A 144,179-nucleotide genomic window follows, 5' to 3' on the forward strand; every position below is an offset into this window, starting at 1 on the left:
TGGGGTGAATAAAATTTCATCCCAATATTCCACACGCTTTCATCTTTAGAGAACTACAGTAATTATTCTTGGGTCATTTTGATGTCCCTTGTTCATCAAGGAAAGGTTACATTTTATCGAGCATGGCTGGCAGTCCCTAAGTTATGAATGGGTTGTATATCTGAAGTGTTACTTTGTGGAAAATCATTTTACGATCTGTGCTAATATTGTATGGTCTAAAATAGTCCCAAGATTCAGTTGCTCTGTTTTTGAGCTCTGTGTTTTGCAATTTATTCTGTTTTTTTAAACTTAATTTTTGTAGGCAAGATCAGCATTATTTTAAAGATCAACACATGCTCTAGGTCTCTAAGTATACTGAAGAGATGCATATGTTATCGTAGGACAAATGATCTTGCTAAAGAAAATGATAACTTTGTAGGAATTTTAAAACAGTTTTGACATTAAGTATGGAATATATGAATGAACTTTATTCTATACAATATTCTTATGTTAAATTATGTAAATTCCAGATGAAAGGGAAGTCACTATTCATATAGCAATTTAATAAAATTTCTTATTTTAAAGAAATAAAGGTAATGGGATTTGGGGGTGATGAATAGCTTCAGTAAAGGGTAAACTAAGATTTTATTTATTTAGGAAAAATATTTAATGAAATGCAGAGACTTACAAATGATGATCCTGAAAGTTGGTTGAATGCCATTTCAATTTGGAAAAATCTTCTTGAACTTGATGCAAAAAAGGTAAAACTTTCTCAAAAAAATGCTAACCCACTAAAAAGAAAAGTGGGAGAAAATGACATCATTGCTAAAAAATTGAAAACAGATCAAATGCAAGAGATACAAGAGAATAAGGAATGCCAAATGGAAAAACAAATAGAAGAAGAAACACTGGAGCAAGGAAATTTTACCACTAAAAGAGACAAATCTCAAGAAGAACTTCAGAACGATGTAGCAGAAGCAATTGATACTCATAACCAGAACGACTTAACTTTCAGAGTTTCCTGTCGCTGTAGTGGAGCCATTACAAAGACCTTTACTGCACAGGTACACTTTCCCCCTCCAGAGTGGGTTACCATTTTCTAAAAGAATTTATTACTCTTTAGATCTAAAAAGAGGTGAAAACCTTTCTCAGAATACATAAACCAGGCCCAGACAGATAACTAGGCCTAATCTCATATAACTAAATCTCTTCTAAAAATGCATTTTCCTTCTTAACTGTACCTCAGATGCTTAAGAGGAATAGTATGCCATTCTTTGTAAAGACCTCCTTTTACTTTCTCCCTAAAAGTTTCATTAAACGAATAGATATCCTTTACATTTGGAAATCCTAATATCATGGTCTGAAGCTTTTTGGCTTTCTCTGTAGTTCGGTTCTGTGTTTATTGAATTGTTGCTCTGCACCAGGTCCTGCATGTGGGATTGTCCCAGGACCCAGATGCAAATACACAGATGGACGTAAAAGGAGAGCAAAGACCACGAACAGACCCTACAAAGTTCAGTAATATAAAGGGCATAAGCCTAGGTCCTTTGGCCAGTCTTAAAATCAGACCCTTAAGTTTGAGCCTAATGCTATTGCTGGTAATTTTTAAACATATAGGATTGCCACAGCTAAAATAGTTAATCTTTCAGCTTGCATCTGTTTCCTAAAACCCAGAATGACCATATTTATCAGGCCATGATCTGGTTATTTCATGTATCTAAAATTACAAGAATAAAGATTACATACGAGTAGACGTTAATGCCATAGGATGTGTTGGGGGTGGAAGAGGTAAAATGTACCCTTTTTGCCTTGAGTAGAAAATGCTTTTGTGTGATATTTTAATATTGTAACCTTAAATTACCATCAGATAGTCTGATTGATTTTCCTGCAGACTCTGTTAGTTTTTGCTTACATTTAAACTTAAAATTTTCATTTTTAGTATATTCTTTTCTGTAACCTGCTGCTTTTCCAGGAGGTAGGAAGAGTAATTGGAATTGCTCTCATGAAACAGTTTGGATGGAAAGCAGATTTGAGGAATCCAAATTTAGAGGTAATGAATGTTCATTTTATTTTATATGCTTATAACCTAATTCTTTAAAGACGATGCCAACTATTCTTTTTTTAAATTGAAATATAGTTGACATAAAGTATTATGTTTCAGGTGAACTACACAGTGATTCGACATTTGCATATATTACAAAATAATCACCATGATAAGTCTAGTAGTCATCTGTCCCCATGCAGTTATTACAATATTATTGCAATGTCAACTTTTTTTTTTTTTTTTGTAATGTCAACAACTTTTATTGTGCTTTTCAATTTTGCTTTAGAGTTTTAAAAATCATGTCTACATGGATCCAGCAGTCTCTCTCCTCTTTAGCAATAGAATACTGCAGATAATTTTGCTAGCAGTTTTCACTGTGAAAATGTCTCATCCAAATAGGACTTTTGGAATGGAATTGTTTAGTCACAGTTAAACTGAACATTTAATATAAGGTTGCAGAGATGCTCTCTATAATCACTATAATAAATAACAAGTCTGTATAATAAGAAATTCTAGCTAATGGTAAAAAAAAATCGGAAAACAAAAAGGCCAATACAAAGTTAAATAGTGTGTTAATCGTGGCTTTGTTAGGGTTTGGGGATTGTTTTTCTTTCTCTCTATTTTCAAAATCAATTTAAGGAGGTTACACAATTTTTAATTAGAACAAAGTAAACACTTACATGGGAAAACAAATTCTAGCTATAAAATATATTCTTCACTATTTTTTGAAAACCATCTCATAAATTTGACCAGTTTAGTCACTTTTATGATTCGTTAATCATAAATTTATTGTTATATAGCTTTAAATGGAGTAATGGCTGGCCAAATCAGAAGATTTTGTGTTGTTTTTCAGTTTTGTTATTTGATATTTTTTGCTTTTAAAAAGTCGTGGCTCTTTTATATTCTTTATTGCTGTTATGCAAAATATTTTGACCTCAAGAATGTTTTGACACAAGGGTGTCTTCCTTCATCTGCCCCTTTCCACTTTTCTTATCTTCTGCTCTCCTGGTTTCCTCCTCTCCATCTCTCCCCGACTCTACCTCACTGTCTCAGAATTATAGTTTTCTCATAGTTTAGCTCATAACTAAATATATCTAATTTAATATCTATCATCCATTTAATGCAATTAATAATAGCTATTGGGGGCTTCCCTGGTGGCGCAGTGGTTGAGAATCTGCCTGCTAATGCAGGGGATACGGGTTCGAGCCCTGGTCTGGGAAGATCCCACATGCCGCAGAGCATCTAGGCCTGTGAGCCACAACTACTGAGCCTGCGCATCTGGAGCCTGTGCTCCGCAACAAGAGAGGCCGCGATAGTGAGAGGCCCGCGCACCGCGATGAAGAGTGGCCCCGGCTTGCCACAACTAGAGAAAGCCCTCGCACAGAAGTGAAGACCCAACACAGCCAAAAACAAATAAATAAATAGATAGATAGATAGGTAGCCAAGCATTTGAAGCCCTTTAAAAAATAATAATAATAATAATATCTATTGGTAGAAATAATCAACACAAAACAAAATTGACAACAATAGAATCACACATAGTAAAATCCGTGACCAAAATTGACAGAAGAATCAAATCTTAACAAATTTTGTTCTGTACAGTTGATAGAAAAACCTTCATAGTGGGGAAAGCTATACCTGATAACATTTGATATATAAAAATATCAGTATATCATATCTTTAATATAACTTTTAAATAGAAAAGATCCCAATTAGTAGTTTTGCTTAAATGAAAAATATAAAAAATTGGAAAGTTTAGCTTCAGTAATCAAGGAATTAAACTGACTAAACGGAGTTCACTCCAGATTATTCTTTTCTTAATAAAAGTTTATCAATATTGGAATAATTCTGATTAAACTATATTAAAATACCTTTGGGGTAAAAGTATCAGGAATCAAATGTTCTTGAGGTCAAACAGCAGAATTAGAGAATTCCATAAGCCTCATCAGGCTACAGAAGGAGGGTTCTTTAAAATCTATGTGGGCTACTAATTATAACTTGAGACATTTAAATCGTCATCATGGCCTATCATGACGACTACAGCTGACACTGCTATACAACTTAAAGGAAGGCAGTTAAGAAGGTAAATCCTAGGAGTCCTTATGACAAGGAAGAAGTTTTTCCTTTTTCCCCTTCTTTTCCTTTCATCCATATGAGAAGATGGATGTTAGTTGGATCTATTGTGGTAATCATTTCACAGCATACATGAATGAAACCTTCATGCTATATGCCTTAAACATATAGAGTGATATATGCCAATTATGTTTCAATAAACTGGGGAAAAAATAACAAGGTAATAGAAGGAAGAAGCTCCCCTATAACTAGTAGGGAGGGGAAAGGTCACCCTTGCTACAGTATATTTGGCTTAAAGAAAGTTTTCTGTTAACCATGGCATCAAGTCTTATTTGAGGCTAGAATTAGGGTAGATTTAGGTAGTTGTCTCTAACCTAAAATGATGAAAAATCTAATTTAGTTAAGGTAATTCAAAGAATCGCTGGGAAGAACGGTGACCTTGTGTTCTTCGTAATATGACTGTCAATATAACTTGTATACAATTTGACCTCAGAATTTTTCTATGAGACGTACTTAAAATTTACTTTGCCTCTGCTCAGTAAAAAATATTATGGAACATTTTTCTGGATATGACAAAGCCTTGGAATTTCTTATTAAAATATAGGTTGTATAGGTTCAAAATGGAAGTTTTCAAATTGTCAATCATTTGGTAATGCATTTCCTGTTCCATTTTAACTTCTGTATTTGTTCTTTCAGATCTTTATACATCTAAGTGACATTTACTCTGTGGTGGGAATTCCTGTGTTCAGGTAGATATTGTTTCTAAGTTTCAGGTTTGTTCCTTAGTAGAGTTTGTTAAATTAAGAACTTTGTGCTTTTATTTATAGTATGAAAGAAACATTGATATATCAGAGGGGGCTAAAGGCAAAGCATTTGAGTTCTTTGCTTGAGCCAGTAAAGTGTTTTCACGGAGCTTAGTAGATATGATCTGATCGGACTAGGGCTGTGAAAGATTTGATCACAATAACCCACTGATTACATGATTCATACTGAAAATTATATCTAATTATTTCTATTATTAAATGATTTTCACAGGCCCATATTTTAGCTAAAATTTTTAGTCTGTTGGCCTCTTGGATTTTTTTATTAAAGTAGAAAATATAACACAGCTCTTAAAAGTCACCTTAAACATTCTTCAAATTTTATTGCAGTTCTTTTTTTGTGGGAGAGCACTTCCAGTTTTTAAAATCTTCTTCAGGTTTTCTCCCTAGTTATGTTGGGTACTATGTAATAATAAATGCAGTTGATTCCTTTTCTTATTCAGAAATACTTATTGAACGCTTATCATACGACAGGTCCTTTTTCTAGATGCTTTGGGAAGAAAGAGCTGGTTGGATGATGGAAATAGGGATTTGCAGTTTGTTGAGAACATGTGAATATTGTTGGCATCTTCAAAACATTTTATATGCAAAGCCCTGTTTACACAGTATAAAGTGATTTAGATACCCTTTCTCTAGGTGATTCTAGGCATGGAATGTTTTTAAAATCCTAAAAGTGCTATGGAAATACCTCACTTACCCTAAGCTCACATTTGTGCATGTGTAAGCCTGAATCAGGATGTAAAAAGGAATGCTGAAGGTCACTGTAATAGCTTTTATCAAATGGTGCACCATAACAGTTGATTAGCGTAATGCTGAGAACACTGTAGATGTTCAAGAAGTGTTGAATGATTGAGTTCCACTGTGTGCTAGTTATAGGGTAGGCCCCACTAGCCTCTAGATTACAAAAATCATGCACCAAATAATATTTCTTGTCAACTCAACACACACAAGGTCATCACATGCCTCAATGCTCGGTTGTTTTCCCTTGGCCCCCACCTACCCCACTAGCCTACCAACTCTCCCAGATGAAACCTAACCCACTGTTTTATACCTACACCTACAAGGTGTCCAGGCTGCCCTACTCCGGTGCCTTCTGAAGTCCCAGGCCCTAACCCCTGCAGAATATTTGTTAATCTTTTTTTTTTTTAGCCATTTTGCCTACCATGGGTTTTTTAAATTTTATAATAGTCAACAGGAAAGGTGGGAAAAACTGAAAGATGTCCACATTTCAACCTAGTGTAATTATTGATGGTCACCAAGACAAGGGTAAGGAAGACTAGTAAGACAGTAAAATATGAAATATATTTTTAGAAGGATTCATAAAGCAGCTAAATATTCTTTAACACTTTGGCCCGTAAAAGGGTGAGCTTAAGTGTCTAGAATATTGATTTATAAGGAACATTTCATCCCCAGCAGGGCTGACTGATGCAGTATGAATGTATTTAGATTTTTGGCACCAAATAAAAGAACTCATTTTTAATTTGTAATCATATATAAAAATGCTAACTTTCATGCTCTTTTATTATTAACTTAACAAATATACATATATAAGTTTTTATATGTGTTTTTAAAAGGTGTACAATTTTATTTAATGCTTGCTAGACACCCTCAAGAAGTCATGCTTATGGCATCTCAAGTAATAACTGGTAATTTAACCTAAAAGTTGACAAATAAAAGGTATGTATCTGAAAATTAAGGCTCAGACCCTGAATGAGCAGTGGCCGAAAATAAGATTGCATTAGACGCTCTGTGATTAGTCTGTTTCACTACCTCAGCAAAGGAAGGAAGCAATCACGAAGTGTGTTGATTAAAACAGTTCGCCATTGTGTGAGGCAAGGGAGGCATATGAAGAACTGAAAAGCAGATAGCGGTGGACAAGAGAAGTGATGGTGGAGGTCAGAAACTGTAACCTGGTCACCCTGATGAGAAGAAAGTCAGAAGTGATGCAACAGAGGACAGAGCAGCCATCGAGTTTGAGGGACACACAAAAATGTGTATCTTAGTAGCACATCACCTGGTACAGTAAACATAGTGGATAAGAACCATGGACTTCAGTTCCCCCTTCTCCACAAAATAACTCTGTGTGTTGGGGCATATTATCACATTCCTCTGCTATAAAATCAGGAAAAGGATGGTATCTACTTCCTAGCTTTATAGTTGGGATTAAATGAGATAACACATATGAAAATGAGATAGCTGCTTTTATGATACAGTAAGTGGTGAATAAATTTCAACTATTCTATCTTTAAACAGATCAGCAACTAGGGAGGGAAGGGGAGAAGCATTTGCCAGAGTAAGTTTAATTCATTCAATTAATTTCAAGTGAAGTTATCTAATGAGTACTTACTCTGTGCTAAGCATTGTGCTATATATCCAGTGTTCAAAGATGAGTAAGATGGTTATTAAACACAAGGAATTCACTCTAGTGGGAGAACAGATATGTGGTCAGTGCTTGATTGGAATTAGAAAAGAGGACCTAAGTGATGGAGGACAGGTGAGCAAAAGAACACAGAAGAGTATCACTCAGTGTATCACTTAAATGGAGAATAATAAGCAAGGATATCTCATGTGGACAAGAGAAGGAAAGGATCTTACAAGCAAGGAACTGCATGTGCAGAGGCATGGAGGTGTGAGGAGGCTTGAGGTACATGGTGGACAGCAGGTAGTTTCGATATAGATGGGACAGGGAGTGCATAGGGAGAGTGGTAGAAAAGGAGACTGAGGATTGGGAACGAGTCACGAAGTGTCTTATAAGCTGGGTTAAATAACTTGAATTTTATTCTAAAAGCAGTAAGAATTTGAAGCAGAAGAGTGTTGTGATTAGGTTTGTGATTTTTAAAAAATTACCAAGGAAATTATATTTTAAAGTGGAAGGGAAATAAAAAAGGGGGGGTTAAACTCTTATACTGGTTCAGGCAATGAATGATGAAGAAATGAACTAAGGCAAAGTTGGGGGTAATAAAAAGGAGGCCATGCATTCAAGAAAATGTTAGGGAGTCTAGAATAACTTCCAGATATCTGATTTTGGCAACCAAGAGACACTGGTGTCAGTCACTGAGATATAAAATATGGGAAAAGGAAGTAGTTGTGTGTTCAGTGAAACATGTCCAAGTAGATATTTAAAGTTGCAGCTCTGGAGTTCAGGTGACAAGTCTCAAATGGAGGTGTAGATGAGATTACCCAGTACATAGATGGTAAGTGGCCTAAGAAAATGAAGACGTATATCAAGATAGTAAATACAGGGAAAGGAGAGTGTACTTAGTTTATATCTGTAAATTTTGCAGTAGTTAAAGAACCTCCAGGTAAAAGGTGTCCAAACACACCTTTGAAGATAAAGATCTGGGATTCAGGGGACAAATCTAGGCTAGAGAGATGTAGGTGAGAATTTCTGATTTACTTCACTCTGTATGACAGACTCTAGTCCATCCACCTCACTACAAATAACTCAATTTCATTTCTTTTTATGACTGAGTAATATTCCATTGTATATATGTGCCACATTTTCTTTATCCATTCATCTGTTGATGGACACTTAGGTTGCTTCCATGTCCTGACTATTGTAAATAGAGCTGTAATGAACATTGTGGTACATGACTCTTTTTGAATTACGGTTTTCTCAGGGTATATGCCCAGTAGTGGGATTGCTGGGTCGTATGGTAGTTCTATTTTTAGTTTTTTAAGGAACCTCCACACTATTCTCCATAGTGGCTGTATCAATTTACATTCCCACCAACAGTGCAAGAGGGTTCCCTTTTCTCCACACCCTCTCCAGCATTTATTGTTTGTAGATTTTTTGATGATGGCCATTCTGACCAGTGTGAGGTGATACCTCATTGTAGTTTTGATTTGAATTTCTCTAATGATTAGTGATGTTGAGCACCCTTTCATGTGTTTGTTAGCAATCTGTATGTCTTCTTTGGAAAAATGTCTATTTAGGTCTTCTGCCCATTTTTGGATTGGGTTGTTTGTTTTTTTGATATTGATTTTTTTGATTTTGATATTGCATGAGCTGCTTGTAAATTTTGGAGATTAATCCTTTGTCAGTTGCTTCGTTTGCAAATATTTTCTCCCATTCTGAGGGTTGTCTTTTCGTCTTGTTTATGGTTTCCTTTGCTGTGCAAAAGCTTTTAAGTTTCATTAGGTCCCATTTGTTTATTTTTGTTTTTATTTCCATTTCTCTAGGAGGTGGGTCAGAAAGGATCTTGCTGTGATTTATGTCATAGAGTGTTCTGCCTATGGTTTCCTCTAACAGTTTGATAGTGTCTGGCCTTACATTTAGGTCTTTAATTCATTTTGAGCTTATTTTTGTGTATGGTGTTAGGGAGTGTTCTAATTTCATTCTTTACATGTAGCTGTCCTATTTTTCCAGCACCACTTATTGAAGAGGCTGTCTCTTCTCCATTGTATATTCTTGCCTCCTTTATCAAAGATAAGGTAACCATGCGTGTGTGGGTTTATCTCTGGGCTTTCTATCCTGTTCCATTGATCTATATTACTGTTTTTGTGCCAGTACCATACTGTCTTGATTACTGTAGCTTTGTAGTATAGTCTGAAGTCCGGAAGCCTGATTCCTCCAGCTCCGTTTTTCTTTCTCAAGATTGCTCTGGCTATTCAGGGTCTTTTGTGTTTCCATACAAATTGTGAAATTTTTTGTTCAAGTTCTGTGAAAAATGCCATTGGTAGTTTGATAGGGATTGTGTTGAATCTGTAGATTGCTTTGGGTAGTATAGTCATTTTCACAATGTTGAGTCTTCCAGTCCAAGGACATGGTATATCTCTCCATCTATTTGTATCATCTTTAATTTCTTTCATCATTGTCTTATAGTTTTCTGCATACAGGTCTTTTGTCTCCTTAGATAGGTTTATTCCTAGGTATTTTATTCTTTTTGTTGCAGTGGTAAATGGGGGTATTTCCTTAATTTCTCTTTCAGATTTTTCATCATTAGTGTATAGGAATGCAAGAGATTTCTGTGCATTAATTTTGTATCCTGCTACTTTACCAAATTCATTGATTGGCTCTAATAGTTTTCTGGTAGCATCTTTAGGATTCTGTATGTATAGTTTCATGTCATCTGCAAACAGTGACAGTTTTACTTCTTCTTTTCCGATTTGGATTCCTTTTATTTCTTTTTCTTCTCTCATTGCTGTGGCTGAAACTTCCAAAACTATGTTGAATAATAGTGGTGAGAGTGGACAACCTTGTCTTGTTCCTGATCTTAGAGGAAATGGTTTCTGTTTTTCACCATTGAGAACAATGTTGGCCGTGGGTTTGTCATATATGGCCTTTATTATGTTGAGGTAAGTTCCCTCTATTCCTACTTTCTGGAGGAAAAAACACCTTTATTTTTGTACTAGGGTAAAAGTCAGCTAAACTCTGATTAAACACATCAGCAGATTTTACGAAAGTAGGGAATTATTTTTATTTTCAAGGAGTTTATTTCTGAACACTTCTTTCCCCTGAATAATTTTATCTTTACTGACATAATGAGGCCGTTTTGTTGAAGTAATAGATTAGTTTTGCCCAAGTTTAAGCAAAATAAGAATGCGTTCACTTTTGTCACATATTAATAGAATTGGCTTCCATAAAATAAAACCTCTATTAGTAAAAATATGCACATAATGGCTAAGAATTTAAAAGGTTCTACATAAATCTCTGATGCTTAGAAAAGCACTTTGTAATATATATGGGCAAAGACAGTTTTCCATACCAATTCTCTCTCTCTCTCTCTTTGTGTGTGTTTGTGTCTAGAGTGAAAATAATCTCTCCATTTTGGTTTTAACTAATGTGTTTTGTAGCAAGATAATTGCTGCGCTTAGCCTGCAGAAGCAAGATTCATTGATCGAAATATTTTGTAGTCTTTCTACCTGCAAAGTTTATATCCCAGATTCCAAATCTATGGATATAGTACTATTTACAATGTAAATTTTTATTTCCTGATAAACCTTTTAAGAGAAAAAAGACACAGCTCTCATGGGTTTACCATTCAGGGCTTCCTCATTATAATAGTAAATATGCAATTATACTGTTTAATTTGATAAGGTATTTATAATTACCTCATTTCATTCTAAGATCTTAAGAGGCTTGCAGTAAATACGCACAAAACAGGATAACTTAAAGTCAAAGAAAGAGCAGAAATAAAATGATGAAAGGAAATAGGGTTTGGAAAACACTGTGGCTTTGTGTAATGTTAGTAGAAGAGCCCCTTAGTGGCTTTGGAACAAGCCTACCCCCAAAACAACCAGGCACTGATTCTTGACATCATCGTAATGTCTTACCAACAAACTGTATACATGAAATAGAAAAGTGCATTGATATTTCCAAGGAAAGGCTTGTTCATTGCATTAGAAACATAAAAATAATATTCTGAAAATTTGTATCAAATCTGGAAACACTGATAGTAGCAATGATTAGGTAAAGGATAAAGTATAAAGTGAGACATAATGGAGACCGGTGAACTCATTGGGGAGATGTCTGCTTCAGCCCTTCTTTCGATAAATTATCTCAGGCAATGCAATGTCATGCTTCATTCCATCTTTTGAGAAAGATGCAAATGAGCAAAAAGCAAACTTACAAAAGCGACCTTTTAGAAAACATATTTCAAGGGTTAGCATCCATTCAGCCCTGCTTCCTATACTACATCTATATCACAATGCAATCTGTTCCTCTTGTTGACTCCAGATCAGCAAGGAAAGATCTAGTCCGTGTGGAAAGTAGGGAAGTATATAAACACTTTAGGAAGATTTCCCTCATGTGATTAAACCTTTATAAGTTAAACACATAAGGGTTTAAATTTCACTTATCTAAAAAATTTACCTTTCTGAAATACCACACTGGCTGGTTAGACAAGATGCGAATTAGAGAAGGTAATTTTGTAATAAGGTTAAGTATTCTCTAACAGGAAATACTTTAGTGCATGTTGTATGAACTTGTTAAAATGAGGTACAGATGTGAATGGGTTAATTATTTTTGTTTACATCATATTCTTTAACATACAGTAATATTGGGTGTTCTTTTCTTTTAGGGTTCCTTTAGCCAGCAGAGCTTACATCCAGACAGCAGGACTGAGATCTACCATAGCGTGGGCAATGGCCTCTCTCGCAGAAATTAAGGTAAGGAAACTGTTCTCATTCTTATTAATGTAATAGCAAGGTCCTTTCCATAATTAACTTACACAGTCTCTTATTGATAGTCATCTTTTCTCTTTAGTTCTTCTAACCTTTTTTTTTTCTTTTTCTTTTCTTGCCATTACTCTTATGAACTGCAGTGATGTGTTTTTATATACTGTTGAATTTCTGAGAGTATTTTGGCTATGAAAAAGCTGAGTCAAAAGATAGCTACATTTTAGTATTCCTAATTTTTTATCACAATCACATGGCCTGTACAACCTCTACTTTTTAAAATTTAACCAAGATCTTGATCAGTTTTTGTAAATATTCCATGGACATAAGAAAATAATTTTATTTTCTTGTCAAGAGATTGCCTTTATATCTTTACTTACTGTTTTACTATCTGCTCAGTTCTGAAAGAGGTATTTTGAAATTTATTAGGTTATTACATTTTTTAAAAGATTTTGCATTATTATTAGTTGTTACCTCATTCAGCTGCTGTGTAGTTTGGTTTATACTCTTTTATGAATGTTACTGCTTCATTGTGCAGTGTGCCTCTTTCTTGTTATTAAAGTTTTCATTATTTTGATTTGGAAATTTAAATTTCACCATGTCTTATTAATATTTTCACTGTTTTCTTTCTCTTTGCATTTTCCTTTGTAGTATTTCTTTGACACTGCTTTATTTTCAACTTTGTTTTCAGTGTGTTTTTTTTTATAAACACAGAACTCTGTTTTTATCCCACTCTGATAGGCTCTGTCTTTCAATGAGAGAATTCAGTATTCTGATAGATACACCTGATTGCATTCCTCCTGTTTTATTCTGTTTGTAACTTCTTACAGTTTACTCCTTATTTTTGCTAGTTTAAGCAAGTTAATCATTTCACTGTTCTCCCTGAGGTTGGATTTTACTTTATGTTCTATTCTATTAGTGGCTCCCTCTCCCAGCTCTCGTAATTAAACACATGGGACTCGATTCTAACTTTACAACAAGACATCGACTCTTGTCTTTGCCAAGACACTGTTTTCACCACCAAGACACTCTCATCTCCCCGCCCCCGTCCCCTCTTCCCTATCATAAGGTGAGACCTCCGGGGTACTGCTTTCTCTTCTGCCCCACAGAATTACTCCTCCCTACAATGAGACCTTTGAAACATTTCCCCCCCTTCCACTCCCAACTCCCAACTACTAGATTGAACTAAATTATTTATTATGTATCAGACTTTCCCTTAAAGCATGACCCTCTGTTTCAAAAGTTCTTATTCTGCCCGTATATTACAGTCTATCCTGAATCATTAAGATGTCATGTGTGTAACATGCACGTTTCTGTGTAAACACACAAAGGTATATTGTGAGGTGCAGTGCTCCTCGCCTTTGTTCTTCACTTTGAGGCCTCGGCTCAGGTTTATTTGTTGCTTGGTTAGTCTTTTCTTAGCTACTTTCCTCAAATGTGGTATTGAGGAATATACTGTCTGGATTCCTATATATCCTCAAACTTCTTCCTGTCAACCTGGGTATCGCCACTCTGGCTAGGTATAAGATTCTTGAGTTGCAGTCCTTTTCTCTCAGAGGTCTGTAGATGCTAGTCCATTGTCTTTTCACTTCTGGTGTTCTAGATGAGCAGTTCACGCCGGTGTGATTTTTCTTTTCCATTATGCCTGTCTTGCTTGTCCTTTCTGCTTGCAAGCTTATGAGAGTTTTCTCTTTAATCCTCTAAAGTTCAGGAATATCACCAGGATGTAAATACTTATGTAAGAGTCTTTTCTATTCAACCCAGAACTCGGTGAGTCTGACTGTCTGAGTTCTAATTCTGGCTCTACCACACACTGGCTGGGAAACTTTAGGTAAGATAACTTAACATCTCTGTGCCTAAGTTTCTCATTTGCAAGATGAAAATAATAATCTCACAGGGTCATGTGAGGACTAAGTGAATTAGCATTTATCAAGTGATTAGAACAATGCCTAGCATATAGAAAGTATGTAAGTGTTGACTTCTGCTATAGTAATGTCGGGGAGGTGAAGACTTCCCCCCTACCCCTCTTGAGTTCTTTTGGCTGGTCTAATAATTAAACTGACACAAGACAGATTAATAGGAGGGAGAAAAAAATTTAATTTGTATGCATGGAAGTCTAATAGAAATGGGACCCCTGAAGTGACCAAAGCAGGCTGTTTATGTATTATTTTTAGACAAAGAAACAATTATTTGTGAAGATTTAATGAAACAAAGGGGCCTGTGCTTGTAGTAGCAGACAAATGAAGAACTAACAAAGTTTGTTTATACAGCTTTCTTGGCCTTCAGTTCCCTAACTCTGGTGATAAGGATGCTTTCTATCTCCTCCCAGTGGTGGGAGGATACCTCACAAGGGAGATTTAGTTCCTGGTTTCAGGGGGAAAGGAGGTGATCAGAGTGTCTTTTTCTTTCTTTCCTTCTTTGTGAATATCATTTCTTTTTACTGGCTGTTTCTCAAGTAACTTTAATTCAAGATAATCAATATGCCATTGAAGCATATTTTGGGGTGGCCTGCCCTGGACCCCAACAGTAATAATAATCATAGTTATAATAATTATTATTAGGAATGTATAATTATAAAAAAACCATTTTTTTCCTCCACCTCAGGCACTCTTTTTTTTTTTTTTTTTTTTTTTTTTGTGGTATGCGGGCCTCTCACTGCTGTGGCCTCTCCCGTTGCGGAGCACAGGCTCCGGATGCGCAGGCCCAGCAGCCATGGCTCACGGGCCCAGCCGCTCCGCGGCATATGGGATCCTCCCAGACCGGGGCACGAACCCGTATCCCCTGCATCGGCAGGCGGACTCCCAACCACCGCGCCACCAGGGAGGCCCTCAGGCACTCTTTCGTGCATTATTTACTTAATTATTATTTCCTCAATTATTTTGCTTTAGTGTCTTTAACCTTAAACCACTTCCTTTTTTCTGCTTCTGGAATTCCTGTGATAAGCATGTTAAGCTTCCTTTCGCACATGCTCTCCATCTCTCTATATTTGGGCTCTGCATTTTGAGTTATTCTTGGATATTATCTTAGAAACTATAATGAGAGTCACAAAGATGTGCTCTACTTTATTTATTGAAATGTTTAGCTTTAAAATCATGGTCTTTTTAGCTTTGGAAAATGGTGTGTGGGTGTGGGTGTGTGTGTGGGTGTGTGTGTGTGTGTGTGTGTGTTGTATTTGCTATCTCTAGAAGGTCTTACTTTTTTTCACATATTTATCTGTTCCCTCCAAAAGTTTCATTTCACTAGATGTGTGTTCTGTTTGCTCTATGTTCTTTCTAGGTTTTGAGGGACCTCCTCCCCTTAGACGTGTCATTATTTTTCTTTGTTGGCTCACTGGGGCTCAAGTGTGGTTAGTAAAGTATTTTAAATGGCTGGAATCCTGTAAGTGGTAAAAGGCAAGTGGATCTCTGGCACCCCTGGTTTTGCTAGTGTAAGGAGACTGTCAGCCATGCTGAAGCGCTCGGTGAAAACTTTTCTGTGCACCGGGCTCCCTGCAGGGCCACAGATCTCTGAAGACCAGGTATTTCCCTGATTCCAGCGATTTCCCCTCTGGGTTCCAGTGCTGGTCTCTAATCACCCACCCAGCCCATGGCAAGGAGACCTCACACTGGTTCCTTCTCCCGGGACCTCAGGAGAGCCCAGGGCGTCTCTTAGCGCCGGTTGCCTCTAGTTCTGAGCCTCACTTGCCTCAGAAGTAAGTAGCTCAGAGTTGAGAGAAAAAGGAGAGAGCTATTTCCATGTTACCAGAATCCATTTTTCTTTTTTATTTGATTTAAATCTTTAGCCTAAATTTCTTTTAGTAAGGAGAGAGGGGTATGGTTACAGTTTATTTTTTCCCAAACTTCCAGTGATGTCACCACAGTTTATATTTACATATAAATTTATATAACCACCTACAAATTTGAAATGTTACCTTTATCTGATACAAACATACAATTTTCAGAAATATAGAAAGTAAATGATCGAAAATATCCACAGATAATACTCAATGAAATTTTTCCCTTTTGTCAGTTTGTCCTGCTAGGACCGAAAGTAAAAATTGTTTCTCTAATGTGACCACCAACAAAGAAGGTCTGTTAAAGTAGGTGAGAAACAGCACAGCAGGGTTCTTTTGGGGGGAATGTAGTGATGACCCACCGTGTAAGTGATCCCAGTATCCAGCGTTGATCCAGGCCCCTCTTTGGAGCTTGATACCCAGAGCAGTGCACAAGCAGCTCAACCTCAGGTAGGCCAGTGCCACGAAAAATGAAACTTAAGTCTGGGGTCGTGAGATATTTTTCATGTTTCCTATAAACTGTTCTTCCTATATATCATAACAAGTAAGGAAAACCAAGCTCTATACATCTCAGTTATTCTTCTGAGCACATGGAAATACTTCTCTGCTTCTGCCTGTGTACCCAAATGTCATGGATAGAAAAGGTCCTACGGTAAAACAGACATTGAAAGATGCTTAAGGTCAAACTACCTCATTGAACAGGGACCATGGGGGAGAAAGAACACAGTGTCTGGCACATTTTAAGATCTTCATAAAAGCTAGTTCTCATACCACTATTAATCTTAAAGTTGCCATTTAAATCATTATTCTTTTTGTCACTCTCTGCCCCTTCATGGGGGACCCATGTGCTACTCTCCGTAATTTCGTGCCAGGGGAAAGTCTCTTTCTTGAAGGACATTTCGTTTCTTTCCATCAGGTACCCCCTGGCTCTGACTGAAACCTGGCTGTCCTCTGAGCGTTCTGCCTCCTCTGTAGACAGACCAAGGGACCGCTGGGCCTGGAGGGGGGGTAGGTGTCCTGCTTGGCCTCGTCACCCCTTCTGCCCCAGGTCTCTCACTGCCTTAGAAGCACATGCCATCAGATTATCCCGGTGTCTACAGATCTCTTCCTATCTTTTCTTTAATGGTATAGACCATTACTCCTGTCATAATTCTTCATGACCTCAGTGTCCACTCTGTAGTCTGATCCCTTAGTGTCTTGGCTTCCCTACCTCTAATGATCTGCCTTAGTCACATCCTAGACTTTATCATACCCAGAAGGGTATAGCTTCCAGAATCTCAGACTCAAGAATCCTGCTGTTAACCTTCTCTTTCCATTTCACTTCCTCTTGTGCCCTAAAGCATTTCTTTAACTCCGTGGGACCTCTAGTAGGTGACCCTACTCACCACCTGTCCTCAGCCCTCTTTCACAGCTTGGATTTTATGTTCTATCATTACAGCCATTTCTTGACCACACTTTTAATTCTCTTACTTCTTAATTGACTTAAATATTGGAATCAGAAGAGAACTGTAACATGTTCTTCCCACCAAGTTGACCGACATATTGGAAGCTACGCCCTCATACTTTGCCTTGTCATCATTATAATTAATGAACTGTCCTTGTTTCACTCCATTACTTGTGTACTGGATTCCATTCCTTCTTGCCTACTTGAGGACTTTTTTCTCTACTAGGTCATTCCCATCAGCATGTACACATGCTGTAATATCTTGCAACTTAAAAAAGAATTAACCCTCTCCTGAACCCACACGCTCCATCAGCTACCACCCCCTTCTCTGCTTCCCTTTACAGAAAAACTTAAAACTAGTTGTCCATATTTGGTGTCTGCTTCTTCTCTTCCCACTCTCTCTTGTGCCCACTTCCCTCAGGTTCTCTTCGCCAGCACTCCACTGAAGCAGCTCATCTTGCTTAATCTACAAGCATGTGGACACTGTCCTCACTCCTTCTTGAAATGGGTGTTTCCACTTTGTTTCAGGACCACTCTAGGTTCTACGTCAGGATGTGCTGCTATCAGTGTGCACTGCTGAATCTCCATCTACTAAATGTCTGTACTTAGGAGATCACCGGCGTCCAGCCCACAGACTGTTCTTTTCTAACTTCTCTTGCTTCCTAGATGGCTTATCCAGTTTTGATGCTTTAAATACCATTTACAAACTAACAACCATGGTTCCCAAATTTATATCTGTGGCCTGAACCTCTCCTCTGAACTCCAGATGCTTAAGTCCACTTGACATCCATGACTGGTCTAAGAGGCATTTCAAAATGAACATGTCCAGAACTATACTCCTGTCTCCCTTATAGCTTTTCCTCCCCAACACTTCCCAGCTCACTAACAGGCAGCTCGTCTCCTTGATGCTCAGGTCAAAAACTTCAGTCACCTCAGACCATTGTCATTCTTCAACATGCCGCATGCAATCCATCCTGTTAGTTCTACCTTTAAAATATACCCGGAATCCAACTACTTCTCCCCACTTCCACCAGCGTCACTCTTTATTCAAGCCACCATTATCTCTGCCTAGATTCCCTAACTAGCCTCCCTGTAACACTCTTGCCCTTCTGTGATCCGTTCTCAACAGAGCAGCCAGAATGATCCCTTTGAAATGTAACATCGTGTTACTCCTGCTCAGTTTCCCTCCAACAGCTTCCCACCCTTCAGCATAGAACCAGACCCCTTGTAACACCTACGAGATCTGACGTGGTGTGACCCCACCCCAGCCCCACTGCCCAGATGGGAGAGTTCTTAGTTTTTTTCTCCACATTTCCTGTTCTCCTCTCAGGTACAGATAGGATGACACTTTCCTGGCCCCTTCACATTGTGTGTGTCATGTGACTGACACGCTTTCCCCAATTAAATGTTGGTGGAAATGATGTATGTCACTTCCAGGTGGCACCTTTAAAAGCCAGTGCCTGATTTGTCTTGCTTTCTTTCCCTCTGCCACAGCAGTGGCCGTGCTCCAGGTGGCGACCACTTCACTGTTTGACTTGCTGAATGAGGAGCAGAAGCCCCCGGTGTCATTCTGTGGGCTTGGAGCCTGGGCCACACGGTGTTTTAAACCTGTAGGACTTGGTGGCTGTGACTGCACACGGTGTTATGCAGCCCACCTTGGTGGAGTAGTCTGGCCACCTCTCTGACGTAATCACCACCTTTCCCCTCTCGCTCACTGTGCTGTGGCCACACTGGTCTCCTTCCTCATCTTTAAATGTGTCAAGCATACCTGCACTAGGGCTTTAACTACCTGAAATTCCTAATAAAATATAGAAAGGAGTCTTTACTCTGAAATATTGATTCCTCAAGTGTTAGGTTTCTTTTATAATACCTATTATAATAGATTTAATGATAGCAAATCAACATTTCTGTCTATAGGCTGGTGCAGTTGTTTTAGATCCAATGTGTGGACTTGGAACAATACTTTTGGAAGCTGCTAAAGAATGGCCAGTAAGTTCTAAAGTTTGGTAAACCAGGCAATGTTTTACGTTAATCAGTGTGTGTGTGTCTTCACTTACCAATTATTTACAGGTAGACTGTCTATTTAGGGATTATTTTTAAATTATACAAGTTGCTATATAACTGTAATAAAAATAGACTATGAAGGGTTAATTAAATTGCTGTGTTATTTCTTTAAATACTGTGATAAATTTAGGAAAATATGATAGAAATACAATAATTAGTCATGACCTAGATAATATAAATCCCTAAATTCCTTAGACATTTGTAATTGTAAAATATTATTAACAGTTTTTAAAATTTTAACAAAAACTTATCAGTTTTTTGCCCATGAATGTCATTTTAAGGAAATATTCTAAATTTGTTTTAACCTGAATTAACAAATATATTAATTTCATTTTCATCATTGAAAATGCAAGTAGATTTTCTTAACTACATAAAATATGGGTTTATTTATACTTATAATATGAATTTCTTCCCTCATAGGATGTGTATTACATGGGTGCTGATGTCAGTGACTCACAGTTACTAGGTGCATGTGACAATCTGAAAGCTGCAGGCCTTAAGGATAAAATTGAGTTACTTAAAGTCTCTGTGATAGGTAAGATATTAAAAATGCAAACATTTGGGTTAAATGAACATTTGCAAATACATTTAGAATCATAATATAAAACGAGACTCACTTTTCATATATAAAGGTTGAATTGTTTATACCCTGTAATATATCTGTGGCGCCAATACTCAGTTTACTTCCAATATGATAATTGTAACTTTTTAATTCTTCAAATGATTCATGATCAGGAACGGTATTTATGTAGTTTCCCTAAGCGTGTAAGTAAAAGCATGCCTTCTTAAGATGTGTTTGTTGCATCTGAACCATTTCTCACATCATAACCAGGGATCACTTAGTATAGGCATAAAATAAACAGAATAATAATAATAATAATAGCTCTGTGGATTCTTTCAGATAAAGTATATGAAATGTTTTGAATTATCTTACCTTCTCCTTGCCTCATTGGACAGTATTCCTGTGATATAGGGAGTGAGGTGACCAACTATCCCAGATTGCTAAACCAGTACTACTTTCAGGGCTAAAACTGGGAAAGTCTGGGGCAAACCAGGACAATTGGTCACCCTGTGAGGTAGAGGGAAATCATTACTCCCAATTTACTGATGCGGAATCAGCAGCAAGAAACATGATGAGGAATCAAGTCTGTGGAATCCAAAATAATATTTCCCTAAGGCCCAAGGTATTTAGACTGTTTGAGAGAAGCCTCACATTCCTTCTTTTTTTCCCTTAGTGCACCTTTCTCCCTTAAAAGTGACCACATTTAATTCCCAGCTAAGAAAATCGTATTCTCTTGACATGAGAATGAGAGAATAGGTGGTAGGTAAGTCCCAGTATTGAATCTGTAATCTAGAGGAACAGAATATTGTTTAAACAAATTTTTATTATAGTAGAAAAGTTGTAGAGATGAGTTATTAACAAGAAGAAAATATTAGGATAACTTTTATATAAATGCATAATAAAGCAGCGTCAAAGAAGAAATTGTACTATTGATAATCGAGATCTCATAGTTGTTTGCTATCAATGACTATCTTTTCAACCTTTCTGTCAAGGTTTTTAACGGGACTCTGTGCATAAGACACAATTTTCTAGAGGAAGCCAAGGGGTGATTAGACTGAAATCAAGTTTTCATATACCCTAATTTCTTTAAGAAAGCTATTTTTTTGAGACCTCAAGAAAAATGGAATAGCTCTATAAGTTGTTCCAGAGCAGTGGTTTTTCATACCCTGTACAATCTCCAAAGTGCCTTAACAGCATGAGGAGGGAAGTACTGATTTGCCCATCAGAACGTTGCTGCGCTCCCAACTCCACTGTCATCAGTTTTCATGTCTGGGGCATTTCCCATAAGATTTCACTTTAAAATCAAGTATAAGTGCTCAACTCTTATTAAAAAAAATTTTTTTAAGAAAAAAGTTCTCTATGACACCAAATAGCCAAATAAATCCTACTTTTTTAAAAGATCACTCTTAACTGCTGTGTTAAGAAGAGACAATAGTAGGGCAAGGATTGGAACAAAGAGACTAGTTACAAGACTATTGCAATAATCCAGGTAAGAAATGGTGGTGGCTTGGGGCAAAGTGATATTGGTGGAGGTGTTAAGTAGAGGTCAGAGATATGTATATGTATTTTCTGAAGGTAGAACCAACAGGATTTGCTGGTGGATTAAATATGAGCAAAAGAACAAGGATGACTGAGCTTTCTGACTTGAGCAGCTAGAGGGTGGTGTTGCCATTTACTGAGTTGGGGAAAACTGCAGGCGGAACAAGTTGGAGTTTGGGGCCTGTTCATTTCCACGTGATGATTAGACACCACATGGAGAAGATGTCAGTGTAGTAGGTCAGTATACAGACCTGGAGTTGAGGGGAGAAGATGGACATCACTAGTATAGATAACATTGAAATCCATGAGATCACTTAGGAAATAAGTACAAATAGAGAAAACAGAGGCTTTCTCTGAGGATGAGATGCTTAAGAGTTCTGGAGGGTGAGAATCTAGTAAAGGAACAACCAGTGATGAGAAGGTAAGAGAGAATCCGAGGAAGAACCATCAGCTGTGGCAGATGCTGCTGGGTGTTGAAGCAAAATATGGCCTGGCTGTTTGCGTAGAGCAGCAGGAACATAGACCTGCCCGCCTGAGTGGGTTCTGGAGAGAATGGGGGAAGGTGACCTGCAGACGGCTGGTCCTGGTCATTCTTTTGGGCAGTTTGACAGGTAAGGGGAGCAGAGAGATGGGGCAGTAATAGAAAGTGGGGAGATTAGGGATCAAGCAGGGATTTTTTTGAAGATAGAATTCACTTTTTTTAAAAAGTACAAAATGTTCTTATGCTAAAGAGAATGAACAGATAAACAGGAGAAACTCGACAGCATAAGAGAGAGAGACTTGCTCATCTGATACACTCACAGCCCCCAAGAAAGGATGGGACGCGGTGCACAAGTGGCGGGACGGGCACTCCTGCTGACGGGAAGGCAGAGCGCATGAGGATGGAAGTTGTAACAGGTCACACCAGACCAGGTGTGGCCATTATAGTGCACATTCCCTCAGCCTCTGTTGAGGCCGGATATTATCGTTCTATTACGGTTTTTTAAACTCTTTACAAATCTGGCAAAAATTTGTAAAATTTACCTTTAATTACTAGTGAGATAAAACCTTTTTCACTTTATGTCATTTGTAGATTTTTCTTTTGTGAATTACTAGTTTTCAAGATAACTTTCTGGTGGAAAGAATAAAACATCTGTTTTAAATTATTTTAACATCACAGCCTTTTAATATTAAAAGTCAGTCTGGGGGGATTATATATCTTGTGTACGTAGGGGCCAATATTAACTATTTATAAGTACCCCTTCATTGCATGCCTCTACTTTAGAGGTGGACATTCTAGCTAGATACAAGTGTTTATTTTCTTTTCTCTTTAACAACTTTATTCGAGTATAATTGCTTTACAATGGTGTGTTAGTTTCTGCTGTATAACAAAGTGAACCAGCTATATGTATACATATATCCCCATATCCCCTCCCTCTTGCGTCTCCCTCCCACCCTCCCTATCCCACCCCTCTAGGTGGTGACAAAGCACCTAGCTGATCTCCCTGTGCTACGTGGCTGCTTCCCACTAGCCATCTATTTTACATTTGGTAGTGTATATATGTCCATGCTACTCTCACGTCGTCCCAGCTTACCCTTCCCCCTCCCCGTGTCCTCAAGTCCGTTCTCTACGTCTGCATCTTTATTCCTGTCCTGCCCCTATGTTCATCAGAACCATTTCTTTTTCTTTTAGATTCCATATATATGTGTTAGCATATGGTATTTGTTTTTATGTTTCTGACTTACTTCACTCTGTATGACAGACTCTAGGTCCATACACCTCATTACAAATAACTCAATTTTGTTTCTTTTTACGGCTGAGTAATATTCCATTATATATATGCGCCACATCTTCTTTATCCATTCATCTGTCGATGGACACTTGGGTTGCTTCCATGCCCTGGCTGTTGTACATAGTGCTGCAATGAACATTGTGGTACATGAGTCTGTTTGAATTATGGTTTTCTCAGGGTATATGCCCAGTAGTGGGACTGCTGGGTTGTATGGTAATTCTATTTTTAGTGCTTTAAGGAACCTCCACACTGTTCTCCATAGTGGCTGTATCAATTTATATTCCCACCAACAGTGCAAGAGGGTTCCCTCTTCTCCACACCCTCTCCAGCATTTATTCTTTGTATATTTGCTTCATTAATTTGGTTTTACCTTTTAAAGCTCTAATCATAACTACAATTTAGAATTGTATTTCTACACAAGGATCTCACACCTCTTACTATAATGAGAGTACATATGAACTTCAGAATCAAACTGAGTATAAATCCTGGATCCACTGTTATTTCTTCACTATGGGGCCTTCAGCAAAACACTGGACCTCTCTGTATTTTCTCATCTATAATAAGAAGCTGGTACCTACTTCATAGGGCCGTAGTGAGAATTTATCATGTAACTACATGGAGTCCAGTGTCTTACACACAGCATGAATTAAAGACTTCTGTAAGCATGGATACATCTAGGAACATTAGTATTCAATGAAACTCCTACTGTGATTTGTGCTTTTGCAGAATCACTGTCTTCATTCTCTGTATGCATTAATGGCCTTATTTTTTTCTACTTTTTTAGTAACATTCACTTTATCTTATAACCCTCTACTAATATAAGATGAGATAATCCTTTAACATGCAGAAATTTTGCACATGTTTATTCCTAAGTTTTAATCATCATGAAAATTTGGAACCAAATGAATATTATGTTGCAGGCTATCTTAGGAAATAATTAGTCATTGATTAGGCTTTTTTTAAATCCACAGAAATACTTACATTCTCAGTATAATATATATACAGATTTGAGCAAAAGAAACACACGAATGATTAACTAAAATGACAAAATTATAGGCAGGTGAAAAAAGGGGAATGTTTTCACTCCTTCTAACTAGACATTCTATAGCCTGTCACATTCAGTGAAAGAGTGTATAATATTATTGGTAATAACTGTGCTTTGTTCTCAGTCACATCTCTGCCTTCGTCTCTACACTTGTGGATATAAGGCATGCTTTTTTCTACACCCATAAGCTCCCCATAATGTGGTGGTTGCATTTTGTTTCTTATTAGTGTTAGTTTTCCTCTAATACCAGTCCTGCCCCTGCTCACCTGGCCCTCGGTGTTCTATTCAGGTGTGTTGTGATTCACACCATATCCTGCAAGATTCATGAAGCTGCCAGGATGCCCTGGCATTTGGGGAGTCAGGGGGAAATGTAGGAAGTGATGGGTTAGGTGTGTGGGAAATATGTGTGGGAAATAGGGGGTAAGAAGCTCACCATAGAGTTTGAGTGTTTTTGCTACAATGGCTTTATGGTTTATCATATGGTATAAATCCCTTTTTATTATTTGGTAATGCTACTATTCTGTAACAAACTCTTTCAGCAGCAGTTAGGTTTTAAAAGTGCATATTTAATGAAAAAGTTTATATTTCTCAAGAAATCTGTTGATGAACAGATAACTTGAGTAAAATGTTTATTACCATTTATCCACTGTGAGGGCCATGATGATAGCACTAATCAAATGAAACAAATCTGTTCATAGAAGCATCTAGCATTTACTTGAAAACTTAGTCATTATTTTAAGGAGACTGAGCCAAAATTAAGTATTTATCACATGCAGCTGAAAGAACTGCATTTAAATATCACTCTGTGAAGCATGACTTTTCATTTAGATCAAATGACCACTCTTCTAAATTAATTTTGCTCATTTTCAATTCCAGATTTTCTTATGTACATAAATAAAATGAAGCTATAGCTATTAATATGTTGGCTCCATTAGCAGAAGACCTCTGCAGAATGGTAGATATTGCCATTTTTGTATCAGTGTTATCAGATGCTTCAAAAAGAAGATCAGCTAAGTCAATTCCAGTAGTGGTTTAGCTTTTTTTTTCCCCCAATTCTTGGAAATTTAGGAAGTTTTTCTGTCAGAGATGAAACATCTTTCATTATTTTGAATGCTACTATAAATTGAGCTCAGCACTGCATGTGTGTCTGTTTAATGCATTATTTGGTGGACCACAGCATCATGGTGAAAATTAATGTTCTTATTGAATAAAGTAACCTGTGAAGCAGAAATGTACTTGGAATTTGACATGGTACCTACATAATTCATAATTACCTCCAAACAAGCTGTGATGTTCTGAATTGAAATAGAAACTTAAGTTATTAAAATAACAGACTTAAAAAAAAGTTAATATACGCAGAGCAACTGAACTGCAGGCTATCTGTGATAAAGATGGTTGAATGCACAAAAAGTAATTCAGCATGACAGTACACGCTTTATTTTCTTGCCCATCATTAGGTAGGTTTAAAAATGTTTAAGCCTTTCAAGAATATAAAGTGGGAAAAAGACAGTCTCTTCAGCAAGTGGTGTTGGGAAAGTTCGACAGCTGCATGTAAATCAATAAAGTTAAAACACACCCTCAGAGCATGCCCAAAAATAAACTCAAAATGGCTTAAAGACTTAAACGTAAGACATGACACTATAAAATTCCTACAAGAGAGCATAGGCAAATCATTCCCTGACATAAATTGTACCAGTGTTTTCTTAGGTCAGTCTCCCAAGGCAATAGAAATAAAAACAATAACAAATGGGACCTAATCAAACTTACAAGTTTTTGAACAGCAAAAGAAACCATAAAAAAAAAAAAAGACAAAAAGACAACCTATGGAATGGGAGAAGATATTTGCAAATGATGCATCTGACAAGGGCTTAATCTCCAAAATATATAAACAGCTCATACAACTCAACAACAAAAAAACAACCCAATCAAAAAAGTGGGCAGGGCTTCCCTGGTGGCGCAGTGGTTGAGAGTCCGCCTGCCGGTGCAGGGGACACGGGTTCGAGCTCTGGTCCGGGAGGATCCCACATGCTGCGGAGCGGCTGGGCCCATGAGCCATGGCTGCTGAGCCTGTGTGTCTGGAGCCTGTGCTCCGCAACGGGAGAGGCCACAACAGTGGGAGGCCCGCGTACCACAAAAAAAAAAAAAAAAAAAAAAAAAAAGTGGGCAGAAGACCTTAATAGACATTTCTCCAGAGAAGACATACAGACGGCCAGTAGGCACATGAAAAGGTGCCCAACATCACTAATTATTAGAGAAATGCAAATCAAAACTACAATGAGATACCACCCCACACTGGTCAGAATGGCCATCATTAAAAAGTCTGCAGGGCTTCCCTGGTGGCTCAGTGGTTGAGAGTCCGCCTGCCGATGCAGGGGACATGGGTTCATGCCCCGGTCTGGGAAGATCCCACATGCCATGGAGCAGCTGGGCCCATGAGCCTGCGCGTCCAGAGCCTGTGCTCCGCAACGGGAGAGGCCACAACTGTGAGAGGCCCGCATACCACACACAAAAAAAGTCTGCAAACAACAAGTGCTGGAGAAGATGTGGAGAAAAGGGAACCCTCCTACACTGTTGGTGGGAATGTAAGTTGGTGAAGCAACCATGGAAAACAGTATGGAGGGTCCTCAGAAAACTAAAAATAGAATTACCATGTGATCCAGCAATCCAGTGGGATATACTGGACATATACTTGGACAAAAGTATAATTCAAAGAGATACATGCACCCCTGTGTTCATAGCACTATTCACAATAGCCAAAACATGAAGACAACCTAAATGTCCAATGACAGATGAATGGCTAAAGATGTGGTACATGTATATACAATGGAATATTACTCAGCCGTAAAAAAAGAATGAATGCATTTGCAGCAATATGGATGCAACTAGAGATTACCATACTAAGTAAAGTAAGTCAGAAAGAGAAAGACAGGGACTTCCCTGGTGGTGCAGTGGTTAAGAATCCGCCTGCCAATGCAGGGGACATGGGTTGAAGCCCTGGTCCAGGAAGATCCCACATGCCGTGGAGCAACTAAGCCTGTGCACCACAACTACTGAGCCTGCGCTCTAGAGCCCACAGGCCACAACTACTGAAGCCCGCGCACCTAGAGCCTGTGCTCCGCAACAAGAGAAGCCACCACAATGAGAAGCCCATGCACCACAACGAAGAGTAGCCCTCACTTGCTACAATTAGAGAAAGCCCACGCTTAGCAACAAAGACCCAATGCAGCCAAAAGTAAAATAAATTTATTTTTTTAAAAAGACAAATACCATATGATATCACTTATATGTGGAATCGAAAATATGGCACAAATGAACCTATCTACAAAACAGACTCACAGACATAGAGATCAGACTTGTGGTTGCCAAGGGGGAGGGGAGAGGGAGTGGGATGGACTGGGAGTTTGGGGTTGGTAGATGCAAACTATTACATTTAGAATGGATAAACAACAAGGTCCTACTGTACAGCACGAGGAACTATATCCAATCTCCTGGGATAAACCATAATGCAAAAGAACATAAAAAAGAATGTATATATGTGTATAACTGAGTTACTTTGCTGTACAGTGAGATTGGCACAATATTGTAAATCAACTATACTTAAATGTTTTAAAAAATGTTGAAGCCTTTGAAGAATTACTTTGTAAATCAGCCAGGGTATCTTATAATTGTGCTATAAACTTTTTAAAATAAACAAGTTGCCTAATTGCAGTTGCATTTTTTTCAAAATTCATTGGAAATCTGTAATCAAAGAATTCAACAAATGGAGTGCCAAAAACCTTAAGTTTTTGAAAGTTTCGATGAATCGCAGTTATTAAAAACAAAACTGGCAACTGGACATTAAAATCTATCCCTACAAACACCGAGGAAGAAATAAACAAGTTAAAACAGTGAGAGCTCAATTATGCACAGTATTTATTCTGAAATTTGTAAATACACCTTGGGTATATTATAGGAAGAATCTTCTAATGGCTTCATTAATTTTAATTGGATAAGTGTATATTCTAGAATGGAATGGAATGAAATTGAGAAGGCTTAGATTTTATAGCCTCTAAATTTGGCATAACAATTAAAAGAATGATAGAGACAACTTATTTGCATTTTGTGTTGTGAAAATATTTGTCAAAGGCACTCTGAATGGAGAGCCTGTGAACCAGAGGGCTGAGATATTTACACTTTCCCTATGAAAAAAAATAGAATTGAGAGTCTCTTCCATTTAGCAGAATTTACTCTGAACTCTACCATACTATCAACCATAAAAATGAAACTTTGAAGAATGTTGCAAGCAACTGTACAAAAAATTTTTGAAGTCCATATTTTTAAAAAAATACTACCTTCTTCTGAAAAATGCCAGTGATGACATGGTATTAGAGCTGATGCATCTAAGAAACTGCTCAGCATTTGAGTACAGACCATAAATAAGTATTTCACTTATTTTTAATGTTAAATAATATTTTAAGTTTTTACTTAAAAGAAAAAACTTCAGGGCTTTCCTGGTGGTGCAGTGGTTGAGAGTCCGCCTGCCAATGCAGGGGACACAGGTTCATGCCCCAGTCCGGGAAGATCCCACATGCCGCGGAGCGGCTAGGCCCATGAGCCATGGCCGCTGAGCCTGCACGTCCGGAGCCTGTGCTCCGCAACAGGAGAGGCCACAACAGTGAGAGGCCCGCGTACCAAAAAAAAAAAAAACTTCACTAACACAACATTGTAAATCAACTATACTCCAATAAAAAATTTTTTTAAAACTTCACTATGCCAGATGTTATTTTTTAAGTTCACCATAATAATAAACCAATTTGTTAGACAATAAGTATCTCAAAAAGTATATAATTTTATTTCTAACCTCTTTGTTCTCAAAAATATTTCTGTTTGCTATAATGGAAACGAATCTGGAAAAGAATATGTATATATATATTCTTATATATATATTTATATATATATATAAAAACTGAATCACTGTGCTGTATACCTGAATCATTGTAAATCAACTATACTTCAATAAATAAATAAAGAAAGATTTCTGCTTGGACTATAAATTAAATGGTGACCAGATCCAGATGCCAAACTACATTTTGCATATTCAGGACTCATTATGGATTAAGAAGACAGATTGAAACTTCAACTTCATTGAAGTATTTGTATTCTCTTGTATTTAATGAAATCAGAAAAAGAATAGTATAAATAAAAGGGAAAATTTTCACCAGCAGCAACCAGATAAGGAAAACGCATAATCTAATGCAATAAACTTCAAAATCTGGCCATGATGGAAAGAAACAGAAAGTGGTAGAGCAATAGCCAGTGGAATAGTGGCTACTTACAAGGTTACTGAGGCAAAGTGGGACCCAGAAATATCACACCCAACCAAGATGTCATTTTAGTATAGAGATATTTTCAAATATAAAAAAGTTCAGGCAACATTTCACTAATAAGCACTTTTGAGGGGGGAAAAATTAATAAAATCCAGATATTAAGAGATGAACCAGCTGAGGAATAGAGAAAGCCAAAGTAAAATGGTCATGAGGATTGAATCAAATATACAACTAATTTTGAACAACTGAGAATTACAAGACAGAATGCGACTGTTATAAACCTGGACGATAGAAAGAACAACAAATAGAAAGTACAATTAAAATAGAAAAAGAGTGTGCCCAATTTTATAAAAGTGCTCAATTTACCTTGTCTCTTGTCTAAGTAGACACATAGAAAGATACCTTAAAGGCTCTTAAAACCTTTTGGAAGAAAACATCTTAGGGCCATAATCCTGGTTTTAAGCAGTTCTTACTCATTTTTCTCCCTGAAGGAGGGAGTAAATAGGAGTTTTTGTTCAAGACATACCAGTCTTTTAAAATTTTTTTCATGTTCTTGAATCATCTTGCAGAGATGTAAAAAAGATTATTTTTTTACTTGTTTGTTTTGAGTTGTTTCTATTTCAGAATTTTATCTCCTTAATTACAAACTCTTTGTTCACAGGCAGTTTAAACATTTAATAATTTAAAAGATTTTACTGCGTGTTTAATCTTATGGGTCAACTGCTCGTGATTTTCGGAGTTTCTGCATCAGAAACTCTGGAGGCGGGGCCAACAGTCTGTGTTCCACCAAAGCCCTTCAATCGATTCTGATACGCACTAAATAGGTTTGGCTGGGGGCCCCGAGAGTTTGCATTTGTAGTTCCGAGGTGATACTGATGCTGCTTCTCTGGGGACACACTTTGAGAACCACTGCTAAAGGGAAGGTGAGTTGGAAAGAGGCCCATCTGGAAGTAGTTGCCCCACTTAGGCCTTTGAGGCGCTGTGACAAGGAATTGCGAAGTTCTGCAGAGCTTCCCTGAAGGATTCTGACCCACTGGTCTCCACCTGGCTGTCATCTCCTTATACACCTCAGAGAGGACATTGTAAATAATGACAATAGCTGACAGTTACTGAGTGCTCATTACATGCCAGGTTTAAATACTTTCTGTGAGTTCCTCGCTTGTTAACTTCTGAGATGGGTAGTCTTATCCCATTTTACAGATGAGAAAACCGAAGCAATAATTTCCCAAAGTCGCATAGCTAGTAAGTGGCAGAGCCAAATGCAAGCTGTCTGATGCCAGAGACTACACAACAAAAGCCACGTCAACAGAAGTTCAGATTATTTTATGTTCTATTGGAAGATGACACCACTCAGTTCTAGAGCTTTGTAAAAAAGTTACTCTCTTCTATATCAGTGAAGTTTATTCCTTCAGCTTCTAAAATGATTTAAAGCAGTTCAGCAAATTATATGATACAGAGTAGAAAAGTTGCAAATAAAAATAGACACCAACCAGAAGGGGAAAAAATGTTACCAAATCTGAAGATGGGCAACTCATGTATGAGTGTGTGTTTAAGTAGACAAAAGACTTGGGCTTAATCTCAGGAGTAAGTTACTGCCTGGTTCCTCATGTAGAAACGTTTGATAACCATGTCTGTTCATTGTCTTCAGTAGTTTCACAAAAAGTATAGTTAAGTGTTCAAATGGATGTGTCCTATATCAGTAACCTAAAACCAAAGGCATGAAGTCAAAACGTGACCTGGAGAAAAGATTTCCTGCCTAGTCCGAACAGAATATTAGCCCGTTACTTGTTTTCTAACAGCCTGCTCTTCTAATCTCAGGTAAGGTCAGAACTAGGAAAGATTAGCAAGTGTTCATTAGATTTTCCCAGATAACAGGATTTTTTATTTTGTTTTTAAATTTCCCGCCAACAAAAATTTGTATTGTATTCAGATAGTAAAGACTATTTAAATTCTATTGCGCTTCTATAGAATTAGATGCTTTCCAAAATAAAAATGATTATCTAACTTAGTTTAGATGGTGGTGGAAGTAAAATAATTGGAAAGTGAAAAGTATACTGAGAAAATGTGGAAGTTAAGATTGGGTATAGGTAAGATTACCTTATGGTAATCTAATTTCTGAGACTAAGATGTAAAGTTGAGAAAGAAATTTAGATTTGATAATCAAACACTGTATTTTGTTCTAGAGACGATACTCATTTTGTTGATTATTGATTATTTAGCCTTTTCTCTAGTCTTAGGACTTAAGTAGATGTTCTTAACCCTTTGAGTCTCCTTTAAAAACACAATGAAAGCTATGGGCCACCTCTCTTAAAAACAAATAGATCACGCAAAATTTTATATATGATCATGAAAAGAAAAATGAAAGTTGTAGGACGTAATTTTGTAAAAGGTCTTTCTAGACATCCTAATATATTTCTTCTTGGATCTAGTATCTATTCATGTAATATGTTTAAAGAGTTGAATTTTCTGGTTAATTTAAAATTCTGCTTATGTCATATTTTATTACAACAATACCTAAAAAAACACTTTTCAAAGAATGGAATACAACAACTATGCCATCTATCTTTAGTGATTATGAAAGCCTTTCAGGATCTTGTAATTCCTTAGAAACAATATTAGCAACCCTAAATTTTATTTAATATGCAAAAACAATCCAGTGTACTTCAGTTTTCTCATATTTAGGTTGCAAATGTTTGAACTTACTGTAACAAGATTCTCTCATTTTTGTGTTTCAGAATTGCCATTGCCTTCAGAAGGTGTCGATATTATTATTTCCGATATTCCATTTGGGAAAAAGTTTAAATTAGAAAAAGACATCAAACACATTATACAAGAAATGGAAAGGTAAGTTGTTGAATTTATTTCCATAATTTTTGAGCTATTGGGCATTTAACCAAAATGTATCGTAGCTCTTAAGATTTGATTGCATTTTAGTAATTTCCCAATTTTTATAGCTTAATTTTCTAAGGTTTCAAATCAGAACTTTATATTTGAAATAGTTATTCTATATCATCATACTGTAAGTTTATTCAGGAAAAGATATTAATTTTTCATTACTGCCTGAAATTTGAATATGTAAAACAATGACATATTTCAGTTTCTGAGCTAGTTAATTTACATACTTACTTCTAATTCTCCCCAAAACCCTGCCTCCTTTGTGTTAATCCCCCACACTTTACTGGAGAGAACCTGGGACCCAGAAAGATTATCTTTCTCAAGATCACAGAACTACTAAGCAGCAGAACAGAATTTACATACAGAACATTCAGTCACATAGAATGGACACCTTCATTGTTGATTGTTAAATGAAAATGCAAAGGTGCTCTTCATGTAGTGATTCTAAGGTCAACCTCAGGGAAAGTATTTCTTGGAGAGGTTCAAACAGTGAGGCCTGAATATGTATTTTCCTGATCATTTCAGTTGATAAAAGGGAGAACCTTTCACAGAGGAGAGAAAGGACATGGATAAGGAGTCAGTTCATATTAAATTGTCTCAACTGAGCATTTGATGGTGCAGGATAACATACACGGTCAAGAGCCTGTATGTAATCCTGTTACGCAGTTACCTAACTCATGACATCACCTGGGATCTCAGCACCTGTAATTCAGACATTTCCTGAGCTCCTATATCCCCTTACATGTGCCTGACAGCACATTCCCCTCGAGATTTTGTAACTCTGACTTCATTTTAACATCACTTCAGGAGCTTCTGAAAAATACTGATGCCCATCCTCCACTCCTCCCCACCGAGGCTGACTTAACTGGTCCGGGGTAGAATCTGGGCGTTTGGTATTTCTTAATGGCCCCCGAGGTGATTCTGTTGTGCCGCCAGGGTTAATAACCACAGCCTTTGCTGGTGAGGTAACTCACCAGGTATACTATGAAGCCAGCTCGTTGTGAGATACTACCCTGGGAGCATGTTACACTTAATATGGAAATTTACAGTTAACCTGAACTTTCCACCAGAGATGGTGGCTTAGCCTACCTGACGATCTAGTGCTGTGTATTTTAAACATTTCCACAAGTCAGTGGAGGGCAGTGTTTGGAGTAGACAGTCTCTTCAGCTTTAGTAAAATTAGACCAGCCTCACTTTCTCTAGACCAGTTTTGGTTTTTGTTCTAGGTAACTGAAAATGAGGCAGTAATAGATATGACTGCCCTCACATTGTTTCAGGAAATTTAAATTTTTACCTGAGAATCAGGAAGACGTTCAAGATTTCCCACATAATTCAGGTGCCTCCATAGAATCAAAGTTTATGTATTTGTACATAAGGAACTTTCCCTGCTCCTGTGACCAAGCTTCCTTGCCACCTGCCCTCAGCCTTTATCATTTGGCCTTTGACTTTTCTGGTTTGAGGTTTTATACAGGCTGTGTAGTGTAATGTAGTGGTGAAGATCACCGGCACTGGAGCCAGAATACCTGGGCTGTAATCTTGGCTCTATTACTCAGTAGTTCTTCTGTCACAGGCACGTTGCTTCACCACCCTGTGCCTCATCTTTAAATAACAGTACCTACTTCATAGCATTGTCCTGAGGAGTCAGTGGATTTAAAGCTCTTAGAACAGTGCTAGGCACCTAGAAGTGCTGTTAGCTCTTTTTTAGTGTAAACCACTTCCAATACTTTGGGAAAGTAGATGGGGATATATGTAAATATATATAAGTACACATACCTTTTTTTCCCAGTGGTTTACCAATAGTTTAAGACTCTAGATAGAAAATGGAAGGGAATGGAGGGGGAATTGTGTTAGTAAAAATAAGAAAAAATACAAGAGGCCAGTAAACCTGTTTACAATAGGCAATGGAAATAGTTGGCCCTGAATGTCAAACAGCACTGGATTCTTCAAGAAAGAACATGCAATCAGAATTTTAAATTCCCAGACAGATAATTGCTCTGGTCAATTATTTCCTCCTTCAGTTTATTTCAGCAATAACAATTTCATGTATGTAAAGTGCTTCAGAGAAGTATAATATTTGCGCTTTCCTCTCAAATACAACCACGTAAAACAGATGAGCAAAATTAGAAATTAAACTTGCTAAGCTTGAAGGAAGAAGTCACTACATCCCCAAAAGACTTGAGGTGGATTCATGGAAGAAACATGATTTCAATGAAATTTAGAAATTTGCAGAGAATAAAAACGGAGACCGCACCATGTTTTATACATACAGATATTCAACAAGTATTTCTCGAGTAAATAGTGAAGCAAAAAGCGTGTTCAAAAAACAGTGAGTAGGACTTCCCTGGCGGCGCACTGGTTGAGAATCCCCCTGCCAATGCAGGGGACACAGGTTTGAGCCCTGGTCCGGGAAGATCCCACATGCCACGGAGCAACTAAGCCTGTGCGCCACAACTACTGAGCCTGCGCTCTAGAGCCCACCACAACTACTGAAGTCCGCGCACCTAGAGCCCGTGCTCCGCGACAAGAGAAGCCACCGCAATGAGAAGCCCGCACACCGCAACGAAGAGTAGCCCCGGCTCACCACAATTAGAGAAAGCCCGCGTGCAGCAACGAAGACCCAACACAGCCAAAAAATAAATAAATTAAGGTTATAAAAAAACACCTCATTTAAAAAGAAAATGAATATACCAGACTGCTTGGAGCAGAGATTAGTGGTAGAAGGTTAAGGCCTAATGCCTTCCAAGTTCAAATAATTTGGGTATTTGTATCACCTACCCCTAGTCTTGCAGGTTCACATGCAAAAGAGAAATCTCTTTTGTGTTGTTTGATACAGAGTTTCCCCCAACTTATTGACCACATAATTCTTGTTGGGTTTTTTTAGCAAGAAATAATCTCTCAAACTACACTAGTGTTCAGAGGAATACAGTTGGGGAAATGTTGCTTTATAATTTCTGAATAGCTTTCTTAGTAAGAAATTATGTGTATATGATCATGGAAAGTTGCCTAGAAGAACATTTATCAAAAATGTTCATCTCTGAGTGGCAGGATTTCAGGTGATTTTTACTTTCTTATTTTCTCCATTATGTGAAAAAATTTACAATAAATTAATTGGTGAATGTCCTGTGAGACACTGTTCCATGGACATACACACAAATAGATAACATGTCTTCAATTCTAGCCATACATAAATAGGATCATCCTTAATTTACTGCACTGTATAACCTTTTTTTTTTCCACTCAAAAAATATGTCATGAATCTCCTTTCTGATCAGTTGTTATAATGTACCTGATACACCATTATGTAGCCCATATACATAATAGGGATGAGCATTTAGGTGACTCCCACTTTTTCATTTTAATAAAGAACAATGCTCTGAACATCTTTGCACCAAACAGTTTTTCAAACTTACTGTAATAACCAAGTTACTTAAAACCACGGTGCCTCAGTTTCTTCACCTGCAAAATGGCTGTGCTAACAGAATATACTTGAATTCTGAGGATTAAATGATATATAATACAAAGCATTTAACACAGTGGCTGGCACATAATAAGTACTGAATAAATATTAGCTGTCACTGCCATTATTGTCACTGTTATTATACTACTGCTCCAGCTTCTACTCTTATATCTTAGAATAATTTCCTAGAAGTGAGATTGCTGGGTCAAAGGTTATGTACATTCCATATTTTTGATACATTATTGCTAAACTACTGTCAAAAGAGTTATACCAGTTTTTGTCTTGGGGAGTACTCGTTTTCTCCTAAATCTTGCCATCCTAAGTATGGTCGTCTTTTTACTTTTGTTAATGTGGTAGGTAAAAAGTTATATCTCATTTATTATCTTAATGACGTTTTCTCCTGTGTGTTTAGAGATACTTGTATGGTTTTTGTGTCTGTCCCCTGGTACGGCCACATCTGTCCTCATCTCACCCCCTCCTCTCCCAGTAGCCTGGGTTTATCCCCTTGGTTCCTACCTCCTCAAGGACTGTTCTCTGCCCACTTCTCATTCTTATCTTCAACCTGTTCATCTCCTGGTTCTTCCCAGATCCAGCCATCCCTTCCCAAGACGCTTCTGTGGCCTTGCATATCCACCCACTGTACCAGGCACTGGGGCTTTGGCTGTGAACAGGACAGAGCCTCTGTCCACGTGGGGCTGGCACTCCAGCGTGGGAAGACAGATCATGAGTAAATCAACAGGATAATTTCAGATCATGATTGATACCGTGAAGGAAACTGAAAAGGACATTTTTGCCAGAGAGTGACTAAGAGAGAAGCAGTGGCTACCTTAGATAGATGCTCAGGAAAGGCCTCTCCAAGGAGATGGTGTTTGACCTCTGGGAAAAGGAGTGGGTGTCATTGCCACACGAACAACAGGGATGCACGTCCTGAGGCAAGAAGGGAGGTTGGTGTGTCGAAAGCATTGTGGGCAAAGGGAAGCAAGCAAGTGGGAGTTGAGAGTTTCTTTGAAGTATAATGGAAGAGAGAGAGGTCTCAGGGATTTGCAGTTGTGTCCTGTGTGGAAACCGGGAAGGGGAGGTGGGGAGATGGTGACAGGAATGGGAACCAGGCCTGTCAGGTGGCGCTAGTGCAGGAGAAGCACGAGCGTAGGATGAAGTGGATGAATCTGTGATGTCGTTTGGAGGTGGACTCGTCCAGATGGTCTCTTTAGATAAGGGAAAGCTGCTTAAGCTCCTGACGTCTTTGCTCGGCGTGGCGGGGGGTTCCCTTTAAGTCTTGGTCCTCTAGCTGTCGCCCGGTTTCCTTACCTCTGCAGCCAAGCTTCTTCAAAGAGAAGCCTACACTCGCCATCCCTGCTTCCTCACCTTCCCGCCCCCCATTGACTCCGGCAGACCAGCACTGGCTCCTGCCCTCGACTAAGATTGCTGTGTCGCTTGTTAGTCCTGTAGCATTTGACGCTGTTGAGACTATTCATTCCTTTCCTGAAACTCTACTCTTCTGGCTTCCATGACATCACCGTGGTCCAGACTTTCTCCGAGGCTGTTTCATGGGCTCTTCCTCCTTCCTTGAATGTTAAGTCTGTTCCTTGGCCCCTTGTCTCTCCTCTCTCTGTTCTGCCACCCCAGGTGATCTCGTGCCCCATTATGGCTCCATCTGCCATTTACTACTGGAAACTGTGAAATCTCCACCTCGAGCGCTGGTCTTTCTCATCCCCTGCAGGCTGGACGTCCAGCTGTCCGTCGGCCCCCAAGCTCGGCACGTCACAAACGGAGCTCTTGCCCTGCCCCTCGTCCCGCCCCCCTCTGACCTGCCCTTGAGCTGAAGCACTTCCAGGGCCTCCTGCTCTCCGCTGCTCCCCGTCTTGGCTCCCTTCTCGGCCTCCAGCACCCCCTTGCTCTAGTCCCGCCGTGTCCCTCGGCCCGGCCCACGCCTGCGTGTCCTTCACACCCGCTGCAGGTATTCTCATCCCCTGGGGCTCTTCCCCACTCTCAGTGCTGGGTGTGGGCCCCAGCTAAGGTGCTCCCACAGCGCCTCACTCTTTAACTCTTCCCTTGCCTCTCTCTCCCACTGTTCAGTCCTCTCTTCAGCAACTCGGGGGATAGTATGTCCTTCATCACTTTTTCCACAGAAGTGCCATGCAGACTTCGGTCAGATGATTGAGAAAATGAATTCTCCTCCACAAGCTGACATCTCAAGGTCTTCCCTTCTTTTTCTGATCTTCCCTTTTGCCCTTTCTTTGTTCATGTCCTCACTCCTTCCTGGTGACTCTCTCCTGCCATCAGCCTGCTGCCTTTCACATACGCTGATTCCTCGGGATTCTTTCATTTGCCTTTTCCTTTGTACCATCATTTGTTAAACTGTGACTACACATTACTTTGAGGCTTGCCTTTTAAATAGAGTAAAAATAGATAATTAAAGCAGATTTGTACTGGTGATTTCGTAATTACTATAATGAATATGCATTATGGAAGATACCACCTAATTATCAAAATCCTCGCATTTAAATAGATAAAATTAAATTTCAGATCAAAAACACCAAGTATTTTAAACAAAGTGGGATTGTATGCTGTCTACAAAGGGGGAAATACTCCTACCAATTACCTTTTTTTTTTGTCACAGAGTGCTTCGTGCTGGCGGGACCATTGTGTTGTTGCTTAGCGAAGATCACCACAGGCGCCTTAAAGGTTGTGAAGAGAGCAGCGTCCCTTTGAATTCCACGGGCAGCCGCACAGATAAACCTGGAAGCATGGAGTGCTTGAATCCTGAAGAAAAAGCTGCCATATCAGAGCCAGCGTCATCCTCATTTGCAGCCAGTAACCAGGAGTGCTTGGACGGAATGCCACCGTTCGGCTCTTTGGTGCCAGTGGAATGCTACAGAGTTAGCCTTGGAAAAACAGATGCGCTCATATACAAATATAAGAAGTCGCACTCCCCTGGTCAATAGCAGGCTTGCTACTGTAAGCCAGGTTCAAGTCCTTATACATCAGCTGTACAGAGTAGAAGATGGTTGTCTCTGGAATCTTGACAGTGCCAGAGGCTTCCAAGTAAACAGACTCCCCTAAGACAGGGCTGTGGCTGCTGGACACCTGTTCTTAATAAGAGCTTCTGTTTTACACTCTAAAGAGTGTTTCTGACAAAGAACAATTAATGGATACTTGAACTAAAGGACTCTTAAACTTCGCCTCCTGTCAGAATATGAAAAGGTCTGCTCTGCTTGCACTGTTTATGAGCAGAAGATTCAACTTCAAAGCAAAAGTTTCAGAGGCTCAGCATATATATCATCACAAGTTTAGTAATATTTTCACTGTCACATTTTTTGAAATGTAGAAACTTTTATGTTTTGATATCTTCTTTTGATATTAAACTTGATTTTTTGAACCTGTCATTTTCTTCTCTGTTGGAATGAAAATAACTTTTATTTGCAGTACATTTTATATGTCCCATATTATGTAAAACATCAGTGGGAATAATAATATGAATTAAGCCAATATCCTCCAACATGACAGAAGATAAACTTTGTTTTTTTGGTGAAAGTATTAATAAATTGTCACCTCACTCTCATTTAAATTGAATGCATTCCTTGTGTTCAGTACTTAAACAGGAAATTGAAGAAAAATGTGATTTCGTTTTTTTCAGTAGCCCAATGTAGTGACTTAGCTTTGTGGCTGCTTTAGTACCATCTGAACAACCTTTCCACACTGGAGAAAATTCTCACCTTGTGAATCCCACCTCTCCAAAATAGAAGCAAACACTTGTTTTCCAGCTAGGGTGTGGCATGTAACCTAGGCCCAGTGTCAAGGTCCACTGGTCAGCGTGGGGCGAGTGCAGCACAGGTGATACGTGGAATTTTTACCTGGGAGCACCTCACAGTGGGCCCAGTGGGACTGTAGCCTATCACATATTTATACAGTAAATATTTATTGCAAACCTACTATCTGCCAAGGCACTTTTCTAGGCCCTTGGAGCATATCAGTGAACCAGACAGATCCCTGCCCTCATAGGACTTAAATCCAGTGGGGGACACAGATAAGAAATGATAGACATAACAGGTAATTTATTTGATAGGTTAAAAGATGAGGGGCCTGGGCTTCCCTGGTGGCGCAGTGGTTGAGAGTCCGCCTGCCGATGCAGGGGACACGGGTTCGTGCCCTGGTCCAGGAAGATTCCACATGCCACGGAGCGGCTGGGCCCGTGACCCATGGCCGCTGAGCCTGCCCATCTGGAGCCTGTGCTCCACAATGGGAGAGGCCACAACAGTGAGAGGGCCGTGTACCGCAAAAAAAAAAAAAAAAAAAAAAGATGAGGGGCCTTGCAGGGGGAGCAGTGATTAGGGGCGCAGTGCAGTGATTAGGGGTGCACAGGAGGATGGGGACAAGTGTTTTGCATTCTTTTTTTTTTTTTTTTTGCGGTACGCGGGCCTCTCCCTGTTGTGGCCTCTCCCGTTGCAGAGCACAGGCTCCGGACGCGCAGGCTCAGCAGCCATGGCTCACGGGCCCAGCCACTCCGCATGTGGGATCCTCCCGGACCGGGACACGAACTCGCATCCCCTGCATCGGCAGGCGGACTCTCAACCACTGCACCACCAGGGAAGCTCCCTTGCATTCTTAATAGAGAATGTGAGATTTGAGGAAATATGTGAAGGGCATGGAAGAGTGTCCAGGCATATGGAACAGCCATTGCAAAGGCCCTGTGGCAAGAGGGTGGCTGATGTGTTCGAGGAACAGCAGAGAAGCACCAGTGGCTGGAGTAGGGTGAGTGGAGGGGAGAAAGAGGGGTTAAAGAGGAAGTGAGTGGTGGGGGGAAGGGGGCAGGTTAGATCGCATAGGGCCTTGAAGACTGTTAGAAGGCTTTGACTCAAAACCACTGTAGAGTTTTGAACAAGTCGTAATCTAACATACATTTTACAGGATCATTGTGACCACTGTGTTGTGAATCAATTGGAGGGAGGCAAGGTGGGAAGTAGGCCAGTTGGGAGTTTTTTGCAATAATCCAGTTTTTTGCAATAATCTTGCCCCAGGGCAGTAGCAGTAGAGGTGGTAAGAGGCAGCTGGATTCTGGGTATATTTTGCAAGTAGAACCAGCAGGATCTGCTGATGTGTTCCATGTGTGGCGTGATCAGTGGAGAAGAGGCGGGAATGACTATAAGATTTTTGGCCGAGCACCTGAAACAGTGGAGTTTCCTAGTCAACTGATCGAGGAAAGACTACCGGAGGGCCAGGCTTGGTGGGAAATACCAAAAGTTTAGCTTCAGACTTGCTCGCTTTGAGATGGGCATTAAACATCCAGGTGGAGGTGCTGAGTAGGCAGTTGAATATATAGTCTGCAGTTTAAGCCAGACGTCTGTTCTGGAGACAGGAATTTGGGAATTTGCAGCATAAAGGTGCCATGAAACTGGATGGGATCACCAAAGGATGGAGTGGAGGAAAGAAAGGAAGAGGAGCCGGGCCAAGCCCTAGGCTCCTCCAACAGAAGAGGGATCTGCAAGGGAGACTGAGAAGGAACAACCAGTGAGGCAGGAAGAAAACGAGAGGTGGCCTGGGAGGCAAATGAACAAAGAATATGGTGGAGGGAGTGACCAACTGTTAAATGCTGCTAACCAGCCTAGTAAGAGAAGGACTGGAAATTGACCGTTGGATTTAGCGATGAGGAGGTCATGAGTGACCTTGACAATGGGAATTTTGATGGCGCGGAGAAGAAGCAAAACCACACTGGGTTGGGCTTCAGAGAAAATGGGAAAAGAGCCAGAGGTAGTGAGTATAGGCAACTCTTTCAACTAGTTTTGCTGAAAAGGGAGGTAGTAGGTTGTGGCAGGGGACATGGAGTCTAGGGAATGACTTTTTTTTAAGATGGGAGAAGTAGCAACATGTTTTTTTTTACGTTGAAGAGAATGTTGCAGGAAAAGCAAAAAGCTGATGAGCTAGGAAAAGGGAGATAAACGCCAGAGCCATGTCCTTGAAAAAGGGGATGAGTCCACAGAAGGAGGAATTAGCTTTTGATAACAGCGTGAATAATTTCTCCATGGTTACAAGTGGGAAGAAGCATGCAGGCATTTCTGCCATAACAGGATAAATGTGCCCCTGAACATATTTTTATTCCCAAACTCATGCACTAAAAATGACAATTTATGGAAAAAATAGGATTGGGGCAGACCATTCCAAACCTATCCAACTTTGCAAACTGCACACTGGCAAAAGCACCAACCAACACAGTTTTTAAAAACTTTATACACCTAACAAATAAATGCATCAGAAAATAAAGGATTCCACCTTTCCAAGAAAAGGGCAAAGACAGCTTGCTAGAATTTGGTAGGAGGGTAGAAGCTGCTGAGTTACACAACAAGAACTTCCGAGACAGAATCTGTGGCCAAACCACCAAGACCTGAAGGAGCAGTGAGCACGCGTTATGTAAAGTACCTTGTTCTTCTGCAGCTCCTCCATTCAGCTCATCCTGTTGGTGTCCTTCACGTTCGGCTGCTTTTATCTGGTGGAATAAAATAATGTGGTGGGGGAAAAAATCACTTGTGATCCAACCCAATTTCCACATTACAGTGACATCATCCCCCTACTTAGCAATAATATTTAATGTCCATTACAGAAACACGCAGTGTAGAACAGACTGTAAGTGGGAGCAGATGCTGGAAGGTGGGCGGATGTGGTGGTGGAAGACTGTGGAAGTTCACTTCTGACTGTTTTAATTTTGTCAGTGAAAAAGTATGTGGTAATTTCCCCAGTTCCTGAGCCTGTAGTTGGAACGGTTCCCCTCAGCAATGAAAGAATCTGCGCAATGGCTTCCGAACCATGGGCCAAGGGTGTCTATTATTGGAGGACCAAGGTCACATACTCCCTAGGCTCCTCCTTCCTACCAAAATGGACAGACAAAAGCAATACTGTCTCTTTGTATGAACCACAGCTCTTAGTGCCACCAAGAAGAAAGAGGCACAGATGCTCAGTGTAGTCCTTTGGCATCTGAAGGCAAGCTATGTCAGCCTGGGGTCTGCTGCTTTGACTCATTTACTTTTAATGGAGGCCTGAGCAGGGGAGGGCTCTCTAGCTGGTCCAGGCACACTGTAAGCAGCTCTGCATTTTGCCAGGAGGACCCAGGAGATCTAATTACGCTCAGAGTGTCTGTGACTGGCCTGGATGCTGCGTGGAGCCAGCAGCAGATCCCAATAGGGAAAGGGCAGCTGCAGCCTCTTAGCTTTTGGAGCAAAGCCAGGCTTTCTTATGCCAGTAATTATTTTCCTCTTAGAAATAACTCTTGCTATGGAGGGCTTGACCACAGGAGACTAGGTGACCACGTGACCTACACTGCCCATCTTGCAATTTGATCCACCAAGCCAAGAGTTCAGTGGGCCCAGCCCGGCAGCACGCCCTCGTCAGGTGGGAGTGGTATATATCAGCACTGGGGGCCACGTGGCGGATGGTGCCCGGGAGCTGCAGGGACCTTATCCTGCGAGGCGCCTCCTGCTTGCCCCTCCCCTTCCTCACAACCGTGGTCCCCTGGGGAATTCCCAATGAGCAGTTTGCCAGAGGAGAAAAAAGTCAAATCTGGTTTGGACATGGCTCTGCCAGTTTTGCTGGCACCTGCTGAGGCATTTCAGCCCCACTTGGGGCCGAGGGACAATGGGGAAAGGAGATGGTCTCAGGGACCAGAACTTGGAGTGGTCTGCATTGTACACTTTACCTAGAAGGAGAGGTGACCTGGGAGGAAGATAACCCACCATGTCATGGGCAGTGGCTACCGCTTCGAAAGGATGGTCGGCGACATGAAAGGAGGTCTGGGGAAGAGGACTGTGGCTGGACATCTCAGAACGGGCCCCAGTGTGGGAGAGTCTTTGGGTCTTAACCACTGGAAAAGTCAAGAATTCCCACCATGCATGAGGTGCTAAGTGTTCAAGCGGCAGATGGCCTGCCCTGTGCCTTGTGCCCCTTTCCTCAGCCACCCTCGCTCAAAGCCCTCATGGATAAAGTGGCCATGGTTTCAGGGACAGAGATAATGCATTGGCCCAACAAGGGCTTCTCATCAAGGCTAACTGCCTACTGCCCCTGCTGATGAATTTTCAGCAGCAGTGACCAACCCCGAGACTTGTTATAATACCCCATCGAGGAGGGGGGTTAGAGTGGAGACCCTTCCCTTGCAGAGAGGGCAGTGATTTGTCCTCACCGGACTAACTGCTCACTCTGGACTTGGATTCTCCAGACACACCTTTCATGAACTTCCCAAATTGCCTTAATTCACTATCATTTGTTTCCCGGCAACAATGCTTTTCACCAGAGTTCAATTACAGTGGTGTGTGTGAGGCAATAGACCTAGGCTCACAGAATTTCTAGTCTTATAACATCTACCCATCACCTGAAACGTAAGGCCTGAGGGCAGGGTGGAATGGGCTACTCAACACTCAATTAACTGTGCCAGCAGAGATGTCCTTGAGAGGCTGAGACGCCTCCCTGCAGGATGCTGTGTGTGCTATGACCCAGCGACCAGTAGATGGCGATCTTTCTCCAAAAGTCAGAAAAAAGGGACCAAGGGGTGAAAGTGGGAGGGACGCCTTTTACCATGTCCCTTCTAAAGAAGCAGGCACCATGATGGAATCTACTTTCTGGAAGGGTGTCAGAAGCATCTAGCCTCAGGAGTCAGCAGGGACAGAGCACAGCATTCAGGGCCCAAAAGCAATGGTACAAGCTGTGCTATGGGTACCCAGCAGAGGCTGCAGTGGGTCATTGTGACAACAGCCCTGTCATGTCAGTTGGATGGTGTTCCTGGTTGAGTAGCCACCTAGACTAATTTCCTGCCCTCTTGAACACCTTAATATATTTTTTCAATGAACTCCTTTTCTGCTAAACTACCTAGAGTATATTCTGTCGATCGCAGCTGGAGACCCTGCCCCACACACCTGGGTTACTAAAGCCCACTCCTGTCCTCCAGGCACTGCCCATCTCATTCTCAGTAGGATGTTCACATCTGTTTTGCATTTATCCTTTTGCCGAATTTTCCAGGTCTGTTTTATATTCTTTGCCACCTCCCACCCAAAATTGCTTTTAATGTTTTGGCCTCTCAAAGATATTGAACAATACAGTCTTTTTCATTCTGTGCCTCAGCCTTACTTGAATCTTTAGGAGAAAAAAACGTGTGAAGGTGGACATCTTTGTGTGTGTAACCAAGATGCAGCAAATGGCAGGTAGAAAATGTGTTTCTTCATGGACTTGAATGACACTGGTAGACATATTAAAGGCGGTGGTTCTAATTACCTTTGCGTACTTGGCAGAATTAAATCATGGTTTCAGTGTCTGCTAAAATAGCTTTAATATCAAATGCACAAGACGATAAAGCTTTTTGAGAATTTTCCAAAGTTTGAGGATATCTTCTAGTTGGAGTATTCTACAGGACTTTTTCCCCTTTGGCACAGGGTGTGGCCACCAAGAACAGTTAGTATTTCTTGGACTAAATTAAACTGGCTCCTATTAAAAGATAACAAATAGATGCCTGTGGATCTGAGGACAGTGAACCAAAGGGACGCCCAGAAAGCCATGCGAGAGACAGACAGCTGTCAGGGGAGACACCTACTCTCTACATAACCTGGAAAACTAAGCCTCATCAGAGATTCAAAATATATTGATTTTTTAAGAGGAAACACTCACTTGGATATTAGGTAAATATGATTTGCAAGGAGCTATGCAAGAAAGCTTTTGGGCAAAAATTAGGTGAGATGCAAGGTCTTCACAGAAAAATCTTGGTAATAAATCTTGAGTATTTTCATGCATGTTATACAAACACTACGTATTTTCAGAGTGTTTATAGCCTTTTCAATTCTCTTATTCTTTCAATCATTCATTTGCTCCTTCATTCATTCGACTGCCAAGCATCTCTGGGAACTTGCTGTATGTCAGGCTCTGGGGATGCTTGATGGTAAAGCGGCCTTGTCTGAAATGCTGCTGTGACAGCTCTCTAGGTAGAGAGGCAGGCAGCGAGCAGAAGAGTGATTGCCAGAGGTCCCAGTGGATGACAGATAGGGTTATCCCCGACCTCTGGAAATAGAGGGATGAAAGCATTCTCTGAAAAAGCTCGACAAGGAGAAAAAGATGAACAGAGTCCAGGAAAGTATTTGAGAGTGAAGAAGAATGGATTTGTGGAGAGTTTAAAAAAAAAAAAAAAATGAAGGGCTTCCCTGGTGGCACAGTGGTTGAGAGTCTGCCTGCCGATGCAGGGGACACGGGTTCGTGCCTCGGTCCGGGAAGATCCCACATGCCGCGGAGCGGCTGGGCCTGTGAGCCATGGCCGCTGAGCCTGCGCATCCGGAGCCTGTGCTCCGCAACGAGAGAGGCCACGACAGTGAAAGGCCCGCGTATCGCAAAAAAACAAAACAAAACAAAACCTGAAAGCATGCCTAGGTGTGGTTAACTTCGTCTTTTAGTTACATCCTATGAATTTAATATGTTCAAGAAAATCAAGAATTTGAAGTGTCATTTTGCCACCTGAATGCCACAATCATTTCATATTGTCAGTTTTCATCAAGTTCCTTCAGCAAGTAACTGCCTTCTCAACTGTGTAACAAATGAGAGCAATTACAACGGGTCCACCCCCTGCCCACCCCCTGCCCATCCTCCTCCTCTTACACATTTTTTCCTGCCATTGAGTGGCCATCCTTCTAGCTGCCCTCTGTGGCTCCTGCCCTTGATATGTCTACACTATTTGAGGTTGGACACCTTGGAAGAGTGTGCATATTAACCACATATTCTGCCAGGGGTCCCCAAATGCCCAGTCCTGGCCTCTGGGTACTAACACGATTCACTGGGCCAGAGGTTTTTTGGTTTTGTTTTTATGTAAGTCAGATGATATCACTCTCTTGCTCAAAACCCTCCAGTGATTTTCCATTTTCCTCAGAATAAAACCCAAAGTCTTGACCTGGCCCCTGGCACCCCTCTAACTTCATCTCTAACACGCCCCCTTTCATTCTGGCCCCTTGCTGACGCTGGAATGTTGCAAAGCTCTGTCCCATTTCAGGCCTTTGGACTTGCTGGCCCTCTCCCTGGAGATTTCCCCATATGCCTACACTGCTCAGGCTCTCTGCTCAAATGCCCGCTTATGAGCATGGCCACCCCTGGCCTCCCAACCTAAGCCAGCCACCACGGCACCCTTCACGCCTAGTCTCGTAGCCACTCCTCCAGTTCTCTTCATGTGGCTGACATGCTTACCTGTTGGCTGTCTCTCAGCCATTACAATGGCCACTCCATAAAGGCAGTGGCCTCTTTGATTTGCTCACAGTTTATCCCCTGTACTGAAGTCAGTCTCTGACACATACTAGGCACTCAGTATAGATTTGGTAAATGAAGGCCCACGTGAAGATTCCCTTCCATAGTCATCTGCCAACCAGACGAACAGAGCCAGAAAGGCCCCAGATGCTAGAGCAAGTTCCCCCTCACTCTAACCAAATCCATGCCCTCCAAAAAAGAAATAAATGTTCAACTGTTATTCCCTGTGGGGAAATTTTTTTCCCCATTTTTCCTTTGTGACATTCGAATGTCTGGAATCATGCAGCACAGAACAAGCTCCTCAATCGTTACTAGGTAAAAGCCTGACATTTTCTGTGATACCCTTCTTGATTATGTAGGCATATCACAGCCCCACAGGCGGATTGCTTTTAAAAATAATGAAATTGTACTATATTTCACCTTAACCCATGACATTCTTCACTCCTCTGGCTCCCCGCAGTATCTGATGTGTTGTCTTGTTTGTTTGTTTTGACAAGGTTGTGAGCAGAGGGCGTCCACTTGTCCCACCCTGCACACTCTCAGCCCCTTAGCCCATCCCACATTCTTCCCTCTCCTTCACGTCAGTTCTCTTGAAAACCATTTCCCACTCCTGTGAACATACTTTAAGCTGTTACTTGGTTTGGAAAATTCTTTAAGAACTGGCTCATCCTTCAAATCAATACTGCATTAATCACTTGTGTTATCTCCCCCAGATTACCTTTCACACTTGGGTTAGCTTCCATTCCTGAGTCCACTTTATCTGAGAAACATGTTGGCATGATAGCGATTTACTGTATTCACAGCAGAGACATAAAGCAGAGGCTGATGCTCCATCGACATGTTTGCAGGAATACAGATACTTACTTTGGCGACCTCAAAACCTCATTAGCTCATCTGCTGGGGAAGATTAGACACCAGAGACTGGCTGAGAGATCTTGGGTTAATACTCAGAGTCTCAGTTTCCTCTATTGTCAACAGGATGACAATCAGAGCCTCCATATACCTCCCAAGGCTGTCTTGAGGTTTGGTTTGGTTTGGTTTTGAAGTCACCATACAGCGACCAACCTCTCCAAGAGAAAATATAAAATGAAGTACTCTCCTTGATTCATAATAAAAAACTTGGAGGATATCCTTATTTGACTCAACATCAGATGGCTTCACTTTATTGTCTGTGTAATTTCCATGCCCTATTTTCAACATCAGTTCGCATTCAAAGTAAAAGTTTATAAAGGTATTCAAAGTATTTCGTGGGCTTCTCAAAAGTGTGGTTATTGAAAACATCCCTGGAAATCACATCAGCTCATGGAAGTGTCCAGAAGTTCAGTAGAGATGACTGGCTTTCAGGACCACACATGAAGACAGTCACAAAACAAGGACTAAGATTCAAGAGTCTCTGAGTTCCTATACTATCTCTAACCATATAGCCTCCTTTTTGAGTAGTTGCTTTTATTTATTTATTTATTTATTTATTTTTTGTGGTACGCGGGCCTCTCACTGTTGTGGCCTCTCCTGTTGCAGAGCACAGGCTCCAGACATGCAGGCTCAGCAGCCATGGCTCACAGGCCCAGCCACTCTGCGGCATGTGGGATCTTCCCGGACCGGGGCACGAACCCGTGTCCCCTGCATTGGCATGAGGACTCTCAACCACTGTACCACCAGGGAAGCCCTATTTAATAATTTTTAAAAAGCCATCAGGAATGCTTTCACAGGACAAAGGAAGGAGGACCTGCCCACTTAAATATTAATCCTTGAGCCACCCTGATATGGGAATTTCTCAAAATGTTCTGTCGGGGGAGTGCCAAGAAGGTAATTAAAATTGCTGTCATACCTTTAGGCTACTGCAGGGGACAGGGTCTGCTGAAGGTCACTCATGTAAGGAGAGGTTCCATGCTTATAAAAGTCTGACATTCTTTACAGAATTACAAAGGGCAGTGCTCCGGTTTAGAAATGCAGCAGCTTGAGGGCTTCCCTGGTGGCGTACTGGTTGAGAGTCTGCCTGCCAATGCAGGGGACATGGGTTCGTGCCCTGGTCCGGGAAGATCCCACATGCCGCGGAGCGGCTGGTCCCGTGAGCCATGGCCGCTGGGCCTGAGCATCCAGAGCCTATGCTCCACAACGGGAGAGGCCACAACAGTGAGAGGCCTGCGTACCGCAAAAAAAAAAAAAAAAGAAAGAAAAAAAGAAATGCAGCGGCTTGATTAAAAACTGCAGAGCAATAATTTCCAAAGGAACCATGAAAAATGTGGGGGCCGGTGAACTTATCTAGACGTATGAAATTTTGAAAAATAAGCTCAGATGTGGTTAAAAGTGCACTATAGGTGTTTGTGCTGGGTTTCGGGTAGGTGATGTGGATGTCATGTGGAAAAGTGGAAAGAGAAATGACTTTGGAGTGAACGGGCCAGAATCCAAACCTTGGCTCGGCTACCTGGTAACTTAGGGAAGGTGATTTAACCTCTAGGAGCCTTAGTTTCTCCATCTATAAAGTAGAGGCTATAAAACCAAGATACGGTTTGTAAGGAACATGGCCTGGAACAGTCCCTGAGGAAACTCAGTCCGTCCCTTCAGCATCTCATCAATGTTGAGAGAAAGGACTGGAGAGGACTTGAGAATCGGAGCTTTCTTTTCCACTTCTCATTTATATCTAACGTTTACAAGACTGAAGGAGACCTAGGAATTGATAGGAACGGGACTCCAGCACCAGCCTCTTAGAATCAAGTGCTTTGAAAGTGGGAAGTGGTTTTTTGAGCACCTGAGAGAGTCCAGAACTAACAAATGGAAACCAGGGCTTAGGGAGAGAGGAGAAAACCTCAACAATCTATGCAGGTGTCTGGGTCCCTTTTGTCCTCCTATGCTTAACAGCTGCAATCAGTGTGATGAGCTGTGACGTGTTTCACATGTGGGGAAAGAGCTTGAAGCCCACTGATGCCACAGCTGGGTGAATTTCAGTTCTGGTGTGGCCAAATCCCTAAAGCAAGTATTGATGTGCTCATCACAGTCAACTTGATTGACAGGCAAAGCCAGGAGGATAAAAATAAATGGTGTTGGGCTTCCCTGCTGGCGCAGTGGTTGAGAGTCCGCCTGCCGGTGCAGGGGACACGGGTTCATGCCCCGGTCCAGGAAGATCCCACATGCCGCGGAGCGGCTGGGCCCGTGGGCCATGGCCACTGAGTCTGGCGTCCGGAGCCTGTGCTCCACAACGGGAGAGGCCACAACAGTGAGAGGCCCGTGTACCAAAATAAGTAAATAAATAAATAAATGGTGTTTTATAATTCAAGAACTAAACATCCTGAGCGTGACATCTGTCTGTGATTGTGGTGAATGTCAGTAATGCCAGCCCTAAGACATGATGGAAACTTAACGAAAGCAGGCCAATAGTCTCTGAGGTAGGATTTAAGCTGGGGGTGGCCAGGGCGTGACATCTGCCTTACCGTTCACTCACAATCACTATATCCTTTCCTCTGTGGCTGGACTGAAATCTTCCCAATCACCACTAATGGATCAAGTTCACACTCAGACTGAATCCTATCTGCCAACCCTGGTATAGGCAGCTTCTGGAGAACAACTAGAAACCAAAGAGGAAGAGGCTGGCCATTGGATCAGTTAGAGAAAAGGCACATTGGGGTCACTGGACCATATTCTCAACTATGGCTTTTCAATCCTGGGCTCCACTCAGTTAAGGATTTATCCTAACCTAGGTGCCATCCTAGGTGACACTGGGTTTGCCATAAAACTTTGTGTTTTTTTCTTTTTTCAAATTATGGTATCCCCTTTTTGATACAAGAGACATAATTTCCTTAGTAAATAACCTAACTCTCAAAATTATTTAGTTGTCATCCTTGATAATATCCCTTCTTTCCCCGCTCCGTCCACTTTACCAGCACACCTCATCAATTCCATCTCTCAAATATATCCGCCCACTTCTATCTTCCTCGCCACAGTCGTGGCCACCATCACGTCTCCTGAACTCCAGCAACAACCCCCTCCTCAACGGGCTTCTCCACCTCCGGTCTTGCCTTCTTCTAATCTGTTCTCCATCCAGCGACAACACTGACATCGTTAAAGTAGAAATCAGATCCCACTGTTGTCCTTCTTTAAAGACTCTCATTGCTTTCCATTGCCAGAATAAAACCCAGTCTCCTTATGGAGGCCAGCAAGGCTCTGGCTATCTTGGAAATCTTGCCTACACGACTGCCCGCCTTGGCTTTTGCCACTCCAGCCCATGGCTTCTCTCATTTCCTGTCTGCAGAGAGGCCCTGACAAAAGTCCATGTGTAGCCCAAGGTCTTACACATAGCAGGCAATATGTTACAGTACATGCTGACAAGAGAATAAAATAGGAAATAAAGACAGAAAAGTATCTTACTTTTTAGCCAACCAATTTGTTTTCCTCTTAAGGTTGCTGTAAGAAGACATGTTCTATGAGGTTTTAGAACAATTAGGAATCTTGCTTTGAAGCATGGCAAAATATAGGTTGTATACAAAGAGGAAATATGTTGCATAGCCATGTTCCCAGTATGCAGTGGGGTGCCCTGAGTGTCTTCAAGCATTTGTGGTTGTCCTACAGCAAGGAGAACTTCCGGTCAAAGGACAGAGCCCTGGGGAAATTCAAATAATGCAATTTCAAAGGGTTAGGACTTCCCTGGTGGCGCAGTGGTTAAGAATCCGCCTGCCAATGCAGGGGACACAGGTTCGAGCCCTGGTCCGGGAAGACCCCACATGCCGCGGAGCAACTAAGACCATGAGCCACAACTACTGAGTCTGCACTCTAGAGCCCGTGAGCCACAACTACTGAGCCCGTGCACCACAGCTACTGAAGCCCGCATGCCTAGAGCCGGTGCTCCGCAACAAGAGAAGCCCACACACCTAAACGAAGAGCAGCCCCTGCTCACTGCAACTAAAGCCCACGCGTAGCAACAAAGACCCAATGCAGCCAAAAATTAAAACATAAATTAATTTTTAAAAATAATAAAATAAAAGGGTTCTTGGTCAGTAAAGCTATTTGCGTTCAAAGGAAATCCTTTTTGAAGCACTCCTTTCAGAATTCCAATTAGAGACTTGAGACATATCGGCGCATAAATGGAAGAGCTTTAAATTGTAGAACAATATTGAGGTTACTAACACAATACTGTTTGAGCCATCAAATAAACGTTCCACGGTATTTAGTTCATAACACATTTCAAGTTATATCTGTGTTAGTGTGTGCTAATAGTCCTTTTAATGATTCTAATGAGACTTCCTTGCTTGCCAAGCTAGATTCTCATTCCATTTAGCCTGTTATGCTACCATTTATTTTTTCACGGGTTCCCTAAAATTGGTGGTAAGGGAGTCAGTTCTGTCCAGGGCAGCGGACAGTTTGTCTCTGTGACTCTGAATTCACACATTTCTTCCACAAAAGTTTATGAGCACCTGTTGGGTTCCAGAACTAAACCCTGGAGACAAAACTCAACCAAGACACAGTTTACACCTTGCCAGAGTCTATGATCCAGTTAGGGGTGAGCAGGTGATTAGCATGCAGAGTGTAACTGGGCAGGAAAGGGGTTAGAGCAGGGTAGTATGCTCAAGCCTGGCTTCTAAGAGTGTTGTGTTGAAGCTGAGACACAAGGAAAAGTCAGCAGGAGCCAGGAAGAGTAAGAGCACGTGTCCCAGCTCAGAGGAAACAGCCTGAGAAAGACCTGGCGGCATTAGCATCCCACACGCACTGGCCTCCACTGGGTAGGTTACCTTGACCTTGTGGCCTGAGTCTCCAGGATCCCAGGTCCCTCTTCATTCTTAGCTCAGGTAACCTTAGGAACCAGGTTCCTTAGCTTGGGTGACTGAGGCGTACTTGTGCAGTACACCTTTGTGTTCTCAGATTTCAGTTTCAACTGGGAAATCTTCAAGAGGCAAACTCATCCCCCACCACCACAAAAAAAGTTAATAATGTACTTTTTATGTTACTGAGGATAGATTCAAATAAAATGATATGAAGTGAAATATACAGCCAATGAAAACATAATTCAAAAGAAACTTTTTTTTTTTTTTTTTTGCGGTACGCGGGCCTCTCACTGTTGTGGCCTCTCCCATTGCGGAGCACAGGCTCTGGATGTGCAGACTCAGCAGCCATGGCTCACGGGACCAGCCGCTCCGCGGCATGCGGGATCTCCCCGGACCAGGGCACGAACTCATATCCCCTGCATCGGCAGGCGGACTCCCAACCACTGTGCCACCAGGGAAGCCCGAAACTTATTTTAATAACTGGGTTGAACTACTTTAATCTGGGATTTATGAAACCATGTGGGGCTTGAAAGGGTGACTTGAATTTTTTACTTGTATTGTACTGAATTTTACTAGAATAAGCTTCACAGGGGCAAGAACCTTGGTCTGTTTTGCTTCATGGATGTTTCCCAAGTGCCTAGAATACCACTTGGCACACAGTAGGAATTCAATAAATATTTGTTGAAAGATACAAGGACTTTTATGGAGAAATTACATTCTGGGTAAGTTTCCTACATCCTGGACCCTTGATTATCAAGGGTCCATGGTGCTGTAAAGAAGGAGGGGGTAGGGTTCCCTTGGAGTGGGCAGCAATGTTCTAACATTGCAAATAAACCAAAAATGACGTTGGTAAAAGGAGGGGCCTATGGGGCCTATGGTTGCCTCATCAAGGATTTGGGTAGAGCTCTCTTTTTTGGTAAATGTTGTCTATATATGGCAGATGGACATGAGTCTTAGTCTATAATCTCAGGTGTCCTGTAAATCCATTTACTTTCTATTCAAAGTCCTTTCTTGTAGGTTTAGGGGGAATTAGCCCTCATTCATTACTGCGGACACACACACAGCTGTACCAATGTCCCTGGACCTTCCAAGGGTCAGACTGGCTGCCACTGAGAAGCCCATTATTCCAAGGCTTGGTCCTTCCAAGCCCATTGATTCTGTTGCTCTGAAACCATGGTTGGGTCATGAGAGCCACTGTACCAAGGGCCCCAGTATCTCTGGACACCCCATATAGCCATCCTTGCCGAGGTCCTGATAACCTCAAGAAATGCATGGACCCAGCTAATCACAGGACTGCCATCCTTTTTCTCTTTCCAGTCTCCAGGATGCCCTTAAGCACTTCTAGCCCACAAAGTCAGCCCTCTGGCCTATCCTCCCTTCTGGACCCACTGCATCCTCACTTCAAGGAGATCAGCTACCTCTGCCTTCTGCCCTGCAAAGAATGCCCAAGGCAAAAAAACAAAAACAAACAAGAAAAAAAACCACAGCCTGGCTACAGGCATGCAACTAGAATTGGGACAGAGAAAACATAGGAAGAACAAACAAATTATCTCAACTAATTCATCTGCTCATGCAGTACTGTGCAGCCATTTCAATCACTCCTCATTTGCAAGCCAATTAAGAAAACACCCCTAAGAGAAGCCTAAGGACTGGGAACCAAATGCGAGACTGGCAACATTTACACTCTGTGAAATGTAAATAGAAAGCAAGGAAACTTGCTCTGAGCTCACTTTGGCTGAAAGGCAGGGAAGCTCTGTCTTGCCAACACACACTTGAATCTGAAGTGAACTCCCCTGGCTCCTGGGCAAATCTTTCTGGTGTGTGAACCCTTCAACCTTCTGTCATTCCGAGGCTCTCTTCCACTCACACCTCAAACCCCTGGGAAGCTTCTCAGAAACTTCAAAAGTCACTCACTCAGACGCTGCTTTGGTGGTTGGAATATAAATGCTCAAGAGTCTTGACATCTTCTATGGGGAATCTTTAAAAAAAACTTCAAAGAAACAGCTCTCCTGCTTTGAAACGTAAGTAATAAATGAAAGTAATAAATGAAAATAATTGCTCCTTTCTATATGCCTCTGATCTCATCCAGAGGGATGGGTTTATTAAACAGGCCTGTGAGATTGCCAGGGAATTCAGCCACAGGCCTTGGTGAGAGCTTGTGTGGTCACCGGGATCACCTAACCTCTTCCAAAAGGCTTACGTAACAATATGTGGACACCGTCACTTGGAAATCAGGCTTGATTTTTGGGTGGGGTAGGTAGATTATCATTATCCTTTTACAAGTACCAAATCAGGTTTTATAATGAAGGGGGAAAAAGTCTGAAGCACTGTTGTACTTCTGGTATAGCACCTTCCCTCTTTTTTTTTTTTTTTGCGGTACGTGGGCCTCTCACTGTTGTGGCCTCTCCCGTTGCGGAGCACAGGCTCCGGACGCGCAGGCTCAGCGGCCATGGCTCACGGGCCCAGCCGCTCCGCGGCATGTGGGATCTTCCTGGACCGGGGCACGAACCCACGTCCCCTGCATCGGCAGGCGGACTCTCAACCACTGCGCCACCAGGGAAGCCCCACCTTCCCTCTTTTACAGACCATCTTTCTCACACGTTGTGCGTAGAATACAGGATAATGATGGAGTTAAAAAGAAAAGCGTAGAAGTTAGCTAGTGCCCACCCTTCCATTTAAAGATAAAGAAATACCATGGAAGGGTTTTAATTTTGTCCTATACCCACGCATAGAAAAAAATGAAGCAAATGTTCTGAGTCCGCCCTTCAGCTTCATTATCAGTAAAATGGAATAAGAGTTACCTACCTGTATGGTCAGGCCACCCCGGATGGTTCTTCTCTTGCTCTTTGTACATTCTCCGCTCAACTCAACCAGTCCCTGCTTCACCTACACGCTTTTCACAGGAATGTGCTCGCCTCCTGACCCTTAGGCCAGAAGGGCTCCACCTCCTAGTTTATTAAAGGGAAACAAATGCCCTCGTGATAGTCTTAACCTGAGGGCTGTGAGGGACTTGCCTCGGCTGCTGGTTTCCTTGGTAACTGATGAGCCCACCTGACATCAATTCCCCCTATAAATGGGGGAATTCCTCCTTCTCCCCCGAGTAGCAGACTGCTGCCATGTCCTGCCTGCTATCTATGGTGGGGTGTCCCTCCAGGACCTTTTGCTTCAGATGTGTAAGATCCCCTATCCAGTAAACAACTGATGTCTCTGTCGCTGTCTCTGGGCTCTTTCTTTGGTCTTGAGGCCGGGCATCCACAAGGCTTGCAGGCCTGCAGGGTGCAGCCCAACACTACCTCATAGAGCTTTTGAGAGGATTAAATGAAATTATACCTGGAAAAAACAGAGCCCAGTTACTGGCACACAGTAAGTGCTAAATAAATATTAGCTACCAAGGAGATAACTGTAGCTCTGACCCAGTACAGTGGCTCTAAATCCCAAATGAACATCAGAATTATGAGATTTTTTTTTGAAAAATACTCAAGCCCAGGCCCAGCTGCAGACACTCTAAGTCAATTGGTCTGGGGTGGGGCCCAGTTCAGGTACAGTTGAAGATGATTAACCAGGTGATTGGATGTGCAGCCAAGGCTGAAACCCACTGGGGTAGGAGGTCCAAGGATAAGGCCAGAGACTGTGAATCCTTATCAGTGGCTAAATACCAGGCAGGTGGTAAACAGAGACGAAGAGGGAGAGAAGAAAACTCAAAATACTATGGTAAGGTTTTAAAAGAAGCTTGGAAAATGACCTCTATTGTCAAGAGCATGTGTGTGATTGCTACAAAAGATAAATAAAAATGACCAACCTAACTGAGATGAAGCAAGTCTCTTAAAAACAAAGAGTTCTCACCTGTCCGAATGGCTAGGGAGACCTACTGCCGCGGCTGAAAGACAGGAAAACACACCCAGATTAACAAGGGGGCAGTCATTTAATGCAGAAATCCAGTTTACGTAAAGAGACAGGTCAAACGACAGATAGGACTTCTAACAATACTGCATAGCATTACAGGTTAGCTCTTCCATGGTTGATCTGTTTCTCTTATGATTTTGATTCCAGTACAAAGATGAAGAAGAGACTTCAATTAAAAATAAATAAGGCAACAGAAGAATCTCCCTGTGACAAAAAACATCCACAAATAATGCACAAATGTTTGGTGCTGACACAACAAGACACCATTAGGACAAGTTCTGAAGGTGCTGCATTAAATTTAACAAGCATGGTACAATGACAAGAAAATTATACTCGCTTTGTCATGAATCCTTTTGCAAATAGAAATGACTCTTAATTCTTATGTACAAACGTTCTGAAATAAATGGCGATCATACAAATTTTTCCATTGCGGTTTCCTCTTTTTCTGAACCCAGAAATGTTCCACGGCTCTGCTTCCTACTCCTCGCCGTCAAAGCATAAATAGTCATTAAAGCACTTGAATCCACAGTAGTCTTGTCCTTAGAAAGGTATGGAGGTTCTGCATGATTTGACATCAGTCATCCAGAAGGGGCTGGCAGGCAACAGGCTGGAATGTACAAGACCGATTTTGTGCTTGGGATCCTGACTCAAACTCTGCTCCGTCCCCTTCAAGGTTCGTCCGCACTGTGGACGGGCCACCAAGCAGTGGACTTGAGTGTGGACAGTCATACCGTGGAGTCCCTGCCAGACTTTAGATGTGCAATCTTGGTCCGGCTAATAAATGGGTAAGCGATGCAGAGACCTCCAGCTGCCACAATAAAGCCTAAACTGCACCAGGCACAAAAGATAGACCAGCTGTAGCCATGTTCCACATCATCAGGCAGGCTATAAATTAGCTTCGGGAGCCGGTTCAAATCATAGGAGATGCTGGCGGCGTAAGTGCAGAGGGAAATGGTGCAAAATATTCCTATAAATAATACAAAGAGAGCAGGGTGATGGGTTACAGTTTTGCCTGCTACAGGGCAAATGCCAGACAGGACTTCGTAAACATCAGATCAACAGATGAGATGATGAATCCAAATTAATAAAGGACTGACAATTCTTTCACTTGAGTTACTTCATTCAACAAACATTGGCAAAACCTTTATGTGCCAGATTGTATGCTAGGTTCTGGAGATACAGGAGTGAAAAAGATGGAAAAATTCTGATAACTTGAATTATTGAGAATTATCTCAATTAAATTGGTATGTATATTTGAATTTTTTTTATTCTTAAAAACAACATAGTAGAAATTTTAATTATTTTTAAGGAAAAAAATCTATAATCACTCAAACCTAATACAAACAATTTTCATTTCCCTTTGTTCTATACCTGAGTTGACACAGTTTTAGATAGTTGCAATCATCATACCAAGTCTTCCTTTTTCAATTACCATTATCATTAATATTTATCATGTTGCCTGATAATATCTTAAATGAATTTTTACAAGTTTTTTTTAAGGCACAGAGCCTGGCACATTCTTGGGCCTCAAAAAAAATTTTTTTTAATGAATGGATAAAAAGATTTTAAATAATATAAATTAAATCCAGGATGTTGGAATTGTTGTAAAATAGCTGACATCATATATAGGGGATCTATAATTCAACCACTCAGAATGCAGGTAATTTAGGTAGCCTAAGGAAAATGAACAGACCCAAAATTTTACTTTTTTATACCAACACGTTATATATAATTGTCCTTTCAGAACACTAAAATCAGCATTCTGATAAAAATGCTTCAAAAGCCCAAAACACAGGATTTTTACTACTCAAGGATGTAGATGCTTCTATTTCATCACAGTGGACCCCCAAGGCTGCTCCTTTTGGGGGGACATGGGATCACAATGAGGCAGTTGCTGAGCTGAAGGTGGGTAATAAATACAAAAACTGGCACCCAGTCAAGTATCAGAATGTTCCAGTCGGTTCCGAGTTCTACACATGTCTTTTTCATACTTTGGTTCATCCCTGTGTACAATGGAGGTTGCAACCATTTGCTGAAAAATTGCTTTGGTAGCCTTAGGGACCTATGCAGCATCTCCATAGGAAACAGAGACACAGAATTGGGAACTGAAAGGAGAGGGCTAAAAGTAACAGATCTCCACACCCCCCGTTTTGTTTTGTTTTTTTTAATTTTTTTTACATCTTTATTGGAGTATAATTGCTTTACAATGGTGTGTTAGTTTCTGCTTTATAACAAAGTGAATCAGTTATACATATACATATGTTCCCATATCTCTTCCCTCTTGCGTCTCCCTCCCTCCCACCCTCCCTATCCCACCCCTCTAGGTCCACACCCCTTTTTAATAGAGCTTTGGGGATCAGAAGCACTAGCAGAAAAACAAACTGAGAGCAGGCAGCAATTGAGAGGAAATAAAGATCACCTTAATGCCATGTTTTTTTCTTAACGTCATTTTTAAGTGCTAGAATTCTGCCTGCACTCAAATCACCTAAGAACACATTGCCTGAATCCTTTTCCAAGTGTGCATTTAGAAATGTTTTAAATTAAAAGGACACTTGGTCTGAGGTGATTTGATATCTCCTACTCTTTGCCGAATTCTACTTTTAGACTCTAAAGTGATTCTGTTTTTCTAAAAAGGATAAAATCTTGTTTTCTGACTTCTTGCTCCAAATTGTTATGGTAAACACATCATTTTTTGAGTTCTTCAAAGGAAGATCATGATGGAAATAATTCTTTCATAAAGGAATAGCACAGTCAAAAACAGAATACTCTGCTTTTTTCAAACCTTGTGAACAGCAAATGTTCTTACATTTACATGAATGCTTTCACTGGCCAAAACAAAGACGGTGTTTATATATAACAAGGTCCTTATAATGAATGCTGGTAATAGCACAATAAAGCAGTTAGAAAAATCTGATCTCTGGAGTATCAAGAGGTAAAACAGAATAATAGAACAATAACCTGTTCACAGGAAAAACAACTCTTCTGCATTTAACTGTCTGCACACAGCTGAATACCTAAAAGCGAAGCTGTTTTACAAGTAACGTAGTTTTAATGACCTCTGAAAGCTTGAATTCAAACTAAGACTCTTAAGCATATTTTCGTGTCCAAATGCCTTGGGCTGGGATGCAGGGAATATGTATTCTGGTCCCCAGCACTACATCTAATCACTGTGTGACCTTGAAATTACCTAATCTCTCTGAGCTTCATCTAGGGGGAAAAAAATGGGGGATTTGGTTCCTCAAGTCCCTTGCAGTGTCAAATTTCTGTGACTCTGTTATTCCATAATATGGCATTGAGCAAGGACATTTCCCCAAATTTCCTAGTGAATCTAGTACTTGGTATTATGCAGCTAAATAAAAAACTGAATGTCGGATTTTTCTTTCTGCACGTACTCTTTTTGATTTTATACTAAACATTGATTTTATTAGCACCTCTTCCCTGCCAACTCCATAAAATTGCTTTTGGTGAAATGAATTTTAGCATAACAACACCAGTTCATACGGAATAGAAAAAGATAAGAAAAACCTAACCTGAGGATTTAACTTCAGGATGACTTTCTATGCCCTGAGTGTCATGAGTAGTTGTGCTTTCCCAGGGAACTTAGGTTGTGCTTACCTCATGGACACTGTGAATGATGTCACTAATAGAATGTCTTTTTTTGACTGAGTTGCCAGAGAGCTGAAACTCCCCTAAAGCTAAATTAGTGGCCCCCCAGGGGCAAAAATTGGGGACTTCATGGCATGCTTTTTGGCTACCAATCTCACCCTTGGATCCATCTTGCCCTGCAAACCTGATGGCTCCTTTGTCTTATTTGTATCCCTTATTTGTATTTATTTTATCTTGAAATATTATATACATCTCTGTGCCACTTAAGTTCTTTTAAGGTTAGGGCATCGCCAAACTTTGATGAAAACCTGCTTTATTTCCTTCTGCCTTTACTCACTCAGCTGAGATGGAGGGGTGGGGGAGGTTATGGGAGCCCATAAATATGCCTGATGTCTGCCCCTCCCCGTCCCACAAATGTCCCCAGAGACTGCTCTCTAAGGACATTTTTTCTCCCTCCAAGATGCTCTTGAAGTAGTTCTGAGTGAGAGAAAAGCCAAGATGAACCGAAGAGCATATCTAAGAATTTCCCCTTTCTGGACCCTCACATATCTAAGGAAGTTTGCAAATACAGAGCTGCCATAGCTGTTATCTGTGGGATGGGCAGGACTGTTTGATTATTACAGAGAAATGTAGGGAGAGGAGACAAAGCAGTGTTTCCAATGTATGCAACTAGCTTTTGTAAAAGAGGCCTAACCCATTCAAGATCTCTTAATAAGGGGAAAGAAAAACCCTTCTAACTTTGAAGACACTAAGGAAGTGTCTAAAGGATGAAGACATCTTTGTTGTAGCTAGATTAGTAGTCTTGGGTCAATTTTGATCCTGCAGAATTCTATTTTAGTTCCATATGCATGTCTTACAGTCCTCGTGTGTATTAGTTTGCTCGGGCTGCCTTAACAAAGTAGCAGCAGACTGGATGGCTGAAACAACAGAAATTTACTTTATCACCATGCTGGAGGCTAAAACTCTGAGATCAAGGTCCTAGCAGGGTTGGTTTCTTCCAAGGCCTCCCTCTTTAGCTTAAAGATGCTGGTCTTCTCCCTGTGCCTTCACAGTCTTCCCTCTGTAACTATCTGTGCCCAAGTTTCCTCTTCTTTATAAGGACACCAATCATATTGGATTATGGCCCACCTTAATGACCTTATTTAGTTTAATCACCTCTTTAAAGACCCTGTCTCCAAATACAGTCACATTCTGAGGTTCTCGGGGCCAGAACTTCAACGTATGAATGGCAGGGCGGGGCGGGAACACAATTCAGCCGATAACATTGTGTGTGTGTGTGTGTGTGTGTGTGAGAGAGAGAGAGAGAGAGAGAGAGAGAGAGAGAGAGAGAGTTTGTGTGTATGGTCAATGTATGAAGTATGTTTCCATCCCTTTTACAGGCCTAAGCAAGATTTTATTATATTAAGTGTTATTTAATCAGTGATTCAAGAATTATTTATAAGCATCTACTATGTTCCAGACCCAGTTCTGATTACCTTAGAGGTAGTTAAGTTGAATGAGTTCTTGACGGTCACAGCCGTCACTGCTTTGACGCTGATGTGATCAGGAGCCCCAAGTGTTCTTTCCACTCACTTCCCAGCATGCATATCAGGGAAAAGGAGTAGAGACCCCTGGACTTCCTGTAAGTTCCACATGGAGCCTAATAGCACCGAGGACATGGAGTGTGCAAAACCTGCTTAAGAAAACTGAGTTCTGGGCTTCCCTGGTGGCTCAGTGGTTGAGAGTCCGCCTGCTGATGCAGGGGACGTGGGTTCGTGCCCCGGTCCGGGAAGATCCCACATGCCGCGGAGCGGCTGGGCCCGTGAGCCATGGCCGCTGGGCCTGCGCGTCCGGAGCTTGTGCTCCGCAACGGGAGAGGCCACAGCAGTGAGAGGCCCGCGTACCGCAAAAAAAAAAAAAAAAGAAAACTGAGTTCTGCAATACAGTGAGTTCTACACACCTAAGAACCAGCTCATCCTAAATTACCTCCTGTAGGATTTACCTAGATGGCAAGTTATTTCAGATAATGTTGCTTTCTTGTCAGTAGCAATCTAGTTAATGCAAGATATGGGATGAGGCCATGGAAAGATAAGGTACCAGCCTTGCATTTCAAAAGTTCAAAATCTAATGGTCATTCCTGAAAAGCCACGAGGAGAGAGGTCTTCTCTCCTCCCTTCTTCTCTTAGACATTTCCTTCCCTTTCCCTTCTCCCCTGACCAGCCAGGAGTTCCCTTGGGCTACCACCACTGATACTCTTCAGCTCAGCTGGTGGCGCCAGGAGAGAGGGGTTTATGTCCCAAGCTCAGTCCTGGCTACTGCTGGTAGCATCTTCAAAAGGGTGAGTAATTACTTGTTCTGAAGAGTGCTGTATGCAGCGACTTTTCTTATAAAATATTAAAAGGTGTTCCGCCAAAGTTCTTCATTAGAAGATACAGTGATATCACAGAATTACAAGACCGGAAAGGATATTTTTGGATCAGAAGAGAAATAAATTTATGCTGCCATCCCCGATCATCAACCTAATTTCCTTCCCTAAACCTCATGGTGCCCGTGGCCAGCTGGTATGGTGTAGTTAGGTTAACGGCCCACTCTTTTGACCATCCTCTTTTGATGTGCTTGAAAGGTGGAAAGGAGTGGAAGTTGCTTCACCCTGGTTAGCCTGCTTGATAAATAACATAGCTGCAACACCCAAAGACATAAACATTGATTTTTTTTTTTCCACTCCTTCAAAAGATGGCCTGCCCATCATTCTGGCCTCTTTGCAATTCCAGAAAAAAACCGCCTCAAGCTACTTTTCACACAGATTGCTCAAAAAGCCATTGCTATGTTGCCTTAACTAAATGCCTGGGCAGGACTAGTAGAGGCAGACAACACTTTTTAAAAAAATCAAATCCAAGACCCACAATCTGCAATTAACTAAATCCGAAAAACATCTGATCTTTTTCCGAAAGATTGCAGCAATCTCACTGACCGGCAAATCTGGCCTGATGTGACATAGGCTATTTATAGTCCTTATTGACCCCACCTAGTGTGAATATTCATGTGTTTGGCTGCAGAAATGTTAATGTATACTTGATTTCAGACCCTGCTCAGGGTGTTAGATAATATAGAATATATGCACTATATTACCTTTCTAAAATAAAACTTAAAAATCCTGAATTCCAGGGACTTCCCTGGTGGTGCCGTGGTTAAGAGTCCACCTGCCAGTGCAGGGGACTGGGGTTCAAGCCCTGGTCCGGGAAGATCCCACATGCTGCGGAGCAACTAGGCCCGTGCGCCACAACTACTGAGCCTGTGCTCTAGAGCCCGTGAGCCACAACTACTGAGCCCATGCGCCTAGGGCCCGTGCTCTGCAACAAGAGAAGCCACCACAATGAGAAGCCCGCGCACCACAACAAAGAGTAGCCCCCGCTCGCCACAACTAGAGAAAGCCCGCACTCAACAACAAAGACCCAAGGCAGCCAAAAATAAATAAATAAATAAATAAAAATCCTGAATTCCAAAATGCACCTGGTCCCAAGGGCTTCAGATACGGCATTAAGGACCTGTAGTTTTAGGTCATAATCAGTGGATACCCTAGAGAATTCAATACACCTACAGAGGAGTCTTTGTTTTAATTTGAATGTATTGAAGCAAAACAATGGGTGGCCTAGCGTGTTACTGGTCCCTGAGCTTTGCTGGGGCAGCCTGGGCTGTCTCTTCTTTCTCTACTGACCCGAAGGCCCTGCCTCGTCGGCAGTGGCCACTCAGGGCACAGCCTATGAAGGGGAATGGAGGCCCCCATCAAGGGAGGACCAAGCTTTATCCAATTTTTGAGACTCCCAGTATATTAAAAGGTAATTAAAACCCTACTACAGAGACATAAAAATTGTATTTAAAAACATTTGCACTGAATAAATTAACCTTTTAAAATATTTATATTTCTAACAAATGATAATCATCATACTAGCACAACAGCAGTCTAATAGAATGCATCATTTAAAGCTGATGGAAATACTCGCAGTGCCTGGAGGCAGTGTGGTCTGGTAAAGGGCAGCCCCTCACTGTTGGATCATGAGTCTTAGTCCTCTGGATATGCCTCCGAGACGGTGTGTGTGTAACTTCAGAGGACATGAGGCCAAAAGGCTACATTTGAGGCTCTGTGCCCCTGGCCCTGCTGGAGGACCCCCTTGAGAGGCCCCAGGGAATTAGGGACGGGAAGTGACAGTCAGCAGCCCTGCTGCTCCACGTGTGGGTAATCAAGAGCTGTCAGTATGCAATAAGGCATAAGGAGAGAGATTGTTTCCAAGTTTCCATTTTAACATCTCAAACTGTCACATCACTGATGATCTTCATTGAAGGTTTGGCTAATAAATTCAGGTAGAGAATGAAGATGCCAGCGCCTCAGAAGAGGCCAAGTTTAGCAACAAAAATCTGTGGGGTGATGCCGACTAAGACTGCTGAAGACACTTCTGCTTCATTAAAATCAATTCTTTTAACCCTTATTTGCTCTCATCTCCTGCTGCTGCGTGGGAAGGTCCTACAGCTAATTTATCTCATGCAATGGATTAACATCATTATCTCGGTGTTTACAAAGGAAATGGAAAGGGATTATTTGTAGTAGCAAAAATGAAACAAACCTCCCTAAATCCCACAGTAAGGGAACACAACGCGGCAAATCTACTCCATGGAAGAACATGCAGCTATTAAAAGCTATTAAAAACCGAACACAGAACAATATAAGGCCACTGGGAATGCTTACAGTATGATGATAAATGGAAGCCCAGAAAACAAAATATTCAGTACTTTCCATGTGATGATGGTGGCAAACATTTTTACTTTCCTTTTTTTGTTGTTGTTGTTGTTTTATTTTTATTTTGAAATAATTGTAGACTCACATGCAGTTGAAAGAGATAACACAGTGAGATCCTGTATACCCTTCACCCAATTTCCCCGAATAGTAACGTCCTGCACAACTCTAGTATAATAGCACAACCAGGAAACTTACGATGATACAATCCATCCACCTTATTCCGATTTCACCACTTTTACAAGCACTCACTCACTTGTGTGTGTACTTAGTTCCACGGAATGTCACCACGTGTGCAGATTATGTGGCCACCATCACAGTTCAGACACAGACCATTTCCATCACAAGGATGCCCTGAGCTACCCTTTTAGAACCACAGCCACTTCTCTCCCTTTTGTTGTTGTTTTTAGTGAGACAAAGGCTTGGGCAAGATTTGGTCCAGGATAAGGAAAATAGTTTAACAACTAATTTTTCAGATGGTGAGATCTATAAGTGAGTTTTCCCTTTATTCCAAAAAAAAAAAAAATGTTGTTTGGGCAATCAAAAGTAAAAAAAAAAAAAAAAAAGAAAAAAAAGCCAGTGTTATGTGGTAGGTCTGTCCACCCTTCCGGACTGGTCATCAAACTTCAAGTTTATAAGTTTAGGGTATTTTGGGGTTGCAATGGGTTTTTGCTACTATGGCTATTGTTCTGCTTGTTTTGTTTTTAACAGTTGCACAGGGGCTTTTGATGATAAATCCTGCTGAGCCCTGAGCCAGTCTGGCCCAGAGTTACACAGATGGCTCAGGAATGAGGGCTGAGCAGGGGAAGGTGGGGCTGGCTTAGGAAACTCAGCTCCTAGCTCTCCTCTGAGCCAGTGCAAGACTGAACTCCCACCCTCCTTTCATTTAAAACCAAACCAGCCCCTCTGCCTCCCAAAAAACGCTCACTGAGCCTGACTTTTATGGTCCTGTGATTTATTTTCGTGCCAACAATTGTTTGATATCTAAGAGCATCCTAAATTATTCATGCATTACGCCCATTACAAGGGTCCTTTAAAAACTACTGCTACTGAGGCTTTTGTCTGGCCCTCAGCTCCTTTCATTTTCCTGAGGATGCTATGTGGGGCCTTTCCAGGGCTGGGGGGTCGTGAATACTTCTTTTTTTTTTTTTTTTTTTTTTCGGTACGCGGACCTCTCACTGTTGTGGCCTCTCCCGTTGCGGAGCACAGGCTCCGGACGCACAGGCTCAGTGGCCATGGCTCACGGGCCTAGCCGCTCCGCGGCATGTGGCATCTTCCCGGACCGGGGCACGAACCTGTGTCTCCTGCATTGGCAGGCGGACTCTCAACCACTGCGCCGCCAGGGAAGCCCGTGAATACTTCTTTGATGTATATGAGGACAAGAGTTAGAAAAATGGAGGCCCAACTAATAAAGGAAGGGAAGAAAATGGGGGGAGATATTTCATGACCATTAAGCTTAAAGAAATCCCCTGGGCAGCACAGGCCTCTCTGATTCTTTGACACCCTCACCTGTTCATTCTACACCCTGGATTTTTTTTTTTTATATTTATTCATTTATTTATTTGGCTGTGCCGGGTCTTCGCTGCTGCATCCAGGCTCTTAGTTGCTTGCAGCATGCAGGATCTAGTTCCCTGACCAGAGATCGAACCTGGACCCCCTGCATTGGGAGCGTGGAGTCTTAACCGCTGGACCCCCAGGGAAGTCCCTACACTTAGGATTTTAATGAATCCTTTAGGCAGGCACCCTCCCAATGGCTGGTCTTGAAGGTTCAAATCCTCCTCCAAAACCTCAGAAACTAGAATTTTAGCCTCCCTGGGCTACAGTCCTGCAGCCTCTCTGTATTCACCCAAGTCTGGAAAACTTAAGTTGTTTTTCTGCTAAGAATTATTCAAAGGCCCAGTGACTTTTGAATGCTCTATTGGGATGCTTACAATGATTATCCGTTATTCCAGGTCACTGCTGGTTACAGCGCCATCTCATGGGGTCGGAAAGGGGCCGACAGGACTTAGAAGGAAAGAAGGACCTCTGTCTGTGAACTGGGTTACAGAAGCTGACTGGTTGACCAACCAGAAGGCAAAGCACCACCTACCTGTCAGCCCTGAAAGACAGAGAAATGGTGCCAGGCACCGAGGGGTGCTGCAGCCTCCAGGGAACACGGGCTTGAGTGAGTGACCATGACAGCGAGCAGTGCTAGAAACCCCAGTCGTGGTCGCTTGAGTAACAGAACTCCAGAGAAGCAGGAATAAGCTTATTCAAAACGGCTACACATGGGCTTCCCTGGTGGCGCAGTGATTGAGAGTCCGCCTGCCGATGCAGGGGACACGGGTTCGTGCCCCGGTCCAGGAAGATCCCACATGCCGTGGAGCGGCTGGGCCCGTGAGCCATGGCCGCTGAGCCTGCGCATCCGGCGCCTGTGCTCCGCAACGGGAGAGGCCACAACAGTGAGAGGCCCGCGTACCGCAAAAAAAAAAAACAAAAAAAAAAAACGGCTACACATCTAGAGTACTATTACTCTGATGCTCAGCGTACTCTGTGAAACTGTTAACTTGCCATTCACTAATCACAGACACAATTTTCTGGGGAAAAGCAGGAGGAAAGATTTCTTCCCCACAGCCACCTTCAGTCAATTTCAGCCATCAACTCAGCTGCTGACTCCTTCTTAGACAAAGATGTTCTTCACTCGACAATCGAAAAGACCGTAGTCGTGTCTCCACACACCCCCTTCCAATCTCCTGATTTAACAGCAAGTCACTCCTCGGCGTAAAACCTTCTGGTGGCTTCCACCACCCTTAGATTAAAATCCAAGCCCCTGCCTGCTTCTCCACCTCATGGGATGCTGTCCTCTCCTTCCCTGCCCTCCGGCCACACTGGTCTCTCTGTGGCTCGAAACACATACGTCAAGCCATCCCTGCCTTAGGCCTTGGCACCGTTCCTTCCTCTGCCCGCAGCGCACTCCCTATGTGGAAAAGGGTCCCCTACGCCACCTCGTTTATCTTCCTCACAGCTTTTATCTCTATCACAGATTATTATTTGTGTCTCCCCACAACAGAAAGGGAGAAGGATTTTGTCTGCCTTAATCATTATGTGTCTTTAGTATGTAGAGAAGTGCCTGGTCCATAGTAAGTCCTCACAAAATATCTGTGGAGTGAAATGAATGAATGTTTTTGTGTAAAAATGACACCAATGACTCCATCACTAAGAAATAGACTTTGAGTTAACCTTCAGCCCAGAGGCGTGGGCTGTGCTAAGCTATCACCCTCTCCTGGAGGGCTCCTGAGAAGCAATGGCCCATGTTTGCCAAGGGTCCACACCAGGGTTAGGGGCACAATAGGAAAGAATGGGACAGAAAAATCATACCTGCCTCATATGGAGATTAAACCCAAGACATTTCCATCTAACCTTGTAACGGGCCACAATGGGGAAATCAGGGCTGCGTTTTTAACACTGTTGTTTTCTTTAAATTCTATATTACCCACCAAAGCCAAATGACCTTCTGGTTGCTTTTCTCACAAGTAAAAACAAAATTAATGGAGAGATAACAAAGTGAAGCTAGCTGCCTGCAGAGAGGCCTTTGCTTTTGCTGGGAGAAGTGTCAGAGGGGTTCCGCGTACCTGTCATGAGGAAAAGGAGTCCGGCCACATGCTGGGTCAGGCTTTCCTCCCAGAAGAAGCTGACCATGGCCACAATGCAGCCACAGAGCAGGACGGCCACAGCCATGCCCAGGAAGCCAGCAGTGATTCTTCTTAAATCTAATCTCAAAACACAAACATTCAAAATAATAAGCAGAAGAAGGAGCGTTATTGAAAATTCGAGAAAGAAGAGCTTTGTATATATTGTGAAAACTAATACGTTACATGGACAGGTGTAGGGTCTTCAGGGCCACGGTGATTTAGGAAATAAACTTCCTAGGTATTTCATAAGAGGACAGATGGGGTGTAACAAGTTGAGGGGTCAGCATCTACCCTCCCTGAGTCCATGGAGAAGTCCATATCAAGTAGAAAATAGACCAGAGGACACCAGGGTAAACAAGGGTAATAGGTAACAAGTTACTTAGTAAACTGAGAGTGAGGAAGGTTTGCAAAAGGTCTGTATTATCCTCCAAGGAGCAACAGAATCATAGGTCACCACCACTGTAGTGGCTGTAATTAATCTGACTTTGGGGAAAGAGCCTAAAAACTGAGATATAGTGAAATATGGTTTTACCTGCTCACCAAGGATGCCAATTACTTTATTTTTAAGTTATACTTCCTCCTGCCTATTTTCAAAAAGGATTTGAGAAAGTGAAGGCAATTGTAACTGAAATAGGGCCCAAGATGCACATATAGGACACCTACTCATTAAGGCCCTCTTCCCTTAAACAAAGGCCCTACAACCCAAGCTCCCAAGTACCCAGGTTAAGAAAAGGCTGTTCCCGTGGGCCAAGCGCCACTGTACACACAAGAAGTTTGGTCACAAAACACGACTGTGATCACTGGGCCAGGAACCCAGGCCCTCGCCCACCTTCTAGGCCAAACCAAGAGGTGGACTGGCTGGATGTATGGGTACACTTCCACTCCAGTTGCCCACCCTCCTGCTATTTTGATTTTTCCCTCCCTCTTTTTTTTTTTTTTTGAATGAAGCTAATTTTAAAACTCGTGAACTAAATTTCTCTGATCCTTATTAGAGCAACAGATCCCAAACATAATTCTGCTGCTGAAGCCAGTGAACAGGCCTAGGCAAGGTGGACTGTGCACACCCGCACACACATAGAGCCAAGACCAGAGGCACACCCCGCTCTGTGAGCGTGGGCTGCTCTGCGAAGGTGCCCAGGCAGCCACCACCTCACTGTGTGTTCCTGTGGCCTCTGGCAACTCAGGATGATGTATACAGGGTGGATCATGGTAGCTTTCAGTCTTGCCCTTGTCACACGTGGTCCATCCCTTTCTTTTAAAGGGATTTCTCATTTCTAGCTCAGAGCATCTAAACTGAAGCAGGGCATTGCAGCCTAGAAGGGGCAGTGTAGACCACCACAGAGCTAGGGGTCATGGGCACTGATCATTTAAATGTTTAATATTAAGGTGTAAGTCGTTTTGAGACATCCAGTGTGATCACAGCTCAGTCACCATTCTCTCACAACCTCCTAAACTCCCTGTGGTTCGAGTTTTATTTTCTATGGCCATTAAAAGGCACAAGGTTCGGATATAATCCACATGGGATTTGCCTTAGTACCAGATATGCTAAGCTTATCTGGTAAACATGGTACAGATCACCAAGTGTGACTTTCTTGGAAAAAGCCATGCCTGAGGCTGCTGAAAGCATCTTTCCATGAGAACCTCAGAGAGGATTAAGAGGTGAATGCTCAGTACTGTCTCGCTGGGTAGTAACAGGGTACAAACTCTTAGAGTAAAGAGATAAGGTTCTTTTTCAGGACCCTGTGATGATCTTTTCTTGCCTAAAACCAGTGACTATGTGGCTTTCTGCATAGATGATTAAGGCAAAGAACTCCAAACACACTCATAAAGAATTAAGATGTAAGAACACTTACATAAGGCTCTAAAATCTGCTGAGAAATGACCATTAAGATCAGCCAGCAAGAAATAATTTTCAGGAAGTCATACTACTCAGAAATAAACCACATTTTAGCCAATGACTTCCAATTCCTAAATTTGCCAACCATAATATTTATAATATTATACCACTGCTGTGGGCAATATCTTAAGAGCTTCCATTTACATGTTTGAGATTCAAAATAGAGCCCTTTGATGTGTAGAGAGACTTGACTTTACAAAAGGAAACTCTACTTGGCTTCCTGTAATGACTTTGGTCACCAAACAAGATCACTGAAGTCCTTGCGTTGATTGTACTGGAAATGACAATGTCAACCTCTGATTAGGGTAAACACTGAAAAGGATTAGGCCTAGTTTTTTGCTTTCCTGAATTATCTATCCCTAGGCAACATGAATTGATAGTTTTCAGGTAAATATCAGTCCTCTTTGGTGTCACACTGCACAATCCTTTCTACAGTTTCACATTTTCCTGACAGTAAAAAAAGATAGCTCCTGCCTTCGGGATGTGGAGATAACAGACACCTTCTGAGAAAATTACAACATACACTCATAAAGATATTTTAGCAGAAATACCAAGGTCTAAGATAGACACAGTAACTAAAATGAATATTGGATAAAGAAAACTAAAATAACACACCTAAGGTATAGTCTCCTTGGTTTACTAAGACAAGCGCCAGATCAGAGCCTTGTACCACACGGCTTGGTAAAGAATGCACTCGGAAGGTGGCTTGTATACCGATGCCACAAGGACAGACACACTCACTGCACTGTCTCACAAAGCCCCACGCCTGACTCTCACACATCTGATCGGCAAACAAGTTGTGACCATGGCACAGTGAAATGACTCTCTGAGTCTCTGACCAAGTTGGATGGGGTCCAGAGGCCCACGTAGGATAGCACAGCATCTTTCAGTCCAAATCTGAAAGGGCTGGTGGGAATGCTTTTTGTTCAGAAAGACACCATTTCCTCTCTGACCCTCTCTGACCCTTTCCCAGAAATACTCACGAAGCAGGTGCCATTCATCTTGCTGGATTGTCTTGGTCAAATTGAAAGGAATGTTTCGTAAGCGTATCGGCTGAGAAAAGTGGTACTTGATAGCTGTACATCGCTGTGCAATACCTTGAAGGAAATAAGAAATGTGATTTACTAGTCTGTGCACTTGTAATAGAATTCTGGAAACTGAAGGCAGGATAATGCATCCTAAACTGGGTTGAAGGGGCAGGGGATAGGAATATCTTGATTATCCTCATTAATAGAGACAAGTCAGAGTAGTAAGACCCAAAACATGAAATAATTTTTTAAATCATGTTTCATTTTTGAATGTATTGAATTTGATAAGAATCTAAACTCCCCTAATTGTTTTTTCAATGTTGAATCTGTATTAACTAAACACAAAACTCCTCAAGGAGAAATGGCCTAAAAGTATACAGATGATTGGGAGAAATCAGCTTGGAATCTGAACACAGATAAATTTCACGCATCCAAATTTGATCCAACCTCAAACTCTCAAATGGGCTAAATCAAAAAGTATATCAGGAAGTGTGTTATTTGGAAACTGGAAGACATTTTTCAATAAAGAGCCTTCTACGTGGTGGTTTAAATACTGATTAGGTCTCTAGACAGCCCACGAGAGCCTAAGTAGCCCTACAGCAGCTGATATAATTCCTTAATACACATTTTACTGATCGGAATTCTAGGTTCTAAGACAACGGGTAATATTAAAAGTAGAAAGGAGAAAGAAATTTTTTCCTCCCTTTTCTGGGTGTAGGCACAATACTTTGAAATGGGCAAGTATCCACCGCTTTATCTAGTATCTTCTCCTACCTTCCCTCTCAATCCATGCTTTTATTGCATAAATTAGCACAGGCCTATTTTTCCCCTAAAGTCTTCTGAATCCCATGAAAGTATCTATCTTCCTGTCAAATTAAAATGAAACAAAACTTCCTTCTTTCCTTGTAAATCACCTTGGCCCGCTGTTTGGATAAATGCAATCTGATTAGATTAATTTTAAAAGAGCTGTGAGTAAATGTTAATCTTTTAACTCCAACAGCTGTTAAAAAATATTCTCATAGATGCAAATAAATCTGTAATTGGTGGAATTTGAGTAAATGTAATTAATAAAGTGAAATTTTTTAAAAATCAGGCATTGAAAGGGGAGATTAGTATTTGAGCACAGTTAACATCATGAGCCACTTAGTCCCTGATGTGAAGGCACCGACAGGATCATCTCCCTTGTTTCTCAATCATCAGTATGCATAAGAATCACCTGGGAAGCTAGTTTAAAAAGTAGACTCCTGGACCCAACCCAAGATATTCTGACTCAAAAGATTTGGGATGGAGCCAGGAACCTGATTTTTAACAAAATATCCCAAGTAATGCTGATGCAGGCAGCTGAGAAACACTACCCAAGACTATCTCTGCTTTTTTGGAAGGTTTTTTTTTTTTCCTTATGAAACCACAGATTCTCTCAGCTCTTTTTATTTTTCTCTTTGTTGTTTCAACATAGGCCCCTGGCAGTGGTTGTGAGGTCTAAGGTGTATAAGTTCAGCGTTTACATATAAGTTATGTGTTTATAAGTCAGAAAGTGCCTGTGCTTACAAAGAGCAAATTATCTGGTCTGAGAATAATAAAAGATAACAGACTGCATTAATAGCTCTCATTTGTGTTTTTCAAAACTGTCATTCCACTTGATACTCATTCTCGGGCTAACCTTGAGGCTCTGTGTAAGCAGGAAGTGAAGGCTAAAGTAGAGTTGAACACATGCCCCAACACGCACACAGAGCCCATTGGCAAGGACTGGGGGACTTATTGGTTCCAGGCAGTTAAGAACACTTCTGTCCAATCATTAGCATCCCACTAAGCTAGCCAAGCAGAGACTTCAGGGGCCCACATATGACAAAGGATACAGACTTTACAGAATTAGTTCAGTAGAGTCACTAAAGGAACAAACAACAACACAAAAACAATAACAAACCCTGAGGAGGAGGGAGAATCTAATATCCAGAGTTGCTATATTATTTTAAATGTCCAGTTTCAATTAAAAAGTATAAAACATATACAGAAAAAGGCTCCTACATAGAAGAAAAATGTCAGTCCATAGAAACTGTCACTGAAGAAGCCCAGACATTGGATTTACCTAACCAAGACTTTCCGTGTGGCATGTGGAATCTTAGTTCCCCGACCAGGGATCGAACCTGCACCCCCTGCAGTGGAAGCATGGAGTCTCAACTACAGACCACCAGAGAAGTCCCGACCCAAGACTTTATATCAACTGTTTTAAATATGTTCAAAGGACTAAAGGAAACCATGTCCAAGGAACTAAACACAAGTGTGAGAATGATGTCTCACCAAATAGAGAATATCAGTAAAGTGATAGAAAGAATGAAAAGAGACAGAAAAAAAACCAAATGGAAATTCTGAAGTTGAAAAGTATAATAATGGAAATTTAAAAATTTACTAGAGGGGCTCAACAAAATTTTGAGCAGGTAGAAAAAAGAATCAGCAAATTTGAAGATAGATCAATTGAGATTATCCAGTCTGAGGAGTATAATGGGAGTCCCAAAAAGGAGGAGAGGGAAAAGGGGACAAAAAGAATATTTAAAGAAATAGTCATCAAAAACTTCCCAAATCTGATGAAAAACATGAATCTACACATCTAAGAAGTCTGATGAAGTACAAATAGAATAAACTCAAAGGGATCCATATCCAGACTGTTGAAAGCCAAAGACAGAGAATCTTGAAAACGGCAAGAAAAAAAGTAATGTATCATGTATAAGAGCTCCTCAGAAGATTAGAAACTGATTTCTCATCAGAAAACATGGAGGTCAAAGGGAGTGGAATGACACATTCAAAGCACTGAAAGAAAGATTATCACCAAGAATTCTATATTCAGCAAAGCTATCCTTCAGAAATGAAGGGAAAATGAAGACATTTCCAGTTAAACAAAAACTGAGAGTATGTGTCACTAGCAGACCTGCCCTACAAGAAATACTAAAGGGAGTCCTTCAGGCTGAATGAAAGGACAGTAACTGAATCCACATGAAGAAACAAAGAACATTCGTAATGTTACAACACAGGTAAACATAAATGGACTAAAATATAAATAGACCAAACACTCCAACCAAAAGCAGAGATTGGCGTTATAGACAAAACAACATGATCCAACTATGTGATGTCCACTAGAGACACACTTTAGATTCAAAGACACAAGTAGGTTGGAAGAAAAAGGATGGAAAAAGATATACCATGAAAACAGTCACCAAAAGAGAGACGGAATAGCTATACCAACATCAGGCAAAATAGACTTTAAGACCAAAAGTGTTATTAGAGACAAAGAAAGACATTTTATAGTGATAAAAAGGTCAATCCACTAAGAAGATATTACAACTATAAACATATTTTATCCGCTTACCAACAAAGCCCCAAAATACTTGAAAAAACTGACAGAATTAAAGGAAGAAATAGACAATTCAACAATAATAGTTGGAGACTTCAGTACTCCACTTTCAATAATGGTGGAACAACTAGATAGAAGGTCAACAAGGAAACAGAAGATTTGAACAACACTATAAACCAACTAGACAAAACACACATCTATAGACCACTCCACCAAACAGCATTATACATAATTTTCAAGTGCAAATAGAACACTCCCCAGCATACCCCATATTTTAGGCAATAAAACAAATCTCAATAAATTTAAAAGAAAGTCATACAAAGTATGTTCTCTGACCACAATACAATGAAATTAGAAATCAATAACAAGGAAATTTTGGAAATTCAGAAATTTGTGGAAATTAAGTAACACACTTCTAAACAAACAATGCATCAAAAACAAATCAAAAGGGAAATTTAAAAACACTTTGAGATTAATGAAAACAAAATCACAATATATGAAAATTTATAGGATGCAGCTAAAGCAGTGCTTACAGGGAAATTTATACCTGCAAATGCATACATTAAAAGAGAAAGTCTCAAATCAATTGCCTAACTTTCCACCTGAAGAAATTAAAAAGAGAAGAACAAACTAAACCCAAAGCAGAAGGAGAGAGATTACATAATTAGAGTGGAAATAAATGAAGTAGGGACTAGAAAAATAAGGAAAATTTAAAAAAACAAAACTTGGTTCTTTGAAAACATTAATAAAATTGACAAATCTTTATCTAGACCATTTAAGATAAAGAGAGAAGACTCAAGTTACTAAAATCAGGAATGAAACAGAAGACATTACTAACCGTCTTACAGAAATAAAAAGTGGTATAAGAGAATACTGTGAAAAAATTATATGCCAACAAATTAGATAATACAGATTAAATGATAACTTCCTAGAAAGACACAAATTATCAAGACTGACTCAAGAAGAAATAGAACATTTAAACAGATCTATATCAAGTAAAGAGAATGAGTTAGTAATTAACTTAGTAAAAAAATTCCCACAAAGAAAAGTCCAGGACCAGAGAGCTTCACTGGTGAATTTTACCAAATGTTTAGAGACAAGTTAACAATGTTTCATAAACTCTTCAAAAAAAACAAAAACAAAAACAGAAAAGGAGGGAACAATTCCCAAATCATTGTATGAGGCCAGTATTGCCCTGATACAGAAAACAAAGGTATCACAAGGAAAGAATATTACAAAATATTTCTTATGAATATGTATTCAGAAGTCCTCAACAAGGTACTAGCAAAGTGAATTCAGCAACATATAAAAAGGATTGTACATCACGACCAAATGGGATTTATGCCAGGATGTAAGGTTGGTTCAACATATGAAGATGAATTAATGTAATATACCTTATCGATAGAATAAAGCACAGAAATCACCTCATAGATGCAAAAAAAAAAAAAAAAGCATTGACAAAATCCATTTGATACTCACCAAAATCCCCTATGAGCTAAATATGAAATAGGTATTATTAGCTCCATTAGGCAGGTAGAAAAATCTGAAGCTCAGAGAGGTTAAGTAACTAGCCCAAGGCCACAGTGCAAAGCAATAACCAAGCTTTTAACATATATGGTGTTACCCAAACTTTGTATACTGCTCACTCAGGAAAGTTAGAAATCCTTACGCTTTTAGAAATGCATCTTACTTCTGTGGGTAGTGAGAACTGCAGCTTTTTTTTTTTTATGGAAAGGCATTTTATTTTAAACATAGCAGGGTGTACATGTCAGTCCCAAACTCCCCATCTATCCCTCTCCCCCCACCCTTCCCCCCGGTAACCATAAGTTTGAGAACCGCAGTTAGTAAATGAACTGTCAGTTTGAAGTGAAAAACAAATTTTTTCAGTTTAGTACAAACATATGCTCTTTTGGAAACAAAGCTGATACCTAACTGAGCCTTCTGTGTGTATATTATCCATACCTTTCAACACACATTATTTGGAGACTGGATTGGCTCGTGGCTGACTTAGTGGCTTCATCCTTCCTGCATCTCACGGAAGCTACTTAATGCTACAGACAGGGTTTGGATTGGGGAGAAATTCTCCTCTCGGACTCAGCGGGGCTGGCCTTCCACCAACTCCTGTGCTAGGGAAATATGTGGTCCCTTGACATCATTGCTAATACTCTCAGAGCCCATCTCCTCCTCCGCCCCTTGCTGGGAACAGGCGTGAATCCAGTGGACAGAGAGAGTAGCAGAAAGGAGGCGGGCAGCCGGCCAGCCCAGTGCTCTCTGGCTCCCCCAGGAGAGCGCCACACGTGTGCCAGGAATGAGGTAAGCAGTGCACACATCACCAAATGATCTTTCCTTCCCCAGTAGGCTCCCAGGTTAAATTTAAACTGCCAAGAACTTGAAATGAGAAGAAAAAGGAAGTGGGAAGAGTGACACGGTCTGGACTGGAGAGTAACAAGCAGTAACCCAAAGGTCCCAAAGACTGGGAGTGTGGTGGGGAACCCAGAGCGTCTCCCTTGAGTTTGCAAGAAAATGCTCTGCAGCCCTGGTGCTGTACTCCCTTGGAAGATGATTAGAGACTTCAGAGAAAGATGGAGGAAAGGACAGATCAGCAGTAGTGTCAGAGGCCTGCGATTAGCTCTTTTATTTCCTTATTCTTAAACACTTGTTCCACTGTTAAAGCAGAAAGTCAAATAGATTCGAAGAGTAAAGTATACTATTAAGTTTTGGCTTCCTACAGCACACATGTAAAACTGACAAAATGAAACCTGACAAAAATCACACCAGAAAAGACCTCTAGTTGCTTAATTTGCCAAAGACAAATTTAGTCCTTTTGGTAAAAAGATGAGTATACATATATACATAGACGGTGGTAAAGACAGAAATGCCATGCGATATGTTGAAGAGTGATACTGTGAAAATCCACAAGGAGGCATTAGATGCAAATTTTTTCAAAGCCGTGCATGCGAACTTTGAAATGAACTGGCTTTCCGGGTTTAGAGAGCCATGAATCTGGCTCTCTGAAAAGGAACATAAAAAGCATGAGCTCATAGCACCAGATGGCATCTCACAATGGGGGGAAAGAGACACGCAGGGGGTTGAAAAGAACAACTTATGGTCTATATTTAGTGATTAATTAGCTTTTTAAAGGGCCAAGTAGAGCCACTTTAATGATGATATAAACCATAGAATAAGATATATAAAATATGCTGCACAGGGCTTAAAAATGGGGCTTAGGGGCTGGTGAATTTCTGTTGTTTCTGATGCTTAGAGAAAGGAATCAAATTCTAAGCTAACTTATAGAAACTCACACTCTAGGTTAAATGAGGGAGAAAAGTGAGAAACAGCAGAAGATGCTGTGAAAAGTCATTAGAGGGCTTCCCTGGTGGCGCAGTGGTTGGGAGTCGCCTGCCGATGCAGGGGACACAGGTTCGTGCCCTGGTCCGGGAAGATCCCACATACCGCGGAGCGGCTGGGCCCGTGAGCCATGGCTGCTGAGCCTGCACGTCCGGAGCCTGTGCTCCGCAACGGGAGAGGCCACAACAGTGAGAGGCCCGCGTACCGCAAAAAAAAAAAAAAAAAAAGTCATTAGAGTCAATCAATGATGAGGCAGTATATGCAGTGGCTAAAGGCTTTGAGGTCAGCCAGACTCGAATTTGACTCCCAGCTGTGTGACTTTTGGTAAATTACCTTTACCCCCTCTGAGCCTTGGTTCCCTCATCTGTAAAAGAGGGGGAATAACAGCAGATACATTATGGAGTTATTGTGAGGAAAGAAAGAGACATCGCACAGGATGTGGCCCACTCTAAGGCTCAATAAATGTCAGCACTGGATTATGAGTTACCTCTCGGCATCTGCCGACACTCACCAACAGAACAATCAGACGCACTAGGAGTCTGAACCCTAAATGAGCATCACAGGTCAACCAAGTACACAGAGAGATAAACAGACACATGAAACAGCTGCCTGAACAACGGTCTAACCAGTGGCTCTCATGTTTCCTCTCCATTCTCACCACTTCTCAAGACTCGTGAAGAGTCTTCACTCCTAAACAGCTGGCTAACTGGCCTCTTTGCCACTCTCTCCCCATTTTCCATCCCACCCTGCACGCCACTCTTAGATAAACCTGCTGGGTGAAGACCTGGGGCCTCTGGAGCCTCAGTTGCCCACCTGTAATGCAGAACATGAAAACCTTTAAGATTTTTGTTATATCCACCTGCCTTTCACAGTATCATGAGTTTAATATGTTTCTTTAAATTGATAAGTATAAGTGGGACACAGCTTTACTTGCCATCATGTAACGTTGTATTTATTTTAGAATTATGTGTTTATTTAAAAATAAGGTGCCTGGGAGCTTCCCTGGTGGCGCAGTGGTTGAGAGTCCGCCTGCCGATGCAGGGGATACGGGTTCGTGCCCCGGACCGGGAAGATCCCACATGCCGCAGAGCGGCTGGGCCCGTGAGCCACAACTACTGAGCCTGCGCGTCCAGAGCCTGTGCTCCGCAACGGGAGAGGCCACAACAGTGAGAGGCCCGCGTACTGCAAAATAAATAAACAAACAAATAAATAAATAATAAAAGGAAAGATCAACTGTGGGCTCACAGGGCAGGGTGGCTACCATGTTCTTGTCCATGAGATTTAATTTCTGAGGGAATCAGGTGCTAAACAGACAAAAGGAAAGGTTTTCCTCATCACCTCCTTGAATGAGTATGAACAGCCCTCGCTTAGATAAATAAACTAAGTACAGTAAGCTTAGTAGCTTAAAGTTGACTTTTAAGCCCCAGATGACCAAAACCAGTCCTGAAGGGCAAACCCATCATGAAGTCTTCAGAATTGAAAGGAGAAAGATATAAAATCAGTAAATCTAGAGTGTTGACGTCCAGTAGAAATAGAATGCAAGTCACATATACAATTTTAAATTTTCTTTTAGTCACACTACAAAAATAAACAGGTGATATTAATTTTAATATATTTTAACATGCAATCAAGATTTTGAAAATTATTAATGAGGTATCTGACACGTTTTTTTTCACACCAAGTCTTTGAAACCCAGTGTTGGTTTTCCCCTTATGGCACATCTCCTCTTGGATGAGTCTCATGTCAAGCTCTCAGTAGTCTCATGTGGCTGGTGGCTTCTGTACTGGAGAGAGGAGATTTCCAGATGAAGGTGAATAAGACTCCAATTAAAGTAAAAGCAACTAAGAGCAAGAGGCTTTGATACTGCAAGTGTCTGAAAGGTGTGAATGTTATTCTTTGCTTAGATTCTTTCTCCACAACATACTAGCATGTTCTGCTATACTTACTTCTTATTACTCATGGAGAATCAACTTCTCAGAAGCATATAATTATATTTGTGTTCACTCTGTACTCTCTTTGGAGCAAGACAGCATGGATTTGCATTCTGGTTTCACCGCTCACTAGCTGTGTGCCTTTTGGCTAGTTCTTTAACCTCTCTGGGCATCAGTTTCCTCAGTTGTAATATGTAGACAGTGATAGTCCATCTATCTCATAGGAGGATTCAATATACAATACTTACATAGTATAACTTATATAATACTATTAGTGTAAGCGTCCATTATTATTATTATTACTACTACTACTACTACTATTACTGTTACTATTTCTGCTGCTGCTACTTTATTTACCTGAACAAACCCAGACAACTGGACTATTCCTTAAAGGCAAGACTGAAGTGAGTTCCTTGAACTGTAAACACATGATCTCTAGGGGCCAAAGAGGGAAGTTTCAATGCCAAGTCTGAGGGATTCAACCTATTGCAGAAAGAGTGAATATCATCACAGGAAGTTTTTTTTTTTTAAAAAAGTAACAGTGGAGAAAACCAGAAATAACTGTTCAGGCAGGCCTGAACCTGTGTACAAAGGTGGAAATTCTCACTGGGTTACAGTAGTGGATGATGACTGGTTTGCTGAATTAACATTTAAATGTCCTTTAATTTAGTTATGTTGCTGTGTCTACAATAAAAGCTAACACAATATTTAAAACTTTCAAGCCAGGGATTCTCAGTTTCTCAGAACCATCATGGCATAGAGTCAGTGATGTATCTGGTGGGTTGGGGATTTACCATTAGAGGCTGAAGAGAGGATGTGATTCTACGTGGCTTAATGGGGAATCTCAGCCCAGCTGGGTACTCTCTGCCTCTCCCTCCCTCCCCATTCTCTTATCCTCCCCTGCACCTTCTCTCTCTAGCAGGAGACCAGAGAATCGAAATGTGGAGACAGGCCCTGGCCTCTTTTTTCCATCTCAGAGTTGCCACTGTGGGAAGGGGGACATGATCATGCCACTGGAGAGAAGGCAGACACATCAACCACTGACGCCCCATCCCATGCCTCGTGCCCTGAGCCCCATCTCATGTGAAACCAAATACAGCCATCGACGCAGTGGATGCAGAAGTCTCACACACTGTGGTATCTTCCCTCCCACAGGGGATACCGTGTTACAGGGACAGGCCAACAGTCACTTCTAGTTACTCTTGCTCTGGTCACAACATGCTGACCTCAGAGAGATCAATAAAGTCTGGACAAAAGCTGTCTTAATAGCACCTGGGTCTCAAGCTGTTGTTAATACACACTTGAAGTTAAAATCTCCTGGATTCAGGGAGACATCCAAATAGTCAGTGTGGGAAGCAAACCTAAGCTGTCTTCCCTCTCCCGTCCCCATGACTTTTTCAATTCATGTGAATATGAATGAATGTATATGTTTTTTAATCGGAAGGTTAAACATTTACACTCTAAATATTGGGAGAAACTTGGGAATATGGGGCTTTTTGTGCATTTAACATGTGCGTATAAGAAGCAGCATGCAAGAGTGCAAACTAGAATGTTGGTTTTGGAACCAGCTGTGTGATTTAGAACAATACACTGGACCACTCTGAGCCTCTGTTTCCTCATCTGTAACATAGAGGTAATAAAACCTCACAGAATTGTCATGAGGATCAAATGAGGTAACATACATAGAGTGTCCTAACACTGCCAAGTCCATAGTTGATGCTTAATAAAGGACAGTGTCTATCCGCCCCTTCCCCTCCCACCCCCCTTCATAAGCAGGACCAGTGAAGCATGAGTCCTGACCTGAAGGACGGCAGTAATTTTCTCCTCATCTTCAGCACTGGCGAAAAAAAATTAGTGGCCAAGGGTCAGTCACTGCCTTTTGCCAACAACAGTCAATCACCTCACCATTTATTCTTTCTTTCACTTACTCATCTGTCCAACAAACATTTACTCAGCAAGTGCCTTTTAGACGGAGGACCTACTTTCTGAATCTAGAATATGGTTCCACTAAAACTGAAAAGTAACAAAGTGCAACTAAACAACAACTCTGAAATGGGGAGGGGGGAGGGAGGGGGAGGGGGAGAGGGAGAGAGAGAGAGAGAGAGAAAGGGAGGGAGAAAGCTATCTGCCACCTGCCACACAATGACCTATAAATACTGATGCCTTTAGCAATTTCCCAAGTACTCAGAAAAGAGCAGCTTACTGGAGAAAGGCTGCCCACTTTAGAGGGTGTTGGCAGTGTCCCAGGGCAAATGGTCCTTAAAAACAATGCACTCGGGGCTTCCCTGGTGGCGCAGTGGTTGAGAGTCCGCCTGCTGATGCAGGGGACACAGGTTCGTGCCCCGGTCCGGGAAGATCCCACATCCCGCGGAGCGGCTGGGCCCGTGAGCCACGGCCGCTGAGCCTGCGCATCCGGAGCCTGTGCTCCGCAACGGGAGAGGCCGCGATAGTGAGAGGCCCGCGTACCGCAAAAAAAATTTTTAAAAAACCAATGCACTCTTGGCCCCTTCCAGGTGCCTTGATGGAATCCTTCAAATTGATCTACACTTTCAAAAGTTTGTTTCCTTCATGAAGATAAGTCCTGGATAGAACTGAATTGACTAATTGCTACTGTACCTGGAGATGAGGAAAGCAACGTCTGGTGGAGCTCATTTATGAAAATATAGACAAGGGCAATAGCTTTGCTCAGACTGTGAAAAAATTTAAACATATTTGCTGCCGTGAACAATGTTCTTGTATCCTCTTCACCAGATGAGCTGCTGGATTTATGCTGGGAGGTGTCACAGATACACATCAAGATAAATGGAAAGTAGGAGCCCCTTTAAAGCCAGCCTTCAGGACCTAAAGAGAAAGCCTATTCTATTGCTGGATCACTGATAGAATTGTACTCCTGGGCTTTGACAGATGATTGAAATCAATTTCCAAAAACAGTACAAACTGTTTTTAAACTATATTTTCAACTTTTTCTAAGTCATGATCAAGGCTAAGCAATGATTAAGCAAAACTGACAAGTTTGAACTTCACTCCCTTTTTTACTATCGATACTTCAGTCCACCCTCTCAGAGCTAGGTGGCCTGGTGGGTGCCAGAGACAAGAAGCAAAGGAGCAATAAAATCTCCAGATTGGATGAATTATCAAGGGTTCACTCCAACAAGAGCTGAGGATGGCACTCACCACCTTCCAGTGCAAGAACCTTACAGCAGAAGAAGCCAAATCTTAAAGCCATTTGCAGCAGCAGCAGGAAGATGACAGTCAGGACAGGACCATTGTTTCTAGCAGCTTTTACACTATTTCCCATGTGTTCCGGCTCCTGCAACAGCTCCAGGCATCTCTAAATCAGGACATAAATCTGCAGCCAGATAAGCACACTTTTGAGACCCCCAGAATTGCTTTAGTGTAGTTATAGGAAAATGATAATCATGCTCTTATTTATTATACAGCCTGTTATGCTGTATTGAAAGTGCCTTCTTACACATCCTTGTTAGTTACATAAGGCAGATATCCTGTCCCTATCACAAATAAGGCACTAACTAAGGCACACAGCTAAATAGTGACAATGATAATTTACTGAGGGCTTGCTATGTGCCAGGTTCTATGCCGAGAGCTTTACCCACATTTCCCCCATGAGATAGGTTCTATTTTACAGAGGAGGAAACGGAGGCTGAGGGAGGTTAAATAATCTGCCTGAAATCCCACAGCTAACAAGTGACAAGAGCTGGCACTGAATTTGCATCTGCTTCCAAAACCAGTTCTTAGATATCTTAACAGACTTTGTCAGATGAGAGTCACTATGACTACATCTGATCATGCCTAATTAGTCCTCTTAAGTGAACAAGGACAGAGCAGGCAGGCACGGATTGACGCGTGGCATTGCATTTCTCATAATATTAATTTGTGTATTTCCATCCCCTTTGCTCTCACACTGCCCTCTACCCACAAGGAAGCACAAAGACTGGAGGAAACCACTGTCCAAAGCGCTGCAGGCAAAGACTTCTTTCCCTGCTTGCCGAGCAGGTTTTCAGGTGCCTAAACCCCTGACCGAGGCAGAGGAAAAACAAAAGGGGCACCGGGAGTGGCTGGGAAGACAGAGGAAGATGTGGGAATCCTGCGACGGGAAGGAGGGCCATTTGGGGCACAGATTCCACCCCAGAGCCCCGGACCCACATGGGTCCCAAACTGGGGGAGCAGTGTTGGGATTCAATACCTAAAGCGAGGACTGGAGGGGTGAACCCCCTCCTTGGCCAAGTGGAACCCACCTCCGAAGGGAATCTCTGTTGGAGAGAAGGCAGAGAGGGCCCAGCCCACAGATGCACACTCCAAACTGAAGTCCCCATCCTTTCTCCTACCAGAACTACCCACCTACCCATATAGTTCAAGCAGCCAAGAAAACCGTCAGGTGCTTGAGCCTGAAACACAAATGTACCTCTGGTCCAGTTCCAGTGACAGCGTGAAGGAGAGCTTTAATTCTCCTTCTGTTTTCCACCTGTGCTTATCACATCTAGTCGTCACGAGTCCTTGTCTGAGGATGAGGACAGGACGAGATAACTTGCATACAGTCCAGAGCTGTACCTTATTTACTTCAGTGCTCATGCACCTTATAATGCACACGCGGGTGCTCGTGCCCACACCCACACACACACATACACACACACCACACTTCAGCCCACATCTCATCCAAACATGCCCACGAAATGTTTCCGACCCTAATTTTACATCAAGCAGTGTGAATGGCATAGACAACTGGGCAGGAAAAAAAAAAAGTGCCAATAGGCAGTTTTGCTAAGCATCACTTCAATCAGCTATTTGAGGATACCGTGCTAAGAACCCAGGAAGCAGGCAGAGTTGATCAGAATCACAAAAATTACAGGTTAACCCCCAGCCCCCATTCCTCCAGCTGGGTCAGCAGCCAGGCAATGAGCCTCTCTGCTCCCCACGCGGCCCCCCAGCCCTGTGCTCAGGGAGGCCTCTCCTTCAGCTGCCAGCTCAGCCCAGAGCTATAGCCCATTAGCATTCCTATCACTCCCCTCAACCCAAGGGGAAAAACTTCCAGCTGCCTCGTACTTAAGCATCACCCTCAGCACCATAAGCCTGAGCCTGTGCATAATTGACAAGGAATATGTTGATAAGGAGTGGGACTGTTCCAAGTTTCTGAAGGATAACTACGTAATTAAAAGAAAAACCTAATTTAAGAAAATACGGAAGAAATGTTTTAAAACTCTCTGGCAGCATCCTTTATGGATTATTCTCTTTTACAGAGATTTCTGTTTTGCCTTTGTCTGGTTTTCAAAGCCTGAGGCTAGATCACCGGTGTTCCAGGGCATCCACAGCCCCCAGCCTCCTCTGGGGGTAACTTTTTTTTTTTTTTTTTTTTTTGCGGTACGCAGGCCTCTCACTGTTGTGGCCTCTCCCGTTGTGGAGCACAGGCTCTGGACATGCAGGCTCAGCGGCCATGGCTCACGGGCCCAGCCACTCCGTGGCATGTGGGATCTTCCCGGACCGGGGCACGAACCCGTGTCCCCTGCATCGGCAGACGGACTCTCAACCACTGTGCCACCAGGGAAGCCCTCTGGGGGTAACTTTAAAAGCCCGGGACTAGAAGCAGAAAGGCCACCTCCGTTGCCCTGCAGGGCTCAGAAGCACCTGAGTTTGCTCAGGTCTGAGCACCTGGTGACTTATTCCTCGGGATTTAGCACTGTGCCCTCCGAGGACCCTGATACCCTGGCCAACAGCTGCCCCCACTTCTATCAGGCAAATGCAAAAGGACTCAGAGAACACCACGAATTCCCAGGAGCACCAATGTGCAGAGATAAAATCAGCCCCTGCAGGGCTCCCTGCTTCTGGCCGCAACGCTTCTCTCTGCCTGGCTGGTTTAAGGCCCTACAACGAGCCAGCCAGCTGCCCAAATGCATCCTGAGACACGCAAACGAACACCTGGGGCTCCACCACCGCACACCAGGAGGTCTGTCACCTCCCAATAGACAGCCTGGACCAGGATGTTCTTCATTCCACACAGCCCCCTCTCCCCGGGGTTGATTTAACATTAAATCATGGCCCTACCCCCTGCTACCTTCATGAAAATCTCCGAGTCTGAGTTAAAATGAGGCTGATAATGTTGATTTCATAGGCTATTCCAAGAACTATAGGAGATCACCTCTAATCCATGCGTCTGGCATTGCCCCACTTGGTGACTGGGGACGGACCTGGTCTCATCTAGCTTGATTTATTGGTAGCTTTTCTAACGTCAGCTACTGGACCTTGTGATTTTCCCCAAAGCCAATCCTACCTATAAATGAAAACGAACACAAGTCTCACCCTCAGAGAGTTTAAAGTCTAGTGAAGGACAGTGGCATTATTGAAATAATAGCACAGACAGATGCCAAACCACAACTCCGACATAAGGGAGAAGCACACAGTGCTCGGAGAGCACAGAAGAGGGTGGCTGAGTGCTGAGGGAAAGGTGGAGGCCATCCAAGAAGACTGAGGTCCCAAGGATCAGCAGGATTATCCTCGTGGAGCAGAAGGAAGGGCACGTATGAGGCTTTGAAGAGGAAGGCCTGTGAGACTGGGCTGAGGAGATATCAAGGAAGATGGCGCTGGAGAAGAGGACGGGGGCTGGATCGCGGAGAGCCTGAACGTGGATCGAGACTTGGCCTCCATTGTGAGCCTCAGTGGAAGCCACCCCAGATTGTAACTGACCAGAATCGATGATCAGAATTGATTTTTTAAAACAAACCGGCCAGAAAACACTTCCCTCTTGCCCTAGCATGGAGAATGCACTGGAGGGGGGCCCAGAGTCATTTGAGTGATGGAGATCCAAGCAGGTCACTGTCCAGAGAAACAGGTTCCCGACGAGGGAAAGGCAGAGAAGGCCTCCTGCAGGGAACCTTAAAAAGGAGCCAGAGACAGCCAGGTCACAGGGGTGGTGGCATCAGAGGCAGGAGTGGGCATCCCAGATGGAAGAAGAGCAAAAGGGACGGTGCAGAGGTAAGGATGTTGAGAGGAGCTGACGGACAGGAGGTTCGGTGCTGTGTGAGATAGAGCGTGACGCGCAGGAAAGAGGTAAGAGGAGAGGTTGGCAGAGACCAGGCAGGAAAAGCTCCTTCCCCCACACAGCGAGACCTCATCCAGCAAGTCATCAGGAGCTGCAGAAGGATTTAAGCAGGGAAGTGATAGGATCAAGTTTTATTTCTGGGAGATGATTCCGTCAGGTAGACAAAAAAGGATATAGGAGAGACTGACTGGAGTAGGAGATTAGTTAGCTAGAAGGTGATGCACCCGCATATTAAAATACTTTGCAGATATTAAAAATGATTAAAATTGGAAAATTCTTGTGGCTCAATGCTGGCTACAAAGCAGTATATATCATATTATAGAAACATGTCTTTGTATATATATTTGCATAAAGACTGGATGAAAAGAAATCAAACTTTGAACAGGATTATATAACTAAGTTGGAGGGCTACGGTTGATTTTTGTTTTCTTCTTTGCAGTTTTCTGCAGTTTCTATAATGAGCGTGTGTTTATGAAAGTTCATAATTAGAAAGAAAGATGTAAACTACATGGAGACAGCATGAATGGTCCTATCAAACCGAGAGCAACAATTTACATTTCAAGAGTGTGTGATATTTAGTGACCCTAAATCTTAAGCCACAAGATAAACATCATTCTCTCTGTGTTCACAGAGAGAAAAATGAAAAACAAGGAAGCAAAATGATTCATTTAACATGACACAAAGGGCTAGAGGCAGAAGCAGATAGGAACTAGGTAGATGCATGTACTCTTGACCTGGTTCAATTCTTTTTTGCTGAGAAATTATTTTAACAGAACAGGTCATGCACAATCCAATAATTAAGATAGCCAAAATAATTAGAAACAGCCCAACAGACTGCATGATTATCAGCCCAAATCAATAAAGAAGAAGTCAAAGCCGTGGATAAATAAGGCCTCAGGCTGCACTGCTACAAGGACTGTAATTCCAGAATCCTGAGAGCGATTATGACAGTATTTTTCTACAAGTCAGGAGGGGCCAGCATTAGAAGGGAAGAAAGCAGATGTTGCTTCCACACTGTACCCATCCTCATCCTTCCTGATGGTGTTAAAAGAGAGGAAAATTCTAGCATAAGTGGGACACAACGGTGGCTCACTTAACTCCCATGCCAAAATGGGTGGCACAGTCCTGTTTCTCTAATTACCGATCATCTTCTGGCTTTCCCCCACACCCCCAGGAGTTACATAAACACAATCCTGGATGAAGCCACAGCTACATATATTGGACCCTCCTGGCTTCCTCCTGCCCAGGATGAGCTCCTATCCCCCTCTTGGGCAGGGGAGCTGTAGCCCCAGGATAGCACCAGGCCTGACTGCTTTTCTCCCATGAGTGCCCAGAAAACAGAGCAAAGAGAGGCCCACGGGAGACTGGCCCATGTGACATTCATTCATTCATTCATTCATTCATTGTTTATTTATTTATAAACTTCAGAAAAGCTTAGAGAAACCCAGTGGTATTTTTTTTAATATGGCTCCTACAGCCTAAAATAACATTCTTGGCTTTGCTGGGTGGGAGAGGGGAGATCGTGGGGAGGGAGGATGGAGGAGGGAGGAGGCTGCCCCAAATTGCCAAGCTTGCAGATTAAAGAAGTGCAAATTAGTCAGTGTCCAAGTTTATGCTGAAATGGATGACACTGTAGTTTGCAAGCCAATAAAGCGGCATGTACATGTAAATACACAGAAATGAATAACCAATTTACATTTTCTTAAGCTACTGTCCGGAGGATCAAAAGACTAACAATTAACCAGAAGTTCAGCATCCATGGGTCCTAATTCAACATTGCCACTGCCAATCCCCCTGTATCTGCTTCATCTAAAGAAGGCAGTAATGGGCTGTCATGGTGGAGAATGGCTGCAAGCCAAGGCTGTGAACAGGATGACCTTGTGGGACGCCCTATAAATGAGACTTGGCCCTGCCTGTCAATCACCTGGACACTGTCACAGATCTGCACACCTGCTCTCTCGTTGACACTCTTCTATTTCTGAGCCCTCTTGTAGTCCCTTGGGCTATGTCATTCCTGCCCAGCTCTCGTTCTTATTTTCTCCTCTAGGAAGGATGGTCACAAACATTACATCATTCCATAAATAGGAAGAGCCAGACACCTCGATACTGTAATTATCCAAGGGCTGCTTACTGCGACACAGAACACCCCAAAGGCCTCAGGCAGTGACCTGAGGAAGTCAACAAATCTCCACACTCAGGGGTGCCTCCTGAAACCTCACCTGGTGACCATTTGCCCTAACTTCAGACCTAATTCCAGCTTGCTTCATCTATGACCCCCTGTTCCTAGCCCACTAGAAGCAGCAAAGTGGAATACAAAAAGGGACAGCTCGAGACAAACAATGGAAACAGAAAGGAGTGATATTTAGAAAAGCAGCAAGCACACACACACACAAAATCAGAACCTCACAATCATTTTTGTGTAAAGGACAGTGTGCTGCGTCATTTGGTTCTGAGGCACACAGTTCTACACACCTCTATAGTCCCCAAGGGGACCTGGCTATTACATCATAGTTCATAGCAACAACCTTGAGTCATTCAGCAAAAGTTAAATTTAGTGTTGTCTGTTTCAGAAAGCAGAGATGTGCATAATGCATTGAATAATATATCCATCCAGTCAGATAAAAACAAGTTTTTGAGGCACAGAAAGGTAGGTTTTGGCTCTCTGGAAAACTCACCCTTTCCTTCCTGATGCTCTAAATAAATCATAAAAGGTAATAACCTGGAAAACTCTTTGAAATCATGAAGTTCAACTTTAAAAATGAGAAGCTGAGATCTAGAGAGGTTTAAATGACTTGCCAAGGTCCCACGGGTGGCAGAAAAGCCAGGATCAGGGCCACAGCTCTCAGTTCCCAGGGTTGCTCATCCCCACCGCCCCCTCCACGGGGCCACCTTCCCCTCCGTATACAAGCAGTAATTAACAGCACTCCCAGTGTTATTCTCCTCAATCACATATGCTTAGTCAGAGAACGTGTCTCCTTTTTCTCTTTGTAAAAACTGCTTTGGGTTATGAGGAAGGAATCTGCTGTGTAAATTTAAAGTGCTTTTTCTCATGAATTCCATGAATATCACACTCCTCGTCATATGGCTTCTACAGAGTAATTTCAGTTCCCTAGTTCATAATCTCCCACAGACTTTGTAAGACTCTTTCTAGTGTTACTGTTTGTAAAAGGAAACAAACAAACAAAATTCCAAAAGAATGAAGAGATTTTCTAAGAATCAAGAGACCAAAGTTAAGACGGTTATGTGATGACTCTCATTCTCCACGGGGTTGCCTCTTCCCCTATCTTCCCCATCACCATTCAGTGCAGTGTTGTTAACCTGTTTTGAACAGGTTCTTTTTTTTTTTTTTTTTTGCGGTACGTGGGCCTCTCACTGTTGTGGCCTCTTCCGTTGCGGAGCACAGGCTCCGGACGCGCAGGCTCAGCGGCCATGGCTCACAGGCCCAGCCGCTCTGCGGCATGTAGGATCTTCCCGGACTGGGGCACGAACCCGTGTCCCCTGCATCGGCAGGCGGACTCTCAACCACTGCACCACCAGGGAAGCCCAAACAGGTTCTTTTTTTCTTCCTCTTAGATAAACTTCTAAGTCTTCCAAATGACCAAAATGCTTATGATGGGGCAAAGGTGAGGTAGTATGCTTGCTACCTTGGACCATATCCACTCTTGTCTTCTGGAACTCACACTCTCTCTCAATAAGAATCAGCCTGACTGTGATGGGGATGATACAGATGATTGTCTCGTCTACCTCATCTCTGCTCTGTGTGGAAGGATTTAAGTAAAAACTGGTCCAACCAAGCATCAGAAGTGGAGCAGCAGATCTGCCATTATAATCATTGCCATGGATGCCTAAAGAGGTTTACCTGGGCATATCCTTTCATCTACATAAAGGAAAAAATGGGGGGCCAAGGAAAGTCATATCATGTTCAAATTTTTTGAATAGGGCTTTCAGTGAAATTAACTATTATGCCAATTACAATGTGTGGCAAGCCACCTAAAATATCATCTGAGGGGAAAAAAGAAACAAGCGAATAATCAAGATTCATAGTATGAATTAAAGTGGTCAAATATAACTTCCAGGTATTTAACACAGCAGATTATTAAATTCAGAAAGCACATCTCTAAAACTTTTGAACAAAATGAATCGTAATAGATAATTGTGGATTTCTATTTAACTTCACATGGCTTATGAGTATTAAATACTCTCAAGAAGCAAAAAAGGAATAAACCTAGGATTTTTTTACCTGTAGTAACAAAAAGAAAGTATATGATTTTTCTTCCATCAAAATTTCTCAAACTTCTTCAAAAAAATTAAAAATGAGCAAGTAAGGCAAAATTTAAATTATACAATGCAATTTTCTAAAGGGTACTCCTTTTTTGTTCTCTATTATGAACTCTAACTTCAGTTCCTAAAACCAGATATAGCTTATTATTACCAATTCCCTGTGAAATCATCTAACAAGGAAAAAATTATACAGTTCAGTCCTTCCAACCAAATGGCAAACACTGCTCCTACAGAAGAGAATTCCTGGAACAATATAGAAAGTCCTGTTTTCTCCTTTGAAACCCTCAGGAAATGAAAAAGAAAATTAGCAGTAAGAAAGCATGTCACATTCAAAGGAGCAAAGGAGAGGCATGTGGGTGAACAACTGAAAAGAGAGAAAGGCTCTTAGATTTGGATTGTCCTAACACTTACCTGCTTCTAGGGAGAACTGACCTTTTTCTATCCTTACACTTTGTGGAGTTAATTAAGCTGCTGTTTGCTGGGCATCCTATAATTAAAGCCAGTTAATGCTCCAAGAGACCCAGCAGGTTACACTGATCCAACCTCTGTATGTACAAATGAGAAAATGAAGATCTGCAGAGGTGAGGTGACTTGCTCAAGGTCACATAGCTAGTTAATAGCAGAGGGAAGAAGATGCCCCAAATCTCTGCCTGCTGTCACCTCAATAACCTTCAAAATAAACTTGCTGAGAGGGAGATCATTTCAGCACACCAGAAAAGCCACCAGTCTCTTGGAGAGCGATCTCAGCTTGAAGAGTCCGAAGAGCACACTTGAACCCCAGATGCTCCTCCAGGCTTTCTTTCAGCATACAGGAGCCTCCCTCTTAAGACGTCTGACACAGCATCAGAATAGCTCAGTAAAGAGCCTGATGAAGTGCAGCCACCAAGAGTTTTTCAGAGATTCATTCTAGCTATTGTGCTTTCTGGTGAAAGCATGTATGTAACTGGACTTCCAATAGTTTTACTGAAAAACAGAATATTTAATAAGTCAAAACTGTACAAGAAAATACTTAGAATAAACCTAGGAAAACACTACCCATCTATTGAGTTCCTAGTATCTGAAAACCACCCAGCTAGGTCCTGTGAGAGAACAAAGGAACAGTTCCTTGAAGGTAGGGACTTCCAATGGGGTATAAGCAGAAAGACAAGAAAATTGCAATAATAATGTAATCCTTTTGTTAAGGATTAAGAACATTTTATGAGGCAAATCCTCCATAAAAAGCACCCTGTTAGTTTTATGCTGATTTCTGGAATACTTTCAATATAAAAGCCACCATAAATGCTTCTTTTTTTACATATACTACTACTACTGCTTTTTTTTAATGCCAATTATTTCATCTTTTTTGAGTTAATTATTAGTGTCCTAGTCTCTGAAAGATTAGAATAAGTCTCTCTTCTCCTTGTCCTTGAATTGAATGAGAAACTCTGGAGTGGGTGAAAAAGAATGGACCAGATATGACGGTGATTTGAATCAATCCAGTGGAATTTTTTCAACAGCTATTCTATGGGAAGATCACCATGTGCCAGATACTGAGCTGGGTGGCATCCATCGCCAACCTTAAGGTAGGGGGTAAAGTGGACAAGGAAATAAACCACAATACAATGTAGAAAGCACTATAATAGTACAAAGCACACTGGGGTCCCAACTAATAAAGCAATTAATTCTGCAGGTAATGAGAGGCCAAGAGAAGAGAGTCAAGGAAGTCCAGAGAGGAAATAACAATGGCACTAGGAAGCTTTCAAGGAAGAGCGACCAGATGGACAAGAGAAGGTGGCATTTCAGGCAGAGGAAGCAAGTTCCACCATGACACAGAGTGAAGGGAACATGTATTGAGGGAAAAGCAAATGGTCTGGTGGAGCCTGACCCTAGATTTCATGGAGGAGTGTCTGGCTACACAACCAGAAAGGGAATTGGAGCCACATGGCAAAGGCTATTTTATGACCTTTGAAGAAGTTTATAGACTTGTAGATGTGGACAGTGCAAAACCATGAGAGATTTTGGTCTTGGTTTGGGTTTTGTTTTGATCATTTTTCAAAGTGTGTAATTCCTTGTCCTTTAGTACGTTGTACAACCATCCCCACTCTCTATCTCCAGAACATAGGTATCAACCCAAAAGAAAACGCTATACCCATGAAGCGGTCACTCCACATTCCTCCTTCCTTGTTTTCTGTCTCTATGGATTGGCTTATTCTGGGTATTTCATATAAATGGAATCATACAATACTTTGCCTTTTGTGTCTGGCTTGTTTCACTGAGCACAGTGTTTTCACGGTTCATCCGTGTTGTGGCATGTATCAGTACATCGTTCCTTTTTATAGCTGAGTAATGTTCCATTATATAGACATAGCACATTTTGTTTATCCATTCTTCAACTCATGGACATTTGGGTTGTATCCACCTTTTGGCTATTATGAACAGTGCTGCTATGAACATTCATGTATAAGTTTTTCTCTGAGTCCCTATTTTCCATTCTAGGGTATATTCCATTCTAGGGTATATTCCTAGGAGTGGAACTGCTGGATCATTGAGTCAGTCTATTTTTAACTTATTGGGGAATCCATCAGACCGTGATTTTTAATCAAAGGAAAGACGTGATAAGATTTTATTTTAGAAAGATAAACCTGATAGATATTTAAAGAAACAAGATCCCAGAGAGCTGGTTCCCCAAAGATCCACCAAATAGTTGTTCATTTGCTCCTTCCTGCTTTCCTCTCTTTCCTTCCTCCTCACTTGCTTTTTTTCTTTTTGAACCTACAAATTGGCATGCAATCTGGTGGTCCAAATATATGTCCTCCCACATACCTTGTGGCTCTTCACCATCTTTTGAGGCTTCTATGCTAACACCCTGCTAGCTCAGCCCATCTGCAGTAGTTCAGATTGTTTTCTTGCTTTGTAATTCCTGCTCTAAAGAGGTATCAAGCTTTAATAAATAGGCCTCTCAGTTTCAAATGAGAGGTCCAAGAAGAGCATAGCAATTCCATCAGGAAAGGCGAAGGGCCCTGGAGTGGTCTGACTTGAACATTCCTGCCGAGATGCCTGAGCTTCATCAGAACACACTCTCCCTCCAACCCACTCCTCCAAACACAGAATCATATGTTGCTAAATAACCACTTCCTCAGGTGGCCTTCCAGCTGTGTAACAACACTGACCTCATCAATACAGTGTGTATTAAATTAATAACAACTGCACTATCAGATCTTGGAGTACATCAAAATCCCCTAAAATGCACAGTTTTGAACATTTTACATCCCATTTTTTAAAGTGCAATTATGAATAATTCTCCTTAAAAACAACCATGCAGTCCCTGGGTTACCAGAGATTAAAGAGTCCCAAACAGCTCTTTGGCAAGCAAAGCACAGGGCTTTCAGGGTGCTCCGATATGCCCATGAAGAAGAGCAAAATATGCTGCCCCCAAATATGCCCCTTTGACATAAGAATTATTTTGAGCTGAAGCAATCGAGAAGAAGCAGATACAAGAAAAGCTTTCTGCCCTTCTCCTAAAAGCAGGACATAAATTTATAAAGGTGCCCCCTCCTTCTTCTCTGTACCAGGAAGGATAGAAGTGAATTACCGGAGATAAGTCTAGACCCTTATCAGCCAGAGCTGGTACCAGAGGAATCTACATAACGATCCTTGCTAATACTAGCCCTGATATACCATTAGTTTCTCCTTATATTTGCCTTCCCACAATTTGTCAGCCCTAGAAACTCAAGGTCCTTTTCCTTTGTCTTATCACTTCCCTAAAAATGTACTGTTCTTAAAAATAAATAAATAAAAAATAAATTTTAAGAAAATGTATTGTTCTTTCGTTAAGATGCCATATAAACCCAAGTTCTAACCACCACTTTGAGTTACCCATCTCTGAGGGCTCCATATGCATGACGCACGTTAATAACTTCTGTTTTTCTCTTGTTAATCTGTCTTTTATCAGTCAATTTATAGGACCCAACTTGAGAATTTAGGAATATAGTCGAAAAAGAGGGGGCTTCCCTGGTGGCGCAGTGGTTGAGAGTCCGCCTGCCGATGCAGGGGACACGGGTTCGTGCCCTGGTCCGGGAAGATCCCACATGCCGCGGAGCGGCTGGGCCCGTGAGCCATGGCCGCTGAGCCTGTGCGTCCGGAGCCTGTGCTCTGCAACGGGAGGGGCCACAGCAGTGAGAGACCCGCGTACCGCAAAAAAAAAAAAAAAAAAAAAGAAAAAGAGGTTTTTCCTCCCCTATGCCCATGAGGGCAGGATGTGGAGAGAGAATACGGTAAATCTGGAAGAGCTAGCAAGAAATCGGGGTTCTCCTCTCAGTCCTGTTCTCCCTATGGCATGATCACAGGTAGGACGGGACTGCCATTTGGACTTTCCTGCTGTGGCAGGCACTATGGCTGTGGACACAACAGCCACGTCTCCTGAGCTAACAGTAGCCAGACTTTGTTCAGGTGTCAGGCAGGCAAGTGCTTCCTGGGAAGACTGAACCCTTAGCCACTGTCAGGGGAAGCTTCATTGGTCTAAGGGAATCACCATAATACCATTCTACTCGCCAAGGATTGGTTTAGGAATGGTCATGTGACATAATTCTAACCAATGAGGCCTGTGGGAAATCTGGGAGACTTCTGGGACATTACACTCATTTTTTTTTTTTTTTTTTTTGCGGTTCGCGGGCCTCTCGCTGTTGTGGCCTGTCCCGTTGCGGGGTACAGGCTCCGGATGCGCAGGCTCAGCGGCCATGGCTCACGGGCCCAGCCGCTCTGCGGCATGTGGGATCTTCCCGGACCGGGGCACGAACCCGTGTCCCCTGCATCGGCAGGCAGACTCTCAACCACTGCGCCACCAGGGAAGCCCTACACTCATTTTAGGAATGGTTTAGGAAAAAGGGGCATGGCCTCTCTCTCCTGCTTTATTAGCCTTTGAACTATTGCTATGTGATGAAGTGACTGACACTCCTGCTGACGACCAGCAAGAGACAAGCCTGAAGGCAAAATCGCCCCTGTTGTGACAACTAAAGCCCAACAGAATTCAATCTTTAATTAACCTGCCTAGGTACAGGCTTCCTCCAGAGTTCTTGTTATGGGAGATGATGCACTTTCCTTGTAGGTTAAGCTATTTTTATTTGGGATTTCTACTATTCGGCACTAAAAGATCCTTAACTGATAAACCCACGTATGTGAGTGGATGAATGTTTATCAAGCACTTTATTAATTGCATTTAAAAAAATTAGACTGACAACCCAAATTATAATGTTTCATACCTGACCTTTTCAGGAATAAAAACAACTCCGGAAAGCTAGATATATGGGAGAATACTTAGCCGGGGGGGAAAAAATTAGGTCTGCCATTTTAACCTGCAAATAGAACTGGAAGAGTGCTAAAATAAGAACTGTGTGATAATTTAGGAAATAAAAACATACTGTCGAAAATACCTATGCCACAAATTTCCGAAATGAAAATCTGGGGCATATTAGTAAGAAGCATCAATTTCTCCCATGGCATAATCAAATATGACTGCAGAATCATCTTGTATGTGTGGTTTACTGAATAGTGAGCTACTCTGTTTAATGCCTTTCAGGGGCTCTCAGACAGATTTATTTCAAGAACTCTGTCACACTTGGAGGGCAAACAAAACTGTGACCTTTCATGATTTCTCCTGTCATTTTTTTTAACTTTCTCAAATCAGGTATGTTGGGACCTGTTCATAAGGCTAACAGGTAATGAGTTATTAATACAGCTCCCAATTTCCAAATCAGTGGTGGTGCCTGGGGACGACTTTGGGAGACTGAAGTACGCATGCTCACAGTGTCCACCAGCTCCCTGTACCAGCCTCACCCCTGAAAAAAGCCCCCACTCCCACAGCCAATCAGATGGCTGTCTCTAAGCCTCCTCTATACAAGATCAAAGGGCCTCCCCTATCCAAAAGCTAGACTCCGTTTTATAAATTAAAACTGATCGAGATTATGCTGATAACAACATGCCCTCCATCACAGGCATTCTGAAAACACACGCTCAGAGAGAAGAGGGAGTCAGAGCTGGTATGCTAGGAATTGCATGTAATTGACAGAAGTCTGTAGGGCACACTAAAATCCTCTATTACGGCATCACAGTAAAAAAAAAATTAGGTGAGGATCATGGCTCAAAGTTCCTTTCAACTCTGTGAATCTTTGATTCTACATGTGCTTACCCATTTTCCTCCAACCAATTTGAGTTTCTGTCAAAAAGAAAAGGTAACACTTGAGGGAAAAAAGGAAAGAAATACATGACTTTGAGGCTTCTTCAGCAGACATCTTCTGGCTGGATTTTATCTTTTACTGCTGAATAGTAAACAGTTTCCTTGTGCCCTTTTTGTTTTATTTGTTTCAAACACCTGAACAAAAAGACAGTATTTTTCAGAAACATTCCTGTCAGCAGTCACTGTCGCTTCTCCTGCCACTCTAGTTCAGCCTAGCTCTTTATTTGTCTAGTATTTGTTCATTTTAGCTTCTTTCAACCGACACTTCCATTGTCTGAACACCAAACAAACTCTCCCTAAAATATGCTAGATGCTAAGGATTAAATCACCTGGAATAAGTGATTAAGTATCAGCGGCATAAAACAAACATACTGAGCTTCAATTGGCCCAGACTCAATTATTATCATTGACCATTGTATTTTTAGTCTCTTCCCCCCCTACAGTTTGTCTTCCGCTAGGTCAAACTGTCTCTCTGATGATGAGTTCCGTAATTTTTCAAACCCATGACAAGTGATCGATTCTGTTGCTTTTCAGGCTAACCTCCTTGAGTACCATTTAACAGGATGCCCATGCTGAAAAATTCCATGACAACTGTAAACATGACTATAAGCAGTTTTCAAAATTGTGAGAACATAAGAAATGGCATTCGAACTCAAATTAACCAACTGCCCCATCCGCCTGCTCAGACCCTCTTCCTCACTACTCTGGGGGTCCTTAGAGAAAGCACAACCTCACAGGGCAAGGAGGATACCGCACCCGAGTTTTTCACTGAGCAGCCTCTTCTTTGCAAAAGCAATTACGTTTCAACACTCATTAGTAACATTTGTTGACTGATTTCTGAGTGAAGCAAATGTTTACATCCCCCGCACCACACAAAAACTCCTTAAAATGTAGACAAGAGAGATCCAAGTCACATACAGCCTCCCACCCCTACCCTCACACCCCACTCTCCCAATCTTGCCTGCTATAGACACTACGGATACAAGTCAGTGCTTACTGGCATGGCAGATGGAGGCATCAGTGTTGATTTACAGTTGAGGTACCTGTCGTAAAGGGACAATGAAGCCTTCTGGAATTATCTATACATCCAGAATTTCCCACATACTTCTGGAATCGCTTCCCCGTCTACCTATATGGTATCAAATAACCTGGAGAAACCAAAAGGGAACATATTACAACCTTTTGGTCCTTGAAGGAGAAATGAGTTGATTGATTTTTTCCCATGAACAAAATACTTAAAAGTCTGAACACTGGGGGACATCCAGCAAATTACAGAAAATAATTCAGTGTGTCCTCAGTCAGTCAAGATAACGGAAACTGAAATATGGTTTGTATTGTTCCCCTTTTTTCACTTGCTAATGCATTCCCTGATGGGTGTCCCCATGACATTATTATTTGGTCTGCAATCAGCTTATCTGGCTGAGTTACAAGAAAGATGGAGTTCAGCCTGTAGTTTCCCCGTACTCTGAAGCAAACAAAGGCTGCCAGCTTCATGAGGGCCGATGCGGGCTCTCTCAGGCTCCAAGAAGTTCAGCTACATCCTTTTAGTTAAAACTTGCAATAAAACAGATTAATCACTGCAATCACTTTTAACCACAGGGAAACACTGTAAGAAAGTGAAAAAATAAACCATCATAAATTTTACCAGGTTTTGAAGATCAAGTCCATTTTCTACTGACAAACGCCTTTATTTTGATAAAAATCTTTACAACCAGTTGTGCAAAGCTTTAGACAATAGCAATGGTGTAGTGGGGGTTTTTTATGTTTTTTTTGGGGGGGGGGTTTGCGGTACGCGGGCCTCTCACTGTTGTGGCCTCTCCCGTTGCGGAGCACAGGCTCCGGACGCACAGGCTCAGCAGCCATGGCTCATGGGCCCAGCCACTCCGCGGCATGTGGGGTCTTCCCGGACCGGGGAACGAACCCGTGTTCCCTGCATCGGCAGGCAGACTCGCAACCACTGCGCCACCAGGGAAGCCCTAGTGTAGTGTTTTTAAAAAAATATTAATTGTAGAAAAAACTAATTTGTTAAACTTAAAGTGAGTCTACAGCGTTAGAATGATCTTATCTGAATTGCCCCAAACTACTGAACTAATATTTTACACCAAAGGAGATACATTTTTCTATTTGTATTATTTGCCAAACCTCCAGTTTGGTTGTTTTCAACTTTTTCCTTCATTTCACCAGTTGCTTTTGCAAGGGAGAGGGAAGTGAAGGGGATGGCCAAATCTGATTATTTTTATTCTTTTAACCAGCAAATAATACAGGAAAATGGGCCTCAGATGGTCACACAATTGAGTGTCAAAGAAGGACAGTGGAATCTCTCTGAAAGACAAGGTGGACGGACACAAGAAAGATGGGCTCAGGAATAAGGACACAGTCAACCCGAGGTCACAGTTTGCTTGGCAGAGGTCACAGGTCAGTAACCTGGGGTATACCACACTGCAGGTGGGCTCAAAGAGGAAAGGAGCGTTCACCCTTGGTAACTCCTGGGAAAACCCTAGGACCTGCCTAAATTCCTTCAATGTGGCCACTCCCCATGGTCTCCCATTTAGCATTGACACTGGGAGACTCGGTTACTCCCTCAGTGGAATGTAACTTCCAGATGCTCCCCAAACAAAAGCATATCTTCTATGGTAATCAAGAACACTTGCAATTATGAGCAGTTTGCCTGATGGGGTTTAACGGCTCTTTTTGAGCTTTGAAAAAGAAAAATCAGGAGCTAAGGAAAAAATCACAGCCACTCGGGTATAACTGGATGTGAACTTTCTATGGCATAGCAAAAAACTCTTCTGTTTTTCCCCTCAAGGCCACTGCTAAATGTTATCCATGAGACATGGTGGATACAAATGTCACTGACTCTGGCAATTTTGATCACAAACCACTTAAAGCACCAATCACTTCTGTGTTTATGAATCACTTTTCAAAGGTGACTTCCCTGTGCAGATGGAAAGAATGGAAGCAAGTATCTTTTTTTTTTTGATAGCAGAGAGGCGAGTAAGAATCTAATTGCTATGCGAGATAACCTTCAGGAGTGTTAGTAACAGGATGTGGAAACACGGGGTATCACACTTGGGGAATGCTGTGCCTAATGTCAGAAATGATACAGCAATAAAATGCATCTTCTTCTCTCCCCTGTGCAAGATGAATACGTGTGATACAACGGTGGCCTGGGAGACCCACCACAGAGGTCAGCCATGATAGTAAACAAACAATCCTTCTTCTTCTGCCCAGATGAGAAACTCAGCTTTGCTGATGGGCCGTGAGAAAAGCAGTCTTCCAAGGGGAGAGTATACATGCCAGGGGGTACACAAGCAGTCCTTTGGAAAGTGTGGGTGAAGATAGTTGAACTTCTTTTTCTGTTTATTGCCCCATCCCTTCAAGGTTTGCTTTTGTCTGTGTTTCATGATGTATATGTCAGGACAGTCCATGCACCTAATTTTAAAATGAATAAATATAAATTACATAGAGTGAGGCTGAAGACAAGTTTGGAGACCACTGCCTTGAGAAGTAAAGAAAGAAAAAGGAGGTCTTAATGATATCCCCAGCACCCCCAAAACTGAGGAATCCCTTTGCCAGCAGCATCTTCTGGTCCAAGAGAAGGTCTGAGAACAGTATGTGAACAAATGGGTCAGGGAAGAGAAACAGTGCTTGCTTCTCAGATTTCCCAGATACATCTGCTCTTGGGAGATAATTATTCTAACACAAATGATACTTTGGTCTACAAATGAGCTGGAGAAAATCATCAATCTATTTCTGTGTCAGGTAGAACGTAGTGGGTCCTGTACAGACTATTAATTTCATGGAAAATAAGTCAACAGGGGAAACAGATATATCATTAGCAGAGTGGAGAAGAGACCCAGTGAATTCTTACCAATCCTCCTACTTTCTTTCATTTGCAGAGAGCAAAATGACAAAGTATTTATGTCCTACTGTCTTTGATATCTCTGTTTATCTCATTAAAGGAAAAATGCTTCTGAAACCACAAGGACACGCTGTTATTTCAAGTTTCCAGAATTCAATCCCAAATGACTTATCCAAGTTAACAGTATGCCTACAGAATTATAATCTTCACATTGCTGAAATTCTGTCACTTTTAATTTCATAAAAACGAAACACTATAACATTCATTTTCCTTTTGTTTATTGCAGGCAATATATAATATTAGGATTTGGTTTACATACACAAAGTACATATATTTGAAAAACAGTGTTAATTGTTTTTAATGAAAATTTTTAATTAAAAAATTTTTTTCAATTAAAGTTAAGGCTAGTAAGAACAGTTGGCACTTTTGATATCATTTCAATGACTAACTCCTATTCAAAATTAATTTCTCCAAAGTTCTACATAATGTATTCACAAGACTCATCAATGTTTATTTATTAAACTCAGTGTTTTCAGTAACTGAAAGAAGCATTACAGAATGTTTCCAACTGAGTCTCCTTCCATCTGTCCTCCTATTTTACTCTTCAACCAGTAGTTTAAACATAAGAACTGCACTTGGAACAGAATGGCCGGGCGTCCCCCAAAGGGTACAGCTCTCCATCACTCTGCACCGTATTTTCTGTCACGAACTTACCAGCTCTGGCAGCTTGCACAGTGTTCTTCCCACAGCCTACTATGAGTAATGACTGTACAATCCACTAGAAAATAACTCCACCACTTGATATAAACTCTATTAGGGCAGGCGTTTTTATCCATTTTGTTCAATCCTGTATCTTCTATACCTAAAACAATACCTGGCTTTCAATATATATTTATTGAGGGAATAAACTGGATGAATGAAGGAATAAAGAACCTACTCTTTAAACCCATTCTCTTAAGTTCCTACCACAAGGCTCCTTCAACTATTCTGGCCCCCCTATTGCTGGGTGGAGGATGACTTCATTTGCATACTTATCAGAGACTGTCTTTACTGTGACAAGCAAAGCTTCCTTAGCAACAAAAGTTAACTGCAGGGCTTCCCTGGTGGCGCAGTGGTTGAGAGTCCGTCTGCCGATGCAGGGGACACAGGTTCGTGCCCCAGTCCGGGAAGATCCCACATGCCGCGGAGCAGCTGGGCCCGTGAGCCATGGCTGCTGAGCCTGCGCGTCCAGAGCCTGTGCTCCGCAACGGGAGAGGCCACAACAGGGAGAGGCCCGTTTACCGCAAAAAAAAAAAAAAGTTAACTGCAAGAAGGGTCTATGTATGGAAGAATAAGTTAGTCAATTGACCAGCTCAAACACAAAAGAATCCCCACATGTGTAGCCGAAGTCTCCCTGATATGACCTTGCACATAACAGCCTTTCGATGGGCATTTGTTTTATTGGATAGTAAACTATGATAATATAGTGTGAACTTAATATCTCTACAGCATTTGTAAGTTCCCATGTTATCCCAGTGGGCAAGATAGTGAAATGTGGATTAGTCAATACAGTAAGAGGAAAAACAACAGTATGCAAACTGTGCTGGTGACTGGTCTTTCGTTAGCCTGGGAGAGTAGCATCGAGTTCTAGTCTTGGTCCTTAATGGATTTATCTATAACTTTACCTCCATTCTTACTGAAGGTCCTGCTTGGAGGTCCAATCTAGGGGAGACCTTCTACGGTCACTGTGGGCCAGAAGTAAACAGAATCGTAACGAAAGGGTGACAATCAGAGTTTGATGATTTTCCCAAATACTTGTCCCAATGAGACCGCTGCTCTTCTGGCTCATGTGATTTCTCTTAAGTAGATGAACACTACAGAGCCTATGTGTTGCACTTCTAAGCCAATCTCTTATTCCCCACATTGTCTGTTTCTTTTTCCTCTACATCTCTCAGAAATATTTTCCCAGCCCCCAGGAAATGCAAGCAACTCCAATTGTGAGAGGTCTTCCATATTATCAACTCTACATTTTCCCCTCTGTAACTTTCACCCACCTCCTGGCTTTGTGCTCTAAGTCCACACGAAGAAAGGCTGACCTCTTTTTCCCTCAAAAGCTCATTAAGTATGTCAGGCACTTGTGGCCCTTTCCACCCCTCCCCACTCTCCCATCTGAGTCTACTTTTCTTCATTTCCTAGCGTTAGCATTTCTAAATCTTAGGACTCATAAGGTAGTTCAGAGAAGAAAGTAAGAATGAAATGTGGGACCCTAGTTGTCCAAATTTTTAAATTAGATGTCATGTTGATTTCTAGTTATACAGGGCTCATTTAAGAAATTCATACCACAGCCACAGATGTGAAAACACACCACAAATGCCAAATTCATATCACAGATGCCAAAACAAAGGTAATAATGTTTACCTAACATGGGTGTCAAAATCATCTGTTGAAATAATTCTTAGAATCACAGAATTTTAAAGCTGTTCATTTCACCCATTCATCGCACAGATGATGAAACTGAGATCCAGAAGAGTTATGTAGGTAGCCCAAGGTAGATGAGTAGCAATATTGAAAGTACTTGAGGCCCTTTTGGCCATCTCCCAAACAACAAATTATGATCCTATAACGTACTGAACGTCTGTCATTTCCTCCAAACTCCTCATGTCAATAATGTCAGCGCATTAACTTCCCAGGAAGCTAAATTTACATTGCTATTAGTACAACAATGACAGATTTTAGAACTAGAAAATCCCCTAAAGAACAGTGAGTCTTCCTACTATGAACTAGAAAACTGAAGGCCAAGGAGGCCTGGACACTTGTTGGAGGAAGCCCTGCGATTTAGCAGTAGAGCCAGCAATGGAGCCCAGGTCTTCTGATGACAACCTAGAACTCTTTAGTGTCCTACAAAAAGGATTAGTTAAACACCATCAGTATTACAAATCTGAGATCGTTTTAATCCAAACTTGCATTTAGCACCCAAGTTCTGTCTTAGGGAAGTGCTAGGCTGGACAACCGTTTGTCAGAAAGATGTAGAAGAAGGGAGTCTGAACAATGGGGGGAGGTTGGACTGAATGACCGCTGAAGTCCCTTCAGCCTCTAGGATTATTCGATTCTTAACTTCCCTGGAGCTCGGCACCTCAGCTAGCCGGCCCAGGTGGGGAGGTGGGGAATGTGCAAGTGCCCTGTGGGACACCCTCTCCTGCCTGCCATTGGATTGAATGAGCTCTACCCTGCTGTTTCAGGCATTATTCTATATCCAGTTTACATGCAATCAAATACTCTCGGCAGAGGAAGAGCGTAAGGAAATGCAGCTCTGTCATTTCCAAAGACAGACTACACTACTTAGCTTTCAAAATTGCCTTGCCTAAACGAGCATTCCATAACCGAACCTCCAAATTCAGCTTTTACAGTTTGTTCATGTACTATGCTACTATCAAAATTAATTATGCAGCATCTTCATGAGAAAAAATCAGATTTGGATGTGAGTTAGGAGAGGAAAGAATATAGCACCCTTCCCAAAGGAAGGTTACTGTATCTGCTTCCCCCCAAAAGCACTGGAGTCCTTCCACACAGACAGATTTCAGATGGCAGTCCCCAGCTGAGCTAGCCATGGGAAGGAAGAAGTTGACATGTTTGAGAAATGAGGAATACGCCAACGAACAAGACTCTGAGGCCAACATGTTATTAACCCCCTCCTTTCCATGTAATTCCAATCCAAACCGGAATTCAACACAAATCTGCTTCTTTGCTTTCCTGAATGGCTACTAAATCTTTAAATGTACTGATTTTAGACGTCTTCTTTTTTTTTTGCGATAATGAGTCCAAGGGAAGAAGGTGGGTTGTTTTATTTTTTCCATCTCAGAGAAAAAGAATTTGTAATAAGGGTCAGGCTCAGAAAGTTAGAAGGAAGCCTCAGCAGTAGGACTGTCACATTGAATATTTTTACATGAATGACATTACCAAAAAAATTCAAACGATCCGATTACACGCATGGGAGGCAGGTGTCACCTAGACCTCAGAAGAGCAACTTGATGCTCTACAACTCAGTGTCAAATAACAAAACAACAACAAAAACAGCCTTACAAGGTATCACAAATTTAAGAGAGAGTGATTCTGTAGAGACTTCATGTGCAAATACGGAAAGCTCTTCTTTCAAAGGCTTGGACCGGTTTTCCACTCTCCTCGCCCTGGTGTGACTAGCCTAAGGATGGTGTGCCCAGTCATCAGAAGGTTGGAAAAAAGTAGATGTCCTATCGGCATTCGGCTGCCTCCACCAATGCATTCATGTTATCTGAGGTCTAACCCAAAGGAACCCTGCACTTCGGGGGTTTAGAGGAAGGTTCCTCCGGCCTCCTGAGCTCCCCACTAGCCTGCCAGGCTGGCATACCACATCAGTCCCGTCTGCTACCAACATCAGCACAATACAAGAAAAAGCCCTTTTCCTCCTCTTCTGAGGTTTGCACCACTTCTCCTCCAAAGGTATTTCTAAAAGGAAAGTACAACTTAAGGGAAGGAGCCCAACTGGGAAAGGTCGGGTCTTTTTGATGTTTACCTTCCCGGGGAGCAGCGTCCAGAAAACAGACCCGTGCGTTCCAGGTCAGGCACGTGTACAAAGACAGCGAAGGACGAGAGGCGAGGAGAAGAGGGGGGAAAGGAGGCCAAGGAAGCAAAGGAGATAGAGGCGGGGGGATGAAGCCCAGACTGGAGGGAAGAGGGGAAAAGGAAAAAGAGAATGGAGAGGAAAGAAGAGAGTCGGGGAAAGAAAGAGAGCGGGGAGGGGTAAAGAAAGGAGGCGGCGGGGGAGACGAAAGAATGTGCCGGGGACGCGGCGGGGAGGCGGCCGCGGGGACCGGCGCGCCCCTGGGGAGCCGCGGGCTGCGCTCCACGCGCCGGCGCCCGGGGCGCAGGGCGCGCCCGCCGCTCACCTTTCAGGATGAGGGTGTCGATGTCCCGGTCGATGCCCAGGAAGTAGCACTTCCTCCAGAGGCCCGAATAGGTGGCGAAGAGCGGCCGGCCGCACTCGGCGTCCAGCCCGCCGAGCCCCAGCAGCGAGCGCCAGGACTCGGGGTCGGCGCGCCCGGGGCCGCCCGGGAGCAGCCGGCGCCCGAGGGGGGGCGAGTCCCGCAGCGGCAGGTGAGACAGCGGCATCAGGCGGTTCTTCTGGTCCGGGGGGTCGGCGCCCACGCGGCTGCGCTCGCAGCTCTCCTTGTGGCGCCGGGGGTCGGTCTCGTACCAGTGGTCGGTGAAGATGGCCGTGACCAGCAGCCCCAGGGAGCAGAGGCTGAGGCCGAGGCTGAGCGCCGTGACGAGCGCCCGCGGCTCCATGGCTGCCCGCCCCGCCGCGGCCGCCGGTGGGCTCGCGCGCCGCCGCCAGACACAATGCACTTGGCCTCCGCTCGCTCCGCGCTCCCCCACCTGCCCCCCACCTCCCGCCCGCCCTCGGCTCCCGGCCCGGCGCGCTCCCTCCTCGGCTCCCTTTCGACCGCGCGCCCGCCCCCTCCCCGGTCCGCCGCTCCGCGCCTCCCCGAGCCTCGAGCGCTCCCTCGCCCCCCGCCTCTCCCGCAGCCCCCTCGCCTCCCTCCCGGCGCCGCCACCCCCGCGCACCCCTGCGCCCGCTCCGCACCTCGCGACCAACCCGTCCTCCCTGCTCTCCCGCGATCCCCCTTCCCTTGTGGATCCCTCCTCGCCGCCCTCACTTCTCCCTCGTCCCTTCCTCTCTCCTCTTCACCCTGTCCCTACTTTCCCCCTACTTTTCTTCAACTCTTCCTCCCTCTCTTTTCGTCCCTCTGTTGGCCCCCTCCTTGTCGCTTTCTATTGCTGCCCTGGACGCGATGTTTCTCTCCAGCTACCCCCGAGCACACTGCCGGCCGTCCTCTCCCCTCCAACGACCTGAAAAGACACCCACCAACATCAGACCTAGTCTTGTCACTTGTCCAAGTTGATGTTCATCAGTGTCGCGTTTTCTACCCAGAAGCAAATCCCATCCGGGTCGGGCTGCCTGGAGATATTTAACTCTTAGGAATCTCGATCTGGAGACGAAGACCCTTTCTCCCTCCTCCTGAAGGATGCAGCCTCGGAGACCCCTCGGCAGCTCTGTCTCCCTGCCATCCTCCCTTTCTCTCTCACTTGCCCACGGCAGCCTCTCCGCGCTCTCTCCGCTCCAGCCCCTCTTCTGAAAGAAAGGCACCGAGCATCACTGGAGCCATAGGTCTCTAGGGCCAGAGATTTTCTCCCACTCCAGCCTGCTCGGAGATGGACTTCTTTTTCGTTGACCACCTCTATCTCCCGCCGGAGTGACGGCCTCCTGGCATTTCTAGAAGCGCACAGGATCAATAAGCCCTTGCAATGGCACCTGCTCTGTGAGGTGATTACTGCCTTTGAATAAAGAAAGCCCTTAGTAATAAATCAGAGGAATGATTTTTTTTTCTCCTGTGCAAGTTTCTTGCGTGGACTGTGAGGGTCAGAAGCGAAGCAATACTACACACCAAAGTCAACATCTCAGCTTGCTTCTGTTTTCCAGGGCACTGGGCAGTCACAGATGTTAATTCGGAGAATGGCAGGCAGATTCACATTTTCTAAGATGAGGAAACGTTAGGACTCAGGGTCCTGAGTTAATTGTGTTGTGCAGCCTCACGACAAAGGAGCAATACCCTCGTGCCACTTAATGCCCCTGGGGCCACATCACAGACAAAAAACCATGCTGCGTGAGCCCAGGGATGCCAATTCTTGTGTTCTTATGCTGTGAAATATTAATGATCAAAAGATGATGAGGCATTCATTAGATGCTGAGTGTCATTACTCCACGATTTAATGGGACTTACTAATTAGTGCCCCACATCAATTGGTATGAATGTGATTTATATATTTCCTCTGAAATGACATCTGTAAGGGTGATATAAGAAACTTGCTGGGATTTATTTTCATTGCTGTTTGTACTCAGCATCTTCAGAGGGTTTATTTCCCATGAAGACTGTGGACCTCTCCTGAGCACCGCCGTTCACAGGTAGATCACTTAAGCAAATCCTTCAGTCATACTAGATGCCCCGTGCCCATTTCTGCTGACCTGACAATGTGAATTATTGCTTGAATTTTATCACAGCTTCAGCAAGATCTATGGTGAGCTTCAGCCTAATTAAGGAAGACAAAGAATTATAATTTTAGTGTTCCTCTCACCTATAAGCTTTTCCTTAACAGGAACCGCTAAGCTCATCAAAGGAGGCTTATCTGGATTTACACAAAAATGATGAGACTTAGAAGCTCTCTTTTATTTATACTCTCTCTATACTATGTGTAAATTCCTAAATCTTTACAGATATAGAGAGAATATCTTTAACTGTGAGCCCATGGCTGATATCTGAAATTCGCTCAAGTTGTCATGTGTCCTTTTATTTTTTAAAACACCTCTTGAGATAAAGATATTACAAACCTTGCAAGTTCCAAGGGTGGTCAAACCTTTAGCAACTCTTCACCCCCTTTTCAAACCCTGATGTACTCTAAGAAAAAAATATTCTGGGGCTTCCCTGGTGGCGCAGTGGTTGAGAATCTGCCTGCTAATGCAGGGGACACGGGTTCGAGCCCTGGTCTGGGAGGATCCCACATGCCGCGGAGCAACTAGGCCTGTGAGCCACAACTACTGAGCCTGCGCGTCTGGAGCCTGTGCTCCGCAACAAGAGAGGCCACGATAGCCGCGATAGTGAGAGGCCCGTGCACCACGATGAAGAGTGGCCCTCGCTTGCCACAACTAGAGAAAGCCCTCGCACAGAAACGAAGACCCAACACAGCAAAAAAATTAAAAAAATTAAAAAAAAAACAAAAGTACCAATGCCACTGTGGATGTGAGGATTAAATTAGTCAATGCTTTAAAAAAAAAAAAAGAAAAAAATATTCTGCCACATTTCAGAGTCATCCGATTATCTTCACACAATAACCATGCCCCGACTGGGGCTGACAGAAGGAAACCTCTTTTTCAGGCACTCATGTTTAACTTAAAATAATGTTCTGCTTCATTTTCCTAGCCAGAACCCTTGATCATACCCTTCTCAGAAAACAGCACTATCCTTGAAGTTCATTTATGTCTATGTTGAAGACCAGTCTCAGCATATAATCCAAAGGTTACTATGTGATGGATTACCCTTGACAGTATTTCATAAAAAATGTCACACGTTACAAATATGGGCCAGCAGCATGTAATGAGAGCACTGCCTCTGCTGGTGCAGCATTAACAGCATCAGCGGGGATGTGACATATGATGTGTACACAGGTTTTGCTACAGCAACTGCATATCGTTCCATCCATGTTCTTAAATTTTCTCTTTTGGATATTTCCAACAATGAACTATCACCCCCGAGCCCCACTCTGTTAAGGGAATGGGAAATACAAAGATGAATCGGGGCTTCCCTGGTGGCGCGGTGGTTGGGAATCTGCCTGCCAATGCAGGGGACACGGGTTCGAGCCCTGGTCTGGGAGGATCCCACATGCTGCGGAGCAACCAAGCCCGTGAGCCACAACTACTGAGCCTGCACGTCTGGGGCCTGTGCTCCGCAACGGAAGAGGCCACGACAGTGAGAGGCCTGCACACCGCGATGAAGAGTGGTCCCCGCTCGCCGCAACTGGAGAAAGCCCTCGCACAGAAACGAAGACCCAACACAGCCAAAAATAAATAAATAAGATGAATCAATGGTTCCCATCTTCTGGATGCTCCCAGTCTAGTGGTGAAAGACAGACACACAGATATTTCTGTGCACTCTAGCGCACAAAGCAGAACAAAGTGTGTGGCAATGTGGACAATGAAAAGACTAACCACCTGGGGAAGTCAGGAAGGCTACTTAGAGACAGTAACTTTTGAGTTAACTCTCAAAGGATGAGTTAAACTTTACCAAGAGGACTAGATCAGAGACACTGGCATTCCACTCAATATAAGTCTGACTTACGTATGTACCAGACAGATTTGGAGGCTTCCATATTTGAGCCCACTATAAAAGAAGAATGCTCTTCTGTGTTTTTAAGTCATAAACTTGACATCTTCTGATCCCTGACCACAAGCTAAATACTTGCAGGCGAGGAGAAGCAGGAGTCTAAGCCAGAGCACAGTCGATGTATGAGGGCATTTAGCCTGGCAGGTAGTCAAGATGATGGGAGATCACATATCCAAGCAGAACACCGAGGCATGTCTCAGCAGTGCTGAGGGCGGTGCCGTGCCCTCAACGTTTTCAAACTTAGCTTGTTCTTCACTTGTCTTAAATTTCCCTTTGCCATCTCCGGATCTGATATCACCAATATCTCCCTTGGAGAATAACAGTGTCCTAAAACGAAAGGGATAGAGCTGGAGAATTTCCACCTGGGCATCTCACTGTGTTGCAGAACTCTGTATATCTAAAGGTCAACTCATAGTTCCCTGTGGTCCAACTGCCCCTCCTTACTTCTCTCTCTTTCTGGTGTTGACATGTCAGTCAAGACACTCAGACCCAATATTTTAGAATTTTCTATCGCATTCACAAAGTGGTAGGGATTCTTCCTTTTAAATGTCTTTATAGCCAATCTTTCCTCTTCATTTCTACCACTTGCTATCACTATGCCTCTATCACCTCACATCTGGATTATTATTCCAGCTCCCTCCTTGGCCTCAGTGATTCCAGGACAGCTGGGTTCATGGGCAGATCATCCTGAAGTTATCCTGGACACTGATGCCAAATGCATCTTCCTCCAATGTTGTTTTGATGATGTCATCCTTCAGCACCCAACTGTCCTTTCTAGGTTAGAGAGAATTATCCTCTATATTACACTACAGTCCCTCTTTGTTACTGTCAGTATTCCCGCAGCATTTAAACATCCCAATTTATGTGTTGGCCATGTTTAAATATTGAGAAAACAAAACACTTTTGCCTTCTCCAAACACACTTATCATAATATCTAGGTGCTTTATGACATTCATTGTATTTCTCTACACAGAAAGTTCTTAAATAAATATTTTCTTACAAAAAGGTACACACACACACAGGGAGAGAGAGAGAGAGAGATCTCCAATTATCACAGAGCTATGGCAATGATTTATTGACATACCTATGCTAAGCTAACCATGCTAGCCATGAATATTCTAAAAGGCTTTCACCCTTTTGCCCCAGTGCTGAGACCAAAATCAATATCTTTCCTCATCTCAAACATTTAGATTCCATAGAATTTAGATTACGAAGTTTAACCAAAACCACACACTGGACTTCCCTGGTGCCTCAGTGGTTAAGAATCCACCTGCCAGTGCAGGGGACATAGGTTCAAGCCCTGGTCCAGGAAGATCCCACATGCCGTGAAACAACTAAGCCCGTGCGCCACAACTACTGAGCCTGCACTCTAGGGCCCGCGAACCACAACTACTGAGCCTGCGTGCCACAACTACTGAAGCCCATGCGCCTAGAGCCCGTGCTCTGCAACAAGAGAAGCCACCGCAATGAGAAGCCCGCACACCACAATGAGAGAGTAGCCCCTGCTGGCTGCAACTAGAGAAAGTCCGCCCACAGCAACGAAGACCCAACGCAGCCATAAATAAACTTAATTAATTAATTAATTTAAAAAACAAAACAAAACCACACACTGGCTTTCAAAAAGAGGAGGGGTTTATTCATAGTACTATCAGACATTTTTCCAGCATTTAATGTAAGGATAGAGTCAATTATGTTATTGATCTACAATACATCATTTCTGCAAATAATTGAGATATCTTATTTTAACATGATCATTCTAAACTGTTCCCCTATAACAATTTTATTTTAATTCAATAACATTTATTGAGCACCTCCAGGGTAAGTTATTGTGCTGGGTCCCACTGCATTCTACAAAGATGAAACAAAACCCATGGCCTGTGCCCTCAGGGAGCTTTAGGTTAGTGGAGGAGAAAGATAGAAATGCAAGAGGCTATAAAGAGGGATGCCTGGACTGAGTGCTGTCGCAGAGGTGCAGACAAAATTCAACAGGGAAACCTAGTGCAGGGAGATCAATTTCCAGTGGGAAGAATATGGTTAAGCCAAGTAGATAGACGCTATCTCAGGGAGGCCTTGGAGGAAACAAGGCATTTTCTGTATATGTGTCAATTTAGTCCGGGGCAAAGCCAAAAGTAAATTTTAGAAGTAGCACCTACCATGGTCCTCCTCTCTACCCCACACATGTGGTAATTCATCTTGCCATTTTGTCACTAACTGGAAGCCTGGAACCAGAAAATACCACAAAGCCCTGAAATAGATGGTGCCTGATAAGTTTCTCATTTCACTGACACACCACGGAATGTCACCATTCTTTTTCACATTCCTGGATTAAGCTGTTTCCTTTTTGGAGTCTTTAAGCACATATGGTGAAAAAAAAAAAAAACACGTTCACCCAAAACCATGTTAAGTCCCACTCAGAGTGTGATGTTTTAGCAGATGGTGGCTCATTAATTGCCATACCTAACTGTATTCCCCGCCTTATCTGTGTGTCTGGATACTGGCTTTCTAAGTTGAGGGCTAGTTCAGCTCGTTCAGGCCATGTTTGACAACCAAGGCAGAGCTGGACATAAGTAAGATAGGTATCTACTCTCTCTGATTCACAGCAGCCTATGATGCTGCCCAGGTGAACAAAATCTATTGTTTCCAGGTATCTCTCCTTTTTCTTACCCTTGAACCTCATCTCTGAGTTGTATCTACTCAGAGGCACCAGGATCTGGGGGATACACGTGCATTGGAGTCAGACCACCTATAAATTCCAGACCTAATACTTCTTACCTGCTCATCCTTAGCTAGTTACCTAACCTCTCTGAGCAAGTTCTGAAAAACAGGGATATCAACATCTACCTCTCAGGATTAATGAGTCATCATTACCACATGCTAAATATGTTTCCTCCCACCCTTCCCTACTCCATCCACGTAAACACAGAAACATGCTTCAGAAAACCCACAGCCTAATCATATTAAGCCCACGTCATTTAAATGTCATAAATACAAATAGCTAAATAAGTTATTGATGACATGATTTTTTTCATGTGACTTATTATTCATCTTATTCTTGTAGGAGAGGCAACCTACTATTCTTGTTTGTTCAGTTAACATGTAGTGAGCACCTGTGGGCCAGGGAGAGCGCATTCCCAGCAGAGGGAACTGCCAGTGCAAAGGTCCTGAGGCATGAAAGAGCTTTGTATCACTGAGGAACTGGAAGGACACCACTGTAGCTACAGAGTAGTGGATGAGCCAGTGAGCAGTATGACATTCAGTTGCAAAGTTGGTCAGTAGCCAGTTCACACATGGCCTAGAAGGGCATCCTATGACGTTTGGACTTCGGTCATAAGAAAACCTTTGCAGAGGGCTTCCCTGGTGGCGCAGTGTTTGGGAGTCCGCCTGCCGATGCAGGGGACAAGGGTTCGTGCCCCGGTCTGGGAGGATCCCACATGCCGCAGAGTGGCTGGGCCCGTGAGCCATGGCTGCTGAGCCTGTGCGTCCGGAGCCTGCGCTCCGCAACGGGAGAGGCCACAACAGTGAGAGGCCCGCAAACTGCTAAAAAAAAAAAAAAAAAAAAAAAAAAAGAAAACCTTTGCAGAGTTTTAAGGAGGGGAGGGGCACGAGTTGATCCATATATTAAACGTCACAGACGACTAAGTGAAAAATGAACTGGGGCTGGGGATGGGAAGTATGAAAGCAGGGAAACCAGTCAGGAGGCTATTGCAACAGTTCAGACAAGGGATGCTAGTAGCTCAGACTAAAGACACAGCAGTGGAGGAAGAGACGTGGGTCGAGGTTGAACTCATGGAATTACTGGGAGTCCAGATGAGGAAAAGGAAAAATCAAGAGCCGGGCCCACATTTCTGGTTTGAGTGTTTGAATGGCGGTATCATGAAGTGAGGTGTGGAACATTCTTGAGAACAAAGTAAAAAATTCTGTTTGGGGGCTTCCCTGGTGGCGCAGTGGTTGAGAGTCCACCTGCCGATGCAGGGGACGCGGGTTCGTGTCCCGGTCCGGGAAGATCCCACGTGCCGCGGAGTGGCTCGGCCCGTGAGCCATGGCCAATGGGCCTGTGCGTCCGGAGCCTGTGCTCCGCAACAGGAGAGGCCACAGCAATGAGAGGCCCACGTACTGCAAAAAAAAAAAAAGAAAAAAAAAATTCTGTTTGGGGCCTGTTAAGTTTGAGATGCCATTTAGAAATCTCAACTGGATGTATGAATCTGAGACTAAGGGCAGCAGTCTGGAAGGGAAGATTTCGATTGTAGAATGTCAGCAGATAGGTGTTAAATGCATGTTGATATTTAAATTCACAGGACTAGGTGAGATTGCTTAGGGGAGAGTGTGGCTAGAAAAACTAGTAGGTTCGGGTCAAGGCAGGCTCGAAGACACTGGAGCATTAAAACCTCCATGGGGGGAGGAAGAGCCACAAAGAAGACCAGGAAGGAAGGTAGGTAGGAAGCCAAGAAAATGCATGTCCTCAAAGCCAAGGCAGGGGAGTCTAACAATATGCTTTGATGACACAGCAACAAGACAATAGAGTCTGGGCTGTGGGGTTGGAGGGACTTGGGCTCAAATTCTATGTGATTATGTTGTGGGGAGCAGGATTTGCTTAGCCTCTCCAAGCCTCTGTTTCCTCATCTATAAAATGGGGACCAGAGTAATAATAGAGCTGCTATGAGAATCAAACACACAATGAAAATAAAGCATTAGCAACATAGTGAATGTAAAGGCTGACATGTAATAAGGGCCCTGTGTATATGGCAGCTGTTGTGATTGTTGTTATTTTTCATCTCCAACAATAATATCTGGTGGCTGCTCACATCTGCAGGTCATGATCCTCATGAGGTACAGAACGTTACTCTCCCAAGGGTTGTACCCCAGTGAAAAGCCTGGAGGCTTACCATAAGGCTCCTGCAAACATAAATCATCTATAGCATTGGTGGAATGATGGGTGTTCAAAAGTGCAAGAAACCATTATGCTCTTTCAATAGGCTATATTGTTATGAGTCCATAAAGGGGTTCAATGGTGTTTTGTAAATAACCAAAATGAACTGCTAGAGTACGACAAGGTATCTCCAGTCCTCAAGGTCTCTAAATGGACTAGAGAGAAAGGCCTCTGTAGAAAATGACTGCCCATTTTTATGGAAACAAAACACGTTAGGGGAACCTAGGTAGAACCTGGATGTCCCCTCCCCGTGCAAGGGGCTGGGAAAGCCCAGAGAGGACAGGGGGACATTAAGCCAGCTGTAAACAGCATCTGGATGAGAGGAGAAAAAGAGACAGCCTCCTCTAAAAAGGGGCAGGCAGAAAAAGGCAGACTCAGGAAGGACCCAAGACCCAGCCAAGATGCGGCTCCTAGAAGCCAGAAGGCAGCTCTCCACAAGTGATGAGAGATCCAAACTTTGCCAACGTGACTGAAGTCAACATTCACATCTGGAATGTCACCAGGGGATGAAGATTGAGTCAAATGACCCCGAATATGTGAATTCAACCCAGGTCTGGAGGCATTTCCCCCCACTTGAGAGAGCAACATCACCACCCCGGACAACTCTGTTTTTTTCTTCAGTTCTTGATTTGGATAAGCCTCTTGAAAAATTATTTGAGTACAGGTAATCATTAGCCAGTATGTGAACAGCTATTATGAATCAGATACTCCGAAGAACACAGAACAATGTGTCGTGTTCTTTACAGCTCTCGGCATGCCAGTATTTTATCAGGCACTGTGGCGTGTAATCATCTGCTGTGCACAGTGCTTGGAGAACCATCCTGTTCTTTTGGAAGGAGTCACCTGTTTGGCAGGACTTGGTACACACCTCCCCACAGCCACACCTGAGCCCCTGTAATGAATGGGTGCCACATGGCACTGATGGTCACTCAAGTGGAGAAGCAGATGAAAGCTTGAGGACAAATTACTATCTCACCTCTGACTACTGGTATAGAGAGGCAGGACCTTGTCAGGGTCAGATTTATGAGGCCGATTAAAAAAGAGAGAAAATGTACCAATGGCCAAAAAGGAGTCCAAGTAGGTGGCTTTGATGTATGAGTTCCATCTGCCTAATTTATTTGGTGTCTGTAGTCTGCATGTGATCAAGAGCCCTGGACTAGGTGAGTGGCAAGTCAGGGAGGGGGCTGACAGTGGGGGAGATGTCACTTAGTGTTTTCCAGCCAGGCCACCATGTGCCCTTATGAGCCCCGCTGAGACAAAAACACAACAGAAAGGGATTCTCTCCAAAGAATCGTGGAATTTAGCCAAAAGAAATCCCTGAAGTTTCAAACAGTGAAGTTTAATCCCCACTTCAGGACTTTCTGAATATTTAGGGAAATGCTTCCATTTCTCAGTTTCCTTTTCTGAACGCTGCCTGGCTTTTTTGGTCCTGAATAATGTGGACATAGTTTGAATTACTTCCTTTTTCCATCCTCACTCAGCAGTTTACCCTTTTCCATATCAACCACTTTTGCAAAAAAGACCAGGTTCTTTGTGTCAATAAAATGACAATTGAAAATGGCTCTCACGGCAGTATTGTTAACTGGGTTTATAGAACACTCTTTTAAATGTTATATTTGGTAGCAATGACAGCAAACTCTAGACGTAGAATCCTGAAAGGGGGAGGTCAACACAGACTAGAGCCAGGATCAGGACTAAGGAGCTTTGGAGGAGAGGAGCTATCGGAAGTACTCTAGAGACAAAGGAAAAGAGGTGACAATACAAACAGTGTGTGATCAAGAGATGTTAGAGGGGGCTGCCCTGGTGGCGCAGTGGTTAAGAATCCGCCTGCCAATGCAGGGGACACGGGTTCGAGCCCTGATCCAGGAAGATCCCACATGCTGCGGAGCAACTAAGCCCATTTGCCAAAACTACTGGAGCCTGTGCTCTAGCATCCATGAGCCACAACCACTGAAGCCCACACGCCTAGAGCCCGTGCTCCACAACAAGAGAAGCCACCACAAGGAGAAGCCCAGGCACCACAACGAAGAGTAGACCCCGCTTGTCACAACTAGAGAAAGCCCACACACTGCAACGAAGACCCAACGCAGCCAAAAATAAAATAAATAAATATTTTTTAAAAAAGAAAAAAATTTTAGAGGTACTTTCCTGGTGGTGCAGTGGTTAAGAATCTGCCTGCCAATGTAGGGGACACTGGTTTGAGCCCTGGTCCAGGAAGATCCCACACACCGCGGAGCAACTAAGCCCGTGCGCCACAACTACTGAGCCTGTGCTCTAGAGCTCACGAGCCACAACTACTGAGCCCATGTGTCACAACTACTGAAGCCCGTGTGCCTAGAGCCCATGCTCCGCAACAAGAGAAGCCATGGCAATGAGAAGCCCCCACTCGGCACAACTAGAGAAAGCCCACACACAGCAACAAAGACCCGACAGTCAAAAATAAATTAATTAATTTAAAAAAAGATGGTTAGCATAACTTAAATAAAAAAGAAATGCTAGCTATGTACTATTATTCTATAAATCAGTAGGTAAAAACTGCACAAAATAAGCAGCATATCAAGTGGTAGGCACAGGTCAGAGTTGGTGGGAACAATTATCCCCCAGCCTGGTTCAGCATGGGTTTGGGTATTTAAAGATCTAGATGGCTTATGCTTAGGAGAATGGCGGCTTCCACGGTTTCCCTGATCTTCCTGCCTACTACTTCCCACCTACAGTCATGGAGCTTTTATGGATTTATAGAATAATAGTATGGAGCTGACATTTGTTGATCACATACCAGGCATTGTTCTAAGCACTTTATATGGTTTTGCACTTAATCCTTGTAACAGTTATCATCATCATCATCATCATCATCCTCATCATCCTTATTTTATAAATGAGGAAACTGAAGCACAGAAAGGGTAAATAACTTGCCCAAGGCCATACCCTTAGTAAGTGGCAGAGCCAGGACTGAACCCTGCATGCTATGACTCCAGGGCCTGCACTCTTACCTGTTATTTGTATCATTACAGAGAGAGGACAGTGTTTTAGACCAGGTGATAATAGTAGAATGACAATGAGTGGTTGGATTCCAGATAGATATTGAAAGTAGTGCCCACAGGATTTGCTGATGGTGAGAGAGAAAGAAAGGGACTGGGTGGAGTTGTCATCAGTGGACACGGGGAGACTATGGGGCGTGCAGGTTGGAGCAGTGACACTCTCAAGAGCTAGGTTTGGGATGCACTAAACTGAGATGCCGATTAGATCTCTAAGTGGAGATGCTGAGTGAGCAATTGGAAACACACATCTAGGGCTTGGGGAAGGGGTTCAGGCAAAGAGATAAATTTGAGGGCCAACAGAAGCCACATATAGATGGGACTTTAAACCATGAGACTGGATGATGTCACCCAGGGAGTGAGTGTTGATAGAAAAGAAAAAAGGGCCAAGGACTGAGACATGGAAATCTGCTACAAGTTGAGAAGCATGACGAGTTGAGTAAGAACTAGCAAAGGAGACTGGGGGGGCATGGACAGAGAGACAGGAGAGGGTGGGGTCTGGGACACCAAGTGAAGAAGGTGCTTCAAATAGAAGAGAGTCGTCAAGGTCACAACGTTTCTGATTGGTCAAGCAAGATGAGAAGTGAGAACTGACCACTGGATTTAGCAAAGGGGAGGTCTTTGGTGACCTTAGTGAGCGCATTTTCAGCAGACTGTTGGGGATGTAAGCTCAACTGGAATGCGTTCAAGACAGAAAAGGAAGAGAGAAGTTAGAGCAGTGCAGATAGATCACTTCTTCAAAGGAGTTTTGCTGTAAAGGGAAGGAGAAAAAATGAATAGCTAGAGGTAAGAGTGGGATGAAGAGAGGTTTGTTTGTTTGAAGATAAGAAGATAACAGCATGCTTATGTACTGATGGAAATGATCCAGGAGGGATGGAGAAATTGATACAGAAAAGAGAAGCAGAAATGCTGGAGTGGGATCTGGTAGATAAATGGAGAGGTTGTCTTAGGTAGGTGCCTGCAGAGTTCATCCATAGTAACAGTGGAAAGAAATAAGGACATGGTGACAGGTGCAGGAAGATGAGTGGGTGGATGATTGGACCTTATGGAACTTCTCTGCTGATTTGCCATGTGCTCTGCAAATGTTAATGTGTTCAGAGGAAGGAGAAATCTTAAAAATGGAGACGGCCAAAGAAGTATTGATGGGGAGATTGGGACTTGAGCTTCAAAAGATCTATGAGAGTAAATAGGTGGCGAAGGAGATAGTATTTCAGGAATGGAAAACCTTGTGAACCCAGAGATAGTAATGAACAAGCTATGTTCATGGGATAGTGAACACCCTGGTCCTCCTAGAATTTTTGTCATGAAAAGTTTGATAAACTTGGAAATATTGATTAGATTCAGACAGCAGAGGGTTTAAACAACACTAAAATCTTAGGAAATGAAGAAAGGAAAAATGACATGATGGAAGGAGAGAGATTAGGAATTAATCTAGCAGTGGTGGTAAAGTAAGTGCTGAGAAGGACTTCAGATCACCCAGGCCAGGGTGATGAGAATCACGAGGGCAGCACTGGAAGCAAAGGAAGAGATGCCAGAAACATTATGAATACAAATAGTGAATAAGTCTGGGCTTTCCTGGTGGCGCAGTGGTTGAGAGTCCGCCTGCCGATGCAGGGGACACAGGTTCGTGCCCCGGTCCGGGAAGATCCCACATGCCGCAGAGCGGCTAGGCCCGTGAGCCATGGCCACTGAGCCTGCGTGTCCAGAGCCTGTGCTCCGCAACGGGAGAGGCCACAACAGTGAAAATAGTGAATAAGTCAACCAAACGGGATAAAAGAAGTCAGACACCAATGCTGGAATTCAGGCCAAGACGATTAGGATCATGATGGATCTATTGACTAAAATGAATAAAAAACCTTTATAGAAGCAAGTCGGTACATAAATCAGGAAGGAGAAGAGATTTGGAGATGTAAGCTCTGGCCATTTGGGTTTGAGAGGACAGAAGGAAACCTGTGTAGAAATGTCCACCAAATAGTTAGAAAAGTAGATTCGGCGGGTATCTATGCAGAGGCAAACATGTTCAGAAGTCTGTGGGAGTCTGGGTAGAAGAGAAGAGCAGAGGTCATGTCTGGAGGTGGGGGCTGGGTGGAGGACGAGGGACCAGGGTCTGGCAGCATGGTGTGAGTGACTCAGGAGAGCCACACAAGCCAGGGATGGGGAGTTTCAAGAAAGGCCTGGTCAATGGTGTTGAGAATCATGGGAATATCCAATAGCAGATAGAAAAGTGAGAAAGTGTCTCAGTGACATAATACCTGGGGCCTTCGGCAGGTCATCATCAATAGAGGAGTTAAGGCAGGAGCCACACTTCTGAGGTCTGAGGGATGGATAGAAGGTGCAGGAAAAAGTGGTAACATGCTGATTAATTTTCGGAGAACTTTGGCAGTCAAAGGCAGGAGGGAATCATTCTACAGCTAGGGAGGTCAGGAAGATTAAAGTTTCTTGAAGGCAGAGGAAGCTCCTGGATGTTTGAAGGACAGACATGGAGAAGGAGAAATGGAAGTTACCCCTAAACCTTAAAGTAGTAATTTGAATAAAGAAAAATTGTGATGGAACTGATAATATTATTATTGCTTGCCTATAATAAAATTTCACTTATCACAGACTGATTTGATGTCAAGTAGAGAATTTTTAAAGATCTATGGCTGTCCCATTAGATTTGAGGGAGACTAAAAAGGTAGGTCTCAAGGTAGAAACTTCTTTATTTATTTATTTATTTATTTTTTATTCAGCCCAGAACCCCATTCACACACTTCAGCCCTCCATGGCGCTAATCCACTTTAGCACACCTGGACCGTCACATGCTCCTGTCTTTTATTTCTCTTTGTTTCAACTCCTCCACAGCTATAACCCCTGTCGGTTGACAACTGGATCCCTTCACAGCCCTGATCTTCCTTATTGTACACAAGATCCCCTCCACAGCTCTACCCTCCATTAGCACTCCCTGGAACCTCAATGCACCTCAGTCCCCCAAGAACACACTGTCTTCAGAATGTTCAGACGCTCATTAGCGTATTCCAGACCTCATACTGCTCTGATTCTCCCCCCATTGGCAAATATTTAAGCACCTCCATGACTCTAAATCCACATTAGTCATCACTAGAACTTCATATATTACCCTGCTCCTTCTGAGGGGGTCCTAGAGTCTCACATCCCTTGACCTCATGGACCCACACACACTGATCTCACACCATCTTGATCCTTAATACACTGAAACTCTTACAGTGCTTAGATACTTCCCTCGCCACCAACCCCCCAACCCCCACACACATATATCCACAACTCTTATACCCATTAGCACAGGCTCAGGTCTTCCACTACTCTGCCCCCATTAGCACATACTGGGCCTCATACTACCCAGACCTTTATTATCATATGCACATACCCTCGAGAGCTATGACCCCCATTAGTACCCTCTCAACACTGGAGTTCTTCCACTTACCCTGTCCTCCAGGAGCACACTCTGCACCCTCACACCCCGCAGTCCGTCGTGGACAAATACACAATATTAACACCATCTTGACACACACCCCCTTACCACACACAGGGCCTCAGAACCCCGATCCTACTGGCACACCTTCTGGTACCTCTACCACCTTATCCCCCAGTAACACACACGGGGCCTTTCTACAGCTATAACCCCATTTGCATATCTCAGCACTCCTCCGACGTCCTCTCCCTTGTCCTCTCCTCAGGTCCCTCCATCGCCCTGCACCGCCCCTCCGTTAGCACACACTGGGCCTCAAAACCTTACACAGCGGTAAGACTTATTACCACGTGCTCCGACCCCTCCACAGCTCAGGTCCCCGTTAGCAAACCTCGAGTCTTTCACCACTCTGCCACCCATTTACATACCCTCTGTTCCTTCGATTACCCTGCTCCCCATTAGCACCCACAGTACTTCCCATCCCCAGCTCCCAGACCAGGCCCAGTGAAACTTCTTTTTTGTGTCTCAGTGAGGATATCGACTTTGTGGTGTGGTAGGATAGAATAATCTGCCCACTCCACCCCTGGGACCTATGAATGTGTTACCTTACATGGCAAAAGGGACTTGGCAGATGTGATTAAGCGTCTTGAAATAGGGAGTTTATCCTGGATTACTCCAGTGGGTCCAATCTAATCACATGCATTCCTAAAACCAGAGAACATTTCCTGGGTACCGTCAGAGAGACGTGTAAAATGGAAAAAGTGTTAGAGAGATGCATTGTTGCTGGCGTTGAAGATAGAGGAAGTAGACCGCAAGTCAAGGAATGCAGGAAACCTCTCGAAGCTGGAAAAGGCAAGGAAACAGATTCTCCCCTAGAGCTTTTAGATAGGAATGCAGCCCCGCTGATGCCTTGGCTTTAGCCAGGTGAGACTAACTTTGGACTTCTGACCTACAGAAGTGTTAGGTAATAAATTGTCTTAAGTCCTTAAGGTGGTGGTAATTCGTTATAACAGCAATTGGAAACTAATACTTTAGTTAAATTGCTTTCTTTGTAGGATGGTAGCCCACAATTCACCACTACTTCCCCTCCTCCCTGACCCTGTTCCCCCTTCGATCATGTTCCAAGGTTCTACTGAATTCCAGCAGACATGACAATTAAAATTCCTAACAGCTGGAGAGTGAATGCCTTGGCCAATCCTGCACCACAGGCATCCGTCTTCTCCAGGCATTTATTTCAGCTGAGCACTCATTCCTTCGCCCGAGGTGCTACTCTGCCTGCCATCCAGGAATGGGAAAGGCTGGAGAATGACTGTGGGTGGACGCTCCAGGAAGCAACAGAGAAGCCTGAGCACAAACGATGTGTCCACGACAGTCACAGGAAAGATGCATAGGGTGAGCTCTTCAGATTTGTGCAGAGCAATGAGCTCTTTCCTGTATCAAACAGCTGGAAAGATTTTATTTTTCACCTTCACTTTGAATGCAGTCAGAATGGATTTCCACCTGAAAAGAATTTAAAAGAATGGAGCATATGTAGCTATTGCCCTGATTACCTGAACCAAGTTATCAAAGCCCTAGAGGTTGCTTTGAACTGTGAACATGGACTGAAAAAGGACCCAAGTATCTTGAGAGTTACTTATAAGGCAGGCATGTACTGAATGAGGAGTGTTGATCCAGAGGAGGAATTTATTGTACAGGAGGAAGGAAAGACATCAAGGTTAACTAGCAGATATAAAAGGAGCTAAGTTAATAAATCCAGGGGAATGTGGACAGGTCATGAATACTTCATGGAGAAACAGCGAAAAGCAAACAAACAAAAGAAAAGGAAGGAGACACTGAAGAATGTTTCTATTCTTAGCACCGTAACAGTGAAGGGTGTGAAGTTGGGGTGTAGACATAAAGCACAGAAGGTCTGCCCCAGTCACTGCTGCATTGGGGCTTATTTCCCTTGTTAATGATGTTATGACAAGAGGAAAAGCACATTAGGTTGGTTATTAGAAACTGGGTTACATGTGTCTAATTGGCACCATTTTGAGAGGAGATTTGAGCAAGGGTTTAGAGGAAGGTGGCTGTGCAGCCATGAGTGAGGTCATGAAAGAAAGGAATTAGTTACCTCTAAGAGGTTAATAAGCTGGACTCTTCCAACAGAGAGAGCTTCTGGCTCAGAAACCACCCTACCCCGGCCCCGTCGCTTCTCTGGCTGGACCGGCAAATGGGTATAAAACATGTTTGTGTATAAGCATTGTCTTGCCAGACCTACAGGGGAGAAAATTCTCGGAACACAGGCCAGTGGTGCTCTGTAGAAGCCAGTGGCTCGCCCCGTCTCACTGGTGTTCAAGAGGGTGTGCCTGCCCCGTGGGTGCGTGCAGAAGAGGATAGAGTCAAGTGGCACTCATCATTCACTGTAAAAAATAAGGCCAGTGTTCAATAATACATGTGGGCTAAGTTTTTAAGTAGACTTGCTCAAGGGTATCATACATTACAGCACACAAATCTATTGATCCTGATGATGTCTTTACATAAGTCATTCCTGAAAAAGTGAAGGATGTGTGCTCATTTGTACGTTGTTCAGAGATCTCAAACTAGACCAGGGAAGGGGCAGGTGTTGGGAGTGGGGGGGCGATAATGTGATAAATCCTGTTCAACTTTAAGATGCATTGTTGTTGAAAGTCCATGGTACTTAAATTAAGGTTTATGTTTTGTCTTCCTATACCTTGATTAAAGGTATGTGTATATATCAGCTTGCACTCACATATTTGTAAGTATGTACTACCTCTCAATATACATAAGTTAATAATGTGTGTATGTATAGGGGGTGAGGGTGAGGGGCTAGAAAATCCCCCCACTAAGAACCCACTGCCACCTGTTAATTGTATAGTTTCATTGCAGGAGAACTGAAGAAATAAACTGTTAATTGTATAGTTTCATTGCAGGAGAACTGAAGAAATAAACTATCTCAAAGGACGAAGTGATCTGGTGGTCTTGGAAGAAAACACGTACAAGCCTTTCCCAGACTTCCTAATGCCAAACCAGTGATCCACGATGAAAGTGTGCTATGTCAGTACACATAATATTATACAGAATGATAGGTTATATACCCAATTTTTATGAGCACCGCTGCTTGACAATTCTTTGCTTCCTTCTAAGGCCACCCTAATTTAGATCAGCCTGTAGCATGCCTTTTTATTCCGAAGCTTGGACACCTGGGGTCTTGTTGACCCTGGAGAGACTGCCTCTCCCAGGGCCAGCCAATTCCAGAGAGAATGAAGGACCGGGCCAGGAGCACGCCTTTCATATGCAAACAAACCCACTCAGAGCCATGGGAGCCTAACCACCTCCTTTATTGGGCTTCTGCACGCTGAGCCACTGTCCCCCTGCCCTAATCACTCCAGGGCCAGGGTACCAAAGAGCCAGAGACAGCCCTTATATCCCAGAACCCACTGGAATTATTCAAACTAGTCAATGCTAAACTTGTTTACCCTGTCTCACCTGTTTCTCCCCGCGGAAACCACAAAGAGGGCTCTTGCCCTTGTTTTCCCCTTGGTCCTTCCGCCTCCTGACTGATTTTGCCGCTTCCTTGCGTTCTCCTCCCCCTCCCCCAGGCATGGCGGAGCCCCTCCCCTTGGGAACTGTGAGTAACAAACTAATTTTTCAGTGACAGTCAACTCTTGATCTATTGTCCTCACCATTCCTGAATAAAAACAAAAAGCTATGTCTTAAAATACAGCCCGGGCTTCCCTGGTGGCGCAGTGGTTGAGAGTCCGCCTGCCGATGCAGGGCACTCGGGTTCGGGTCCTGGTTCCGGAAGATCTCACATGCCGCGGAGCACTAGGCTCGTGAGCCATGGCCGCTGAGCCTGCGCGTCCGGAGCCTGTGCTCCACAACAGGAGAGGCCACAACAGTGAAAGGCTCACGTACCGCAAAAAACACAAAAAACAAAAAAACAAAAAACACAGCCCTACAGGGGTAGGTTCATGAAAATTGTGTTGATTACTGAAAAGATTAGGCATCGGTTGCTTGGGAGACGGTACTAATAAGACCAATAGTTCAGTCATAGGAAAAGTAAATTTCTTTTACGACCCATTGCCAAATATTTACACTGCAAATCCAGTTATTAGCAAACATTTATTTAGAACTACCATGTACCAACTAGACCTGTATAAAACCATCTCTCGACTCTAATTCACGTGGAATGCTTATATAAGTAGCTGGAATTACCAAGGCCAGGAAAGAAGAACCACAATTCACCTCCGGTGGGCCATGACCATCTGTGCCACCTGGGATGGAGGGAAGGCCATAGCAGGGATGTGACCATATCACCTTGGGTTCCTTCCAACCAATCTGCAATAATTTGTCCTTTGAATCACTTCACAAATATACAGGCTTTAATTTCACACCTAAATATGCTAATAGAAAGAATGACTGCCCTGTCTTTACAATGTATCTTTAAACACACCCATAGAATTGTCCCAAAGTTAATTGCAGGGTGTTAGATAGGGAGATCTACTTGGTTTCACTTAAACAATTGTATACTTTTATACTTGGAGAACTTCACCATCCCAGTTGCATAGTTGAGGGATCTGAGACCTAGAAAAACAGTGACTCTTCTAGAATTAATCGCTAACTGGGATAGAATCCCTATTTGACTCCTACTGCAGTTCTGCCTTAATTGTGTGATTTAGAGCATATCTCCAAACTTCCCTGAACCCCAATTACTTTTTCTGAAAACAAGGATACTAGTACCCCTTCACAGCTTTGTTGTATTATTCAAGATGTGAAAAGTGCTTTGTAAACCATAAAATAGGAAATGAATAATGAATGTTATTAATAGTATCACTAAGCTGTTAGAACAAAGGGGTCAGGCCAATCAACAACTTGGACTCATAGTTGCACCTTCTCTTAAAAGACAGAACACATATTCCTAGAAATACACTCGGATGAAATGCTTCATTCAAGAGCCTGGAGCAATGATGGCACCTCTGTTTGTAATTATGGATTTATTCTTTTTGGCTACTGTGTAATCCCAGGATTACTCTGGGCATCTTGACTGAAAAGCTTTTAAATTATTTTATCTCCTTTTTGCAAATATATATTTAGTTACAAAAGTAATACATGTGAACTGCAAACTTCCCAGTAAAACAGAAATGTAGAAAGACAAAGTGATGATCCTTCCCTCAGCTTTCCCAATTCCAGTCCCCCAGGGCAGCACTGCTACACACACATAATTTTTTAAACACAGAAATGGGATCATGATAGATAGATAGATAGATAGATAGATAGACAGATAGTTTTTTTCCTCAGCAATCTACAGTGGGCAGCTTTATTCACATAAAGCTGCTTGGCTGTTTTCACAGCTACATAATATTCCATTGCATAAATAATACCATAATTGATGGCCCCTCTCCCATTTAGGTTGTTTCCAATTTGTCATTCTTGTACGTGTCTTCATTGCAGATGGACTTGTAGACACTTGTTTGAGTATTTCTGTAGAACTGACTCCTGGAAATCAAAGCGCAGACACCTTTATGGGGGCTCAGAGGACCTAGACTTGGGGGTTTCCACTTTAAGTAACTGTCCTCACTTTCACCATTCTTTATCACCAGCTCTGCTTCCAGGCAGACAATGGTGCAGAGTCCAAGGCAGACGAGTCTAGATGGGGCAGAGGCAGTAAGGGCACGAGAATAGAACCCGTTACACAAGAGGGGTTGTGTGGCGTGCTCTGCAGTGACTCAGCCCTCGCATCGTTTGCCACTCACCCTGTCAAACTCTGCGTTCCTGCTGACTTGTAGCATCTGTGCGTACAATGAAACTTTTGACAACACCAGCCTAGGGTTGCTTTAAATACACCAAGGAGGTCATGTCACAGTTAGTGAACATTCATAAATAACTTCCTAATGAATAGAAACAAGAGGAAGCTGAAACTCCCATCCTCCAAAAAGGTCAGACTTGGTCTCCATTTGTAGACAAGGAATATCCACCCTTCATCAGTCTGGCAAAGCCCTGGCCTGCCCAAGGCATGGTTCTACCCAGTGGGCTGTTCACTACTATGGCCTTTCTCACCTCCCACAGTCCCAGTCCATGCATGTGAACTCCAACTCTTGGGAAAATGCTGGAACAAATCCCAACTTTTGGAGTTGTCTTCAGCTTTGAGAAAATGCCTTCAGTGGTCCAGTTGTATTTACTGAACATTCATGGAACAATTCCTGATGCATCTTATTTTCTATACCAACTGTAATTCATCTGCTACATTTGGACTTTTGGCCATGCTACAGTTTTCCTAAATTGAAATGTTTCTTACGCTCAAAGATCTCCCTGGTGTTTAAAAGCAAAATTAGTTTCCTATAAAAACTTGGCGTCACTATCATTAATTAACAGAAAGTAGGATGCCTCTGTGTGTTTACCTTCACAAAGTGTATCCATGCAATGCATTTCTTTCCCAGAGGCATGGTTTATTCCTATGGACCAGAAATTAAGAACGTATTTTAAAAATAAATGCATGCTTTTTCACCAGCAGGGAAGTTTTGAGAAGTAGACTACTATATTTCATGAAAAGACATCAGACACAGGGGTGTGAAAATTAAATAGAGCCTCTCACTATGAGAAAGTAAATTATGTTAAATCGCTCACTTTATCTGAGGCTACTTTTCTGTGGCTTGATCCAATTTGCCAAACAATGTATGGGCTGATCATCCAGCCAGTCAGGAGCTACTCATTGGCCAGCTTTATGGCTGATCTGACTTGCTAGTAACATTGCAAGGTAGAAGTGTGTGTGTGTGTGTGTGTGTGTGTGTGTGTGTGTGTGTGTGTGTGTGTGTGTGTGAAAGAGAGAGAGAGAGAGAGAGGGAGAGATTTTATTACTAGTTATAACAAAAGGACTCTTGGAACTTTGGGGCTTAAAGTTAGAATTCCTTTAGACTGGTGCTGGAAAGCAAGATTACAACAAAGTTTCTCTGTGTGGTTTCTTTTTGGTTGGTATAATCTGAGTCATGGTATAGCTAAACCCATAAATCATATGGTATAGTAGTTATATTTCTATATACATTAAAGACTTTAATTCATAATGATTTCTGGGTAAGCCCCTGAAGTCTGGAACCACATTTTATATCATTTTTGCCTCTGTGACTTTTATAACAAGGTTAGCAATATAAGTAAAACCAATAAATCACAGACATTTGATAAACACTTGCTGACTTTAATTAGAGATGATCTCTTCCCTCCACTATTTATGTTCTATGACAGACAAACATAAAATGAAACACTTTAATTGAAAAATGCTACTCAGAATCCTTCAGGTTTGTCACTCATAAGAAGCGGGGGGCACAGTGGGACTTAGAGTTGAAGGAAATGGCCTTGTTGGCAGCCCTCTTTTCTTTTTCCCTTCTGTTGAAATCAGGACCAGAGCCAAACAGGGCAATGCCATGTGTCCTGGGAGCGCTGAGTCACATCAATTCTATTAAACTGAAAATGGGACAGAGCCCAGACTCGGGCAGGCAGGAGGCTTGCTGAGGCCTTGGCAGCCAAGAGCAGGCAGGAATGGGCATCCTGAACCAGAGTACAAGCCGGGCCAGCTGCAAAATTGAAGGTCCTGAGCCCATCCTGACAGGTACACTCCCTGGCATACAGAAGGGTCACAGGGCCCACAGGACTCGTCCTTTCTACCACCATCCCTCACCTAGTGCCCTGCCTGGCCTCTGTGCTAGCCAACCATTAATTTCAGCCCCAGTTTCAGTCTGGGCACCTCTGTCCACCTGTTCTTTTTTTTTTTTTTTTTTTTTTTGCGGTACGCAGGCCTCTCATTGTTGTGGCCTCTCCCGTTCCGGAGCACAGGCTCCGGACGCGCAGGCTCAGCGGCCATGGCTCACGGGTCCAGCCACTCCATGGCATGTGGGATCTTCCCGGACCGGGGCACAAACCCGCGTCCCCTGCATCGGCAGGCGGACTCTCAACCACTGCGCCACCAGGGAAGCCCCACCTGTTCTTTTGTACAATAATGTACCCCTTCACCTCTAAGCTCATGACATTTCTCCTTCCTCGTTTAGTGATGCTTGAACTCCTTTTCTAGAATCTCGGGCATCACGGCCCCTTGAGCCTATCCTTGGCACTCACTCCTATAACTGCCCCCATAGGCAACCAGAGCGTTCAGCCCAACATTCCCAGCTTATGCTTTGCCCTTGGCTCTGGGCGGAAAGAGTCAGACTCCGTCTCGAGGCATAATCATCCAAGGTCATAATGAGGTCAGGTGCAGTTCAGAGTTTGTGGATATGCAGAGTTTCAGTCCAAAGGGAGGAACACAGTAGCAAGAGAGTCTTAGGGCAGGCTCAACTGCAATGTCAGGTAAGAGGCTGCTATCAGGATTGGGTGACAGGGAAGAGCATGCGGCCCAGCATTTGTGGCCATGTCACTGGGCGCCCAGGCCGGGAATGTGAACTAATCCCAGAGGTGAGACAGATGCACTTCCTGTCAGGATTGATTCTGGAACTGAGGTGGAAAGGAAGTTGGAATTAGGGCCATTTTTAAGTCCAGCTTTCAGGAGTTATGGAGGGTAAAGTCAGAAGAATAAAGATGGTCCAAGAAGCAAGTAATCTAGATGCCTCGTGGAGGAGATGCAGACTTAAAAGATGACTATTTAAGTTTCATTAGGTCCCATTTGTTTAGTTTTGTTTTTATTTCCATTACTCTAGGAGGTGGGTCAAAAAAGATCTTGCTGGGATTTATGTCAAAGAGTGTTCTTCCTATGTTTTCCACTAAGAGTTTTATAGTGTCTGGCCTTACATTTAGGTCTTTAATCCATTTTGAGTTTATTTTTGTGTATGGGGTTAGGGAGTGTTCTAATTTCATTCTTTTACATGTAGCTGTAAAAGACAACCCTCAGAATGGGAGAAAATATTTGCAAATGAAGTAACTGACAAAGGATTAATCTCCAAAATATACAAACAGCTCATGCAGCTCAGTATCAAAAAAAACCAAACAGCCCAATCAAAAAATGGGCAGAAGACCTAAATAGACATCTCTCCAAAGAAGACATACAGATGACCAAGAGGCACATGAAAAGATGCTCAACATCACTAATTATTAGAGAAATGCAAATCAAAACTACAATGAAGTATCACCTCATACCGGTCAGAATGGCCATCATCAAAAAATCTACAAACAATAAATGCTGGAGAGGGTGAGGAGAAAAGGGAACCCTCTTGCACTGTTGGTGGGAATGGAAATTGATACAGCCACTATGGAGAACAGTATGGAGGTTCCTTAAAAAACTAAAAGTAGAACTACCATACGACCCAGCAATCCCACTACTGGGCATATACCCTGAGAAAACCATAATTCAAAAAGAGTCATGTACCACAATGTTCATTGCAGCTCTATTTACAATAGCCAGGTCATGGAAGCAACCTAAGTGTCCATCAACAGATGAATGGATAAAGAAGATGTGGCACATATATACAATGGAATATTACTCAGCCATAGAAAGAAATGAAATTGAGTTATTTGTAGTGAGGTGGATGAACCTAGAGTCTGTCATACAGAGTGAAGTAAGTCAGAAAGAGAAAGACAAATACAGTATGCTAACACATATATATGGAATCTAAAAAAAAAATGGTTCTGATGAACCTCAGAGCAGGACAGGAATAAAGGCGCAGACATAGAGAATGGACTTAAGGACATGGAGAGGGAGAAGGGTAAGCTGGGACAAAGTAAGAGAGTGCCATGGACATATATACACTACCAAATGTAAAATCAATAGCTAGTGGGAAGCAGCCGCATAACACAGGGAGATCAGCTCGGTGCTTTGTGACCACCTAGAGGGGTGGGATAGGGAGGGTGGGAGGGAGGGAGTCGCAAGAGGGAAGAGATATGGGGATATATGTATATGTATAGGTGATTCACTTTCTTATAAAGCAGAAACACACCATTGTAAAGCAATTATACTCCAATAAAGATGTTAAAAAAAAAGTGAATCAGCAAAAAAAAAAGACACATGCACCCCAATGTTCACGCCAGCACTGGCTTTACAATAGCCAGGACATGGAAGCAATCAAAGTGTCCACTGACAGATGAATGGATAAAGACGATGTGGTACATATATATAAAATGGAATATTAGCCATAAAAAGGAGCGAAACTGGGTCATTTGTAGAGACATGATGGACCTAGAGTCTGTCATACAGAGTGAAGTGAGTCAGAAAGAGAAAAACAAATATCGTATATTAACGCATATATGTGGAATCTAGAAAAATGGTACAGATGAACCTATTTGCAGGAATAGAGACACAGACGTAGAGAACAGACATGTGGACACGGGTGGTGGGGAGGAGGGGGGGAGATGAATTGGGAGATTGGGACTGACAGATATACATTACCATGTGTAAAATAGATAGCTGGTGGGAACCTGCTGTATAGCACAGGGAGCTCAGCTCGGTGCTCTGTGGTGACCTAGATGGGTGGGATGGGGGGTGGGGAGGGAGGTCCAAGAGGGAGGGGATATATATATACATAGAGCTGATTCACCTCATTGTACAGCAGAAATACAGCATTGTAAAGCAACTATACCCCAATTTAAAAAAAAGATGACTATTTATAGTATATTAAGACAGAAAAAATCTTTTATTCCACTAAAAGAATTATGTTTGAAAGAACTTCTAGGAAGAAAAAAAAAAGATGGAGTAGGTAGCAGTTCGGAGTTTTCCAAACTAAACAAAAAATGGTTATGATAGCAGCTCTAAACTTACAAACCAAGAGCTTTTATTTCTGGTGGCATGCATCTTGCAGAAGGAAAAAGAATAAAGGTCCCTTTCAGAACTCACAAGTTCAAGTTAAATGACAACTCTCTCCGTAGAGCAGGTAGTTCAAAGGAAAGAGACAAGGAGAAGGCCTGCTCCTTATAAGGGAACATCTGAACTCCCAAACCAAGATCAAAAGGTGTCCTCCCCAAAGTGTGTGTCAGTAACTTAATCCTCCTCACTGTGTAATCTGATTTGCCACTATAAGTCAATGCAATAATCACAGCAGCAAATACTTAAATATATGCTTCAAACTTGGATCATTGCCCAGAAGTAAAGTGCATCCAAATATCTGATATTCTGACATTTAATAAAAGTTTGAATTATATTTGCAGTCCCCTGTGATTTAATTTTCTTGAGCTCAACATTTAATAAAACAATAGAAAATTATTACAAGTATTTTGTGCCATTCAGAAACCACTGGATATGAGCCTCGTTCTGGGGTCAGACAGTAAGAGATTAAATCCCAATTTAGCCACATACTAGTTGTCTGACTAGCAACTGACTCAACCTGTCTGTCCCTCAGTTTTTCTCACCAGCAAAACGGGAATTATCCTCGAATCTATTTACCACGGCTGTTGTGAGGATTAAGAAATGATTATATACAAATTGCTTTGAGCACTGCCTGTTTATATTATAAAGAGGACTCAGCAGAAGTTAACTAAGGTTATTATTTTTTAAAGTGGAACCAGGCTATTCACTCTTCTCATTTTGTTTGTTTGCTTGTTTGTTTCAAATAGCTGTACAAACATCTGCTCACTTTCCCAGTTTGTTTCAAATATTCTTAACTCTTTTTAGAAAGAGAAGAATTGAACCGATAACAGACTTCAACACAGAGAATCTGAAGTTATGTGGTTTGAGAAGATACCCAGTGAGGCATCTGAACCTCAGATCACAGAGAAATCTGACTTTAAGGCAAACTTAAAAATGGGCATCGGCCTCTGAGTTCCAAATCTGAAAGAATTTCCAGAAAGCACAAAGAAAGAAAGAGCTGGTGAAGAAAGTAATGCGATAATATTGCTTAGGTCTACCTCTGCCCTCTCTACTGTAAGCCCCGTGATAGCAGGAAAGATGGCACATTTCCCTTTTCGTCCTCAAGGCCAGTAGAATCTCAAGAACCTAGAGGGTCCTGGGTGAATGCTGGCTGGTTGTTTAAATGAATGAAATTAGAAATGAACCACAGACATGGCACTGAGCTCATAATGCATCTTCATGCATGCTAGCACTGGATCAGAGCAAAGTACTTGTGAAAATATTGCTAGCTGGGGACAGGGATCTTGCTTCATTTTCCAGTAAAATTTTGTTGAGGGCTTTGTTTTTCTTCCTGGATCTCTGATTATTTAGGCAACAAGAGCACATAATAGGAAGAAATCCCATTTATTGAGTTTAAATGTGCCAGGAACTGTGTGAAGCACAATACTTTTGATCTAATAGTTCTTGGCTGAACTATTACTACTGTACTAGTTTTACAAACTGTGAAGATGGAGAACAGAAAGGTTAAGTGAATTTTTTAAGATCACACAGCTAACAGGCAGTTGACATAGGCCTGAAACCCAGCTTTATCCAACTCCTAAAGACCTGCTTTTAACCACTGCATTGCATTAAATCCCCTTAAAGTCACAAAATATCAGAGACTAAGAGGATCTTGTGTATTTTACAGGTAAGGAAACTGAGACCAGAGGTGTGAGGTGCCTTGCCAAATATAGCCTGGTTCATCAAAGCAGAGCCTAGGAGTTGAACTTAAGACTCTTATCTGACAATCCAAAATGATTTCCCCTGTACCTAATCACTTCCTTTTTAACAAAAGCAGCCTTATTCTAACTTTGGTAAACCCAATCAATCTCTTTACTGAATGCTAGAGAGAATTTCCCTTCCAGAAATGACTTACTCTTGTTTCATAAGCTCAATCAGTTCTTTTGTAATCGAAAATATGCACCACAAAATAAATTCCATGGGTTAGTAGTCTAAGCACTCGTTTTTGGTTTTTGGTTTTGTCTTTCCCCTGCCTTCAAAATCACCACTCAGAGCATGCTGCCTGAGACAGACTCCTTTCCAGGGGCTGGGACTGATGGAGAAAAAGGAGAAAAAAAAAAAAGACAAAGTGCAAATCTATTTTCACAGTCAGACCTAGCATTCACCAGATGATTGCCACATAATAGATGTGGGTGACAATAGTCACCCAGTGAGGTCTAGCATCTTAACCAAGATGTCTATTGTGTCCATTCCATTTGCTAAAGATGGTCTTACTACACCGACCATGTGATGATTAGGGCATTGTTCACCAAACCAGGCATTATGACCGATGTTTAAAAAAAAAGTGCGTATGTGCAAAATGCAAATCTGACTACCGCAATAATAATCCTGTCTTTGTTTAAAAGGAGATGCTATTCCAGCATATATGTGGGGCTGTTCTACTCCAGCAGTGATGGAGGTTGGATCACAGGCCCGACGCTTACTCTCCTATTAGAATCAAGGGGTGTCTTCACAACGGAGGGAGGAGAGAAGATCCAGTTTATGGATATAGGACAAGGGGAAATGGACAAGGGATTTATACAGTCTCTTTGGAATCACCCGCAGAGCCCCCCAGTAAAAGTGTCCTTTGCATGTAGCTTATGTGGCAAAATGTTGATGATTACTGAATGTGGAGGATGAGTAAAAGAGTCTATTATTCTGTTCTGTTTTTGTGAATTTGAAAACTTTCACAATAAAGGTTTTTTTCCTTAAAGTAATCCTTTCCTTGGGAAGAAGCTTCCCAGAGTCTTGTCTTAGTGATGACACTCATCTAGGAGGGAAGGATTAGTAGAGGGCACTGGACTTGAACTCAGAAGTCCATGACCTTAGCAGTCCAGCAATCTCCCGAGCCACAGAACCCTGAGGGTTCAACCTTCCCTAACTCCTACTTTGTTTCATATTCTCCCCTCCATTTGCTCCCATCATACCCCCGATAGTCCTTATCATTTCGTATTTCCTTTGTCTTCTTCCCCATTCCCCCAGGAGTACAAGAACTCCTGGAGAGGTGGTATCACGACCCATTTAATGCTAAATCACCAACACCCAGTATGACGTCTGCATGTATCCAATGCTCAGTAAATACCTACTCAGTCAAGGAAAAGAGCAACTGACATTAAGTATACATTTATTAGCAGTACCCATTTCCTATTGTTGTTGTCAAGACTGAGACCACTTAGCACAGTGGTTGGTGTGTAGTGAGTACTCATTTAATGGTGGCTGCTTTAATAACAATTATTATTACTACTATCATTATTATTACCCACCTATCATATGCTATTTAATCATGACCTGAAAGACAATTCTCACAGAGGACCCAGTCACACCATTACTAAGTGACAGAATTCGAACCTAAGACCATTTGTGGCCAAAGTTCATGCTCTTAGCTCTGCATCATTCTGATTTATTTCTCATAGATGGGCCTAAAGAAAGCCAAAGGATCTCAGTTGTGGATTGTTATCCTTGCCAACAGGATGTCAGATTCTAGAGGCAAGCCACCTGGCACTTTCCATGGCTGAAAGGAGGAGGCATCAAACTGTTCCAGGCTGCTTAAACTCAATTTAATCCCTGAGTGAACAGAGAGAAACAAATAGCAGTCACTATAGTTCACATGGTGGAAATAAATGTATATTTCGCTTGAGTCAGCAGTTCTCTCCCCCAAAATGCATTAGTGTTAGTTTACTGTACATATACTTTTCTCTTTAGATTTAACCATTACTATATTAAATCACAGGGGGGCTGCTAGTCCAACAGCACAGGTTTGAATGAAATGTTAAGAGAACACTGGACTGAAACAATTTCCTTTTCCTTCATCTGTGCTTGAATTTCCCTTTTCCTAAGGAGCTGTGGATGGCAGCTGTCAGGGAAGACTAAGGGTGAGGGTGACTGGCTGGGCAAGAGGTGAAGTAAGAGATAATCAGTCTGTGAGCTCTGCCTATTTCACTAACTTGGTGATCTCAGACCAGTCATTGCTGCTCTTTATGCTTCTGTTTGCCCAGCCATAAATGAGAAAAATCATGCACAGTGAGAGTTGGGAGTTTGCATTTGCAAAGTACTCTGAAAACCGACATAAGAGTTCATAAAAATTTATTACACATGCAAATCTCCATATTGTTACACCCCTTCCTTAAGAAGGTGTCAAGACAAAGGTCATATGATATCTCTTATATGTGGAATCTAAAAAAGATACAAATGACCTTATTTACAAAACAGAAACAGACTCACAGACATAGAAAACAAGCTTATGGTTACCAAAGGGGAAGTGGGGGAGGGATAAATTAGGAGCTTGGGATTAACAGATACACATTACTGTATATAAAACAGATAAACAAAAATGTCCTACTGTATAGCACAGGGAATATATATATATATATATATATATATATATATATATACACACACACACACACACACACACAAACACACACACACACACACACGTATATAAAACTGAATCACCTTACTGTACACCAGAAACTAACACAACATTGTAAACCAACTATACTTCAATTAAAAAAATTTTTTTAATTAAAAAAAATTTTTTTTAAAAGAAGCTCTCAAGAAAGCACAGATTTTCTTAGCTTCATTCTAGTATGCCTTCCCAGCCCACAGGTGAAGAGCATCAGGGAGCCACAGCCAGCCATCTCAGGCAGAATGTAACCTTAGGGTCCTTATGGCTCCCAGAGATCAGATACGTCCTCCTTGCGATGTGTTTTCCTTGTGAACTCAGCCAGGGACCTAGAACTGGACTTCCAGGACCAGCCCTCAGATACTCCTTTTCTAAACGTATCACCCAGACCATCAGATAAAATTATAATTGCATCAAACAACCTAGATTAAGCTCACATTTGTAGCTTTCTGGGGAACTCAGAGTGAAATTCAAAATTACCTCCCTAGCAAAGGAAGGGAGGTCCTTAAAATAACAAAATGAATCATTGATGTGGCAACAAAGGGTTAAAGGCAGCAGTGCCTCAGATCCTGAAAGGTTTGCCAATGTCTTCAAAGCTCAGTGGCTTTACCTCCTTCCATGGGTTGCGCTTTTTTGTTTTTTGTTTTTTTCCTTTTCTTTTCAGCCACACCGTCGGCATGCAGGATCTTAATTCCCTGACCAGGGACTGAATCCACACCCCACCCGCCCCGGCCCCCGCAGTGGAAGCGCATAGTCTTAACCACTGGACCACACGGGAAGTCCCATGTTGGGGCTTGTTTTAAAAGAATATGAAGAACCTTAAGCTCCTGGGAAGTCAGATATTTCCCTCTTCAACAGCAAGCCTTCCTGGGAGATATGGAGCTCCCCTTCCAGCTACACACATGCAATAAAAATAGGAAAATAGTGGGAAAAACAGGAGATAGTAGAATGGATGAGGACCAAATGTGCAGAAAGCAAAAGAGAAATCTCAGGAACCAGAAGGTGAGCTTTTAACAAGTTACTGACCTGGTAGGAAAGTCTAGAAACTGTGATGCTAATGGAATTCTGAGACAACTTCCTGAAAGAGTCCATAGCCCTTTAATCATGAACAAAAGGGGAAAATGGATCAAGACACCCAGAAGAGATATGCACCCAGCCCTGAGAGTTGGGAGGAAAAATTTGTCTTGCCCTTGTGTGATGAGCAAGAGCTAAACATAACTACTTGTGTAATGAGTTGACTAGTTGAAAGAACACTAAATCAACTCTGCTAAGCACACTGTGTTGTCTTCAAATAACCCACTCATGTTTTTAATCTTCAGTTCGAGAATCCTAACCAGGTATTATTTACAACAGCAAAAACTGAAACTGACAGATCCTAAATGCCACCTGACATTCACACTGGTGGTTAGATCGGCCTAGATTGGAAATACCTGCACACTCTCCAGCACAAGGAGAAAATGTGTAAACACCACATAGAAATGACCATATCCTGGCTCCATGCTCCCTTGTTCATCTCTAAAACCATTGCTGTGACTCTTCGCCTATTTTGCCTCTCCTCACATCACCTTCATGGCCCACTCCCCACCCTCTTCCCTACAAATAACACTCCTGTTCCCAGAGTTTGCAGTAATCTGGTTAAAGTAACTTACATTAAATTATGTATTTTTGATAGCCCTAATCTTTCCAGAATAATTTTCATTTTTAAAATAGAAGACCCAGAGTCCATCCCATCAGGAAACTTGCACAAGCCTCTTAGACAGCCTCATCCACCAGAGGGCAGATAGCAGAAGCAAGAAGAACTACAATCCTGCAGCCTGTGGGACAAAAACCACATTCACAGAAAGACAGACAAGATGAAAAGGTAGAGGGCTATGTACCAGATGAAGGAACAAGATAAAACCCCAGAAAAACAACTAAATGAAGTGGAGATAGGCAACCTTCCAGAAAAAGAATTCAGAATAATGATAGTGAAGATGATCCAGGACCTTAGAAAAAGAATGGAGGCAAAGATCGAGAAGATGCAAGAAATGTTTAACAAAGACCTACAAGAATTAAAGAACAAACAAACAGAGATGTACAACACAATAACTGAAATGAAAACTACACTAGAAGGAATCAATAGCAAAATAACTGAGGCAGAAGAACAGATAAGTGACCTGGAAGACAGAATGGTGGAATTCACTGCTGTGGAAGAGAATAAAGAGGAAAGAATGAAAAGAAATGAAGACAGCCTAAGAGACCTCTGGGACAACATTAAATGCAACAACATTCGCATTATAGGGGTCTCAGAAGGAGAAGAGAGAGAGAAAGGACCAGAGAAAATATTTGAAGAGATTATAGTCGAAAACTTCCCTAACATGGGAAAGGAAATAGCCACCCAAGTCCAGGAAGCACAGAGAGTCCCATACAGGATAAACCCAAGGAGAAACACGCTGAGGTGCATAGTAATCAAATTGGCAAAAATTAAACACAAAGAAAAATTATTGAAAGCAGCAAGGGATAAATGACAAATAACATACAAGGGAACTCCCCTAAGGTTAAGAGCTGATTTCTCAGTAGAAACTCTACAAGCCAGAAGGGAGTGGCATGATATACTTAAAATGATGAAAGGGAAGAACCTACAACCAAGATTACTCTACCCAGCAAGGATCTCATTCAGATTCGATGGAGAAATCAAAAGCTTTACAGACAAGCAAAAGCTAAGAGAATTCAGCACCACCAAACCAGCTCTAAACAAATGCTAAAGGAACTTCTCTAAGTGGGAAACACAAGAGAAGAAAAGGACCTACAAAAACAAACCCAAAACAATTAAGAAAATGGTCATAGGAACATACATATCGATAATCACCTTAAACTTGAATGGATTAAATGCTCCAAACAAAAGACACAGGCTTGCTGAATGGATACAAAAACAAGACCCATATATATGCTGTCTACAAGAGACCCACTTCAGACCTAGGGACACATACAGACTGAAAGTGACGGGATGGAAAAAGATATTACATGCAAATGGAAATCAAAAGAAAACTGGAGTAGCAATACTCATATCAGATAAAATAGACTTTAAAATAAAGAATGTTACAAGAGACAAGGAAGGACACTCTATAATGATCAAGGGATCAATCCAAGAAGAAGATATAACAATTATAAATATATATGTGCCCAACATAGGAGCACCTCAACATAAAGCAACTGCTAACAGCTATAAAAGAGGAAATCGACAGTAACACAATAATAGTGGGGGACTTTAACACCTCACTTACACCAATGGGCAGATCATCCAAAATGAAAATAAATAAGGACACAGAAGCTTTAAAGGACACAATAGACCAGACAGATTTAATTGATATTTATAGGACATTCCATCCAAAAACAGCAGTTTACACTTTCTTCTCAAGTGCGCATGGAACGTTCTCCAGGATAGATCATATCTTGGGTCCCAAATCAAGCCTCAGTAAATTTAAGAAAATTGAAATCATATCAAGCATCTTTTCTGACCACATGCTATGAGATTAGAAATGAATTAGAGGGGAAAAAACGTAAATAACACAAACACATGGAGGCTAAACAATACGTTACTAAATAACCAAGAGATCACTGAAGAAATCAAAGAGGAAATCAAAAAATACCTAGAGACAAATGAAAACACGATGATCCAAAACCTATGGGATGCAGCAAAAGCAGTTCTAAGAGGGAAGTTTATAGCTATACAAGCCTACATCAAGAAACAAGAAAAATCTCAAATAAACAATCTAACCTTACACCTAAAGGATCTAGAGAAAGAAGAACAAAAAAACCCCAAAATTAGCAGAAGGAAAGAAATCATAAAGATCAGAGCGGAAATAAATGAAATGGAAATAAAGAAAACAATAGCAAAGATCAATAAAACTAAAAGCTGGTTCTTTGAGAAGATAAACAAAATTGATAAACCATTAGCCAGACTCATCAAGAAACAGAGGGAGAGGACTCAAATCAATAAAATTAAAAATGAAAAAGGAGAAATTACAACAGACACCGCAGAAATAAAAAGCATCCTAAGAGACTACTACAAGCAACTCTATGCCAATAAAATGGACAACCTGGAAGAAATGGACAAATTCTTAGAAAGGTATAACCTTCCAAGACTGAACCAGGAAGAAATAGAAAATATGAACAGACCAATCACAAGTCATGATATTGAAACTGTGACTAGAAATCTTCCAACAAACAAAAGTCCAGGACCAGATGGCTTCACAGGTGGATTCTATCAAACATTTACAGAAGAGCTAACACCCATCCTTCTCAAACTCTTCCAAAAAATTGCAGAGGAAGGAACACTCCCAAACTCATTCTATGAGGCCACCATCACCCTGATACCTAAACCAGACAAAGATACTACAAAAAGAGAAAATTACAGACCAATATCACTGATGAATATAGATGCAAAAATCCTCAACAAAATACTAACAAACAGAATCCAACAACACATTAAAAGGATCATACGCCGTGATCAAGTGGGATTTATCCCAGGGATGCAAGGATTCTTCAACATATGCAAATCAATCAATGTGATACACCATTATTAACAAATTGAAGAATAAAAACCATATGATCATCTTAATAGATGCAGAAAAAGCTTTTGACAAAATTCAACACCCATTTATGATAAAAACTCTCCAGAAAGTGGGCATAGAGGGAACCTACCTCAACATAATAAAGGCCATATATGACAAACGCACAGCAAACATCATTCTCAATGGTGAAAAACTGAAAGCATTTCCTCTAAGATCAGGAACAAGACAAGGATGTCCACTCTCACCACTATTATTCAACATAGTTTTAGAAGTCTAGCCATGGCAATCAAAGAAAAAGAAATAAAAGGAATACAAATTGGAAAAGAAGAAGTAAAACTGTCACTCTTTGCAGATGACATAGATACATAGAGAATACATACATACATATATTTAGGATACATAGAGAATCCTAAAGATGCCACCAGAAAACTACTAGAGTTAATTAATGAATTTGGTAAAGTTGCTGGATACAAAATGAATGCACAGAAATCTCTTGCATTCCTATAGACTAATGATGGAAAATCTGAAAGAGAAATTAAGGAAACACTCCCATTTACCACTGCAACAAAAAGAATAAAATACCTAGGAATAAACCTACCTAGGGAGACAAAAGACCTGTATGCAGAAAACTATAAGACATTGATGAAAGAAATTAAAGATGACACCAACAGATGGAGAGATATACCATATTCTTGGATTGGAAGAATCAATATTGTGAAAATGACTATACTACCCAAAGCAATCTACAGATTCAATGCAATCCCTATCAAACTATCAATGGCATTTTTTACAGAACTAGAACAAAAAATCTTAAAATCTGTATGGAGACACAAAAGACCCCGAATAGCCAAAGCAGTCCTGAGGGAAAAAAACGGAGCTGGAGGAATCAGACTCCCTGACTTCAGACTACACTACAAAGCTACAGTAATCAAGACTGTGTGGTACTGGCACTAAAACAGAAACATAGATCAATGGAACAAGATAGAAAGCCCAGAGGTAAACCCACGCACCTATTGTCAACTAATCTATGACAAAGGAGGCAAGGATATACAATGGAGAAAAGACAGTCTCTTCAATAAGTGGTGCTGGGAAAACCAGACAGCTACATGTAAAAGAATGAAATCAGAACACTCCCTAACACCATACACAAAAATAAACTCAAAATGGATTAGAGGCCTAAATGTAAGACCGGACACTATAAAACTCTTAGAGGAAAACATAGGAAGAACACTCTTTGACATAAATCACAGCAAGATTTTTTTTGATCCACTTCCTAGAGTAATGGAAATAAAAACAAAAATAAACAAATGGGACCTAATGAAACTTCAAAGCTTTTGCACAGCAAAGGAAACCATAAACAAGATGAAAAGACAACCCTCAGAATGGGAGAAAATATTTGCAAACGAATCCACGGACAGAGGATTAATCTCCAAAATATATAAACAGCTCATGCAGGTCAATATTTAGAAAACAAACAACCCAATCCAAAAATGGGCAGAAGACCTAAATAGATATTTCTCCAAAGAAGACATACAGATGGCTAAGAAGCACATGAAAAGCTGCTCAACATCACTCATTATTAGAGAAATGCAAATCAAAACTACAATGAGGTATCACCTCACACCAGTTAGAATGGGCATCATCAGAAAATCTACAAACAACAAATGCTGGACAGGGTGTGGAGAAAAGGGAACCCTCTTGCACTGCTGGTGGGAATGTAAATTGATACAGCCACTACGGAGAACAGTGTGGAGGTTCCTTAAAAAACTAAAAATAGAATTACCATATGACCCAGCAATCCCACTACTGGGCATATACCCAGAGAAAACCGTAATTCAAAAAGACACATGCACCCCAGTGTTCACTGCAGCACTATTTGCAATAGCCAGGTCATGGAAGCAACCCAAACACCCATCGACAGACGAATGGATAAAGAAGATGTGGTACTTATATACAATGGAATATTACTCAGCCATAAAAAGGCACGAAATTGGGTCATATGTAGAGACGTGGATGGATCTAGAGACTGTCATACAGAGTGAAGTAAGTCAGAGAGAGAAAAACAAATATCGTATATTAACGCATATATGTGGAACCTAGAAAAATGGTACAGATGAACAGGTTTGCAAGGCAGAAATAGAGACACAGATGTAGAGAACAAACGTATGGACACCAAGTGGGGAAGCGGCAGCGGGGTGGGGGTGGGGGTTTGATGAATTGGGTGATTGGGATTGACATGTATACACTGATGTGTATAAAACTGATGACTAATAAGAACCTGCTGTATAAACAAA

At 42.2% G+C, this 144,179-nt stretch overlaps 2 protein-coding genes across 3 annotated transcripts; one reads left to right on the top strand and one right to left on the bottom strand.

Moving 5' to 3' along the window:
- The first annotated feature begins 638 nt into the window (after positions 1-638).
- On the top strand, positions 639-39,278 carry THUMPD2 (THUMP domain 2 tRNA and snRNA guanosine methyltransferase). 2 transcript variants are annotated; one of them, XM_079721502.1, is made up of 8 exons: positions 639-1,043; positions 1,952-2,029; positions 4,793-4,845; positions 11,940-12,027; positions 19,170-19,241; positions 19,737-19,851; positions 32,276-32,384; positions 38,513-39,278. In XM_079721502.1, exons 1-8 carry the CDS (start codon positions 654-656, stop codon positions 38,835-38,837), a joined length of 1,230 nt encoding a protein of 409 aa, XP_079577628.1. In that variant the 5' UTR covers positions 639-653; the 3' UTR covers positions 38,838-39,278. The 2 variants fall into 2 exon arrangements, with proteins under 2 accessions (XP_079577628.1, XP_079577629.1); XM_079721503.1 differs by having other exon boundaries at positions 639-995.
- Positions 39,279-57,523: 18,245 nt separating this feature from the next.
- On the bottom strand, positions 57,524-107,099 carry TMEM178A (transmembrane protein 178A; the record flags this gene model as incomplete). Its single annotated transcript, XM_079720576.1, has 4 exons — positions 57,524-57,765; positions 68,784-68,921; positions 71,724-71,837; positions 106,700-107,099. 4 exons carry the CDS (start codon positions 107,097-107,099, stop codon positions 57,524-57,526), a joined length of 894 nt encoding a protein of 297 aa, XP_079576702.1.
- Between the last annotated feature and the right edge of the window lie 37,080 nt (positions 107,100-144,179).

The sequence above is a fragment of the Hyperoodon ampullatus genome (genome assembly GCF_949752795.1).
Source record: "Hyperoodon ampullatus genome assembly, chromosome: 15".
Taxonomy (NCBI): Eukaryota; Metazoa; Chordata; class Mammalia; order Artiodactyla; family Ziphiidae; genus Hyperoodon; species Hyperoodon ampullatus.

What these genes read in the sequence shown, in the direction of transcription:
- THUMPD2 (XM_079721502.1), top strand. Translation starts at nt 654, where the DNA reads ATGCAGAGACTTACAAATGATGATCCTGAAAGTTGGTTGAATGCCATT. An exon ending in GTGGGAATTCCTGTGTTCAG is followed by an intron (nt 4,846 to 11,939) that starts GTAGATATTGTT and finishes CTTTTCTTTTAG; the next exon opens with GGTTCCTTTAGCCAGCAGAG. An exon ending in AAGCTGCTAAAGAATGGCCA is followed by an intron (nt 19,242 to 19,736) that starts GTAAGTTCTAAA and finishes CTTCCCTCATAG; the next exon opens with GATGTGTATTACATGGGTGC.